The sequence below is a fragment of the Lepisma saccharinum genome, chromosome 17, assembly GCF_977018435.1.
Source record: "Lepisma saccharinum chromosome 17, izLepSacc3.1, whole genome shotgun sequence".
NCBI lineage: Eukaryota > Metazoa > Arthropoda > Insecta > Zygentoma > Lepismatidae > Lepisma > Lepisma saccharinum.
Genome location: NC_139245.1, coordinates 22,830,616 through 22,956,543, shown reverse-complemented (window position 1 = coordinate 22,956,543; position 125,928 = coordinate 22,830,616). Strand labels below are relative to the sequence as shown.

The window sequence follows — 125,928 nt, the reverse complement described above, 5'->3', positions numbered from 1 at the left end:
TGTAATATCTATTCGACGACAGTGTTAATGCATTAAATAACGTTTCAATAACTTTTTAATATTTTTTTTTTTTTAATATTTTGCTGTCACTTGCCACTGCTACTTGCAAAGGAAAATATAGTTGAAAACATTTTAGAAATGATTGTTATAAGAAGGAAACATGAAAGACCAAAAGTGGGTCCTACCTTACCGATGATTACATCTTCACTCAATTAAGAACTCGATTGTTCTTGCATTTCAGTCCGACACTTCTTGCATAAATCTGATCGCTGCACAAGACACGAATCACAATCAAAGCTCTACCGCCACGAACCTCACGCTCCCTTGTAGCGTCCTGAGCAGGAGGCAAGTTTTCACAGAGAGGGAACGAACGAGGGAATCCCCGTTCACGATAAAAATAAATTATTCTGTTTCCAGTGAAAGTAAACTACTTTATAAATATAAGGTGTAGCTAGCATTTTAATTTACATAATTTGGTATGAAGACTTACTTTACACATATAAGTTCTTTAGACTTTCTGTTTAGGGGAGAGCGGGGTCAATTGTAACAATTTTGACAAATGATGCTTTTACTATTAAACTATTTATCTTTGCAGCGTGAAAATCGGCATGGAAACACTACAATATGTTGTTATTGATATTATGGAGTCACAATCCCGCCATATATAATATGCTAATCATAATTAATGTTTTAAAAATGTGTGACAAATGTTACAATTGACCCTTGCTCGGGGGCCAAAGGAAACACACTACAGAAGCAAATGTAACATACTAACATTTACCAGAAATACAATTTATTTATTTGCTGGAAATAACATGTACCCTTACACAATGATTAAGAATTAGCTAACTGTGCTTTTGTTAATAAGTAGGATAATCGAACCATACCAGGTCCCAAACACTGTTTCTAGCAAAGATATATCTGATCATTCTGACTGACAGTTATGACAAATGTAAAAGCTGTCTCCTTTGATGCACTTCTCATGTGACCAGTTGTCACAAGTTAAACACTGTGCCCATTGCTCACCAGATGCACTATTGGACCACTTCTCAAAGCAAATTAAACAAAAACATTCGTCGCCTTCAGAGCTGCTTTCCTGACACCTTCTTGCGCTTCTGCTTGCAGAAGCTAAGCACTAACGGCTAAGCACATCGTTACCAAGGTGGCCCTCTCATGAGAATTAATTCCTCCAACTTGCTTGCTTCCCTTTGGTGCGACTATCTTGTCTGGCTTAGGGGCTGTTGATATGCCTGTTTCATCGACATTGTAGATGTCTTAAGGTTCGAATTGATATTGCTCCAAAACCTTCGATAGGTTTTCAAAAAAAAAATTAACATTCTCTTTATTAAAGTTCATAGCACGCGCTAAGAATGTTGACTCTGGGGTCTTTCTTGCTAAAGTAGGATTTCTCTTTATAAATGCGGTAAACCAGTCTGCACCAGCCATTTGACGATCTGCTCAGGACTCTGGAAACTTACACGGATTTTGGTTTGCATATTGGTAGGCTAGCTGTCTGACTTCTTTTGAGGTGAGTCCATAAAATATATTTGCACATGTCTTTATATACTCAGTTAACTGGGTCTCCATGTAGGCAGATAACACTTTATTGTGTGGTTTATAACCCATAACAGGAATCACTTTTTCTTGTCTCTTCTTAACAAAACGGTTCAATGTCACATGACAAATATTGTGCGCTTTTGCTGCGTGTCGGATTGAAACATTGCTTTCCAAACTAACTTTGCAGCTTCTTATATCTTATCTTGTGAAGGGCCTCCTTCGGTAGTTCTTTTTCTGTCTCTCACCATTCTGAAACATACAGAATGTAATAATTCAGGATGGTTGAACAATGTTTTTTATTACAATGCAAGTGAATGTTTTACATAAGAAACGCATAAGGGGCAATTGTAACAGTGTTACAACTGCCCCGGTTACATTTGTTACATTTGCCCCATCCTGACGCCATATTATTTGCTGGCTTGCAGCTACTAACCCCGACACCAGAAATTGATCACAACTATCTTAACAAATACATCAAATATTGTGTATTGCGATGATATATACAAACCTTGATCAGACGACATCGCGAAATCACTATTAAAAAATAAAAAGGAACCTTATGTTTTTACTTACGTGTTGAAAATTTGAAAAACTCCCAATAATAGCCGGAACAATCGCTACGTAAGCACCACCTCCACATGAGTCACTCCCAACTGACGTCTCCTTTCTACAGGTTTGAATAGTTTTAAAAAATACCTCACGAGAGCAGCACAGTAGTGATTGTTACATTTGCCCCGTGTTACAATTGACCCCGCTCTCCCCTACGCTACGGTGTTGGGTGAATCGACAAGACCATCAGCACTCTGACCAGAAAACGAAATCAGAACTCGAGTACTCCGTAATTTTTAATTTCACTTACACTTGTCTATGAAAGGAAGGAAAACCTAAGTTTCGTACAAAATATGGAGAATGTACAATGAAATAGAAATATCTCTGCACGAACACAGGCTAATGTTTACAAAAAATGCCGGTACACCACAAATGGACATTTCCACTCAATTTTTTTTACAACAATTTTAAAAACTACACCCTGGAAAAATGACCCCTGCAAGTTCTCGCGTTTCTCTGCGTCCAGTTTAAGGCAGAAACGAGACTTCCAAAGTTGCGAGGCTAGCGTTGCGCTGAAAACACGCCGCCGCCATGTTACTACGTCACTCCTTAGGGAGAGCTCGTTTGTCGTCTGCTTCGAGCGTCCAGTTCCGGATGGGTAGCCCACGGTGAGCGAACACGTGCAGCAGTTTTACAAATCTGTACCGATTTAAATAATGGAAGAAGGAGCGATAGGAGAAAGGAAAGCTATGCTTTTTAATGATAATTATTCTATGAAATATCCGTGCTACTCACGTGCAAGATAAATGAAAGGGTTAAGCTGCGTGTGTGTTCTCAGGCCATGCGAAAAATATTGCTTATAAAATTGGTTGCTGACCAGACACTTAAAAATATTTTTTAAACTTATATTTATCTATATTTACCGTAACCTATGTAGTGCAAAATAGGAATTTTCACATTCTTCACTTTATTTATAAAGCCTATTTAGCTTTCTTTTCCATAAGGCAATTTCTGTTGCGCAAATTATGATCAAATATGTTTGTGCAGATAAGAGAAAATACACTGAGAAGATTACATTAGTTGCACAGTACATATCTATACTTAGTTTATGTATAATTATTACAAGGAAATAATGTGTATAACCATGGGCGTATTTAAGGGGGATTCAACGGGTCCGACCCCCCTCTTTTTTTGGTTCACTAAAATTACCAGTTTCCTTGTTCTATCCGCTTGTTCATGAAAAATTCCTTCGGACTTATTTCATTCTCTTAAATTAGAGACGTATAGGACGGGATACGGATGGGAAGGAAATTTCGTAATTCCACACACCAGATGGGACTGCAGACCAATATCTACAATTTCCTGATAGTTTCGGAATTTCTGCGATAAGAAACTACATTGAGACTGTCAAATCAGTTATTTTAACCCCTCGAATCATATTAAATAAATTTGGTTCTTAAAAACGTAGTGACACAAGATGAACAGAAAAGTATCAATACTAATAAGTAGTGTGACTACAAACACACAACTTTGTCTGGTCCAGCACCCCCCCCCCCCCTGCTCCCCGACAAGCTTCCGGCCAGCAGTGTCCTGGATTTTCACTTACGAAATAAAGCAACCCTAATCATACCAAAAGTTGATCCATCCCTCCCTCCCGTGAACTATATATACGCCCATGTGTATAATAATATCCCATACTGAAATGGTACGATATAATTATTTTGAATTTTGTACTGCGAAAAAAGCCGCCTCATCTCGTTACGTCTAACGCATTAATTGGTTGGTTCACAAGTTCACCACTAAGGATCCTATCGAGACGAGACATGGCAGCCTTGGTCTCGTTCTCGTTGAGAGTTGTAAATGTCTGTCTCGTGTTTATTTGTAAATGTCTCATTGACAGTCTCGTCTCAATTTATAAACATCCGTCTCGGTTTGGGAGAGCAATTCTCGTTCTCGTCTCAAGTCTAGAAAAATATAGAATTAACAACGTATGCAAAGGCTTATCATTATAAATACAAAAAAAAAACCTTTCATATATATTTTTTTTTGACTCCTCGTTTCGACGGTACAGCTCATATATGCAAACCAAACTGCAGATTCAGAATTACCAGGAATGAACTGGCGCTGTAATTATTATACACAAAATTCATGGCTATCTGTGGAAGTCGCATGTTCCAGGTTTGACTCGACCTGGGCATGACTGTTTCCTTGTGAGTGACATTTCATTGAACTGGAAATTGTTACATGGAGGATGTTTGCTCGAGACTTTGGGGACAGCTAGGGGGATGCTTCTATTGTCAATGTTAGTGTTGCTCACGAGACGAGGCAAGTTCTGTCTCGTCTCGTAAAAGGAGATGGGACAAGTGAACGATTTCGAAATGAGATGGGACAGAAGAAAAAGTTCGTCTCTTATCGTGGCAGGTTGGGTGATACTTAGATTGTGCAGTTGGTGGTAGTGTGTGTGTGTGTTGGGGGGGGGGGTGTACTCCTGCACTCCGACTTCGAATACTGCTTGTAGTTATTCATCTTCATTGTAGCGATTAGCCAAAAGTGGGAAGAAATGTGATGTTAGAGATGATACATAATAAATTAACCATGCGTTCTCGTCGTTGCGGTTAAACAAAGTGAACGGAAAAGCGACGTAAAAGTAGGCTAAATACAAAAATTTGCAATATATATTAACTGAAGAAAACTGTCATTTACTGCAGGGAATTTAAAAACTCACCGTACCTTTTTATACCGTATCACCTCTTATATTGCAGAAATTGGCGTGTAAACCAGCGTGTTCTAAAAGTATTATCTTAAAATTTGTGAAGAAAATATTATGACGTAAATAATTGTAATTCCAGAAAAGGCATTCCTATAACATTAAGTTCTTGCCAGTCAGAACTAACCTATGAATTCGCAATGAACAAGGCTGTTCACGTGTTCAGCCATTGACTGTTGAAAGGTTTGCTTTGTCACCCTAATGGAAAAACCCTCTACCGAGTCTCTGAATTATAGTAAATACTACTATACTGCTAGGGCATAATTCATCTCTAAGAAATGGAGCACAGATTTTTGCACTGGAAGTTGTAAGATACTTGTTTTACACAGTAACAAGTGAATTTTCTGTCGCTTCCGCGGCTCAAGCTAAGTTGACGGGACGAGCAGAAGCCCCGCCTCCACGCATTTCTAAGTGATGACGTCAGAGGACCTCCTGTCTGTGGAGAGAACGTTTTCAAATCTGTGACGTAGGAGGTGAATTTCAGCGGTGTTTGAAGGCGTGTTTCTCGAGAACCGAAACAAATATCGCCGAGATATTTTGCACATCTCATTTTTGTGTCATTATCTGTAAAATGAATGGATTTAAAACGTTTTTCATGTCAAAGTGGAAATGTCCATTTCCAACCCTGGCGGAAATGCAGTGTTGCTGATATTCTGTTCGTCCTAGTGGGTAACACCGAGAGACCGGCCTCAGGAGCACGTTATAAGCATACATACAGTACTCGTAAGATTAGGCTTCCCGCATATACGACCATACGACAGAATGTGAAGAGAAGAGGCCCCAGCAAATGTGCCTCACTCCGTGGAAAGTTCGTATACTGGACAGGGTTAGAATTTTTTTGTAATTATCATAAATGAAAAATCCAAACTTTTCCATTGAATTACATGTGTTTTGACGAAATAAGTAAATACACTTTTAAAAGAGTAATGGCGTGGGTAGGCCCGGCCTCCTGGCCTCATAGGATGCTTCGCCACTGATGGCAACACTGTATCCAGTAAGGATCACCAGCAACTGTGGTGGCTAAACAGGCATGGCAATAACCCACCTCCTCCTCCCGCCGTAACAGTCTTTGCCATGACGCAAAGTCTTCCTTGGGTGGGCTCACGGCCCTTTCCTCATGTTGCCTCAGGAGGGTACCGGAACAGTCCTCCTCCTTGCTTTTGCCGGTGTCAGAAAAAATGTCAGTCTGCAATATTTACTTTACGACATTATTACCAGTTTACGTATGTAATAATATTTTAAGACAGGTTCTTCAATTCTTTATATTTTGTTGTTACCTTCGGTAACAGTGGTAACATGCATGCCACGCCTCTGCTAAAATCATTGACTTTATTGACACTAACTGCAAACGTTTCTTTTAATTGAAGGGCTCGGGTGTAAAACATGGTAAGTGACATTTTGGTCATTTTGAGTTACAAAGTAAAATGTGCCATCCTTCAATTTTCGAGTGAAATTGCCATGTTATACAATTTGCATTGGACTCAGTGAAGTCTTATGAAATTGGTAAACACAACAGGAAAACAATTTATCTACAGTATAGCTTCTAATAACCTTTTTTCTTAATGAACTCAAAATGACCAAAATGTCACTTACCATGTATTACACCCGAGCCCTACAATTAAAAAAACCTGTATATTTCATTGTAAAAATGCGGGAAAATTTTGTAACAGGGAAAATTTTGTAAAAGTTTTGATATGTTTGGACCCACAAGGTTGAATGTAGAATGCGTGAAAACGTAAAATCCAGGAACTTATAATCGGGATTCCACTGCATATACAGTAAAGTGTATATATGCTTTGTACATTTTCAGATACATCTATTTCGAGTCTAGGAGGAAAACATAGTAGCAACAGCCAGTCTTCCTCTGGACAGGAAAAGCACAAGGTCTTGAAACGTATCAAGAGCCTTGGCTCCTTTTTGGGTGAGAAAACCTGCAGTAAGCCACTTGACTTCTTCAAAGGTAAGATGAAAAAATACCCTCCAAAATGTTTCTCTTGGTAAACAAAAGTATTTTAATCAAATTTTTCAAATACTCAAAAATCGCACAGGAATTTTGTGTAGACATATAGGGTTCAGCTGCAGAAATTTCATTAGCTTTGAGGAAGTACAGAATAACCTATCATTTATTTTCTAAATTTTCACAAAAAAAAAAAAACACTCTTGAAGGGAGGAGCTATAATCCTCATGCTTCCCTATAGTCAAAAGGTTGGTAGAAAATAGTAATTACGAGAACGTCTAGTTATTGTTGTTTATTCAAAAAAGTTAACAAATTATACAAACTGCATATGATTATTCAACACTCAAATTTCGCCATCAGTTTATTTGATTATTCAATAGCATTAATGAATTGCAGGTGATATCAATCATGTGCTTATTCATATTGACTCTAGAGAATCAAAAGAAGGATATAATATGGAAGACTGAAGCATATTTCGTGTGTGCATGCTGTACTGAGAAGTAGATGTAATTTTCAAAGTTTGTGGTATAAGGAAAATAATTAACTTTTGTGATTTTTAATGTAAGAAGTAAGTCATTTTCTGTTTTACAACCATGTGAAGATGACAATACACCACACATCAATAACAATGCAAATTCAAGATAAACTAAATCAAAAATACTAATAGTAGTAATATTTGCACAGAAATATTGGAAATGTTATGATAACAAGGTGGTAGAAACTGGATACTAAAGCAAAGGAATACAATCAAAGTTTGTTTTCTTTGTTTTGCTTATTTCCAGAACTTCGCCAGCAAAGGTCAAGAAATGTGACAACTTCTTGTCAGAACCACTGCCAAGGGATTCCTCTTCTGGTTCCAACAATTTCTGTGGAGGATCTGGACAGAAACCAACAAAACCACCGTCAGCACTGTAACGTCAGAACAATATGCAGAAGCATCAGTGAAGAAAGCTCAATGCAAGTATATTAACATAATGACAAAATTAAATGTATACTGACTCTAATAGTTGGTAACCTTATCAGTAATTGCAATTACTTGAATACATTTCTAACAAAAATTCCATTTATCTATAATTTTTTTAAGTCAACTAAAATCAAAATTGTAATATGTATAGAGAATTCACAGATCTCCTTAGTCCCAGGAAGGACCATTCTCTACAATGAAGCTCTATGACTTCATTGTATGTGAAAAGAGAAAATACACAATGTAGAACTTTCAGCAAAAAAATGCAGGCTCGACCAGAACTCAAACCTGACTCTATGGCATACTATGCTCTAAAAACTAATTGCCAGTTTAATTAATATTCTACCCTAGTTTCAGGCGATCTTTTACTGTTTCTGTTTTACCTGCATGGAATTATCTCTGTTAATGCTACCACAAAGAATCTGTTGCTTTTGAAATACTGTTGACATCAACAGTGTCTAGTTTCTCCCAGCATAGAGTTGGAAATTAACTTACTATCTGACACATACGGAAGATATACTATGTAGGAATTTCAACAAAAAATGTAGGCTCGACGAGGACTCGAACCCATCTCTCTTGCATACCATGCTATTTCTCTACCAACTGAGCTAGCCCTGGTTTTGCAGTTTAACCTGTCTCTGCCAGAGACCTAGGTTAGTCCAGGTCGAGTCTGCATTTTTGCTGAAATGTCAAAAATGACTTTGGTAGACACTCTGAACTAATACAATTGGATTCCATTAACATTTTAGAATCTATATAAGTGATTATGAGTAACAAAATTATATTCTACATCAGTTCTGGTCATGCATGTAGTGTTGTAATATACAAGAAAGTTTTGTTTCAAGTATTATTTTATGCTCAGATAGGCTACCCTTGACTGGACCTACAGTTAAAAGTGGTATCTGAACCATTGTCCAAATATGCCTCTACCAGGAATATAAATATTGAACATAGGGAAAAATTAAATTTGTATGCAAAAAATATGCATGAACTCCAATTATTTAATTAAGTAATAATCAAGAATATAAGATGCTTGGTTTCTGTATTACAGTACTATTAATTACTTAGTAGCACTGTAAATAGATAATTGATAAATTATAAATCTATCTGTATGTTTATTTAGACTTCATACAGAGCGGGAGCAGTTCATTCACCAAAGGATTCGCCATCTTGTTCAGGCATTCTCTGAGAGAGCACAGAGAGTGCGGAAACGCCTTGAGCAGCCACCAACTCCCTCCACAGCCAGCAGTGAAAGAGGTAAAACTCAGACTTCTTTCTGTGATATTTAAAAATTCTCTGCACATTCAAGTTGCAATGGAAATTTGTATTTCAAATTTAAGAGAATGTTCTGTTGCAATGGAAATTTGTATTTCAAATTTAAGAGAATGTGCTGTTGCAATGGAAATTTGTATTTCAAATTTAAGAGAATGTTCTAAGTTAGAAACAAGGTGTCTATTGTCAACACTGAAGCCAATTGAGAATCTTAGGCTGCAACCTATTATATTTCCACATTGAATGAAATGGTTTATGTATATTATAATAAGTTTGAGTAGAAAAGAAGTGATTGCAGATTCAGTTCATGCTGTGGACCAAATTTTTAATGCTAATGCAATAACATGAGGGCAATTGGAGATTCTTGAAAAAGATGTAGAAAATATTAATAAAACTGTGATGGGAGTTGACACACTGAGGAAACAATCGCCCCTCATGCCTGGAAATATGAATTGTCGGGAATTGCACATGGCAGGAAATTTAAAAAAAAAAATTAAATTACAAAGACATAGTCTACCATTTCAAAAACGAGTCTTGACTGGATTTTTCATATTAATTGGAATATTCTTCCCACAGAATTAAGTATGTTTGTGATATGAATGAAATATATCGTATTTGCTGGTGTACACATTTTTGAGGAAAAAGCTTCATCACTGAATTTATAATTAATTTACAGTAATTCAAATATAAGGTAATATGTAGGTCTACTTTCAATACATAACTTTCGTAATCTAACTAGGAAAGAATACATTTTAATCTTCTTGATCACACACCACAAGAAAGAAATCGTCTAACTCAGAACAGAAAATTAACTCAGAAAATTTCCAGAAATGAAGGTAATAAAAATTTAGTATCAGGGTATGAGAGGCACCCTGTTTTTCAGATCTATTTTTTAAAGGAAAAAAGGTGCATCTTATATGCCGTCAAATACGATACATAAATCCTTCTTCAAATCAAATGTATCAAAACAGAGTAATGAATAGTATGAGTGAGTTACTTTCCTTCCAGGCGCGGTTGGCCCTATAGCGCACAGGATCAGTGAACCCCCAGTAATATACGATAATCACCTCGAGAATGAACAATAAACAATGTCTTTACATTTTCACATTATTTCGCTAAAAATTCTACACAATAAGTCATGTATTTGTGCCCGTAATACGGTGAACTCTTTTGCTGAGAAGAAGAAACCGCGATTCGGCCGCCCTGATACAGACCCTCAGTTGAACCCCCACAGGACAGCTCTTGCCATTGTGAAAGCTTCGTGCGGGAGCAGAAGCGCGAGGAGGGTATAGGACAAAATACATGGGAGGTGAGATTTGCAGAACCTATGTTCAACCCAACGGTCATGCGCAGTTCGTTCTCTTGCAGAAGGCGCGGGACAAGGCTCCGATCTCGCTGCTTCCTCCCTTCCAGTGTTGCTGTGTGCAGTTCAAGTTTGAAGCGCACACATTACATATTCAATATTCTCTTTGTATCATTTTTGTACTGAACTTCTTGGAATAAATGCAAAATTGTGGCAGAGATGGATGAGTGGAAACAAATAAAAGCTGGAATTAGATGCGATGAATTAAAATAAAGGAGATACATTACCAAAATAGCTCGTGCATGCATTCAGAGGTTTTTCCTTAAAGGTGGAAACACTTCGGGTTCGCGAAAGAGAAAGAATGGCGCGAAGACGTGACTCGCTGTCGCTCGGTGTCAATCGTCTCAAGTTTGTTAGTTTTTGAAGTGCTTGGATACTTGTTGGAAAGTATTAAGTGATGCTGCGAGTGAAGCGAGGGATGGACTTTACCTAGGTTATGTCACATGATGCAGTGTAGGCGGTGCTGTCCGCACAGGTAAGAAATGACCGATAGAAATGCACGTAATTAACGTAAACGAACTTCCTTGTCCACTGAAAAAAAGCGTGTGCTGGTCGACCAGCCCCAAATTTGAACAAAGTTATCTTGTATCAATGAAAGGGTCTCAGGTTCGATTTCTAGTATGCACATGCCATTAGTTGCCATTTCCCTTTAATAAATGTAGGACCAGTTTTGATTAGTCGGCATGGACGTCCGGAAGGGGAAAAGGGGGCAGCCCCTCATGGAAATTGAATGTAAACCAAAAATTATATATTACACGCATATAATTTAATTTCAGTCACAGTAATTTTTGGTAATTATTATAAAAGCGTTGCAGTAACTTCAGACTGAAGGAGTGTTTTTTGCTCCTCCTGAGGAAAAAATATATTACTTGCCCCTACTTGAGGACGTCCATTCCAACAAAACTCAACTTTTTTCATAAAGGCACAATTTATTGTAGTTTCAGCCCTAAATTTATTCGCACACCCCTAATACAAAACCTTATACTCCTATATAAAAAAAAATTCTGGACAAATCTTTTAAGCCCGCCCCCCATCCTTTTGTTAGGCGAAGGAAGTTTATTTTGCGGAAACTGAATATATGTCACATGACTTCAGTGAACCCCCGGGTAAATAATGCACGAGCCGTGCCTGTTTCCTTCCTTTGTGATGACATTTGTAATAAAAATTACGACGACAGAAGCAATAAAGTACATACATTTTTTTAGGGGACGCTTCCGGCCTCTGTCCTCCACCACTCTTCAGCAGATTCCAGTCATCCAGCACAGAATCAAGAGAATCCAGAACAGCCCAGTTTTTTAGTTTGATTGCTCCATTGTATAGGTGGCTGTCATCTTGCATTAAGGGTTTCAGCTGCATGCGAGTATTAGATCCACAAAGTAAGTATTCATATTATCATATTTCCAGTGTAACTGAATACTCTAACTGCTATAAGAGGCCTCTACAATAATGTAATGGTTAATGCTGCCTCCCTCAAAATGTTTTAAACTTGAATCAATAAATATTAAGCAAAGCTAATTGCTTGATTATAGAGCAAGCTATTGGATAAACTAATCTCTTACGAACCCTAGTGCTGCCTATGAATTATTGTAAAAGAAAAGAGGCTAATTTAAATCCATTCATATGTCACTTGTCTTCTCTGTAATTTTTGTGAGCCAAAAGGCTGATTTGTGTCAAAAGCACATAATATCAGAGTAAAACACTAAAGATTCAATATTTCATTCTGTTTGCACAGATATTTTATCTTTTGATCACCTTACATACTGTGCACGAAAATCTATTTCTCCATGTTTTTCAAAGAGAATTTTCATGTGAGGATGTCAGTAAGGAATCCAGTAACAATTATTTACATTATAATGACTAAACTCATTACAATTCCTAGCTCCTGTTCCATGATCTTTTGGAATGTTTATATTTGTGAATTTATGTTTCTTTTTCTCTGTATTTTGCAGGTACTTTGTACATCATTTGGTTGTTTATTGTTACCATTTGCTACATGTATAACTGCTGGGTAATTCCACTGAGGACTGTGTTCCCATATCAAACATCAGAAAATACACTACATTGGATGACTTTAGACTACACAGCAGATGTCATCTACATCCTTGATATTTTACTATTTAAGCATAGAGTCATGTTCCTAGCCAATGGATTCTGGGTACACGATTTAAAAGAGACGAGGAAGACCTACTTTATGAAGTTACAGTTCAAGGTATGTGCTTAATTGTCCAAGAATCTCTATTGTACTCATTCAGGTATATCAGTAGATTACATGTTTGGAAATGGAGCTCAAGAACGTTGATTATACAATGGACTCATAAAACCAAACTGACTGTTGGAGTGCCACATTAAGTTTACGTCTTCAAAAATTGTAGAATTAGGGAAAAGTATATAGTAAGGATGGGATAAATTAATCAGTACTCCATTGGTACCTGCTGATATAGCATATTGGAATACTGATAAAATTACTAATTGTGATAATTAAAATCACTACAAAATTACTAAAAAATGTAATAATCTGGTAATTGTTCTGCAAATAGCCTGTAATGAAGTGGACAATTCTGTTCTCTTTCGTATATATAAAATTTACCCAGATTTTGTAGAACAACATTCTAAATATGCAGTTTTCTGTTGTAAGACAAATATATTCTACTCACCTACTTGCATACAATAATTAAAGACATAATGAACCACTAAAGTTCTTCAAAGAATGTTCTCTTTTATATCATATCAGTAGAGTATTGATCCACAAGATGCCCGATATAAAATTTTAAGAGTTACCGATAAAGGTACCACTATGAAATTTACCATCAGTGATAATTTTATAGTATTTTTCTCTATTAGGACCATGAAGGGTGAATGTGTAATTTGGGAAAATATAAAAGTGGAGAACATAAAATTGGGCTTCTACTGTATCTGCTTTCTTTTCACAGATGGATGTGCTGTCACTTGCACCTCTTGATTTGTTGTACTTGAAATATGGCGAAGTCAAACCTATATTTCGTTTGCCTAGACTGTTAAAGGTAAGAAATAATGTATTTGTGATGGGTATTTCTCTTATAAGCTTGGGGTTTGTAAGTAATGCATTAATTGGTTGCATGAGGGTTGAGGGGAGAACAAATGAAATATGATGGTGAAGCGTAGATAATAATGAATAAAATATCTGCATCCTCTTATTCAACTTTGACATTAGCATTGGACACACAATAAGAACGAAGCAACTTCAGTAATGTATGTAATATAGATGTTCGTTTACCTACAAGTTTGTTCAGAAACAACTTATGTAGCACAAGAGCAACATAATATGTTGATAAATACAATTCATAAAAATAACCATCAAAAAAGCTTTGTAGTTGTTGCTATTCAAAGGAAGACAGTAAATTTAAAATATTAACCTGGTTGCCTGTGGTTGTCACATGGCGACTTGGGTGTTAGATTTTTCAAACAAACTTTATTCTGGTGTTTATTAGTTTATATTTGGATAAACAAATGTATTTAGCATACAGAACACTTTTCTTTTAATTTGCAGTTGTTACAAGCAAGTAATAATCTCCCAGAACATCAAAACTTGCTTGTAACAACTGTGAATTAAAAGAAAAGTTCTACATTGCAAGCAATACACACATACAAGAAGAATTATACACAGCACGTTTGCATAATTTGTTATGTTTGAAAAAAGTACAAACATCATGTGTATTTTGTATAATATTTTCTACAATAATATGATGACGTGAACCAAATAAATAAAAATAAAGTTTTGGAAAATAGTTTTTTTTTAAATCCTTAGAATCATTTGCTACAATTAAAAACTCTTTAGTGCTCTGTCTCTCAACCTGAGGGACAACTACAAATTTATGGCTGCAAGAAACCTCAAATCAGTACAGCATAATATGTAACAAAAGGACCTGTGTCACTAGAAAGCATGTAGCAAAAATATTACTTTGACTGATACTGCTAGAAACATGCTTGCTCCAACTAGGAATCTTTGTTTCCATTATAAATGCCAGATATAGTAGAAGGAATTGCCAGCACATCAACTCCATGCCCTCAAGAACGATCAAGATATATATAACCATATATTCTGGATTGTTCGATTCTAATGGCATGAGCAATCGCGTGTTAAAAAAAACTCATAACATATTATACTACATATTAACAATTTAATTTCAGATTCAGACATTTTGGGAGTTCTATCATCGCTTTGATAGTGTCCTTGCATCTCCACATGTGGTCCGAGTGGCTCGGACTTTAACTTACATGCTATATCTAGTACATCTCAATGCATGTGCATACTACAGCTTTTCTGCTTGGGAAGGACTTGGCAGTAATGGTTGGGTTTACAATGGGAAAGGTAATGCGTAAGTATCAAGTTTCAGCTACAAAAGGAAAATATAAAGTAAGTAGGTGTACTCAATTTACTTAAATAATATTTCAATATATCATTTTGTATATCATTTTTTTATAAATGAACTTCCATGAAGACAAATGCTTAGCATTCTTACCTTTGGTTCAAGCAGTTCTGGATTTGATCTCCAGTGGAAACTCCAAAATTTTGGTGTTGGCCCAACATTGTGAAGACAATTGGGGAGGTACTTGAAAGCAAGTAGTTAAAACTAACAGTGAATATTACTATTAGAGTTATTAAATTCCAATGACTGTTATGGGTGTGAATATGGTACACTTGTGGAAGATACAAGAATTTAAATATTATTGTAAGGAACTTCAATTGCATTATGAAGTAAGAAACGCAGGTTAGTGTGAATTTTGAAGAACAATATAAGTAGAGAACTTGAGAAAAAATGGGAAAAATATACCCAAAACTGCATTTTATTTGTTCAATACAGTTATAATATACCTTGTGTTGGAGTACGTCAGTTGTTTACTAGTAACCCATTGTATTTAAGCAACATACAAAGATCAAAGTTTTTATGATGGAGTCCTGGCTTGAATACAGTTTCAATGTTGCAGAACATTTCTTTTCTTATTTGAACATTCTTTCATTTTTCAAGGTTTGACATTATACATAATCAGTTTTTTATGTTCACTGAGGTACATTAATATACGCTAATTCCATTTCCCCAACTTTCAGATATATTCGTTGCTTTTACTTTGCCACAAAGACAGCCACATCTATTGGAAAGAATCCAAAGCCTGAGAACGAATTGGAATATTTGTTTATGACATGGAGTTGGTTGATGGGAGTATTTGTGTTTGCACTTCTCATTGGACAGGTATGTATGCCTTTATATTATTGTGACATTTTAAGAAATATTTCTGAGCGGAATAAACAAGCTTTAAAACCATAATGCACTCTTTCTCTAAAATTTTCATTGATACAGGGGCAGCTTAAAAGACAGGCAACCCGTAATCTTAATATCTAAAATTAAAATTAAGTTCAGGAGTCCTGCCAACCTATATTAATGTTGTAATTACATAATAAAGGTATTCAAGTTAATTTTTTGGTTAGTAACGTACCAACAATTATCTTATCTGATTTGAAATATAAATGTTATTTACCTGAATTTCTGTATTTGTATCTTTGATCTATATATAATATTTTGTAAGCCTGTATTAGCTAGTTAAGGAAAACAAAGAAAAATTCATTAACAATTCACTGTTGGTTGTAAGTTTTTCTACATTCTGGTATTCTTGTACATGCATTTATTAGTATGGTTAAAACTCTATAGTTTATTATCGCTAAAATTGATGGATACATTCATACTTATTCTGAGATACGCACAAGTAACTAAAGGTACATACTTCTTCATTTCTGCTAGATAAGGGACATAGTGGCTACAGCAACCCATCAGCAGACAGAATACAGGAAACTACTGGATCAAACTCTTCAATACATGAGAAGACTAAACTTACCTAAAGAACTGCAAGAAAGAGTTAAACTTTGGTTCACCTTTACCTGGGAGCAGCAACACACACTTAGTACGTACAATTTGTTTTATATGTACATATATTTTTTTCCTACCTCTCTAGGTTAACCATAGGAAACAGATAATGGTACAAACACAATAAAACATTCACGCCTCACCCAGGATTCAAACCTTGGGACACCCAGATACATAAGGAGTTGCACTAACCAGTCCATCATGTAGGATGGTATGTTATGTACCAAATCATATGCAGGAAATATTACATAATTAATCTCACCACCACTCTCCAATTTGCCAGTCTGTCTTATCTTCTTACTTTCATTGACCTTTAAGACAAGAAGTCAGGGGGAACAATGGAGATATCTGCATCAATACAGCAGCAGAAAATTAAACATTCCAAAATTAAAAATGGCTTCAGAGCAATGTCATTCAGGAGTTATCACAATGAGCCTAGAGGTAGGAAAGTACAATGTGAAAGCAAATGAAAAAATTGTCTTCTGCTACTTTATAATTCTGCCTACAAGTGTAGTTGAAAGGACTTCCCATTTTTAACCTGCGTTTCCTGTTTCTACTACCTAATGAAATTACTGGGAACATAAAAGAGACGGCCAACCTAATACTATTTGCACCATTGTTATTGTTATTGATTTGGTGTTTTAAGTCCACTTTATGCACAGTAAGGCTAATCGGGACTGGACCTACAGTTTAAAGTGAAATCCGAACAACTGTACCAAGTGCCTCCACTGGGTATCGAACCCGGGACCCCTTGATTACAAGGCGACGATGCTACCACTGCGCCATTAGGGAGGCCCACTATTTGCACCATGTACTACGTAGAACAGTATTAATATTTTTTCCTGTATTTATATTATTGTATTTGCATTTGACATTTACAATGATGATGAGAAGATGCAGGATTGAAAATACAAGACTGCAACCCTCAACATCCCAACGAATGTTTACAATGAGGCAGAGACTGATGATAAAATCAGTTGGAGCATGAAACTGTGTATCATTGCTGGCTATAAACAATGCAAAGAATATATTGAGCTATGTAGTTACATACCAGCATGTTAAGAAAAGATGAGGACTTAAATTATTTCCATTTAAATAATTTTCTTTCATATTTCCAGTTCCATCGCCAATAAGAATACTCAATAAACTTGTTTTGTCACCATCGATTGCTTTAACTTATTTTCCTTGTCAGTATTTCAGTATTATAAGTGAAATATAGCAAGTATACGTTGAAAAATTCATGAAATTCCTATTCCAGATGAGAGCAAGATCCTTGATACACTTCCAAAGAAAATGAAGACAGATGTAGCAATCAATGTACACATACAAACTTTAAGCAAAGTTCAACTTTTCCATGACTGTGACCAAACACTTCTTCGGGACCTTGTTCTGAAACTTAGGCCAGTTCTATATTTGCCACGTGATTATATCTGTCGAAAGGTACGTATGCACATACTAAGACATTTTTTCTTTGTATGTAAAAACAACTTCATTATTATGAAATATAGTTCTTGTTTCATATTAAGAAAGATGATTTGATGGTCTCTGTGATGCCTAAATATTGGTGGAGTTTATTTCAGGTTATATGTAGTTTACACATATGTAATGTACACATTATATGTAGTTTGGGTGAACCATGAGTGGATCCAAATAGTAAATTACTTACTGATCAGAAATCAAACACTGAAATCTTTGATTACAGGATGTCAACGCTACACCTCAAGGATGATGTAGACATTCAACAGCATGTCAAGGATTTTGAAAAAAATGGGAGTACATGTCACAATTTTGTAGCTTGTCATGTGCTTAATTTTCATCCTTCCAGACAATCAACACTTTCATTTGTAAAATAATCTGGGCTCTGGTGCCTTGGGAAGGGGGGGGGGGGTGTACAAAATGTATTTACAGTTTTCGAAAACCTTGTGAAGGTTTTACTGTCAGATAAAAAAATTATAGATACTAAAGTTTGGACTCCAATTAAAAATTAACCAGTAGACCTACATAAGAACGAGTTACATCAAAATTTAGCTTATTCAATTTTGCGTTAAACTATGCTAAACCTTTTTTTTTTTAGTGTGCCTTCTACTTTTTATTGCCATGGGAAGAAAGAAAATGCTGGTTTTTTGGAGTATTGCAAATGAATTTATTGCAATTTGAAATTATAAAATAAAAAAAAAAACAGTTGAAGAAATTTTAGTATGGTGCAGGCAGAAAGGCTTTAAACACAATTCATAATTTTCAGTTTTTAAAAATTTGTCAAAAAAACCGTTCTTTTTACATTTGCGAAACAACTTTTTCTTGGTATTGGGTAGTCTTAGAAATGCAATATTGGTCTTGTTTTGAAGCTCTTTGCATCTGTTTTCAAAATCCATTATCATTGTCAATTCACATTGAGAAACCGATTTTATACAGATTTTTATACAACGGAGTAAACCTGTGCATAGAATGTGGCATTGCCGCACACATGTGATGCTCGTTGAACCGTGAAATCTGTGGGCGGTCACTCCGAATCAGTGTGTACGGTGTTGCCACGTTCATCTTTACCCTGTTGAATAAAAATCTGTATACAATCGGTTTTGCAGTATGAATTGATAATGGAAATGGATTTTAAAAACAGATGAAAAGAGCTTCAAATCAATACCAATATTGTATTTGTAGGACAACCCAATATTACGAAAAAGTTGTTTCGCAAAATTGAAAGAAAAAAAATGGTTCTCTGACATTTTTTTTTTTAAATGTGAAAATTATGAACTGTGTTTAAAACCTTTCTGCCTGCACCATACTAAAATTTCTTCACGATCAGACCACCCCACCCATTTTTTATTTATAGAATTTCAAAGAGGGCGATCCTTTGCAAAACTAAACAAAATGCTTTTTTTCTTCTCTCGGCGATAAAAACAGAAGGCATACTCGAATTTTTTTTTGACTAGCATAGATTAACGCAGAATTGAATAAGCTAAATTTTGATGAAACTGGTTAATTTTTAATTGCAGTCCAAACTCTAGTATCTATCATCTTTAATTCGACAGTAAATGGCAGAAAAATGGGTGAACTAATAACACATTACATGCCAGGTATTCCTCACTTGATTTTCTAAAGTTGAATAAAAAATACTGGCAACAGATCTACAGTTTTCACATGACTAGGTAGCACAGCATGCTACGGTGTCAGGGGTTCCGGCCTGGGCATGGGTGTTCCTTGTGAGTGTCCCTTCATCAATTTCATCATATCATGACTCATCATCATCTTCACAATTAGCCAAAAGTGGCAGGAAAGCAAAGTAAAATAAACCAAATCAATCAATCAAATGAATACCACGAAAACCAAAGAAACTTATTCTCCCAGCATGTCTATTGCCTTCGGACACAGTCCTGCAGTGTACCCTACAGAAACGATAATCTAGTATGGTAACACTTTCCTCACAATGAATCTACACCTTGGTGAAGAAAAGGGCTCATATCAAGGGAGTATGGAGAGTGTTCCAGTATCTCCTCTTCTAGTGACAATGCCAGAGTCAGTAGTGTGACACCGTGCATTGCCATGCAGAATAGTTATCCTGGGTGCTGTGTGTCATGAATGGTTTCCTTGTCTCAGAGGACACCTACGCCTGTGTGCGAGTTAATGCAGCAACATCACATGCTTCACATAGCCCTTCAAAACATTATTTTATGACATTACAATCTCATGTAATCATTAGTATTGCTCCACTTTAGCACACATGCCTTTCAGACACTTGCACTTCGAGGCAGTGTGCACTACTACATACGTAAGTACACATGTACTCCCTCTGTCCCATAATTACTGTCTGGTACACCTTTGTTTGTTGTCTCATAATAATTGGCAGATATTCAAACTGTGACATTGGTGTATACAGAAGAAGAACATGAAACAAGGGAATGAGTCATACAACTTTATTACTCAAGGATCAGTACAAATTGTGCTTTCCATCTGCCTCTTCGTCTGTCATTTCTGTACTACCATTTTGGCATACCGGACTATAATTATGGGACAGAGGGAGTATGTCACAACTACATTCACTATGGCATGAAAGAGACAAACTTGCATCTGCTAGCTACATCAAACCCATCAGTAGGAGAAAGAAGAACCACGTCGTCTGCAACTAACCAGTACATGCCTGAAGAAGGTGCCAGAAGGACATTGAAATTGTAGACTCTTACAAATTTTAAATGGAACAATGAATAGGTTGTGTAGAATAGATTCACTCATGTTTCATAGTTCACTACCCACTATCAAAATTGCAATGCTATCTGATAAACATATGTAAATTGATTGTTCCAATTTTCTTATTCTATCTCTTATAAAAATGTATAGGGAAACATGTGAATTGTTTATCTTAAACTACCTAATGGAAAATGTGATATACAAAAAATATGATAGCTATTAAAAGAGATTATATGAAATGTACTCAATTAGTTCTACGTGTCTATCTTAATTACTCATTCAGTGTTAAGTGTAATTTGTTCACTGACTATGGTTTTTGTGTTCCCATCCAGGGTGAGGTAGGAAAAGAAATGTACATTGTGAAAACAGGCCAAGTTCAAGTGGTTGGAGGAGAGGATGGGGAAGAAGTCCTGGCAACACTGACAGAGGGTTCTGTATTTGGAGAAATTAGCTTGCTGGCCATGGGAGGTGGAAACCGAAGAACAGCCGATGTTAGGTAAGCTTACAAAATGGAAGATGTGAAGAATTTGCAAATTTGCTATTTGATGAAACTTGAATTAAGAAGAAACTGATTAACATTTCTTTAAAATTTAATTTCAGGTCCCATGGTTTTTCTAATTTGTTTGTGCTTAACAAAGCAGATTTGAATGAAGCCATAAAACATTATCCTGATGCACAGGAGATTCTCAGGAAAAAAGCAAGGTAAGAGTATTGTACAATTGCTGTTACATTAAATAACAATAAGTGACACTTAGAAAAGATGGAACATTTTCACTATCTATTGTAATATTATTAATCCAATACCCTTACTAATATGTAAAGTCTGAATAGTTAGAAAGCATTCCGAAAATTGCAGGAAAATGCACAATTACATGAAAATAATCAGTTTTCTCTTGTGATTTTGGAAACATTAAAACATTCAACTTACTCACCAGATTTAGCCCCCTTAGACTTTTCCATATATTCCCAAATCTCCAGAAAAAGCTCTGGGAATAGTGAATCGTACATGCTGTGAACAATTATCTTGCAATCTCGACAAAATGTTTTATACTTGTATAAATTGTGTAATAGCATTAGAACATTGTGAGGCAAAGTGTGTTGAGTTGAAGGAAATAATGTTGAAAGAAGTGACTTAAATTTATTCTTATTTCCCTTTCTGTTTACCATACATATAAAACCACCCTCGTATTACTTCCAGAAGGGTTGGTTACGGTAATATTCAATGGATACTCCTTGGTAATACCACTGATAGCAATTAATCAACAGTAATACAATAGTATCTATATTTGATGAATCCTAATTACAACACTTGACTTGCGTTTAACATTACGTTTTTTTCTACAGTATTAACTTTTGTCTTTTCCAGGCGTCTCATGCGACAGAATGCAGATAGAGAAAGACAGAGGGAGAGAGAAAGTTCAGAAATCATTATTGGCAATAAAGAAGGCACCCCACGTCTTGTTAAAACTGTCATGCAGGTAATTTATACAAAAATACATTAATTCTCCAAAACTTCATTATTTTACCAAATATATAATAGTTTAATGTGTGAAAATAAAACTATATTTTTGTAACTTTAATTGTTTGTTTGTTTAATAAAAAATGTGATGGTGTATCAGCACTCAGGCTATTTGCCACCTTCTTCCATTACAAGCACATAAGCCCCTTAGCAAGAGCACAACTAATATAGTGAATTTAAAAAAAAACATATTATGAAATCCTTATCAGGAAAAAATAATAGCGAGAAACTTCAATCAGTACCACACTGATAAAAATCTGATATCCATATTAAGAACAAATTTCAAAACATCAAACTAAAATCACTGGGTCGCTGATACAAACAGAGGCTGTAAAGGGGCACTTGGCACACAAGAACAATGCACAGAATAACACACAACCGTATAGAGGATTATCATAACTGTGAGTTGAGGAACAAGTGTCTTGTTGGCCTACAAAAAATACAGTTCCAGGGTGTAGTATGTAGTATGTGCAACTTTTAGATTCAACTCTCTCTCTGTGGTGCAACAGCCCTCAATGCCAGCCAAGTGGTTTTTAAGTGGGTAAATGCATGGTCAGCACATTGAGTTCCAGCACCACTGTTTTCTGGCTTGCAAGACTGGAACACAACTTCCTCTTATCAAGTAGCTCCCCCATTCTCCTAACAATGCTGGGTCAATTCTGGAATTTTGGAAGCTCCCGTCAGGAAATGAACCCAGGACTGCTGGCACCAAAGTGGACTAAATATTTGACTACACAGGAGATCTTTTAGATTCAATAATTCATAAATTGATAAAAATCCTCACCAATAGCACAGTGGTAGCGTCGTCACCTTGTAATCAAGGGGTCCCAGGTTCGATACCCGGTGGAGACATATAGTGGTTTGGATCCTACTTAGCCTTACTGTGCATAAAACACCAAATCAATTAATAAATAAATTGTTAAAAGATGCCATTTTATCACACAATGATGGCAAAAAACATAGAAAAGCATGTTTATAATACCACAAAATGAAAAATGTAAAATGAAGTAAAGCAATAAATAAGTGGAAAATGGTAGATTTTTGCGATAATACGTATATCTTTCTCAATGTACTATGTACTGAAATAGTGCATTGTATAGAAAATAAAATTCTGACAAGTAAAAAATGTGTCATATACTGCTGTATGAAATTTCAGGAAATGCTACTGAATACCTCAATGTATTTAATGTTACAAAGTACACTGAAATGTACAGGTTCTTAATCAACACTGGACCATATTGTGGAAATTTCCATGCAGAATTCTCCAGTTCATTTTTCTCCTGGATTGAGTCAGACAGCTCAGATAAATGACCTGGTGTATTTGTCCAAAAACCCAAGAAGTTTTCAACATAAAAACCAATTTGAATGAATTTCAGGTAACTATTGTAATGCCAGTTGCGTAATGCTATTCTTTAAGGTTGTCCCTCCAGACTCAATGGCAGCCAAACTGCTGAAGTATGGGTCACGGCCTCCATCTCAAGCAACCAACGCATCTCAGCTGTTTTCTCCTTACTCCACCTCAGGAATGTTAACACCCAGCGTAGCATCATCATCACCTTGGTTAGGAGTCCCGGCCCACCTGTCACACAGGAACTCTTTCACTTCACTGCTCGCCTCCAGCCAGAGCGACTCAGTGCAGGAAGATGAGGTGAGTACATTAATGAATTATGATCAAGTTAGTTTTGAAATCATTGTATTCCTACAGCTCACTGAAAGCTGTAGCCAAAGTTACATGTTTCTCAGCAGTTTAGGAATAAAATTTGTTTAACTTTTAATAGGGCCTTTTGAACTCATTTGTATGAATGCCAAATGACAGAAAAATCCACATAGACAAGATGTGTTACAAAGTCTCACAGTTTTCACTGCAATATCATGTTTTTTTTTAAAAAAAATATTATCCCACTAAGAATTTGATTAACAGAAGTAAAAAAGAATAATTTTATGAGCTGAACAATGAGCTATTGCACCTCTAGCATAATTATAATTGTATCTAAAAAATGTCTGAATGAGAATCAACATATCCCACAATTTTAAATTCCAACCTTATTCTTCAACGTGGCCGCGGTGGCTCAGTCGGTAACGCGTCTGACTACCATGCTCAAGGTCCCGGGTTCGATCCCCGGCCGGTTCAAATCCGGGAACTTTTCTAACGGTGGAAGCGGCCCCGGCGCACACCCAGCGTCGAATAACATGGGTACCTGGGGGAAACCCTGGGGGGTAAAGGCGGTCAGGGGCGTGATGCTGATCACATCACCCCCACTCACGACCGGATCAAGAAAGTGTGGGGCGTTACCCCCACACCCCCTATACGCCTTCATGGCATGGTGCTATGCACAGGGGAACACTTTACCTTTTTTTTTTTTTAACCTTATTCTTCAACAGACAGACAGACATGTATATGCAAATATACACACCAATCGATGTATGTGTACGTATACACACATCGATGCAAGTGTGTATGCACTAACCAGACAAATCCAGTGGAAAAATAGGGGTGGCTGCAGATGCAATCGGAAATTTGTTTTGTTCCATCCTGAGAGGGTTTGTTACAAGTTGTTACAATCATCACAAATCATAAACATAAAAAAATCGGGTGATAAGCAACAATTAAATGTACAAAACGTGCTGATCTAAAACTTGTGTTTCTGCTCTCTCTTTTGTGTTTGGATTAGTCTCCTCAAGCTAGGCACATCTTACATGGTCCAAGAGTATATTCTTGGTATAAAAAAATATGATTGAGACGCCTATGGTTTAGCTGTATAATATTAGTTTACAGAGCATGCATGTAAAATTCATAAAATGAACTAACATGAGCGTTTCTCAACTTATCACTTTTTCTTCTTCATCTTCCACAAAAGTTAGACAAAGGTTGTTTTAGGTTCAGATAGGTTAATCTGGGCTGGCCCACTGTGCGGCATGCCTCAACCAGAGATCAAAACCAGCCAACCAGTCTCTCTTAGATTATAAGACGACAGCAATTACCACTATGCTATCGAAGAGGTTCTCTTCAGCTTCCAAAAATTTAAGTTATACCAAAAATGACAACTACAGAAGGAAAATGAGGAGTTATTTTTGCCTCCACCATGGTTGCAACAGTGTCGAGAAATGTATGAGATAGCCAACATTGTCCTCCATTTTCTTGTGAGCTTTGCACTTAAAATAGCCATGATGAAAAGATTTGTCAATTAGCATGTAGAGGATAGCAATATTTCCCACACATTTCTCAGAATTCAGGTTAGTAAGTTACCACAGTAAAGAAACACCTGAATTCAACTTATAAATTATTTTCTGCAAATTATTAAAGGAATTTCTATTGCAGTTGCTTGTAGTGGAAACAGTTGATGCAGAGAGTACATTTACCAGAACCACAGCAACTTTGAGAAGACAGAAGAACATTGGTAGCTTTGATGAGCAAAGTGATATGGACACATCAATTTCTGATCAAGAATTGTCCATGGAGGAAAAGTGTTCTGTCCACACTTCAATCAACATAAACGAAACTTTTGAAGCACATGTTGACACCACGCAACCATCCAGTGATCCCAATGGAAACGTTACAGATTTCGACACCACCTTCCAGTGCCCTGTAACAGTGCATAGGGAAATGACTCCATCACCTACTGAGCATTCTTAATGCATTTTTTGTGCTGCAACTGCAATATATTTTAGATAAAGACAAGTTGTGTAATAGCCTAGGTTCTCCTCTGTAATATGTAACAGTTTCCTTTTAGAAACATATTTTTTGAATTGTTATTGTGTCAACATGAATATATATTTGTGCATGTATAATTTGGATATCTCAAGGTACATACATGAAAAGTAATGGAATAAATACAAAGTAAATGTGGCCTTCAGATTGCCATCCAAACAAGCATGCAGAGCTAATAAAAAGATTATAAATACGACACTAGACTATCTGAATTTATAGCATCATCTCCTTTGTTATCAAACATTACGTGTATAATTATATCACCACCATAAGGGTTGATAGGAAAGAGCACCCTCCCACCAATCCTGACAAAGTCTAAATAGTACATCACTCACTTCCATCAATGGCTCAAGAGCATCATAAGATTATAGTATACATAAAATAAAGGGGTACTTACATTCCTGCGTTCACAGAAATCTGTCTAGACACCATACTTAAAGAACAAACTCGTGGCAGAAAAAAGCTTTGTAGTGAAATATTAAGGCCTTAATCCAGAGCAATGGTAATTTAATAAGCCTGTAAAGCAGAAATCAAGGATTTGAGTCCCAGAGAAAGGATTTGCATTGTTATGTAGCTATCCAGTATTACAAATTAATTTAGTTGATTAACAAATTGGTATTATCTTATCGGTCTACATAACATAACCTGTGGTGCAATGGTCCATTGAAGACCTGGGCCTACTTACCGACTGCCAGCCTCACTTGCACCTGATTCTACTCACTCATTCACCCGAGGTGGGAGATCATCAAACCAGTTACAGGGTGATGTGTGGTGGTCAGCACAATGAACCCCCAGTCGTCGTCGTAGGTTTCCATGACCGGGTTATGCTACTCATTCGTAGCTTCCCAATTTCCTCATGATGGTGGGTGGTCACCGGTCCCAGACACAGGCCGAAATCTCAGGAGAAAAGTTGTTACACTTTCCCCAGAAGACTCAAACCTGCACGCATACCATACCCGGAGCCCAAAGCATGACACCTTAGACCGCACAGCCACAGTGCGATACTATCAGTTTACACAGAGCTTTTTACAGAAATCTGAGAAATTGCCCATCTAGAACATTAATACGTATGTATCATGTAAAGTCATACTCAAGGAGTACTGTGAAATCCCAAATATTTCCAGCTTGAAATTTCATGATTTTTGGCATTCATTAATAATAATATTACAATAATAATAACAACTGCATAATATTACTGTTTTTGCTATTCCTAAAGGATTAACAATACCTGACTGAGAACTACAGGGGAGTTGAGATAAATCTGGAATTTTATAAGGCAGTGTTACAGATACGATGGCCAGCAGAATTCTCCACCCATAGCAATGAACGGTGAGGTCATTCAAGAAGAAACCAACAAACTGTCAACAACTGGGATTTGCTCAGATAATAACTAAGAGTATGACTGGAGGGCAGCAATACTTGAATCATTTCATGCTGAAAAATTTCCCTCAGAAAGCATTCCATGGCTCGTCTGTTGGTAGGAGGAGGTAACTGATGACAGGGTAACCCATAGTAAGCATTCTGATTGCAAGAAAAGTACAGAATATGTGGCCGAATTGAAAGAGAAGCTCAATCAGGATGGTTGACAGAAAATAAGTAACCTGTAACAAGAAATGGGTTCTAGGACAGAAAGATGTATCATCAAAATGCCTCTGATGCATCTGCCACCATGTATACCAAATTCCCTACCTCTGCGATAGTGCTGGGTATCATGAGCAGTGAGGGTGATGCTATGACACTCCATTTTTCACCAAGGACCTGAGGGTGAACGCTTCCAGGTACATGAATGTGCTGGAGATTGTTGTGAGAAGCCCTGGATGGATGGATGGAAGGAGGACATGTTCTAACAGGACTCTGCTGCAGCGCACGAAGCAAACAACACAGAGAAATGCTTTACAGGAATCTTCCCCCTGACTAATGGCTCATCTCCAGACCCCAACTGCAATTCCCTGGACTACTACATGTAAGGCATAGTCAAGGCAAAGATAAATGTGAAGCATCACAATACCAAGGCCTTCATCATTGGAGGTTATGAGAAATATGGACAAGGAGGAGGTTAACAGTACCCACAGTCAGTTTCGGTTCAGGCTCGAGGTTATGGAAGCCTAGATCGAACAATTTTATTCTGCATGCTCTTCACTACTTTTGTGTAAATTTGTTTAAGACCAATTAATTCCCCCGAATTTCACTTCTTTTTCCTCTATGGGACGTTTCTGGATTTATCTTGACACTTCTGCATATTCAAAAGGTTTCTTTATGGCACACAATGTGTTTGAAGAGATTCTCTCAAGCCAAGTCAGTTCGAGATAGGCTGCCAAACTTTCGAGAGCTAACATCACACTCACTGAACATCAGCACTCAGAAGCCTATCCAGAACTGATCTGGCTGATATCCCAAGAGAATCTCACCATCATTCGCCAGCAGGAAAACTCTATTTTACACACTGTGTATATTTCAAAAATTTATTTACAACAAACTTTACAGCATCAAAAATAACTTCATTTCAACAACAAAGACAAGGCCATGGGGTAAGCTTGCCCCTATCTGTTATATTAACTAAAACTTGGCAAAACTAATCGCTATGACTACATCTTCCAGCTCCATGGGATGCATATTTCCCCATCTGAGAGAACAGAGTAATAATGCGTCACCCACAAGCGAGTTCCTTCTGTGAGATGGATAAGGTTCTGCTTGTGAGCTAGCAAACGTTTGCAGCAGCTGATCATCAAGTCAGGTGTGATGTTATCATCTTTCTGCAAAGCTACCAGTCGCAATTCTTTCATGGCTGCCTTGTGGAGCTCCTTCTCTATGTGTTTATTACTGGAAAACACAAGGATTTAAAATCAGTACAATGAAGCAAGGGAAGTAACTTGCAAATCTAAATACAATAAGCAAGGTGGTATTCAATATGCATTTTAACTTAATTTTGTATTTTCTTAATTCATGTAGTTTTTCTGACTTGTTGTGATGATGAACTTGATGGACACCTGTACCCACACCAGGAATCAAACCCATAACAATGTGCTCAGCCAGTGAGGTAAACATTCAAAAGCAAGATAGAATAAGAAATTCAACTCTGGGAGAGAAATAGAGATAAAGGAAGCTTATGTGAGCTGTAAAGTAGTGTGATTAAGTAATCATTCTGATATGAGAGTGGCTCCGAAATAGCAATATGTCCATTTCAGGCATACTATGACTTATTGCCTTTGGCTACCTATGGCCATGTGTAAGCTACAGTCATCTCCCTGTAAATGAAATAAGCTGCTCCTAATAGCTATTTTGATTTTGGTTACAATCTTGTGTGTTGTAAATAATTTATTTACTAGAAAGTACACTCACTGCTATTTCTTACTTCAGAACAGAAAGCAACTTTAAATTTCAACATTAGTCAGAGTAGGGGGGGAAAATAGAAAACAACCACAAGTTGAAGAATCCAGGAGAGAAGATCCAAGTCGAGTGCACTGCAATTTAATAAGTGTGGATACGACTCTTTTCCGTGGTCTTCCGTACATCAGTTTACCACTCTTCTGCATTTCAAATATGCATATACAGGATAAATGCTCTGGCAAGACAAGAAACTGGATCCTGCACCACGATAACGCACTCACTCATCGTGCATTCCAAATCACTGATTTTCTGGCCAAATTTCAAATTCCTGTGCTTCCCCAACTTCCTATTCTCCAGATCTAGCCCCAGCACACTTCCACCTATTTACAAAATTGAACTTGCCACTCAAAGGGAAGCGGTTTGAGTCAATTAAGAGATCCAGGCAAATATGGTGTTGTTTCTTAACACACTCAAGAAGGAAAGTCTTGCTTCCAAAAGTGGAATTACCATTAGTGTTCGGTGTGTTCAATCAGGAGGATTTCAAGGGGATTCATCATAATAACCGTAAGTACTGTCATTTGGAAATTACAAGCCCAGTCTAAGAACTCGTACGTCAGATAAACCATTGTAAAACAACGAAAAATGAATAAATTGTGCCATAATTATAACTAATACATATGTTTCAACTTGAAAACATTGGCACATGAAGCTAGGAATGGGGAAAATTAATCAGTACTCTACTTGTATTGGCCAATGTAGGCATACTGGTATAATCCATTATTTCTTAAAATAATCTGTAACTTGATGCAAAATTCTGCCAATTTGTTACTACCTTCACAAATAAAAGTACATGTCTAAATACACAGAAAGTTACTTTGTTACATACATTAATACACTCCTTACAAAAAGTTTGTAATATTGTTATATTAGACAATAGGTGATAGATACGGCCTTGGAATGCAACAACACATGGTATCTGTCTGGTGGACGTTCTCGTCTATTCGCAGACATAAGCCACCATGCCTATCACCTATTGCCTAACATAATAATATTCCAAACTTGTTGTGCCTAATGTAACAATATTCCAAACTTTTTGTGAGGAATGGATGTACCAATCATTCTGAACCTTCATAGAACATTTGAATTTTATATCAGATTGGTAGAAAACTGGTTATTGGTATCATTCAATGTTGTATGGGTCCATCCAGGAAGGCAAGGTTTTTGTTTCTGTTGTTTAATATGCAATAAAAATACTTTATGCTATTTAATTCACACATTAAGAATTAAATAATGGTAGACTGAATGATTGCAGGTAACTCAGTAATAGGTTACTGTGCTGGAGGTCAGATGGTTACAAACATTATACGGTGTAAGCTTTTAGAGTAAACATGAGTTCAGCCAATAGGCAGCCAATGCTAGTGAATATTTCCACACAGGATTATGATATCATATCACTGCAACATATAAGAACTCATACTGACTCAGACTCTGTGTTGCAGAAGGCCCACGACAATGAAGGGTCATTGTGTATATTGAGACTAATTTAATACCCATTGTTTTCCCAAGACACAACTCAGCTGCCAACATGGTGGCAACGAAAGGAAGGAATATGAAAGTGTCATTGTGTGTGTGTTGAGACGTGTTGTTTCATTTATGGGACTTGGACAGTCAGGTTAGAAATGTCTTGCCCCATCTTATGTTGAACTTTAAAGCGGCGAGTTTTCAATCAAAATACAGGACATTGCGTTTAACTAGCATGCAGCAGTTTCCTAACTGTACAACATTGCACTCCTGCCATAGGCTGGTCGCCAAGGACACGCTCTGCTCTGCCCGATATCGCTTCTAAAACTGTAAACCGTATAGTATGTGGAAGAATTAAACCTTGGCAGAATTCTTCTACCCTTTTATTGATCCTAACATCTTGACAATTATTCAAGCAGATTTCATTTTTCTTCTCCCACATTCATTTCTTCTTGTAATATCTCATGTGAATAACACGAGGATATTTTTCAGCAAAATTCCAGACTGATATGGTGTAGTTGCAATGTAATTCATCTATTTCATCTAGCTTAAAGTGCACTATAATACCATGTGCTGTACAAGTAACGTTATTACTTGTATATAATTTCAATATACACAGCAGAGAAACCAAGCGTTTCCAATGTTTTACAAATGTGTTACATTTCATGAGGGAATTAAGAAATCAGAAGGCAAGATCAAATCCTTTCCTTTCCTGGCCATCTTAAGTAAACAAGAAGCATGTGAAATGTTGGAAATATTTTGTTTCATATTTTGTTATACATAAATAAGTTTAATTTACTATAATGTTCTTAATATACTGAAATGAAGTATTCACTTGTCTCCGAAATGGGTTTTTATGAAACTATTAATTTCAGTAACTTCAAAACTTCATGAAACTGTTACATGGAGAAGTGAGTACTTCATTTCAGTATACTAATATGCTGCCACATCTTTCTTTTCCTGAAACATGAATAAAATGTTCTAGTAACGGCTTAGCCTTACGTACAATGCATATGAATAAATCACAGTTTCATTCAACTACGATAATGTTAAAAATATGTATCCATTTTGCATGGTGTGGTCAGATGACTAGCTTTCAAGCAATGTTAGCATAATGTTCTCTTTCAATTAACCATTTGGAGGAACTTAAATTCTGAGTTAAGTCCTGCTGAAGTGACACACTCAAATTACATTAACAATTGCACACTGACACTTACCTCTCATACAGCACAAGTAGTTCAGATGCCCTCTCCAAGTTCTCTGATATGAAGTTAACCACTAAAGAGGCTGGACATGATGCTGGTACAATGAACTGGCCTGTTGGGGACAACATCAAAGGCCCTGCAGCACTTAAGGAGAGAAATAGGATTATTGGAACACATATATTTTTAATGAGAACTTATTTTGATAAAATTCCCAAACTAGTAACTAATATTAGTTGATACTCTTTGGGCAAACTGTGTATGAAATAATAAATACATAATTCTTCAGGGATGTAAGTTCAGAAACTGTAAGCAAAGCTTTTAATCTCTGTGTACTTGTTTTACATACATCTCTCCATCTTGACGTTACTCAGATTAACATTGATTTGTTAATGCTGTCAGTTGAACTTTAATTAGAGTTGGAAGTAATGGGAAAACAAATTTTCTTCCCTGACTTTTTTGGTTGGACAATTTTCAGCTTTCCCCACATTTTTTCTCAAATTAATGAACTCATTAGTAAATTTTTCTCGTTTTACAGTAGTAATTTCTCTTTCTGATGTATAACACTCTCTCTTCTGAATTATAAATATCTCTACCAATAATTTAACAGTACAACAACTAAGTTTTATTCACACATCATCAATTTACTGGTTTTGCTTTAAAATATGCATACACTAATTTCTTAAAAGAGGTGTAAATACATTAGGGTCACATGTTTAAAAATAATAGTTTAAAATTTTCAGCTCTGAAATTAGTGCTGAGAAAAGTGTGTTTTTTACTCTTCTAAATAAAAAGCCAGCTTTTTTATTAAAAAGAAAGAGAAAATTTCTGCTTTTTAGGTTTTTTGCCATTTTGCCCATCGAAGTAAACTCAGATGGTGCAGCAGTCAAGAGAGAGACATTTTGACCACTGTTTCTCATTTCTTTTGCTGGATGTTCCGTAAGTGTGTATTTTAAAACAAATATGAATCAACCATTCCCATACAAAATACAGGAAAAGAAAAATCTTGTTTTCATATGGTGGCCATCTTGGAGCAAACTTCAATTTTTAAATGGAAAGGTGATCATGTGACATATTAGAATGGGCTACATTTCATGAGGAACACAATTGTAATGCTAAATTCAAATCTAACAGTAACGAATTCTGCTGTTGGAAAACATAATGATTCATAGTTTGGGTTATTTTACATTGCTGCCTATCTAGTTAAATTGAGACAATGAGAATGAATGGTGAAACGAAACAATGGAATATGCATGGCTTACAAAAGATTCAAACATAGGATTCTTCGGTTCATAGCACTCCCACACAGAGCTTGGCAAAAAATTTGTCACATTTAACTTACGAAACTACACGAAGCACTGCAGTTAAGATATATACATGTATATAGAGTTTTAATTTCTTGAGATGGGAATATCTGCGAGGAAAAAAAAATGTGTTGGATTTATTACAAGAGGTTATGAAATGAATAGTTATGCATGAATTCACTGATTTTATCATTATACACTTGTCTTTATGTATAAATTAGGGATGGGACAGATTAATCTGTACTCTATTGATATCTACAAATAGTTTGTAATTAAGTGGGAAATTCTGCCATTTTGTTATTATTTTGAGGGATATAAAGGTATAATTAATATAACTTGGTTCTGTAGAGAAACTGTCAAAAAAAATAGTTTCTGTTCCTGGTTAATGAACCATTTATGTTCATCATGGACCATTTGCAATTTTATGAGATAGATACAATATTGGTTATCAGTATCAATAAATTTTAATTCTTCTTGTATGTATGTATTGTTTGCATTGTAAACTACTTCTAATCTAAGGTTGTAATTTAAGTTGTTTCATGAAGGGAGAATGTGTTCTCTCCAAGCATTACATAACAAGTTTTCTTGTAATAAAATTCAAAAACAGATTCAGTAAATTCTATGATGGTATTTTTATTGATATCAGTTAATTTTGATATTGTTTATTCCTACTAAAAATTATTTTAAAAATATCAGTGAAATACAGCTTTCCGTTGGAATAAATAATAATCTAACCAAAGAAGACACACACATGAACAATCATTACTGTACTTACGTTTCCACTACCAGTTGCATATCTGCCAGGCTCTCGGGCCAATCCTCTGGATACCCCCTGCTGCCACTGTAGTCCCCCAGAGATGTTGTAAGCTTCCTCAACTGATTCTCATAGACACCTGCCATTACTTTGGGTTGAAATTTCCTAAATATTAGTGTCCATGTCAGAACTTGTAATTCAAGAGGGAAATAATCACAGATATTCTCAGATATTAATTTAGAACATTTAATAAGCACAATCATGAATTTCATTGCAATTTCACCTATTTTTGCACCAACAATGTAACCAGAGCTGGGTGAATACAATAACATTCTTCATTAGAACATATAAAAATAAAATTGAACATTTACTGTGGCAGACTAAACAATCCAGAGGTACAATTCAAAGATAATTATGCAATTATCAATATTTTTTTAATTGATTTTGTCATGCACTTTTGTTACACAAATAGCGTTTCGACACTAACCCCTCTCTATGATCTGACAAGCATACCGAGAAACCAGTTGTGGATTTGAATACTAGGCAAAACATGAAATAGATAAGGCATAACTTACACCACATGCCATCATTTCACGAAGTAACTGAAGCCTAGCTTTGGCATGTACTTACGATTTTACTCTAGCTTTCGCCACATCATGTGGCTTCTTAGGAGTTAAGACAGTCAGTTGCCAGCCAAAGACTGAGTAAGAAGCAGTGAAAGGGCTCTCTGCATTGTCTTTTACCTTCAAATTTAACCTTTTTAACCAAAATTACCTTCCAATGTTTTAAATTTTGACTATTCTTGTCTTCTTCGACTTCAGTTACTTAGTAAAGCATGAAATATTTTAAGTTTTGGGAATCTTATATCTCAGACATTACCAAATCTAGAAATATATTTGGAGTTAGCTTTGCATGCTAAACAAGTCTCTCACATTCAATATAATAATAATAACGTTTATTATTTAGAATATGAACTGTGATTATTATTATTACCATTAAATGAATAGGTAAAATGAATTGGTGTACAAATAGATTCATCCAATATCTAGATTATTTCTAGTTAAAACTACAAAACTTTGTATAAAAACAGTTGTTCTGCCAAGAAAATTAACATAAACATTGAAGTAAATAGAAAAATGGAATATTTATAGCAAAGCAAAAGGTTATCAGTTTCACGCAATAAAAATTCAACTTCCTGATTATGATTACCATGCATTAACTTCGGTAGCTACTATCAATACAAAACTGATTCATTCCCACTTGAATGTTAACTTCATATAAGTTTTGAGGTAAAAAAAAAGGGTTATACAACAAACAGTAAATACATATCCTGCTTTTCTGGGGGGGAAGAGTATCCTAAATAAATACACCCTTAATTTTAAAAACTATAAATGTTACATTGTACTAATAATGCAATATTTACAATTGTCTTTTCATTACTACATCATCCACTTACTCAAGTTGATGTCAACCTAAACGCATAGCCATAAAATTAGGCATGTGGCAGAAGTTCACGCTCTTCAAAGATTGGAGCACAACCCCGTGTGTTTGAAGGTTTAAGAGTAGTCTGACATGCGACTCCATTTATGGAGCCTTTAAAGAAACTTTCAATACACACGATTACCAGCTCTGTATCGCATGGGACTCGAAAGTGCCCAGGGATAGAGGTCAGTCTCATGTTCGAAGTAGGCAACGCAGCCAGGTCGATGTTAGCACACAGTGCGTGGAACTGGCAACTTATGTGCCACACTCACTTTGCTTGTGCAATATGTAGCAACAGTGCAATTCTGCCCAGCCACCAATTTTCATTCATGGTGGTTGGGGTAAACGCGGTTTAAAATTACTTACATGAAATTTAGAAGATTTCGTACTTCCGCGTTGCACAATTAAATGGTTCAATCCTATTAATTTCAAAGATCCACTGTCTTTATTCACAAAAGGGTACGGCGTTTGAAGCGAAGATGGTACCGCGTCACTACATTGTTTGTTCCCGGGCGGCGGTGGTTGCGATTTTTCCCGTTCGGCAGCACTGGCGGGCGCATCTTGGTTTGCGTCGTCTGCTTCCTGTTGTCTGGTGGCATTGTCAGTTGGGGATTGGGGTGCTGGGCCGTGTTGCTCGGTAATGTGCCGTTCCTGTTCCCCGCGTGGCTGGAGGGGGGTCGAGTATGTGCACAGCATCTTTTCTTTTTCGGGTTGGGGATCTTTCTGAGGACAGGGTGCCAAGTTGGGTGTGCTTGTCCATTGTCCAGGTTTAGTGCTGGTTTCTGCTGGATGATGGCATGGGTTTCTTTGATGGTGTTTTCTATGACAGAGCCGGTTGGGTGAAGTATGGATATGGAGGAGATGGTGTGGTTAGTGGAGTGGAGGTGTTGGGAGAGGCCTGATTTAGGTGTGTCGTTTTTGGCATCTTTTACATGCTCGTTAATCCGTTCTTGGACGGTGCGGATGGTTTTGCCAATGTAGGTGTTGTGGCATTGGCATGTGGCCTTGTAGACACCGGGGGATGCAAGTTTGGGTAGGTAGTATCTCTTGAAGTTGGGTAGTGCCCTTCCGATTTGGGATATGGGTTTGTGTGCTACTCGGATGTTGAAGGGTTTGAGGGCCTTGGCAAATTTTCCAGATGTGGTGGGGTGGTAAGGAAAGGCGATCCATTTGGGTTTAGGGTTTTGGTTCGGGTTATCTCTGTTTCTTGGGTGTCTGAACTGGGCTTCTATTTTTGCGCACCACATGGATAGTTGGCGCTTGGTGTAACTGTTGTTTAGGCCTATTTCCGTTACGCACGCTATTTCATCTAGCAGGTCATCTTCTGTGCAGCTGTGTGTGAAGGCTCTTCTGTAAAAGTTCATCCATACTCCAGCTTTCTGTTTTGGTGGGTGGTTGGATTTTGCATGGATATACTGGGTGCCCGAACCTGGTTTCCTGTATACGGATGTGACGAACTTGTCTTGGAGTCGTCGGATGCTGAGGTCGAGAAAGTTGAGGTGGCCATTTTGTTCCCTTTCAACGGTGAAGTTTATGTTGGAATGTATGTTATTGAGGGCAGTTAGGAGATGGGTTAGGTCCTCTTCCTGTTTGTAAATGACTATGGTGTCGTCGGCATATCATTTGTATCTTATATGAGCAAACTCTGGTTGGGTGAGAATTGACTACTCGGCCACATGCAGCACTATGTTGGATAGGGGTGCAGAAAGGGGGTTGCCCATCGCAACATAGTGCTGCATGTGGCCGAGAAGTCAATTCTCACCCAACCAGAGTTTTCCTTTTTCTTGTTTGTATTCTTCGTTATTCTTAAGATGCTTCTCCCTTCCTTCCTTACAGAATAGCGAAGAATGCAAACAAGAAAAAGGAAAACAGAGAAGAGGAAGGGATTATCTACGAAGTGAAATGTAGAGAATGTCGGAGTGTGTACATAGGAGAAACGAAAAAGAGGCTGAAAGACAGGTTGAAACAACATAGGAATGATGTACGACTTAAGAGAGAGAGAAATGCGATATTTAAACACACGAGAGAAACAGGACATGACATAGAGTGGGATGAGGCTAAGCAGATAGGAAGGGAGAAGAGAATACTAGTGAGAAAATGGAAGGAGACCAAGGAAATGGAGAAGAAAGGTGAAGAAGACACAATGAACTGGAATGGGGGACTGAAGTTAAACAAAGAATGGAAGAAGGTGTTAGAAAGAGTGGAAAGGACAAGAGAGAAAGAGGAGAGAAGAATGAAGGAAAAAGAGCATGAGATAAAGAGTCCAACCACATTCTAGATGGAAGTAAATATGTTTAGCCTTTTAGGTGAAAGTATTGTTGACAAGGGAAAGCCACCTGCTAGAATGTTCCAGAACAACTTTCTAATAGTCTGGAGGGGAGTAATGTTTGTGTATATAAATTGTCCTGTTCTTGTACCTTGTTACATTTGTACTTGGTGCAGAGTCTGAAGATGACCTTGCTAGAAGGTTTAAAACGTTACGTTTAGTTTATGTTTTTTAAAATAAAATAAATTACTGCCTTGGTCAGCATATTTAATTTTTTCATATTATGGAAACAAGGCTTAATGGTGTTATAAAGCTTGATAGATTCTTTCTGGTGCAATAACATGTGAATCTTTTGATAATAATATTGTCAGTATATTGTGTATCCTGCAAAACTACTTTTGAAACTAAATTAGTTGAGTGGCCAAATAATCTTTCCATCGCAGGTATTGGATTCAAGTCCCAACCCTGGCATGTGTGTTTCTTTGCGAGTGACCCATCATAAATTATTTCATCTAATCATAATTTATCCTCATCATGGAATTAACCTGCAGAGGCAATAAAGCAGTGTAATATAAGAAAAATATAAATCTAAAATGCTCTTACCTGTGCACAACCTTAATATCTAGCAGGACTTGAGACACAGCCTTTTCCACAGCTGGTATCCTGAGAAGAACATTATCATGTTTCCTCACATTCTTAATTAACTGAAAAATAGAAGGCAGATGTTTCAAAGTATTCTGTTATCAGAAAGGAACAATTTGCTTGCATAAAAGAATAAACACTTCATTATATACACCACATAGAATGTACATCAATATACTGGGCTCAAAACATGTCTCTTTGCATGTTTGTAGCAATCAACTAAAATTGATAGGCAGATAAATTATATTTTCATCAACATGAATTAATATATTTTTACATAAGGGAAGAAACAATGTATTAATAGTAATTTTGGGCATGAATTAAAATGTAAAATCAAACATACGACTTTATTTATATATTTCAAGCATGCATAAGTATGATCAAAGACACTGTTTCAGACAACTGTTGCAAGAAAATTAGGGACACCTGTCGAAAATTGTTTTCACTCCCTCACACTCTTGGTTTTAAAAAATGCAAGATGATGACAAAAAGAGTAATTGTTGCAACATTGTTTTTTGTACATTTAAGCAACAATTGACCAATATTTATGATGGTTACTTTACAGATGAATGATTAAACATTGTAAATGCAATCATATTTATGAAAAAAATACTAATTTTCAAAGGAAACTGATGATATCAAATGTGAATTCCTTTCAACAGTTCTGGACACACATTGGTAAAATGGCAGTAGCCTCTGACTCTGAGGAGGTAAATAGTAGGCACAAGAGACTTCCAGCTAAGGAGCCTGTTCCGTAAGTCAGGACCTTGTATTATTCACTAAAATATACTCATACCCATTCAGTGAATTGTAATTGTGATTGCTGTACCTTTAACTTGACACTGATCGGTCAACGGGACCAACCATCCAAGACAGAGGATGAAATCTGATACAAAATAAAATAAATACCCTTTCATTTCACCTGGGAAACATCCATGGGCACAATAACCTTAGGTCAAACATGTTTATTATATAGCCTGCATCCCAGACACCTCGGACAGTATATCTTTTAAATTGAAAATTTCCAGCTAATTGAAATAAGCCACATGGGTGCAGAGGTTTGCACATATAGTGGGACCACAGGCAAAAGAACCTGCACAGAACCACATGTCCTGTGCATCGTAGCATTGTACTCGCACGTGGAGGGGAGGGGTAGAGTGGAGCAGGCTTCCCCATGGTCTGAGCTGGATGGATGGAGAGCAAGATGTGTGAAGTCTTCTGGTCGAAGGTTATTTTGTTTGTGGTCACACTATAATTGGATTTATCGGTTCTACTATGAATGTAACTACATGGACACTCTGGGGAAAAAAGTTCCGGTACTTACATCCAACCAGTTATGCCGAACTTCACCACTATTTAATATCACATGTCCATCGAGACTAACACCTGTATCATTCCCAAAGACTAGAGTTCTTCCTTAAAAAGACAGAAAGTTTTGCATAAGTGGCCCTAACATTTCAACGAAAATTGTCAAATGATAAGTTTGATGAAAACTATTAGCAGATGGCTAATAAAAACTACTGATATTTGGACTGAAGAAATTTCAGTGTGATGTTATGAAAAGTTAATAATTAGAATAACAAAATTTGTAAATTTTATTTTATAGCAAGGATGATATGGATTTAACATGACTACACATATGAACAATTTCTTTAGTACAGGATCATAAAAAGGAGAATGTGACTTTAACCTTTTGCCGCCCAAGGCCTTTTTCACAAGTAAGCCTCTGGGTACCGAGCCGATTTTGAGCAAAATGCAGAGTTTCAATTAAATGAGTGTAGATCGGAAGCTAATTGCCCTAGAGAGATGAGTGATATACCGTTGTATGCGGAATGAACCAGAGATTCAGACTATATGAAATTTTTGCAAATTCGGCATATATGTGGTGGGGGGAGGGGGCTAACTCTCAAAATTCCAAAATTTCGGAAAAAAAATTTGGTTCCCCCACCCTCCTCCCAAGAAAAAAGTACATGACAGTGTCGACATGCACATGGAAATGATCGCTGACATGTAAGGAACACAAAAATATTTGCATTATTATCATATGACCAATGTAACTTGAGTTGTACCCCCAAAAGGAATGGTCGGCACGCCACTGATTCAAGCTTCAAAATGCAGCGGTACCTTGAAATGACTGTAGCTCAGAAACTAAATGCCCTAGAGATATGAAAGATATACCGTTGTATGCAGAATGAATCACAGATTTAGACGATATATAATTTATGCACATTCGGCGTATAAATGGAGGGGGAAAGGGGGAAATCCCCTGAAAATACTTTTTTTTAAAAAAATGGGGTTTCGCCCCCTGCCCCCCCCCCCTGAAAAAAAAGGATATGAAAAGTTCAAAATGCACATAGAAATTATCGCTGGCATGTAAGAAACAGAAAAATATTTGCATCATTGTCGTATGACCAATGTAACTTGAGTTGTACCCCCAAAAGGAATGGTCGGGATGCCACTGATTCAAGCTTCAAAATGCAATAGCTCAGAAACTAAATGCCCTAGAGATATGAAAGATATACCGTTGTACGCAGAATGAATCACAGATTCAGACGATATATAATTTATGCACATTCGGCGTACATATGGAGGGGGAAAGAGGGGAAATCCCCTCTAAAATACTTTTCTTTAAAAAAATGGTGTTTCCCATCCGCCCCCCCAAAAAAATGTCAAAATGCACAAAATGCAAATTTGGTGTATATATGGAGGGGGAAGGGCGAAAACCCCCAAAAATTATTTTAAAAAATTGTCACTTCATCCAAAAAATGTCCTCGCACTTGGGCACAAAACGACACCTACGCACAACATTCACGGACGAAAAGCTAGAACCTAGTGACAAATGAGCGCCAATTCTTGCAGCTGCTTGAAATTCTATTTTTAGACAATGCTGGGTAACCCCTGTTGCCACTTGTGGACACTTGTGCTAAAAAAAAAAAAGGTTTCCTTCAGCGCGCTTCGAAATTCCATTCTCACAACGCAGATTCAACAACCAGTCTTCCCCCTCCCCCCTGCTTGCACCCTCACGGAAAACTTTCATTTTGACATCGGATACTGATAAACAAGCTTCCTTCGACTGCACTTAGCAGGAGGGAGTGAAAAGCATTGCTTTAGAACAACAAAGTCGGTCTTCCTTTGTCAGCAAAAAATTGACCTTGAAAAGAGATGCTAAAAGAGAAGTCCCTTTTCCCGCCTTTCACCCTCCATTTTCACGAAGCCAAAAAAATGCAAAAAACCATTTCTGTTAAATACATGTGTTAGGAACAATATAAAAAAATAAAATCGAAATTCTAGCCAAAAAAAGGAAAGTTATAACGTAAAAACTACGACCTTGGCACAGCGTCTCGATCGAGATGCTTGGTACCCCGAGGGTTACTTTTGGGTATCTCATTCGAGACGCTTGGGCACCAAAAGGTTAAAGTTCAAATTTCTATTGTTTGTTAACCCTTACATGCCGGCCTCTTGTCCTGCAGTATTAGCCTTAACGCAAGTCTTACAGAATGAAATTTGTAATTACATACTACTCTAAATAATCTTATCTCTAGAATTAATGTCACAAATTATACCTCATTTTGTTCATTATAGGTCAGGCTATAATACCATCCTAATACAAGACATGTATATGTTATGTTAGTAGTTAGAAGAAGAGCTCCCCTTTACACAACCTACCAAGACACCGCAAGGCTCTATGGTTGAAAACAGTGCAGACATATAGGTTTGTACATTTCTGGGGTATTCCACAAAAAGTGGTCCTACCCTACGTAAATAACAAAATGAATTAGTTATTTTTTTTTATTATTATTACTGCATTAAGGTTTAAATGTTTGTGAATGCATATAATTTGCATATATCACCAAGCAAAATTATTAGCATCTGTAGCCTATATGCTTCCCAAATGAAGTCCAACCTTGTTACATTTTTAAACTGTCACACAAGTAACATTTTTGTTAATGCTTTTCATGCATTCAGGCTACATCATTACACTCAAGGTTTTTTATTATTATTATTATTTGTTAGCAGACACCTCAAAGGACTTCATAATTCTATGAAATTCATTACAAATATCTTAATCCAATCTCATGTCTAGAACCTTACATTTTGTGTGTGAAATGTCACACACTTAAGGCTGGAATGCTCCCACTGCATAATGCTTGTACAGTCACAGACAGTTCTGTGTAGTAACGATCCTGTTGAATGTGAATGGAATTGTCACAACCCAAAGTTCCACTGATCGTATATACTAATAAGTAACCGTTAAGTTACATGGTATCAAAATGACTAAAAATAAAATAGTCCCCCTCCCCATTTTGTATTTGCACTCTCTATTCTTGGTCAGCAAAAAAACATTTAATTTCCACGGCTTTTCCAGGTTATCTACACTTACTGTAATTAAAGTACTTGAATAAAAGTAACAACAGTTCAGTTCTCCTAAAAAAAGTTATCTCTAACTGAATTTTATTAAAGAGAAGAATGATACTGAGATTCAAACAATCCCAGAGTTGTAGGCAGCTAGTTGAAATGAAGGTATAGCACCATGCCATGAAGGCACATTTAGGGGATGTATGGGGCCCTACCCCCAACATTCCTGATCTAAGACATTTTGGAGGTGATGTGATCAGTACCATGCTCTGGCCACCTTTACTCTCCCGGGACCCATTTATTTTGAGGCTGGTTAATCCCCAGAGCTGCTTGAAATAATGGAGGAGAATTTCAGAGTCTTGGGTTCAGGTGCTAGTTGAGCAACAATTTTGCCCATTTGCTTTTTAAATAATTCTTTACATACTGATAACTGTTATATAATTAAAAATAGTATGTCACTACTATGTTCCAGGTTTAAGGAAATATCACTCTAAACCAATGCCAAAATTCTAACTGATACTTGTGATAGAGATGTAGGAGGCTTATACTCTGTGAAAATGCTGGTAAGTAGTTTTAACACATCACTATAAGCCAGGACTGCAAAAAACCTTTCAGCTGGTATTAAGGATCAAATTGAAGTGACAATTTCAGATGATGATGCCACTCATACCTACACAATCCTACTACAGAAAATTATGAAACAGTATACACCTTAATGTAGGCCTTTCCCTCTCAGTTGTAATCGATGGGACTACCAGCATTGTGGACAATCACATTATGCTCCAACTTCCACTGGAGGAGACCCTGATGCAGATGGTCCATGGGTATTCTGTTCCACCCTTCCTTACAAGCTTTTCAAAGAATGGTCACAGTTTGGACACATTGGTTGCAAGTTGTTGTCTGACGAGTTTGAATGTGTAAAAACCTATTGCATGTCTGTGAAGGGTATAACACAAATTGATGTTTCTTGGTCCATTCATTGGTAAAACCTGTGGGAGGAACTCAGTTTCATGTGATGTCTTATCCATGTGAATGTGGGCCTCCCTGATGGTGTTAGCCTTGTAATCAAGAGGTCCTGGGTTCAATACCTGGGGGAGACAGTGGTTCGGATCCCACTTTAAACTGTAGGTCCAGTTCCGATTAGCCTATCTGTGCATAAAGTGGACTTGAAACAACAAATCACATGTGAATGCAACCAGATGGTGTGTCCTGCTAAATTTGGTATGCCATCATGAAAAATGGCAACCTTATGAATCGCCAACTTTCCTGCATGACAGAATTCAGCAACAACAATGAATCCCTTTGGGACACTTTCCTTGCAGTCACCCAGGTAGCTCTCATAAAGTTTATTGCAGTTTGTTTTCTACTATTTAACGTGCGTTGGTTGAAGAGTGTGCCACAGGTCTTGCGACGCTTTTCAATTGCAAACATTGATAAATAGCAGCATTGGCAGTTAATTGGGTAAATCTTACACTCACATTGTATTGGTTGGTTACATTTTCTACAGGGTCCTCTCTTGTGTGTAACATTATACTTCATGATGCCAAGCATGCATGTCTTTCCAACCAACAATCCATTGTTCACAATTACGTCACAGCTGTCTGCATCATGCATGAAAGATGACCATTATATACCCTTCCCAATAAACATTTACTTTCGGTGGCATTGCATTGCTACAATCTTCCACTCCTGCTTACTTACAATTCACACATAGACTGATGTGCCACTTGCTGGCAAACACTGTAGCTGGCTGGCAGTGATCTACTCTTTTCACATATACCCTGATCAAACTCCAAATTTACAGGTTAGGAAGAAGGGGAAATCCTCAAAGTGGAACACAGCAGAAGTATAAAAAGTTCTTCATCAACAGTGATATTTTAGCCACTTAACTTAAAAGCCTGAGATACCTCAAGTTTTTATTTTCTTTTAAAAATAAAAATATCAAAACATTCAGGCAACCTAATAATATATTGTGATTAAACTTTTTAAAAACATCCATTGTAGACATGCATGAATCTGTAACTAATTGTGTCGAGCTTAACCTGGGAAAATTTAAAGGAAATGTTAACTTTTAGAACATATCATCATCTTCAATTTTTACTTTTATCACATACTAACTTATATTAAAATGAATGAAATGTTTTAACCATTTCATTAGGGGTGTGCAGGATCCCAAAAGTTGAGATCTGAAAAAAAATTTCCTGACTTTGGAAAACGAGTTCCCGACTTTTCAGGATCCTGAACCGTCAGGAAATTCCAAATGGTCATGTAAAAAAGTGCCTAATTCTCAATGCTTTTGGTATTTTAAGTGCCTGAAACTTCTCGGAAATTGTTGGTTAGCAAACACAATCACCTAAGGGGAAAATGGCATCTAAATTCAAGATTTCCGCAGTGTTGGGAAATTTCGAAAAAATTAAATTTGTCCTGCACACCCTTACACTTCATTATGAAATCACTAGAAACAACAAACACTAACCACGAAGAACACCCATCACATCTGGGTGATGATTTGCAAGAGCTTGGAAACTCTGCAGGCAACCCCTGAAGTGGGTGACGTTCCAGCCACAGTCCCACAGGACATCTTTCACACCCAGAGATTGGCACAAATTCTGACGCAGGCGAACAATCTCCTCTCTCACTGGTTTGCACGAGTCCAGCTTTTGGAGAGCATCGGGAACATTCTTTCTTAACCACAGTCTGTAATCAAAAGTAACAATCTTTAATCACTATTAAATATTATATGCAAATGTGCAATTTAGTCTGTAGCATAAACCAGCAAAAAAATCTTTAGCTAAGGTTTTATATTACAAAAAACATACAGGAATGTCTTTAAGGTTTATTATGTTTTTTACAAACAATATTTATTTTGCTTACGAGATAAAATGCATTGTGTGTCTCTCAATGCTCACTCCATGGGAAAAAACAACCTTATTCAACTAAGTTTATCTTTCACCAGATCAAAATAAGTAAACGTTAGTTCATTTAAAAAAATGGAACTTACATAAGATGTTCAGTTTCCTTGGTCTTCCTAATAAAATCTTGAAAGTTGCCGGTGCCCTGACCAAAATTCCCACTGTACTCGTAGTCTGTGTTTGTGAACTCTTGCTCACGGGGCCTTGGTTGAGGAGCCCTCTGCTGGGGTTTTGGCTTTACAGAGGCAGGAATACTTTCAACATACGATGTTGGTAAGTCACATGTCTGCAAGATGGACAGCACAGTTTTCCGAATGTCCCGCTGAGCCAATTTTATGCTTACGCTGCGAAAATAAGCTGGAAGTAAAATACATACAATGGACTAACAAATCAAATTAATTAATATGTACTATGACATAACACCAGTAAGTGTAAAAAATAACATTCTGTTGAAGAAAAAAAATATTTTTAAGAAGTGAAACATTGGGGTGCATGATAAAACTGATCTAGCAAGTGCTTGCAATGATGGTGAGCATGTGGCCCCATTTTCATGTAAATAAGAGACAATAAGTTCTCTGGAACCAAGAAAATGTTTATGCCGGGTTTTCCATTAGGAGTTACCAATTGTTTTCTGGTTATGATTGTTACATGAAAGCGCAGTTTCAATTTGCCAGCTGCCTCCTGTAGGCCATAACAAATGTTGTCAGGGAGTGAAACAATGTATTCATATCATGAAAACTTGTTATGGTAATTCACGTTCTGTTAAAATCATGTTTCACCAAATATGTGATTATTTCAGTTTGCATAATCAACTGACCAAAAGATTGTGCAATTTGAAATTGCAGTGTTTTTGCTTTGGGGCTACGTGAAAGTTAATTCAAGAACCACCAACAAGCTCAAAGAATAAATTTGATGTGGATGCGTCATTGGTGAGAATGAGCCACAATCGTCTGAAAATGCCATCACAAATCATCATGCTAAATGAGCCATAATGGTCATTTGTCCAATGCTGTCTTTCTTATTTAATTGCAATCAATCATAATATATGTTCAAACAGAGTCATTCCCGAAACATCTGATAGCTCCTACTAGAAAACAATTTATCTACACACATATATGGACGTGAGTGTGCATGTATGTGTCACAAATTTGTAAAAAATGTTCATATATCTATGAGAAATTGCTAAATTTGAAACTATGGGAGGGAGAACTTTACGATGATTTCTTTTTCACAAAGGCTATATATATTGAGAAAACATAACAACAGACACTTCTGTCCTTATACTAGATTTTATACACTCTTCTGCCATGTGCCAAGTGTGCAGTATCAATAACATTAGCTATGGTACATTCACTTAACCTTTGTAAAACTAGAACCATATTAAAACTAAAAGACACTTCCACTATTCCCCTCCAAGTACTGTTTGATAATTTACATAACAATGTTGCTCACCAAAAATTCCCTCACTAGATGAAACAATTGTTGTGAGTATCTCTAATTCTCACTTACCTTTCTGCACATTATTCTGTTGAACATTCTGTGACCGCAGATAAAAAGTGAGCGTTGCAGGCCTTGTTGGCCTATCCTGGAGTAGTGTTTCGATGTATGAATTGAGGTGCTTCAATGAGTTCTCATTGACAGTCTACAGAGAAAGGAAATATGTATCAGGTTTAGTTCTTTTTTTTTGAGATTTAAGCAAAGCATGAAACATGTACATAATATGAGTATATATACATGCTGTAGATATGTAACAGTGCAAAATATGAAGAATTTTCAAACTATCTGTGAGCATTCTGTTCTCTCGATAGTAGTGGGATTAGTACTATTATAAACCCAAGAAAGGATGAACCCCTCTCAAGCAGATTTGGCTACACTTAAAACAAGCTCAACATGAGCATATGAGCTTTTTGCTCAAGTGTGGAACCCTGTCTAATCCAAGATTTTTGTAAAAATGCCCTCGGGAATTTCCTGAGAAAGGATGAGCCCCCTCAGAGTGATTTGCCTACACTTATAAAAGGCACTTCTGTGAGATTGTTGTCCATAAATTTGTTAAAAATATGCCCCTCTTGATATTTTTTTTGGCTACACTTAAAAGTAGACCAAGATGCTTATAAGAGCCACACACCCATACCCACCCATATTTACTTCCGGTCTATTTTTGGCCATTTCTACCTATTTCTGCCCACTTCCGGTCCATTTCCGGTCTATTTTTGGCTATTTCTACCTATTTTGCCCACTTCCGGTCCACTTCCGGTCCACTTCCGGTTTGACTACTTCCGGTCCACTTGTGGCCAAGTTGTGGCCTATTTCTGGTTTATTTATATTGCATCATGCTGTGCAACAAATTATTATCCAATAAATTATTAGATACGTGTTGTTTTCTGATTGGGTGCTTATGACATAATGTGATTATGTGTTATATTCTGATTGGCTTATTGTTTCAATGCGGTCCGTGCTTAGGGTATATAAAGAGATTTTGCATTGCATATCAGCCAGTATTGTAAGAGCTGTTGAAGAGAAAGGGTGTGTTGTTGCAGTGCTGAACCCAACTGATATTTTTATCCAGCATAGAGTTTTGATTTGAACCCCAAGAAATTTTATATAAATACCAAAGCCAAAAATATTAACACACACACACATACACACACAAAGCACAGTGCTGAACCCAACTGATATTTTTATCCAGCATAGAATTTTGATTTGAATCCCAAGAAATTGTATATAATAAACAACAACAAAAATGCCGAATCAAAAATATTGTAATCAATGCAATAAGAATATATCCAGCCCCAATTGGGCCAGGCACCAAAGAAATTGTAACCCAGACAAATACAGAACTCCCACAAAAATATGCCCCAAATGCCATATAGAATATAACATGCAATACTTCACATATACACATAAAAATACTTGTTCTGCACAGTCATCAATATTGCCCCTGCAACCATCCACATCTGGTCTGAAAAGAAAGCATGAAGCACCTGTTAATGCTGTACCGGCAAAACAGCCACGCTATGCACCCATCCATAGCAGTTTTAATGCCCAACTTAGGGATTACCGGTTTGTATCAGAGCCAAGATGCGGCATTGAGAATTTTTTGAACAGTGTAAATCCTGATGTGCAGGCAATTCTAAATGCACAAAATAGCTCTTATAAGCTGTCCCTCAAATTGTATACACAATATAAGAAGCCAAATGGCACAAAATTTACACAGCCCCACAAAACAGAAACTGTACCTGTATATTCAAATACAAATTCAGACAGAATAATAAGCAGTTTGATGGATCAATTAAATATTAAACACTCTGAATTTGCAGCAAAAGAGTCTGGATGGAGCCTATGCGGCTCTCCACACAAGTTATATGTTAATATTTCTGAATTCAGCCCATTACAAGGATCTACATATCTGCCATTACCTGATAATATTAAAAACAGAAGAGCCGTGGTTAATATTGAAAATACCGACCAGAAATGCTTTTTGTGGTGTATATTAGCTGCTTTGTTTCTAGTTTCAAGGCATCCTGAGAGAATAAGTTGTTATAAACAACATGAACACTTTTTTGACGATGCAATGAAGGGTTTAGAATATCCAATGTCTGTTCAGAATATTGATAAATTTGAAAAAAAGGCCCGGGATATCAATGGCAAACAATTATCTATTAATGTATTTATTTGTTCCACTGGCCGTGGCAATTGCTTGATAGAACCTCTCAGAATCAGTACAATTGATGATGAATCTGCTGTTCCGATTGATTTGCTCTTAATTGAAGGGGATGGCACATATCATTACACTCTGATACATAATCTTGAAGCTTTAGTGAGAACACAACTAGACAAATCCAATATAATATTAAAGTTGTGCAGAAGATGCTTAGCTGTATTTGATGGCAGGAAAATGGTGAATGGGGTTCAGGAAAAAAATGCAGAAATTGCAAAAAACAAGTTAATTGAGCATCTGAAATACTGTGGGAACCATAAACCTGTTCATATGGTGATGCCCAATCCAAGTGAAAATTGCAAATTCAAAAAGTTTGAAGCCTTGTTGGAACACCCAGTATATATTGTCTGTGATTTTGAATCAATCCTCAAACATCTTGCATTCTGCAATCCAGATCCTGAAGAATCTTCAATTACACCATACCAGCTACATGAACCTTCCAGCTTTTATTATGTGGTTGTACAGGATGGTGTTGTTACCAAAAAAGATTCATACATGGGAGCAGATGCCATCAAAATATTTGCACATAGAATAGAAAATGAGTGCCGTGACATAGCATCTAACATCTTATTAAAATCAAAACCCATGTTGCCTTTAACAGAGAAACAGATTGAAGATTTCAACAATGCAGAAAAATGCCCGGTATGTGATTCTGAATTTTCAGATACAAATATCAAGGTGAAACACCATTCCCATACAGATGGTTGATATAAACAGGCCCTGTGTAATAGCTGTAATATTAAGATCAAGAGACCAAAATTTGTCCCCATATTTTGCCATGGAGCATCCAATTATGATTTCCATCATTTGATCAGATATGAGGGGTTTGACAAGCAGAATTTAAATATTTTAGCTGAAAATGATGAGAAATATATTGCTATTAGCAAAATAATTAAAGTTAATGGTGTTCCTATTCACATAAGATTTCTTGATTCTTACAGAATTTTATCTGCTAGCCTGGCTACACTGGCCACTCAATTATCTGATGATCAATTCAAAATTACATGTGCATTGTTTCCAAATCAGGACCTGAAATTAATTAGGCGGAAGGGTGTATATCCTTATGATTATGTCACAGATTTTTCTAAATTTGATGAATGTTCTTTGCCACCACAAGAAGAGTTTTACAGCAAAATCAGAGGATCTGGAATCACTGATGATGATTATCACCATGCCCAATTGATGTGGAACAATTTAAAATGCCAGACATTTGGTGATTATCACATGGCATATTTGAAACTTGATGTGACCCTCTTAGCTGATATATTGCAGGCATTCAGAAAATCTTCTATGCAAAATTATGGACTGGACCCAGTGTATTTTTACAGTGCCCCGGGCCTAGCATGGGCTGCAATGTTTTTAAACACTAAAATGCCATTGGATCTGATCCAAGATCAAGATAAGTATCTGTTTATGGAGCAAGGTATAAGAGGAGGCATGGTGCAATGTTCTCAGAGATATGCCAGAGCAAATAACAAATATATGCCTGATTATGATCCAGCACGGCCATCAAATTATATAGTATATGTAGATGCCAACAGCCTCTATGGTCATGCTATGATGCAAAAACTGCCATATGCAGGGCTTGAATGGGTCGAAGATTTCAATATTGAGAATCTTCAGAACTATGATGAACGTGAATATGGCCTCTTCTTAGAGGTTGATCTGATAATTCCAGATCATTTACATAACAAATTTTCTAATCTGCCCCCAATTCCTGAGGTTCAGTGCTCACCTGGCTCTAAACAGAAGAAGCTCATGATGACACTGGATCCAAAACAAGGCTATGTCATATATTACAAAAACCTCCAGTTCCTGATGAAACATGGTGTTCAAGTGACCAAACTTAGAAAAGTTTTGAGGTTCAGGCACTCAGAATGGTTGAAACCATATATTAATACAAATACAGAGCTTCGAACATCTGCAAAGAGCCAATTTGATAAGGCCTTGTTTAAATTGATGGTTAATTCTGTGTATGGCAAAACAATTGAAAATGTCAGAAAACATACCGATGTTAAAATAATTACTGACCCCAGCCTGAGCAAAAAATTGGTTGCAAAGCCTAATTTCAATTATAGAAGAATTTATGATGAAAATATGGCACTTTTCAACATGAAAAAAACAAAAATTAAGTTTGATAAACCTATTTATGTAGGGGCTGCAATATTGGATTTGGCCAAATTACATATGTTAACATTGTATTATGATGTGTTGAAACCTTTTTATAAGGATCGTGTAAAATTGATGTACATGGACACGGATAGTTTTGTTCTTGATATTCAAACAGAAGATGTTTATCAAGATATGGCACAGCCTGAATTGTTTAAATATTTTGATACCAGTGAATTGCCAGGCTATTTGAATATTCAACCCCACAACAAAAAGGTGCCTGGCAAGTTAAAAGATGAGACACTTGGTGATGTTATTGTGGAATTTGCTGGGTTAAGTGCCAAGATGTACAGTTTTAAAACATGTAGTGGTGTTGCTGCCAAAAAGGCCAAGGGTATTGGCAAAGTAGCTGTGGAAAAAGAGCTCCAATTTGAAGATTATAAAAATTGCCTCAAATCCCAGAGTTTAATCAGAACATCAGAATCCAGAATTCAGAGTGTGGATCACTTATTGACTTCAAATGTTGTAAGAAAAGTGGCTCTGGACCCACATGATGATAAGAGATGTATTTTATCATGTGGCATACATACTTTACCATGGGGTCATTGTGATTTGAAAAATGGCAATCAATGCCCAATTCCAGAGCATGATTTGAAATAAATAAACATGCCTATGAACTTATTTGGGTTCAAAAAACAGGCTATTATGGAGCTGCCAACACCACAACCCTCTTCTGATATGCAGTCTAAACTGAGTGGCTTGTTAATTATTCATCTGAACAGCATATTTACAGATGTTGATGATGAAACAGGCAAAATATTGTACATATTTAACAATAATTTAAATCATTACCAATTACCTGTAGGTGGGCAATTGCAATTTATTACAACCCCTGAGGGTGATGTCAAGATTTCAGTAGGGAAAAATATTTATAGAATTAAGCACTCAAACATGGTTTCTGGCACTGTTTATACTGTTTCTGCTGGTGATTGCTTATATATTGAGGTCCCTGGATCTTATGACAAGCTTATACCCTTTTTTATAGAATTAAGAATCAGATACTCTATAATAAATAACTACTAAAACAAAAATGCCTAATGATATTTTTGGCCATACAAGACATGAAGATCACAGTGATGAGATTCTGATGCTTGATGTCAGAGTCAAGAAATTAAGAAGTGATTTACAAGCTTTACAAACAACACTCAATGCCAGTCTTCAATTAGAAATTACAAATTTGCAATCACAATGCATGGACCCTCTTCTTAAAATTGATTCTGAACTCAAATTATTGCTTCAGAAATATACTGATTTGGCCACATTAGATAATTTTCAAAGTTTAGAAGAAGCTGTAGCAGCTCTTCAAGCCAAATTTAAGACCCAGGCTAACAACTCTGAGCAATTGAAACAACAATTGGAAGAGCAGATAAATAATGTCCAGGCACAGCTCCAAACAATTGTCAAAAGCATAAAATCACAAGAAGATTTTGATCTGGTGATTTCCACTCTAAAAGAACAGATTCAGTCACTCCAAATACCTAATCTGGACCCTCTGAACAATGCCATAGCCGAGGTTAAAGAAAAAATTGAGACACTTGAAAATTTTATGAACAATTTGCCATCTTCTGATGCTTTGAATGCAATAACTCGGAGTGTAGCAAATATTAAGCTGCAACTTGAAACATATGAAGATTTTGGAAAAATTCAAAGTTCCATAACCCATCTTGAAGGTACAATAGCAGCAGTGCAAAGTGATTTGGCAAATGTACTAGAATCCCGATTGCCTGGGATTGTAGATACCCTTGTCAGTGTCCAGCAACAAATCACAAAGCTTGAAAACCTCAACACTGAATCTGAACTGTCTCATTTTCATCACTTGATAGATGATATCCAAACAAAACTTGAAATTTTACAACAATCCACACCCTCTCAGGCAGATATAGCCCTGCTCCAAAATGCTATGCAAAATGTGGCCGATGCATCTGAATTAAAGGATGTGAAATTGGCACTTGAATCTTTGCAAAATACAGTATCAAATCTGCCTACATCACAGGAACTTAAAAATATTAAGAGAGCAGTAAATAGGATATTGAAATCAGAAGATATCAAGAATATCCAAGCAGAGATCAAACATCTCACACAGACAGTGGCCACTCTACCAACAAATCAACATATTAATGAATTGCATGCACTGTTTGAGGATATCAGAAGGCAGGTCCATGATCTTACTGTTCAAAATTCAAAATTGGCAATTGTTGAAAATTTGCAACAAATTGTAGCTAATATCAAGCAACAGCTAGGGACCATGGAATCCAATCAAGCAAATGCTCTGTCTGTTTTTGCCACCCAGCTACAAGAAATTGTGCAACAATACAAGAGACTTGCTGTGGACATAAAAATCAAGCCAGGCCATGATGATGTTGTTAGGACCATCAATGAGCACCTTGAATCTGTAACAAGCAGATTGCTCACAGCAGAAAAGGAAATAACAGGCATAATCGAGAATCCAAAACATTCAGTAATTCTTGAATTGTACAGCATCCCCAACAAAGAATATGATTCTCCATTTACACCAGGTGGCAAAATATATATGCTGTCCCCTGCACAATTTTATTATCAATTTTTTGTTGGGGGCACATTGAGACCAATCAAGATCAAATATTGGCTACAGCCACAGGCACACCACTACCCCACCTTATCAATAACAAATGCTGATAACAAAGTGAAAATCACCAGTGTAGAGTTACAGGATTTTACAGACCCCAATACAATGGAAACAGCCTATGTTGAAGATGATGGCTCTTTGGAATTTAAAATACATATTGGAGACAAATTATATTTAGAAAATCCTGCAGTATCAGCTGCTGAACACCCTATAGTTGCAATATTCTTGTTTACATATTATGTCTAGACAAATTATTGTTGATGAATTACACAGACAGGCCAGACATAATTTTAAGAGACTCCCAGTAGTCACAAAAAGCATAGATGATTTATGGCAGGGGGACTTGATTGAAATGGCAAGTGGACAGTTGAAAAACTTAGACAAAATCAACAAGGGCTACAAGTATCTACTCACTGTAATAGATACATTTTCAAAATTTGCCTGGGCTGTGCCACTCAAATCCAAGACTGGAAAATGTGTTACAGAAGCTTTTAGGACAATCATCAATCAGAGTGGAAGATCCCCGCGCTATTTGCAAACAGATAATGGCAAAGAATTTTATAATTCAGTATTTCAACAATTTATTAAAAGCCAGGCAATACAACATTATTCGAGTTACAGTGACCTCAAGGCCTCAATTGTAGAGAGATTCAACAGAACCTTAAAAAATCTTATGTATAAACAATTTACACTGCAGGGTAATTATAAATGGATTAATATTCTTCCAGAACTTCTACATAAATATAACAATTCTGTCCATTCCACAATCAACATGAAACCCTCTGAAGTAACTTCATCTGATGAGCAAAAATTGATCAGCACTGTTTATTATCCTAAATATCAGCCAACAAGAAGAAAGGCCAAATACAGGGTGGGGGATCAGGTAAGAATCAGCAAATATAAGCACTTATTCAAGAGAGGCTTTACAAGAAACTGGAGCACTGAATTATTTACAGTGGTTCAAGTTAAACCCGGGACCCTTAACACATATATAATAAAGGATCACCGAGGAGAAATTCTCAAAGGCAGGTTCTATGAACAAGAGCTCAGCAAAACTAAACAGCCTGACACATATCTCATAGAAAAAATCATCCGCAGAAAAGGCAAAAAGTTACTTGTCAAATGGCTAGGACTTCCAGAACACAGCTGGATCGATGCAAACAAAATAATAATATGAGCACCTGGGATGTTATAAAAAGGCTGCCAGAACCTGAACAACAGAATAAAAGAAATGGCAAATTGTTACCTGATAATATTAGGTGTCTTATTGTTGGGCCATCTGCTTGTGGTAAAACTACACTAATGGTTGATAATTTTTTATTGGCACCCAACTGGTTAGACTGGAAAAACAGGCACTTGTATGTTTTTTCTAAGAGCTTGGAACAATTAAAATATCAGCAGCTGATGAAGCTATATGATGGATTGGATATAGCCACTTTTGAACCAGATGTTAAGCCACTTCATGACTGTCTCGATAATTCTGTTGTTGTGTTTGATGATATTATACTGGATAATCAAAACAAGGTTAGAAACTTCTTTACACAGGGCCGGCACAAAAACATTGATTGCTTCTACCTGGCACAGACTTTTTCAAAAATTCCGAAGCAACTGATCCGAGACAATAGCAATTTTATATGTGTGTTTCATCAAGACCATACCAACCTCAAACACATACATGATGAATATGTAGGTGGGGACTTGAGCTACAATGATTTTTCCAAGTTTTGCAGCAGGTGCTGGAACCAGGACAGTTATGGGTTTGTCACAATTGATATGACAAGAACACCCAATAGTGGCAAATACAGAAATAAAATCAACAATTTTCTAGACATTGAAACATAAATAAATAACCATGAAAAGGCCAATCATTGATGATCTTAAATTAAGAGATTATCTTGTAAAAAGATTTAAGGGATGGAAATCAGAGAACCGAGGAATTTATGAAAAACACAAACAAACAGAACAGCCTGTAATTGATGCTATTAATAATTTAGGTAAGAATATCAAAACTGTTACAGAGCAAAATCAAAATTTGCTCACAGAGCTTGTACCTGTAGCTGCAAGGAACATATTAGATTATCCACTCACCCCACTTTCCAGTATTCATACACCTAGTCCTATTGCTCCTAGAAGACTTGAGGCTAGTCAGGATCCTATTGAATTGGGTCTTCTTGCTCAAAAATATTTAACCACACCTAAAGACAATAAAGATGAGGTGTTTGGCTTATATGCTGACACAGAGCTTGATGGTAGCATCATACATAGAATTGGCAATTTCAGAGTAACATTTATGGGAGATGATATAATTGTATATTCAGAATCTCGACTTGGAGAAAAAGGTGCTTTTGTTAAGTACACAGGCACGCCTGGATTATGGGAACTGATGACTAGGAAAAGGCCTGGCAGCTATACAGATCAAGATTATGAGGATTACAAAGAAATATTAATAAAATCAGATGCTCTATACCAGAACAATGATCCCACACAAAAAAGGGTTAAGTCTAGCAGTGGGGCAAAATACAATAATTTAATCAAGCCCATATGGTCACAAATCAAGACTGGCAGTGGAATCAAACAATACAACACCCTGCCCAAAGAATTTGTGTGGGTTGATGATGTCAGGAAACTTGTAGATAGGTTATTGGTGATAGCTGGGGAGGAAAATGCTGGCAACAACAATTTTTACAATGAAAAGGTTGGAATTATGGACATGATAAGCACAAAATTGTCTAATTTTATAGTGAATGACCCTAAGGGGATTGGATATCTCATAAAAATTATTAATACTCTACCACCTAAATTTTGGAATATTTCTGAGGGTCGGGGCCTTGTTAATGACATTATAAACAAGCTGCCATTTGAACTACATATTCCAGGCTATCAATATTGTGGTCCAGGCACAAAACTGGAGCATAGATTAAACAAAGGGGATCCTGGTGTTAATCCCTTAGATGCTGCTTGTAGAGACCATGATATTGCATACAACACACATTCTGATCTTGACAAGAGACATGTTGCAGACAAGAAATTAGAAGAGGCTGCATTTGGCAGATTTGTAAGCAAAGATGCTTCTTTAAGTGAAAAAATAGCAGCATTGGGAACCACCATAGCTATGAGCACCAAACAAAAATTGGGGTGGGGGTTGTGAATATATATATATAATAAACCTACAATGAGGGCCAAGGGTGTTATGTATCAAATACCTTATGCAGGTCTCAAATCTCTTGGACCTATTGACAGCCTTTTAACCAAAAAGCAGCGCAAGAAAAAAAATTCTTGTATTGCAAAGGGTCATGGTATGAAATTGTTACTTAGTACCCCCCAATTAAAAAAATTACAGCAATCAAGAAAAAAATCACATGTGGGGGGATTCATATTTACCATCCCTGCCATTTTAGCTGCTCTCGGGGCTGTTGGGAGCTTGGCTGGGGGATCAGCCGCCATAGCAAAAACAGTAATAGATGCCAAGAAAAATAGGGCAGAATTAGATGAGCAGAAGCGCCATAACCTGGCCATGGAGAAACAGGGGAAAGGTGTTAAGAGAGCCATGAATAAGTTTAAAAAAAACAAGAGCCGCTTACAAACCAAGATATTGAAGCTTTAATCAAGCCACTGGGCATCAAACATTTTAGAGGTGTGTACATGTCTGATTCTTTACCAGAACAACCACTCAACAAAGAGTGTGGCGTTGTTAATTTGGATGAGTACAAAAATCAGGGTACTCACTGGATCTGTTATCTTAAATATTTAAAAAATGAGGCATTTGTGTTTGATTCATTTGGAGGTGTTCCACCTGAAAATTTAATAAAATATCTAAATTCAGCTAATCTTTATTACAATAATGCCCGTGTTCAAAACTTCAGAGATGTTAATTGCGGACATTTGTGTTTGTTTGTTCTTAGATACATGTCTCAAATAAATAAACCATCAATTGAAGATTTTCAAAAGGCCTTGTGGTATTTAAAACATCATGGGGGTATTTCATCTCACCAGCCAAAATTCAATATTGAAACTCAAATTGCATGATGACATAGTGTATCCCAAAACAATAGCTCTCAGGGCATTTTATGGCATGTACCTAATTCCTAATATTACACACCACAACAACACAATTGCAGTAGGGGATGATAAAATTGTCATCACTCCAGGGCAATATAATCTATCTACTCTAAATGCTCAATTACCCAGAGGTATAGTGTTAAGTCAAAATTCTGTCACTCACAGAGTAGAAATTGTATCTGCTACAGAAACAGTGGATCTGGGTACTATAGGAGAGCTGTTAGGATTTGAGAACAACACAAAACTTGAACCAGGCATCAAACACACTGCTATGAATATACCTAAATTCTTAGCCATAGAGACTCTGAATATTCACTGTAATGTGGCTGAGGGTATGATCACCAAATCAAATGGTATAGGCACTCACAAACAAACAGGCATTATTGCAACATTCAAACCTAATTCTGAATTTATGGAGCCCATTATCTACAATCCATCCCCAACATTATATTTTCCTGTGTGTCATAACAGAATAGATTATATTGAATTGATGGTCACTAATGAAAAAGAAGAATTAGTTGATTTTGCTGGAGCCACAACAACTGCAATCATAGAGATTAATATTTAAATAAAAATACATACAAGAATAAAATGGAAAATATTGAGAGTTATGAGCTACAATCATTCCCCCCAAACAGGAGGACATTTGCAAATTTAAATCAACCCAACACAGAGATTGAGGTTGATCTTGATGTAGGGGATGGATTTATACACCCCCACAGAGAAGATTTATACATCAAATTTGATGTTGTAAAGCTCGATGGTACGGATTATCCGGCAAATACAAATATAAGACTTGTAGACAATTTTGTGCCGCATCTATTCTCTGAAATTGAGATCAGAAAGCATGGCGTTGTTATAAACAGAGTGGATTATCCCGGCATTACCTCCACAGCTTTGGCCACATTAAAATTATCCAAAACCGAGGCTTCATACTACAAAATAGGTGGATTTGAGGCTGGTGATAAGATATTATCTAAAAACCACACTGTGCTTTTCACCATGCGCCTATTGCCAGGATTCTTCTCAGATTTCAAAGAAATTATGTGGAAGGGTGGGTTAAGAATCACATTTAGAAGAGCTGCAAATGATAACAATGCTTTGATGAGGTACAGTACAATAAACCCCACAGGAGAAGCTCTGCCTGATACCCTACCTGATGCAGGCAAATGCATTATTCAGACTATGGAGTTAAGAATCCCTGTTGTTGAATATGAGGCCAGTTATGCTCTTAAATACAAAGCTGATATAATAAAAAATCCACAAATTCCTCTGCAATTTTATACATATCAATGTGTACAGAAGCCCGCATCTGGTTCTTATTATGAATTTGATGCCACAAATTCATTCTCCAGCATACAATTTGACATGCCTGATTTTGTAGTGGTATTGTTTCAGACTGGAAGACACAACAATCAGGAAAAAAATTCAAGTAAATTTGATAACTGCAACATCAAGAACATATATCTTAAAAATGGCAGAAATGAGGTATTTCCTAGAGAAAATTACAACTTAGACATGTCCAAGGATGATTTCCTTAAATTATATGAGGCATTTACATCCTTCAAAAGGGTCACTACTGGCAATACTGACATGTATTACACACCAGATGAATTCAAAGCACAGAGACCCATGTTTGTAATCAATGCTTCAAAAAGAAAACAAGTTGTGGTGAATGACAGAACAAATATTAAAATTATCTGTGAATTCCATGAGGCATTACCTGATGACACCATATGTAGTGTTATTCTCATAGGAGAAAAATCATATGTTTATGATGTAAGAAATGAGAGAGTCACGGAGCAATTCTAGAAGAATTATATTATTTTTAATACTAGATATACAAATTGAAGCTGGTATCCAATTGAACTTAAACCAGAAGTAAATATGTGTATGTGGGTGTGTATATGGGTGTGTATGTGGGTGTGGGTGGTCTACTTTTAAGTGTAGCCAAAAAAAATATCAAGAGGGGCATATTTTTGACAGGATTATGGACAACAATCTCACAGAAGTGCCTTTTATAAGTGTAGGCAAATCACTCTGAGGGGGCTCATCCTTTCTCAGGAAATTCCCGAGGGCATTTTTACAAAAATCTTGGATTAGACAGGGTTCCACACTTGAGCAAAAAGCTCATATGCTCATGTTGAGCTTGTTTTAAGTGTAGCCAAATCTGCTTGAGAGGGGTTCATCCTTTCTTGGGTTTATAATAGTACTAATCCCACTACTCTCGATCTTATTATATTTACAAGTAATATATAATATAATATTAGCCATTTTACCAATTACTCTATTTTTTTATTTGTGTATGTGTGAGTATACAGGGTGGCCGAAAAAAATAACATATAAGTAATAATTCTAATGTTCTGTTTTTTCCACACAGTAAATAGGAGTTTGTCGAAAAAGGATGTATGAACTGGCAGTGCTGCATGAATGTAAGGATTAAAAAAAAGAGGTAAAGTTCTCCCCTCTGCTTAGCACCACGCCATGAAGGCGTATAGGGGGTAACGCCCCACACTTTCTTGATCCAGTCATGAGTGGGGGTGATGTGATCAGCATCATGCCCCTGACTGCCTTTACCCCCCAGGGTTTCCCCCAGGTACCCATGTTATTCGACGCTGGGTGGGCGCCGGGGCTGCTTCCGTTAGAAAAGTTCCCGGATTTGAACCGGCCGGGGATCGAACCCGGGACCTTGAGCATGGTAGTTAGATGCTTTACCGAATTGGTCATATCAATGGCTAGCAGATGATTTTCACACACATCATTCCAGAAGGACTGCCATTTCATTTTGCAAGGTAGGGAAGGGTTAGAAAATTCAAAGAAACAGACAGCATCTGGGACAAATTCCAAAGTGATGACCAACTGTAATGGATGACAAAACAAGAAAGTTATCACTTCTAAGGTCACGCCTGCCCCAAAAAACCAACACCTGGGAACTGAGTATTTCTTAAGAAACCTCTGGAAATACAGAGTTACTGTATCGTGTTCATGAGACTCTCAGAAAGAGCATTGAACTTTACATTGCTAATGTTGGATTCCATGTTGACAATGTTATTAAATAAAATTACTACAGTTTTGCAAGTGTCCAGACTTTTGGGTCATCCTGTATATACGAGGAGTGTAGGTTTGAGTACCAGCTAGATCATGAGTGTTTCTTTCACTGTGCCTGTTCCTTCATCTAATTTATGCAATCACCATTCATCTGCATGAACATTACCTCACAAGAATATCATAATGACTAAGGCCAGTAAGAGTTGACGATTAAGTAAAAACTACTCCAAGTTAATATCCTACAAATACTGAAAAGAACTTCTACATCATTAACATACACACTTTTCTGCTGATTGTTTTTGCAAAGCAACACAGAATTTCTCATCTTAATCTGTAAGTAATTAGTAGACCTCGGATTTTAGGTTTTTAACCTATTTTTTCCTTTGTAGGTAAATAAGAAATAACAAGTTATGTCAGCATTTCATTAAAAAATGCAACAACTGGTGAAGTTTTATAGAGCCTAAAATAACCTATTTTGCTTGTTAGAACCTATTTTAGGTATATGCACCTAAATCAAACCTTTTTTTAGGTTTTTATATCACACAGAGGTATTTGCTCGGTTTGGTACCGAACAGGCCCGTAGCCAGGAATTCTTAGTAGGGGGGGCAAAGTCAATCCCAGAGGGGGCAAATTTTTAATATATTGTGTCGCATTTGCAGATATAGCAGGGTGCACTTGTAATGGTCGGATTGACCATTACTGGTTTTGGTATATTGTATTAATTAATTGCTGGCCAGCTACAAGGTGTAGGGTTAAGTAATATGTTTCCATGAGTGTACTTTTATGTTATTATTGCATGTAAGTGTATGTGCTTATTGCATTGTGCTTTACTGGATATTAGATTCCCCTGTTTTTTTATCTCCCCGGCTGGGGGAGCTAGCTGCCTTACCAAAGGCCATTGGCAGTGGGATTTTTCCAACGCTACGGGGTCCACGTCCACGGACGTTTACCCCAACTATAAAAAAGGCCAGTGGGCTTTAGCAAAAGAAAACAGTGTTTCCCCATTGATCGACGAAGAGGAACGTCTCGTCAAGTTTAGTCCACTTTTGGTGACTAGACTTAATATAATAATGTAGCATTTGGTGCAAGCCAACCCCAGTTGCTGTCCCAAGTCCTCTTTTAGAAAAAGCTTTGAATATGTAAATATTTCCGTATTGAATAATTGATGCCCATAAGAAAGAGTGAAGGCGTAAGGAAACGCATTAGTTATGAACGGAATATCATTTAATCTGAGGGTAAAGGAAGTGCCGATGGTGTAAGCCATAGGTGCGCAATTATGTTGAATTAAGGGAATTGGTTGATTATGTAAATGCACACATGGAAGCAGTATGTAAATGTATGTATATATATATATATATATATATATATATATATATATATATATATATATATATATATATATATATATATATATATACGTATATATATATATATATATAACAACGTAAAATAAACCAATATATCCTACTAGAAATGTTATGATTCCAAGAACTACGGTACTATCCATTTAAAACCAGTTGTTTATTCACTTGCTGAAACGAACCAGGGACTAAAAAATATAAATTGTTATGTGAAACCCCCATTTTTGTAATTCCGGCGCAAATATAATCTGCTCGCTTGGCACCCAGGGTGAGGTGAAAGGAGAGATTTGAAGGATTAAGGCAGGAAGTAATCCAGAGGGCCGGATAAAACAAGGGATAGGGGGGCTGACACACACTTTCCCCCTCCCCCAAAAGCTATAAGTAACAGGAAAGGGATGATATCTTGAAACTCCAACGAACAAAAAGAGTTCGAGCAACATCAAATAACAGTATTTCAATAATGACGTTTACGGGCTGCCAAAGAATACAAAGATAAAGTCTAGTAGGGACTGTATCTACTCGATATTTACAGGTCGATAATGTTAATAGACGATTAATATGTACCTACAACTTTGAGCCTCTCTGCAGAGCTGATTAAGGGAGCCCTTTATAAATCTGCTTCATAATGTTTCCCCTCTATAGTTTCCAGTATGCACAATTTTTACACACAAAGGAATCTAATGAGAATCCAACTACAAATTTTGTCACTTTTTAAATAATAAATGTGAAACACAATCACATTTTCATCGTGTTTGATAATAATTTGACCAACTAAGTTGACCTACATCTTTCACCAGCCGACCTCTAGGGTGAGATGGTTACACAACACACTACGAAGCCAAAGGTCCCAGTTTCGAGCCTGGGGATGAGTGTTCTTTGTGAGCAGAGGCGCAACCACTGGCGTACGCTACAGCCCCCTCTTCAATTTTGAAAAATCGACAATTTCAAGTATATAAAATCACCATAAATTCGGGGAAACCAGAGTGGTAAATTCAAGCCCTATAAAATTATCCCCAGTTGACATTTTTGAGAGTGGAAAGTTGTAAATATACGATATATCTTATTGTGTATGCACCCCCCTACAAAACAGTAAGGGATGCCAAATTTTGAAAAATATTAGGTTCTTATAAGTTTAAAAAATCTCAAATTCTCCCTTCCATGTATTATGATATTAATACGCACCATACTCGCTATTCTAAAAATATTATTTATTGATTTTAATACGAAAATATATGACAATAATAAATATAATAATAACACGACAAATTCTTAGGTGCGCTATGTTCCCACGGACCCCTATGAGCTGCGCCACTGAAAGCATCCACCTATAGGTACAATTCCAGCCCCTCCAGAAAAAAATCCTCCGTACGTCAGTGGGCGCAACCACGAACTTTTGTCTGGAGGGGCCAGTACCAGGACAAACGTGCAAATAATAATAATTGTAATATAGTGGTGGTAGTGGAAGTAATAATCGTAGCATAAAAGACGTTATTAAAAATCATGCAAAAAGGAGTTAGAAGTCGGTGTTAAAGCATTTGTGATGGAACAAATGATTTGAAAATGTTTTTCCAACACGCTCAATTTCACATCAGCTAATACTGGAAAACAAGCACACAACTGTATTTTTGAAAGACAAATGCATGATGGGCATAATTCTATTTGTACATATGACATGTATTAATTTCATGTACTTACAACATATATTTTATTTATGCAACATGGAACGACGTAAAATAAGAAAATACATAAGTATGCAACATGTTGACGCTAAATTGTGTATGCATTCAAAGTTTCTTTAATATATATATTATTTATGAGAATACAGTAATACATTACATAATCAATTCATCCGCCTCATAACAAATCAACATTAAAAATAATACAAATTTTGTCTCCTTTTCCTCAAAAGAATTGTTCGTGCATTTGAGACAAACCTTTTTAGCAGCAACAGTCTAAAGTAGCTACATATTTGGTATTACTTCTCTCTCGAGTAATTTAAATGCATTACCGAAAACAATCAGATTGGGATCGATGCGAGCAAGAAAATTTTTAGATCCAATTTTTTCAAACTGAAAATAGGTTGCAAATAATTTCAGAGGGCGCCATGGCATTTTCTTTAACACATTTTTTATTTTATTTAGACCATTTTGGCCCCATTGCTATGGCTCTGATACAGCAGAAATTGCGAGCGAAGCGAGCAAGAAAATTTTACGAAAATTTGAAATCAATGGGGGCAATTGACCTTCTGTGTCCCCCCTGCAAGTTCCCTTGGCCGTCTGGAAGAAAAAAAACTAATTCCAGCTTGAGTATCCATTTGTCCTACTATTCTTAGATTCTGCTAGTCTTGTTTTTTGTACTTAAATGTTTGCCCCCTTAGAATGGACTTCCGTTCAAAGTTGGGAGGACAATGCCCCCTGCCCCCCTGTGGTTGAGGCACTTTTTGTGAGTGCCTCTTCATCAATTTCATGTCATCACTCATTGTCGCGATTAGCTAGAAGTAGCAGAAAACCAAAGCTAAGTAACAAAAATTAAATATCCATTCCCTCTCTACTGCATGGATCGCTATTACTAAATGGTAGACTTGGGAAACAAAAAAATAAGTAGTTCAAACTTCATAGCAACACACCCAAGAAAATCATCCAAACACGTTAGGCACCTTTAAAATAAGACTTCTCAAAATGTCATAACTGTTCTAGATACTGAAAATTTCGAAATAATTTCCCGAAGTCTGAATCAGGAAGGGATCCCTCCCCTAATCCTAGTACGACATTATTCGGAATCCCACACACCTCATTAAATCACAAAATCAATAAGTGTCTGTTATGTTTCTAGAGTAATACAGGATATAATTCTAAAGATTAGTGAGAATACCAGGTAGGAATGTATTCTGTACATTTCGCAGGGGGGGCAAAGCAGGCTCTCAGGGGGGGCAGTTGCCCCCCCTGCCCCCCCTCTAGCTACGGGCCTGGTACCGAAACAATTCATTGACTAACTAACGTGTTTGGAAGAACATACTTTCAGTCGATGTCTCTCCCTCCTAAATCTATAATAATTTTTCAAAGCTCTAATCAAAGAAAAATGTCTGGTGCCATTGTTACCTGCACAGTTCAAAGTACATTCACGCATTTACGCCTTGCGAAGTAACGTTTCAGCATTCAAATTTGCACCACTGACTATGTTTTTGTTGAAAGATCATTTTCAGCATTTATGATGATCCACACAGACAAAAGGCAGAGCTTGACTGTGGATAACGTGAAAAACATTTTTATGTATTCAGGGTCGACACTCTAGGATAAAATTCCCGGTTTTCAAGGCGAACTTTCCAAAAATTCAAAGCAGATGTTTTTCAGCCTTACGTTTACCGCCTGTCACCAACCACACACACGCAAACACAAATATATTAACAATATAAAGGGTCTGTGCGATTCCTATGTATCCAAAAATTCTAATTCAATTATACGGTATACATATTTAAAATACTTAATTTAAGGTGCGGAGTTTACATTGGTCATTTCACATACTCAGACTAAAAATACATCTACAAACACAAGTCACAAAATTGTAAGAACTTGCCTCAGGGCATTAATAAATATGTATAAATTTAATGGGATCTGGATTAATAAAAGGTGGAATTATTCACGTAATGGAGAAAAATTCACGCAGAATCTCTGAATTCAAGGAATTACCGGTGAGTTGCCACCCAGGTATTGTGCAGCAAATTATACACTGCCCTCCAGAAATTAAGCAACAACAAGAAAATGTGAGGTACAAGAGAAAACAGTTGGAGAAAAGAGAAGAAGAGTGGTGGGCACGCTGAAAGAAAGCAACGAATGCGTTAGGGATCATATCCCTTATTAGTGTCAGACAACGGTCACTTTCGTTACAAATAAAATATGTACACCCTCCGGCCTTGTGTTTGATTCTATTGGATGATCACCATTTGTTGCTTAATTTATGGAGAGCAGTGTACATATGTTATTGATTCTACATAACAAAAAAATAACTTTTGCTAACAACACAAGTATAGTATTATAAAAATTTGTGGATAATTTTGAAAATGATGTATGCAAATGAAAATGTTGTTAGAAAATTAATAATTGATTGTTAATATACCTGTTAAGATTTCTTACGGTTCTTTTTAACAATTATACCTAATCAGTATTTTTCAGGAATTTTGAACCGTTTCAAGTTCTTTTTGGAAGCTACTTCAGGATTTTTCGAGCCTAATTTAAGATTTTTAGAACCTATTTTAGGATTTTGAAAACCTATTTTGGGATTTTTAGAACCTATTTTAGGAACCTAAATGCACACTTTTTAGGACCTAAAAATCCGAGGTCTGGTAATTAGTAATCATCGTTATCTGCCACCTCTTAAAAAAAAAAAAAACTAATATAATGTTCAATTTTAGCAATATATTATCAGTGGAGTTTAACTCGAATTATCTTTGCTTCCTGTTCATTATTAATACAAAAATCAAGTTTATTCTTCACCCCAACAATTTTGAGAATGTGTGCAAGTACCCTTATACAAAAGGTGTTATAGAATACACTTGGTACAGTATAAAAATTTCTTCACTACAGCAAAAGGAAAAATTTCACAAGTCTGTGAATACAATGATTTTTTAATGTAATTCAAGAATTTGCAAAAATAACTGGGAAGCTAAGTGACTAGGTTGAAACAGTGCAATTATATTTAGAAACTAAGAATAAAAAGTATGTACACAAAGAAAAATTATATTTTTAGAACATCTAGAAAAAGAAAGCAGGAAGAATGTACAGCAACTTACACAATATCTTAAATTATAGGCCAATTTAAATAGTACGAATTCAAAACTTACTCGCTCGGTTGGATACTGACAAAATAAATCTGGATGAACAGAAAAGAAAAATGGACGCAAGGCTGTGGACACCTCAGCTGAACTTAATACTCTAGATATTACAATGACATTGCTGACAGTCGATCTGAGTAAAATGCCTCCGTCACATCTGTGGAGCCTGTAATATAAAACACAAATGCATCAATACTTCATGAAAAATTGTTTACTAATTATTATAAAATATTTTTAGTAATGAAACATGTTGAGTGACATGTGTCATACTACCAGCATCAATGTCTGCTGGGATGACAAGATGCCTGTAGTAATTCTGAAAGATGTCTTGCTTTATTTTACAGAAGATTCACTTTGCACAGTCAACATTTTACTGTGGTTATTCCTGTATAATGACATTCAGTAGTTTTGTGAAAGGGTTAGAAAGTAATTTAGAATACATAAAATGAGTGAAAGTAAGTCTGAAATGTGGAGAAAGGAATTAGCACAATTGAAATTTTGCAGAAAGCAGTATTGCGGGAACATTTTTGAATCGGGGAGTGTACAAAGTTCAACTTACACACACATATACTGTAAAACATATATCCACCATTCCATTGTAGAGAAGGCAACATGCTGTGCTGTAACTAAAATGTTGGGGACCCAGCTCATGATTTTGCCCCCACTCCCTCCCCAATACCATTACTCCAACCATAGCATTGTTTGCACTCACTATGAAGGCAGTATTACACTTACGTATTGAAAACAAAACTACAAAACAGTGTCTGTAATGTTTTTGAAATACCCGTTTAGGTTAAGATGCTTCTCCTTAGGGGAAGAAGTTAATATGTTTAGATTTTTTTAACAGAAATATTCAACTTTGTATAATTCACATTTTAGTTTTAAATGAATTAGTTAAAGGCCAGCAATTATGATTGGGGCTTCCTGCTGCACATGTGCATTAGTAAAAGCCTGTTTTTAATTAATAGGTGAGAATTTATATGTTATTGTTTACTGCAATATCATCTTTATTTAACTGAAGAACAATAAAAGAAATGAGTGTTCTTTCTGAATTAAAAATAAGAATGCTGGTTAGGAGACCCCAGGACTTGAGCTTGCACAATATTTTTGAGTTGCTTTTCTGACACTTCTGGCTTTCTGAGAATGAGTAATAATTACATTAAACTGATGAAGGGTCACTCTCAAATAAGGATGTTCAGGCTTGGATTTGAACCTGGAAACTTTGGTGGGAAATCCAAAAGTCAACCACTACACATGCTCAGCCACCAAGCCAGCACATAACTTTAATTGCATTGAATTCAGGAACAGGTAAGTTCTAGGCTTCAATCAATCATTTTGCATTCATTTCAAACAGTTTGTACTTCCTCATAGTTCTTATCAAGAAATTTGATCAAGTGAGGTAACTAATACCTCTGTTAACCTGCTTTGGAAGGTACCTTCAAAATGCCTCTTTTGACCAAGCAGAGATGGTTGTAAAAGTGTGGCGTCATAGAGATGAAAGATCGCTAGTGAAAGTTTGGTATCCGCTAGTTTTAGCAAGGGGAACTTATTTCTCTGTTCTATCCTTGCTCTTGTATTCATGTATTTCCAATTTTTTTTTATGCAATTCATATTGTAGTGTCTGAGTGACAATAAATAATGTCTCACTGTGCTGCACCCGCATGAATATCCCAAGAAAACGAAAAATTCTGATACTGTTTACCATATATTTCCATCCGATGAAAAGTTCCGAAAGAGCAAATGCTTTTGAAAAGACAAATTTCAGGTTCCTATTTTTCTTTTTATACTAGAATGTTACGAATGCGATTTAAAATCAGAATTAGTAGGAATTACACCAAAGAAGAGCATGAAGAAAGGTGCCATTCCTACAATGATAATCCCAGTTACACTAGCTTAGTGATGATGATAAATGTTCTTGCAAGACGTGTGAAGTTTAAATTGCCAAATGCAATTTTTTTTTTTTTTTTTTTTTAAAAAAAAGGAGTATATGATCCGACTACCAAGGGAGAGACTCTGGTTTGATCCCCGGAGAGTGAAAACCAGGATTTTTCCCCACCTGTTTAAGCAGCTCCACCACCCATCCAGCATCCTATAAAGTGGTTACCTGGAGGAAACTCTGGGGGGTAAAGGCAGCCAGGAGCATGGTGCTGATCACATCACCCCCACCTTCCGTCGTGATCAAGAAAGTGTGGGACCCTAACTACACACCCCTTGTACACCTTCATGGCATTGTGCAAAGCACAGGGGAGCACTTTACTTTTACTTACGAAGTATATGATCGTGACATCATGATGATTCTTAAAATACAGCACATTGAGAGCTTTGTTAATAAATTTGACCTAAAAAATTGAACATGGTTATGAACCTCTATCCCCGAAATTCGGATTATGCCTCCAAAATTTAGATAGTAAAATTTCCGAATCGATATTTTAAATTTTCCGGAATTCAGATATTTTTTGGCTATCCTTAGTGTGAAGGCAAGATGTGCTAGGAAAAATGTTCTGAGTAAGTGTGTCTGCCACCTCGAGAACAAAAATCTTGATCAGTCTTATCATTCGCTTGTTCACAAAACAAAAATTGGTAAAAACAACGAAAGTACTTCGTGTTTGGCATGCAAGAACATTCCTTTTTTTCCGAATTCAATATTTGAACCGCAGGATCCAAAAAATTAAAAGTACAAATACCATGAGGCAAAAGCAATGGATCCAGAGCTGTTCTTTTTCCAGAACTAACCGTGGGTAAATTTGTGTTTTTGCTTACTTACATTTTTTCTATGCACCATCACATTCATGTATTCTGTGTAAGTTGTGTTGTGATGCTCTTCAATATGTGTTTTTTCTCTTAAAAACAAGAGCGTTGTATGCTTTACAGTGCTGGAAATACCACACACTTGGAGAAGTTTCATCCTGATGATGTCACAGAAACCCTGTCGGGGTTGTAAACATGGGGGCTGCAAAAAGGGAGAGTTATGACCAGACCTTCAAGAGTGGGGGAAACTAGCAGTCTATGGATCTGGACTATAAGCACACTGTAGCATATGTAATGGGTTCAAGGTGGTTTGAATTATTTTAGATAGGAAGATAATGTAGGCAATACAAGATTCTTTGAAAAGCAGATTTTTGCATGTCAAATAATTTTAGGGGGGGTACGGGACACAGTTCAGATCAAAGGATTTAGGTGTACTGTGCCCCCCCCCCCCAAAACATTGGGGGTAATAGTTCATAGCGTTTTATGAAATTTTCAAATTCTCCTAGCAGAAAGACTAGTTATTGTAGAATTTTGGCAATCATTGTCACATGAAATTTGAACCTTCATTGAAGTAATGAGCACCATTTGAATTTCGAAAAAAGTTGGGGAAAAAATAACTTAAAAATTACCTTACGCAAGCATGCATGCTCCCCACGGACAGGGCAGTCTCAGTTGATAGAAGCGACATCAAGTATTATAGAATAGTGGGAATGAATGTAGAAGTAATTTGAAATATTCCTGAAACTAAGCAGTACAGTTTTCATTTCAAAAAAAGTCCAATTTATGGGTAAAATAAGATGTTAGAGATACCTTGCACAAAACTCCCCATTTTGCATGCTTGACGCATTACACAGACTACCACCTAACTACAAAAGCATTTACGGATATTATTTTAATGCTAAGAGAACTAAACCTGACCCACTTAACCTAACCACGAAAGCATTTAGTTATCATTAAAATTCCAAGGAAACTAAACCTGACCCTCCTAACCTAACTACGAAAGCATGTATTGAACAAAAATCTCGAAACATTTTGGTGGCAAGAATTATATAGAAGTGAAAAATCAGTGACAAGGAAACATGGGCCCAAGTTCCTTTTGTTTCATTGCGATTTCATCATGCTACGAATGCAATTTTTACATAGTTCGATTTCGATGTATGTCTGTTAACACATACTGTGGAGTTTTAGAGATTACTTAAGATTTTGTTCAATATATGCTTTCTTGGTTAGGTTAGGCAGGTTAGGTTTGGTTGCCTAGCATTAAAATAAAGTCTCTAAATGCATTCTACTAAGGTTCCGATTTACTTCTACATTCATTCCCATGCTTCTACGATATTTACTGTCGCTTGTCAAAGGAGAATATCTTGTCCATGTGAAGTGCACATGCTTGCGTAAGGTAATTTTCAAGTTGTTCTTTTCAACATAAATAACTTTTTCGAGTCCAAACAGTGCTCATTACTTTAAGGAAGGTTCAAATTTCGTGTGACTATGATTTCCAAAATTCTACGATAAGTAGTCTTTGTGCTAGGAGAAATCATAAAACAATCGGAACCATTACCGAAACATGCAGTAAGTAATCGCTAAAACTCTGCAGTATGTATTAACAGACGTAAATCGAAATCGAACCATGTAAAAAATGCATACGTAGCATGAAATCGCAATAAAACAAATGGAACTTGAGCTCTTTTGGGAGTAAAATGTACCTTTGTTTCTGTATCATTGGCAGAAAGAACTATTTTTTTTTTGAGAAATTACATTATGAAAGTAAAGTGCCGCTTTTGGCTAATTTGCGAAGATGGGAACGAGTAATGATATGATGAAATTTATGAATGGACACTCACAAACATCCATGCCCAGGCCAGGATTCGAACCCAGGACCCCTGGCGTCGTATCGCTATGTGCTAACCACTCTGCCACAGGAGCCGGCTTTCTAAAGTTATTCAATTAGTTATTTTCATGTGAAAATTTATATACATGTGAAGGAGGGGGAGGAAAATGTGAAAATGCCAAGGGAATGAAACCTAATAATAATCCGAACCTACCCAAAAAATATAAATAATAATACAGTAAGCCTGAGCAGGATAGAAAAAATTGTTCTGCACAAAAATATGCCGTTGGTTATTAGAATCTGATTCATGCTAAAATGCATCTGTAAAATTATTTTATCAGAATTACACTACTGGAACTTGAGTCGGTACCAGTTTCATACATTGGAGACACATTAAAATCGGATATTTTGTGGATCGCATGGTTCGTATTTACCAATTGTGTATTGCGGAACATAGTTCAAGGTGCTATTATGCTTTTTACACGAAAACAAACACAATTTTTCACATTGTGAGTGCTTTTTTTAATTCCTTTCTTCGCTTTCGGAACACACAATATGGCTGGCATATCTTGACTCATGTTGTGGGTATGCAGTGTTTCAATCTTCTTCACCGAAAAATACCTACTAGGCCTATTGTGTTAGTCACCGGTGGAAATTATACATTATGCACGAGTAGCTGACGGATAGCCCCACGAACCATACACGGATAGCCCCACGAACCATTATGCATGGTAGCTGACCGATAGCCCCACAAACTATTCATGGATAGCCCCAAGAACTATTCACTGATAGCCCCACGAACCATTTCCGATAAGGTTAGGTTTGGTTACGTTAGGCAAGCATAGTAAAAAAAAGGGGGGGGGTTGAAACACTGACAGGGGCTTACATCATCAAACGTATGCAGCATCCGGTTGTCGTAGGGCAAGCAAATGAAAGCAATGGCAATTGTGCATCGGTGAGATATTTCTCTTGAAAAATACATGATTTCCTGGTCAAATATATTCCACGATGAAAGAAAATACCTCGACGAACATTGTAAACCTTGGAGAAACTCATTTCCGTAAGTAGTTTCTTGTGTAAAATTGAAGAAACGTGTCTCCGATGTATGGAACTGTTACCCTTGAGTCATTGGAATGATCGAACACTTTACTATACCAGAGACGGATTTCTTCAAATTTACAGGAGAAAGTACTTACGCAAATCATTTTCTGTAGTGTTGTTGATGTTCGGGAATGTAGTTTTGATCCATTTTAATCCGAATGCATGTGGCTTTCTACGAAAATCTATTTCTGACGTGCTATTGCTGATGCCGCAATTTTTCTTTCTGCAGGAGAGCACAATACGTGCTATTGCTGCTGCTAACAGCCGATGTTGTCCGTATATGCTAAATTGAACGGAAGGAGTGCTAATGGAACCTAACCTAACAGGCCTAACCTAACCTAGTAGGCATACCTCGTCCTCGTGATGGTTCGTGGGCCTATCGTGAATTTTTGGGCTAATGTCAATGGTTTTTGGGGCTACCCGTGGATGGTTTGTGGGAAATAACGAACAACAGTAAGTACTCGTTAATGTAAGAAATAGACATTATTTTAGTTAGAATTCATTATTTCACCTAAAGAAATGTTCTGCAATGCAGAATAGTACGTTAGCAATGTAAAAAATTGCGAAATAAATCATTGATAGGTGTCTCTGGTATAGTAAAGTAGTACCTAAATAGGTACATCGAACTCTGTCCATTTTTTTTACGTCATTTAAGTCTGTATATTTGCCTTGCACTTCAAAATGGTCTTCAATTCATTAGTAATTGATACGTCCACGGTATATACGTCCTGCACACGGAAAACAAAAATACCAGGTTTGTAAAACGATATTGTCAACAAAACGAAGAAATTACTTTTTTACACAAATAAGAAGTCAGTTTATTTAAACATAATTTTATATTTTCAAATCACGCTTACCTTTTTAACAAACTAAAACTTCCTGTTGATGACATGACATACTAGAGAAGTATTCACTTTTTGATAGCATTAGCTATCACGATATGCCACCACAGACGGACATCAAGATCAAAGAGAATTCTTTTTGATCAAGATGACTTCGTTTAGTTCGCAGCACAGTGACTCGCAGTAATCTAGAAGAGTAAACCGCAGATCATTCCACTTTGTTCATTCTACATCAATCCAAACACAAACAAGGTGTACGGAACGATTGTAGAAGAGAGAACTGTAGACAAGACAGTTGAAGAAAAGTTGAAACGATAGTCTTTTGTTCGAAGAACGCGAAGTCTAGTCCTCCTCTTCTTATTATTGTTAGCCGACGTCGTTCAAAGTAGTGATGGGTCATGGCAGTTCCTTTTCGGGAGGCAGTTCACCGGAGCTAGCTCACCGAAAGGAGTCGTTCACCAGGAGTCGTTCAAAGGAACGACGAGGCCACGGAGCATGCTCTCGGACGAGGCAGTTCCTTTTAGAAAGGCAGTTCATTGGAGCTTGCTCGTTGAAAGAGTCGTTCACAGGAGCTACCATACCAACACAACTCCAAGTTGGTTTCGTTGGGCGGGGGAGGGGATGGAAAGAATTAGAGGGGAGGAATCCGCCTTCGCGCAAGAATGGAAGAAAACATAAACAGCTACTAAAGTCACTCCGGCTAGAGTTTGGACTTGAGGAACCCCAGACTTTTCGTCTCCACTTGTGCTGGTGTGAAAGGGGGGGGGGGCGAAAGCGGTGTTGCCAAACGTCTGAGAGTCTGATTTTTTTTTTTTTTTTTTTTGTCCAGTCGTACAGGACATCTTTTCCTGTCAACATGCACCCTTCGCTCGCTCGCATTTCAGGCAGAGGCAGGGAGGCGGAGACCCACGCTTTCGCTTGCTACCCCTAGGCAACCGGCTTCGCCGTGCTTGGCCTTTTTGGGAGTGGATTCTCTCGAGGGGGGGGGGGACGATGAGCTGAAAAATCGGAATAATTGCGGAGGGTTAGACTTCTTTTTAGGGGTATTGTGGAGACTGTTCGTATGAACATCTCACTGCAATCAAGGTTTAGGGTCCAGTTACTTGTCGTGGCATATTTCGTTTTGCTCGCCAGTTAAAATTGCACGTCGAGTTCCGATTACTCAATATTATCCATCCTTTATAGTTTATATTAATTTCATTGTTGTCTACACAGCGATATCAAATAGTGACTTATATATTGATTGGAAGTGAACGAACATTATGTGTTTTACTGATATCCTCACAAGAGTATCTACAGAATGTTTAGTAAGATCCTGAAATTTAGGTTGAATTCAGAATTTATGTAATATTGAATGGGTGATTGGGTCGAGGGGGACTCATGGGGCTGCAGTTCCCTCCCGAAATTTTGAGAAATTCAAAAGTTTCAACTAAAAGTATTTTTTTTAAAAAATCAGGAAAACCAAATTTGTAACTGAAGAACTTCTTAAATCAACCTCTCAAATACAATTTTTGTCATTAAACCACTTTTAACCGTGGTATCAGTATCGGAAGATATCGGTTGGATTATATTTACCGACACCGGCCGATGCTTTTCCAACATTTTAATCTTTTGCGAGGCTTGCAAATATGCAGCAAGCACTTTCAGGGTGTCCTTGAATTTATGCATAATTCCAAGTTTCCGTTATTTTGAACCAATGTTGTATGGAAAAGTGTATTTTGTGATTACGTAATAGTATTTTCAGATTTTGATGTAATTCTTACGTTTAAAGCATAACCCTAATAAATTGATACACACAATTGGAAGTATTTACTTACACTAATATTAGTCAATATTTTAAACAGCTTTTAATTAATACGCGTCATTTTCAAACAAGGGTATCGGTGAGATAGGTAAGAGAATCAGCATGGGTGTGGATATCCGTTCAACTCTAATAATTATGAAATGTTTTATTACTTATTCCGCCCCACGGGAAAAAAAATGCAGCTTTCTAACATCCACATTTACAATTCCAACCCTCCGAAATAAAATCCTGCATACTCCAGTGGTACTATAGCATGTTATGATGCGTCTGTCTCCATTAAGCGGGACTTTTCCTTCCAGATGGACATCACGGACGTTCTGATAATTCCCAGAGCAGCTGCTGTTCTCCCAATCACTCTTTTTAAACGGAATCAAAGGGCCATTATTATCTCTTTCATTTTCAAAATAATCTCGCACTGCACGAGTCTGGCCACGCATAGGAATACCACGCCGACAACTTTTTTTTTCTTTCGATTTCGCCGGTGTATTCGCGTTATGCTCATCATCTTTCAGTATAAAAATCACAGATACGAAAAAAAAAAAAAAAAAGCACAAACAAACCGCACAATAACGCCGAACTTTTGCTGTCAGGCATACACTTGGCAACGCAGAATACCACGAGAATTCCCCCTCGACACGGCAACTGGTCAAAGCCGATTGGTTCAGCGGTTCACGTGACCCTCCGTAACTTTCGACAGAAAAGACAAAAATAGAATTTCCAAGTCCATTCTTTTGGGCGGGGGTGGGGGTGTGGGGTGTGAATTAAAATATATTTTAATGGATAATTTAACCTTAGCGGGGGAAAAGTCCTCATCAGAGAGTCGAAAGCAAGCCTGAACAAAGCGGTCCCGTTAATAAAGGAAAAGCTGGAGATGCTATATTCTCCCCTCCCGTCTTCCTTTCCAAAAAATAATTCTTATCCCTTGTTGTCGCAGTGCATTACAACGCCTGGTGATAAGAGGAGGGAAAATAATTCTTAATATTTTCCGCGAGAGGGCTCATAGTCATGACTCGCGTTGCATTCGTTACGTTATTAGAGAAGGAGAGGAGTCGTTTGCATTGAGTTTTGTAGCTTGGACATTGCTGCGTGTACGCACATCTTCGTTCGTAGCTGATTTTCATCCAGTAATGGCTACAAAATCTAAACCGCGGAAAAGTGAAGTATGGTGTTTCTTTGCCGAACAAGCTAACAGTTCAGCAAAATGTAACTTCTGTGCGAAGAACATCTCTTTCAAAGGAGGAAGTATATTTAATCTGACCCGGCATTTAAGAAGAGTGCACCCAACAGTTTCTCTATCCATTGAACGTTTGAGACCTGCTCAGAACCCCCTGGATTGTGGAGTTAATGAAGCTGATACTGAAGATTTACCAATGGCTAGCAGAGATGAAGCCGCTACACAATGTAAGGAAGCTGCGGCAGTGCCTCCAGACAGGAAGAAAAGTGTTCCCCCATCTAGTCAGTGCACCGTGTCATCATACTTCCGTGCGCCTTTGTCTGATAGAAAGAAACATGAAATTGATTTCTTGCTAGTCGAAACTATTGTTAAAAATTACTTGCCTTTTCAGATTGTTGAGAGTCCTCATTTTCAAAAATTTGTACAAAAACTAAATAATACTTACACATTACCAACTCGTAAAACTTTATCCAATGTGCTCTTATCCCAATTACACACCATGTCGAAGGAGAAAGTGAAAAATGACCTGGAAGCTGCAGAGTTGGTAACCATTACGACAGACGGTTGGACTTCTACTGTTAATGAAAGTTATTTGTCCGTCACAGCCCACTATATAAATAGTTCGATGGAACTGAAATCTGCTCTCCTGGAGTGTTTTAAGTATGAAAAGAGTCACACTGCTGTAAATTTAGCTGAAGAACTTAAACGAGTTACTCGCGAGTGGGGTATTGAAGGGAAGGTTGTGGCTGTTGTTAGTGACAATGCAGCTAATATTGTTGCTGCAGTAAGACTAACAGAATGGAAACATGTACCATGTTTTGCGCACAATCTCAACCTCATCGTTCAACATGGCTTACAAAGCATTAAAGAACTTCAAACGAAAGTCAAGAATGTGGTTGAGTTCTTTAGAAGAAGTCCCCAGGCCAGCAACATACTAAAGGCATTGCAGGAGCAATTAGGAGAGCCAGTTCTTACCCTAAAGCAAGACGTGATTACAAGGTGGAACTCGACTTACGATATGCTACAACGCATCCTAGAAATCAAGAACTCTGTGATGTCAACCATAGCGATAAACTATCCTGATCTACAAAATATCACAAATGAGGACATTGCCGTGATAAGCCAGGTGTGCGAACTATTGAAAGTTTTCAAGGATTGCACCGAAGAAGTCAGCAGTGAAAAACAAGTTAGTGCTTCTAAAATTATACTTTTAAGTCAGGCCTTGAAAAAATGGTGTACTAGATTTATTAATCAGCCTGACGTGCTAACCGTTGTGAAAAACATGGCAACCAATTTGCTGGATGCCTTAAATAAGCGCTTCAGGTACATAGAAGAAAACAAAGTATTTTCTGAAGCAACACTGCTTGACCCCAGATTTAAACGCCATGGTTTTACAGATCAGCAGAATTTCGAAAGAGCTAAGCAGTCGGTAATTTCCCAAGTGCGTGAGAAATATAAGCAAGCTGAAGATGTGGCACCAGTACCTGCAGTTTCTTCCTCACAAGAACAAAATTCAAGCATCTGGGAAGACTTCGACAAAAGTGTAATTTCGCTGGTGAGAAACCCAAACCCAACAGCAGCTGGTATTGTAGAAGTACAAAAATTCCTTGAGGAACCACTACTTCCGAGGGCAGGGAATCCTCTCACTTGGTGGTTGGAAAGGCGTGAAGTGTATCCAACGCTTTTCCAATTGGCGAAAAAAAAACTGTGTGTTGTTGGTTCTTCCGTCCCTTGTGAGAGGGTATTTTCGAAAGCTGGGCAAGTGCTGACAGAGAGACGAAACCGCCTTGTAGGAAAAAAGGTATCCCAAATTTTATTTCTTAAGGAAAATTTATGAGAAGTGAATGCTGCTGTGTAATACTGATTACTGATAGATGTTATCCTAATAAGAATAATTAATTAATAGGTTCTATCTTAAAGGGTTTAGTTCTCGATAGTTTTCATATTTTAGATGCATTAGTAAAGTGATACTTGCATAAATGAACAGTTCTTTCTTTCGCATAAGTTTGCAGTGATATATAATTATGTTTATTAGGTGAGAATTTCTTGTATAAAATTCATGGTGTCAATAAATATAAATGTACATTTAAATGTATTTGTTTTGTGTGTGTGTTACAAAGGTTTTCCAAATTCTGCTCCTTTTGTTGGATTATTTGGTTATTTTACGTTGCGTTTTTGTACCGCTAGGTTAACTGTGACGATAAGATGGATAAACTACTACAATTAAACATACATCCGCTGTATTTTTTTTTCCAGGGAAGGGTAAACAAGGTGTTTTTCCAAGGTGTCGAATGAGGCACATTTTCTCCCAAAATAGTATTATCTACTAAAAAAAAATTCAGTTTGAAGTTAGCATGCACCTGTAACGCCCTTCTAATAAGTATCATATATTGAGATTGAAATGAAATTATAATGTGTAAAATGTACAAATTTTAGGTTAAAATTTATTTTCTAGGGTGGCCGTAGCCCCTCCCCAACTTTTCAAACGTTCATACAATTAAATGGGGTACACGGTCAAACAAACACCCATAAGAGAATGGAAGAGAGGACGCTAAAGCTTTGACTACGAAGAATAGCATTCATTGTATTTTTCAAGCTTTCTCCGCCTCCCGACCCCACTTTTACTTTACGGTAATGGAACAGCACGGAAACTGAATGTTGTCGTAAGTTTGATATAATGATGTTCTAATCTGTCAAGTTCCTTCTACAGTTCCTTGCAATGCGAGTTGCGAAAACATGCCAGAAAAAGGGTTAAAGGTGAATTATTTGCTCATCCCTCCCTCATTGTTGAGCTACTGCAGCATTTCTGTTGTAAACAGAGTTGCACGCATAACTAAGCGGAAAACCGCCAGTATCAACAACCAGCAACAAAAGACGGGACCTCGCTCGCTCTCGCGCTCTCTCTTTCTCTCCCCCTCTCCCTCTCTCGCGCAGGTTCGTAGGAGTGAGTCATCGACTTGGAGCGTTGGCAGCATACAAGCAAAGCTCACGACTCCTGAGGAACTACCACTTGTCATGGCAGTTCCTTTTCGGGAGGCAGTTCACCGGAGCTCGCTCACTCAAGCAGCCGTTCAAAGGAACGATCAACTCCTCTCGATGTTGGTTTCGTGCAGCTGAAGTGAGGGGGGGTGGGGGAGGACTTGCTGGAGTTAGCTTGAGTGAAAAGAATTAGGAGAGAGGGAACTCCGCCTACTACTCCACCTACCACAAGAAAACCAGAGCACACAGCAGAAACAAAACAAAACACGGTCGCTCTCTCCCGCAGTCATGAGTCATCGACGGAGCTGGAACTGCAGGAGCGGTTGACAACGTACACTCAAAGCTCACGACTCCGAGGAACGACCACAGAGGAACTGCTCGTTCACTCCGAAGGAGCGAGCAGTTCACAGTTCCCAAGAGGGAGTCGTTCAAAAGGAACGACTCGTTCACGAACGACCCATCACTAGTTCAAAGGGGGAATAAATGTCCAACTTGATGTCACGTGGTAACATCGCCCTACATCTATTTTTGTGTCACTTGGCCCCTAAATGTGCCTTCATCGCACAGGGAACTTTACCTATTTTTTTTTTTTTTTAATAGAATGATATAATGCGTATGGGGGATTTTGCAATTATAACTAAAAGAGCACAGGGTAAAATGCACCCGTCCACGGCCAGCTTTATTGGATCAAGATGATCATTCCACTTTGTTCATTCTACATTAATCCAAACACAAACAAGGTGTACGGAACGAGTGTAGAAGAGAGAACTGTAGAAAAAACAGTTGAGGAAAAGTTGAAACGATAGTCTTTTGTTCGAAGAACGCGAAGTCTAGTCCTCCTCTTCTTATTATTGTTAGCCGACGTCGTTCAAAGGGGGAAGAAATGTCCAACTTCATGTCACGTGATAACATCGCCCTACATCTATTTTTGTGTCACTTTGCCCCTAAATCTGCCTTGATGGCACAGGGAACTTTGCCTAATTTTTTTTTTTAATAGAATGAAATAATGCGTATGGGGGGATTTTGTAGTTATAACTAAAAGAGCACAGGGTAAAATGCACCCGTCCACGGCCAGCTTTATTGAATCAAGCTGGCTGTGACCCTTCCCTCCCCCCTTTGGCAAAGAAAATGTCATGCTGCCTACATGTCTCCTGAAATATTACACAATTCTCTTTAATCTGTTTTCTTCTTGATTTCATTTCATTTTGGTTATTTAACGTCGCCTTTGTGTCACTAATTGACTAATTGCAACAATGAATATGAGTGATGATATGAATGCTTAATGGACACTCACAAAGGACAAACATGCCCAAACCAGAATTCGACCCCAGGACCCCTGGTGTTCTAGGGTTCAACCACTCCGCCACAGAGGTCTTCCCTTATATATATATTTCCCTTTTAATTTCTCTATTTTTCGATCTTGCTGGTCTTTTTAATTTTAACAGATTAACCTTCTTATCTCTCTCGTTCTTACTGTTTTTTTTTTTTGTGTGCGTTTCTATCTTACCATAAAACATCCATACATTGTGAAATAACATTAAAATATTAATCAATACTGAGAATATATGTATCTCTTTCCACAGCTGTAGTAATCATCTCATCAATGCACCAAACATGCAAATCCCTAGAACTGCGCTATTTTCAATTTTCAAAGTGCCCCTGAATATATTTTTAGTCATCACTCGGTACCTTTCATATCATATCATGAAGAAACTGCATGCAATATCTGCTTCTAAGCAATAAATATAAGCTTTACAGTAAGAATAAGATTGCGAGCGAATCGAGTGTGAAAATTTTTATATCTACAAGTATTTCTTCGCAAACTAACAATACTATGTATTAATTTAAAAGGCACAAACAGTTTCACAGAGGCAAACAACTTGTCTGGATGTTAGAGGTTTTTTTTTCTTTTTTAACAACATTGAGTTCATGTCCCCCCCCCCCAAAAAAAAGTAAGACCCCAAGTTACGCTACTGTCTTACCCCTTACAAAATGCCCTTGCATAGTACATTACTTAACAAGTCTTCTCGAGTTTAATCACAGTTTGATTCCCAGTGCAGAATCAATCAGACATGGAAAATGCAAATTGGGGAAAAGTTTAATTTATATATGGACCTGTGGAAGGGCAGATGCATCCCTTGGAAAATTAATGTTAACCAAAAATTATACATTTCACACATATGGACTGTGAAAAACTCAATATGCTGACCAAGGCAGAAATTTATTTTATTATAAAACATAAACTAAACGTAACATTTCAACTACAGCGCCTTGAATAACGGATTGTGGAAAACGACCCAAGAAACTAGTTCCCGAGACGGATGAAAACATAGATGGCAGTGCGACCAGTACGAGGGTTAATTTTCTTATGAAAGTAATGCGGCTTAGTTAGTTTTTGGAATATATTGTGTAGATTTGTTTGTCTTGAAATGCGGTACGTGAATTGATGGAAACAGTTATATTTATGGAGTGATTTGCAGTCACGAAAATGCATTAATTTGGAAAGAAAAGTAAAATAAAATTATAGCATGGGTAACACAAGAAGAAACATCGCAAAGTGATTCCGGACGTCAGGTGTTGGATTGTGTACTAGAGTTTTATTTTTCTGTTATTAGAATTATTAGAAATAAATAGTATCCTGAGAGATATTTCATACCGAGACGACAAACCACAAGTGTCGCTTGGAAGCGAGCAGTCCGTAATCAATGCAGCCTTTCGAACCATAGGAAAACAAGCTCTGACTGCACCATTTCCTCAAGGAGATTTTACACCAAAGCGACACGTGACACATATTGCTTGGAAATGAGCCAATCAAGAGCAACATTTCACATCATAGCAGCATGACGGGAAGCACAGGCCAGCGTTTAGTTGGTGAAATCCTCAAGCGATAAGTGTCGCGTGCTGCTTGTTGCTTTGGTGCGCAATATCCCTAAAGCAAGACACTCATTGCATCTTGCATGCGCGAACAACAATCCACGGCAACATGTTGCAAGCTATTGAGGAAATGGCCCAGCTTGAGCAACGCACAAGCGACAAAGCGACACGTGTGGCGTATCGTGTCGCCTAGATTTGTTGTTGTAACGTGCGGTTTATCGTGTTGCCTATCTGTTGTTCGCACAATTAGCAGCAAATGCTTGCTAATAGACTGAAGGCACCATGTCGCATGTCACTTAGTTGGGAACTCCCCCTGTAGCACGTCGCTTCGGTCTGAGCACCCTTTCATTAAGGAGCTTTCCGACCGAAGTAACAAGTAGCACGCAAATACGCCTTATGAACGTGTCGTTTGCTGTTTGGACTCTCATGTGCAATGAATGCTATTTTACAGTCTCGAAGTGTGTCACTACTGTGACAGTATGAACATCCTGTGTCGCTTGTCCCATTGGTCTGAAAGTTTCCTTACATTCATGTCGATGGCACTAAGAAAGTTTTGTGGGATTCCCCTTGTCGTTTCATGCAATCATCATTATCATCATCGCCATGATTAGTTTAAACCGGATGAAAAGAGACAGTAAATATCAAAAATACAAATGCTTCAGTGTGTATATCTTTAAAAGAAATGATGATGATGATAATAATAATGAACCTAATTCATACACAAAAATTTAGTTGCCAAGAGCATTCATTCCACGCGTATTTTTTCTCCCGTATTATTAACAAAAGTATGATGATAACAGGACGTGGTCGACTGTCTAAAATGTTCGTTAATATCTTCACGACCACTGTACCAAATGTCATAGCAATTATCACATTTATAGAAATGCTTCCAGCAGCTGGTCTTCCCTTGTCAACTGAACTTTCACCTGACAGGCGATTTAGCTAAACATTTCCTTTCATCTGGAAGGTGGTTCGACTCTTTATCTCACACTCTTTTTCCTTTTTTTCTTCATTCTTTTTCCTTCTTCTCTCCTCTTTCTCTCTTGTCCTTTCCACTCTTTCTAACACCTTCTTTCTAATAGTCTTGCGTCTTGAGGGGAGTAATTTTTGTGTATATATATCGTCTTGTTTTGTACCTTGTTTCATTTGTACATGGTAGAGAGTCTGAAGAAGACCTTGCTAGAAGGTTGAAACGTTACGTTTAGTTTATGTTTTATAATAAAATAAATTTCTCCCTTGGTCAGCATATTGAGTTTTTCATATCATGGAAACAAGGCTTAATGGTGTTACAATATGGACGGTGTTAAAGGTGGAGCTACTGCAGAGCATTGACAATCCTCTGATTTCCCTTGAACATTCAGTTACGCTTACAGTGCTACAGGCGTCCATATACAAAATGGAGATTCTTTTACAAGTAACATATGGTTGCACAGTTCAATCGGAAACAAATTTATTGAGTCAAAGTATCATTCCACAGGATTCTTAAGGACATACAGAGAAGAAATCTGTAGACATTGTGAAGAAAGGCTTGGGACCTGACTCAACACAGTTGTTTGCATTTTGTTGCAAACATGTGGATTGTAAAGGGTGTTATATTAATTTGGAACGATTTGAAATGTGAAATAAGGTTAAGTGTTTAATGTTTTCTTTCTTTTTCTTTCAGATTTAACAACTTCAGTCTTTGGCAATTGCAACCATGGAAAGATTAACAATCGAGCAACGTGTTAAAGTTATCGAAGCGTATTACGAAAATTGACGTTCAAACAGAAATGCATTTCGGGCACTTCGCGATTTTTTGGTCACCATAATCAACCAACCGAGAGTGCAATTGGCAAAATTGTTCGTAAATTCAAACAAACTGGGTCGGTGGCAGATGTGAAAATGCCAATGCGTGCTCGTTTCCGCCGTTCAGCTGAAAACATTGCTGCAGTGCGCGAGAATGTGGCCAAGAATCCAGACACCTCTATTCGTCATCGCGTGCAGGAATTGAACCTCTCCACAACAACGCTACATCAAATTTTGAAAAGGGATCTGTCTCTACACGCTTACAAAATTCAATTGACACAAGAATTGAAGCCTGCTGGCCATTTGAAGCGCCGTACATTCGTCAATTGGATGCACGAGCAAAAACAAGCCGATGATGATTTTTCGCAAAAAATCATCTTTAGTGATGAAGCTCATTTTCATCTTGGTGGGTTCGTTAATAAGCAGAATTGTCGTATTTGGGCTGATGAAAATCCAAGGAACATTGTTGAAAAGCCACTGCATCCACAAAAGGTCACTGTTTGGTGTGCATTTTTTGCTAGCGGAACCATTGGCCCGTATTTCTTCGAAAATGATGCCGGGAATTCTGTAACGGTCACAGGCGAGCGATACCGTGACATGATAACAAACATTTTATGGCCTGAATTGAATGCTATGGATGTCGAAGATCTGTGGTTCCAACAGGACGGCGCCACAAGCCACAAAGTCAATGCAACAATGACTTTATTGAATGTGAAGTTCCCAGGTCGCATCATCTCTCGAAACAGCGATGTCAATTGGCCACCACGATCGTGCGACTTGACCACATTAGATTTCTTCCTTTGGGGTTATCTCAAAAGTAAGGTCTATGCCAACAAGCCAACAACAATTCAACAGCTGAAGGATGAGATAATAAGGCATATTGGTGAGATCGAGGAGCAACTATGCAGAGACGTCATCAAAAATTTTGACCATCGAGTGGACGTGTGCCGCCGAAGCCTTGGCGGACATTTGGCCGATATTGTTTTTCAAACATAATTACCATGCCTCTAATAACATGATCCAAAAGTGAAATCAATAAAGTTTCACCAATTTTATTTACTGCTAACTTTGATCCGTCTTAATGGAACACCCTTTATATGTATGTATTGTTCTGTGGTGAAAAACACGTATCTTAGCTTAGGGAGGTTTCAGACTGAAGTGAGGGACAGTGGGGGATCACACCGAAGAGACGACTGACATAGGCCACTTCAGTCCATAAGCAAGCATTTACTGTGCATGCGCAAGCAACAGACCGAGGCGACACGATGCATGATATTCAGAAAACAACCCCGTCCAAGCAAACATGTGCAGCTTGTGTCGATTCAGTTCGAAAGGGAGCTTTCAGACTGAAGTGATAAGCACCACATATCCCTTGGAAACCAACCTTCATTTTGTCCACACAACACCAAAATTTCCTCAACACTTCCCAAAATTTTCCACAAAGGCCCAATTTATTGTCATTTTAGCTCCAAATTTACCCTTACACCTCCTTAAATTTGAACTTATGCTACCCCAAATGGAAGATTATGGATAAACTACTAGATTCGTGCCACTTGGTGCTTCGGTGTGAAATTCCCATGTCACTTTGGTCTGAAAACTCCCAAATTGTTTGAAGTAAATTCCTGCAAGTAATAGTGGCATGTCATATCATAGGTTTTCACCAAAAATCCCAGACAAAGTTGATAGCACACACACACATGTATTTTACCAGCATTTGTATCTGTCATTACTTCTCTTGCAGATTTAATGGCAAAGATTCACTTCAGCATACACTAGCACTAGTTTTATTGATTTCTATTCCCTCACCATTCCATTTACAAAATACATTGTACGTTTTGATTTTTTTGCGTAAACTGCCCATAGTGTACATGTGATAATACAGATGGCGGCCACAAAGAGACATTGTTTTTTAATAATTTGCACTCCTGTTGATCATTCCAAAGATTCAACAAGTCCACTCCTTCATGGTAAAACTTTAAACAAATATCTTTCATGACTATCCTCACGAGCTGGAAACAAGTGCTCATTTCTTACTTCGTAAGCTGGTGTATCTGCACTGGAAATTACAGATACTGGACTAAACCGGGCAAGTCACCAATGTTTATGTTTACATTTTAAACACATGCAGCATGGAGATGTATTGGTTGACAAGATTGGCTCAGTGGTATATGTGACTTTGCTTTCGATATATATACAGGGTGGTCACAAAGTGGGCATACCCCCCCCCTTATTTTTGACACTACGATTGTAATAGTTGGATTACTTGATATGAATGCATACCTGTGTCATTGATTAACCACCTCTGGGACTTCTTGGCTCACCCTTCAGAACGTTATTGAGGGGAATGTCACCGCCCGGATAAAGGTCTTATTCACACTTACATCGCGAAGCGTGCCAAAATATGGCACAGAGTTCAGGCATGCTACGAAAAAGACTGCCTCCATACCAATGTTCCGGACATTTAAACCATCAGGTATGTGTTCATATCAAGCATTCAACCATAACCATTGTAGTGCTGAAAATACAGGGGGGATACGCCAACCTTGTGACCACCCTGTACTTTCGGCAAATGATTTAAAAAAAAAAAAAAAAAGTTTTATCGCTTGGCGTTAAAGGAAATTCAAACCCATCACTACACTTTGCAGAAAGTAACTGCCATCAATTCTAGTGCAAAGAAAATTATTCCCCTGCCATGTTCCCTGCACTGAAAGATGCCTGCTGAAACCCAGTTATCCAGGTCGGGACACACAAAAGTCTGAAGTTGGAAAGGAAAAGGGGGATTAGGCCAGGTGTTTGAATTTCCAGGAATATGCCATGTACTATGTCTGAGTCACATCCACCACTTTCATGGGCTATAACCTTTTTGACTGCAGGAAGTCTCTAAAGAGAGAGATGTCTGCGAACACCAAAGAAAGTGGAAGGATTAGCCACAAGTACCTCATTGGATTTTGGAACCTCTATGGAGTTACTGTTACACGAGACCGCATCTGTACGAACAAAGCCTGGTAGACTTCGAAGAGAAGTAAACAGAAGCAGCGAACTGCTATGGGGACAATTTCACGTTACTCTTGATTTGGAAGATAGTTGACCGCGAGTCTTATCTACGTACAGATCTTTGTGTCACGTACTTGCCGTTCACGGAAACTTGAGTACAGGTTCATTTAACAAATGCACAACTATTTTTCATTTTTCTTTTCTAAACCAAAGGTAAGTAGGAAAAGGTGAACGAACCTTTGAAAGGGAACAAATTTTTGTTTTGGCCACGCCTCTAGCGACTCAAAAACAATGATATCGGTGCAAAAATGTATCGGTATCTGCTCGGCCCTAGACAAAACGCACATTTACCCCACTAGCAGTGGTCACATTCTATTGATTACATACTGTAACACTGATGGCAAGGGGCAAATTGCGGCAATATTTACTAGTAATATAAGGATTGTGAGGGAAGAAAAGACTTGAAAGAACTAGTCAGAATATTCCTTTTCACTCTCTTTTCCAAATATACAAGATGATGATCCCACAAGAAGACCAGTGGTTCTCAATTACTTGAGAGAATGCAGACCACCTGTTATTTTAAAGAGCCAAACCATGGATCCCCTTCTTATGTTTACTTTTTTGAGAAAAAAACTGGTTAACTTTGAAAGACCTTACAATTTGGAAATGTACTGTGGATGGGCTGTACAGACCCCTGGTGGTCTGCACACTACTAATTGGGAAGGATATCTGCAGAAATTTTTGGATAGAGGGGTAAGAATTGCTTTCAGAGGATGTAGAATGTTCCTTTTGGGCCAAGAATGAGATCAGATTGTTATATTTAATTAATAACAGCAAACAATTATATCTTTTTAGTATCTTTTTCTTAGTATTTTTGCAATTTTAGTTGCATATTTAAAGCATTTTTGAAGCCTTCAAAACTGTATTTTACTCCTCCACAGTCTCCCAAAATGTACAACAGAAAATCCATCTCTTCCTTCGGCAAGTTCAAAGAACTTACATTGCGCTGCAGTTAACCTCCAAGTCAAAATAAAAAATACAATAACACCTAATATTTTTTTCATTAACTTCGTTAGATTAAAGCCTCAAACATCCCGTTATTTTCATTCACAAATGCTGTGACTATTTAATCCAAGTTTACATTATAATTTCTAAACATCATTTTAAAACAAATTATGTTTTTTTTTAATATATAATTATATGGTTACTTCCCCGGTCATTAACTTCCCAGTCATATTACACAAACTTTAAGCTCAAAGAAAGGGCAACTACCTCTGTTTGTGTCTTCCTGCCTTAATCACTATCTAGAACAATGAAAATTATTCATATTCAGAAAAAGGGTTCTCTGTCATAATTTGAAATTTATTTCAGCTTAAAGCACTATAAACTTTCAGCAGGCTAATAATATAATGAATGATACATTTCACAACATAATATATACTCCAAACAAAAAAAGTATAATAATTACAACAGTACATCTCTTAACAGTCAGTTTTTCAACATGTAAAGCTATATAAATATATGCAGATTTAGAAAGGACATTTTCTTCAATATGAGACAGATGACTAGAACTTGAGTCACTCTTCATTGACACATATCCATCTCAAAAATTATAACAACTATCCATAAAGTAATGCAGAAAAATTACTTTGATTGTCATCAGAAAACTACAGAATTATAATAAATATCACAGCATTTTGTACAATATACATATTTTGAGTATGTGCGTGCAGCTGAAAATGGTATATGTACACACATCTGTAATATAATTAAAATATTATTTGTGATCTGGTATATCTTTTTTTAAAAATCTTATAAAGTGCCAGTATACTTTGTAAATAATATTTACATTCTCTGATAAAAAGTTAATCTCAAGATTTTACAAAAATAAATATGGTTTGGATAAATTAATTGCAGAAAGAAATATATTGTGTATAATCTTATAAATAAGAGTGTCTTTTCCAAACTTGTACTTTTAGTACATTTGTTTCTGGTAGAGCTGCACTGACTCCAGTCATTCCTTGATTACGCTGTCATGCTGACTTTTTCTTGCAGTATTTGATAATAACATGCCTGAAAGAGTGAAAATAACACTCATAATATAATTTTATATTAAATCTCCAGTTTACATAATAACAATGTAGTAGTAAAATAATACATTTCTGTTTTTATACTTTCTTGAACCGTTGTTGAATGCTGGATAGCGTTGGAAATTTGTCATATTTTTGATTTTTCACATTTCACTGTAAAAAATACTGTGCACTAGTACATTTATTCTTGACAAGTGAGAAACAACAAATCAAGCATGGCCTACAAGTGCCCCACTCACAATATTATTCGGCATGTAAGTTGCCAACAGTTGATTTGAAGCAGAAAGTATTACAGATTACAAATTTTATGAAATCATGACATTAAAGTTTCAGGCTACAATACGCAGCACTTGATGGAAGATCTCAGGCTACAATACGCAGCATTTGATGGAAGTTCACACTTAAAAGTTCAAGTATAATACAACAACTTACCTTAAGAGTTGTAAACATAATACCAAGCTCTCCATTCTGTAGATAAGGTTCCATGAAATCTTCTATGAAATGAATCTCTGAGCCAAGCTGTAGAATACGTGACCTAACTACAACAAACTGGAAGACAGGGAAGAGATCGTCCATATTCCACAAGTAGGTTGATCCCAGCTCCTCCTGTACTACCTGTATTGGCAAGAAAGAATCCCAATTACTCTTTCATCAATCTGCACTATACAATAGTTTGCAAATTTTTATTAGCTAAATGCACGTTTGCTTGTGCAACTTGTCAGCTTGTGGAATTGTATTCCATCTGCTGTGCAGTTTTAAAAAGTTAGAATATAGATCTACATGTTGTTCATGAGTTACTGATGCAATATCTTAGTTCAAGGATTGTCAAACTGTCGATCATAAGCCATTTCAGTGGCTTTCATATGTATTAACTAAATGAGGAGGCCACCGACTCTTTCAGATAATTCATGGAAAATTTTCCATTCTGCATTGAATTGACAAGAGTATCAGTACTTTGTTAATTTTTGATAAGCATGCTTCTGAGTCAAGAGTTACAGAATCCAATTTATGCCAAAATCACATGGGTTTTTCATTGAGAGCCTTGGTCCATGAACACCAGGCACTTTAGTGGACCCATTACATTCTTCTCTCCAAAAACCACACACACACACACAATAGGTTAACAGTGAATAAATGGTAACAGCCAAATAGTCTACAAATTTACCTTCGTAATCTCCTGGAATGTATCATGTATCACTTGCAGTTTCTCAAGTGGAGAAAATGTTGTTTTCAGCTGCTGCAGAGTTTCAACAGCTTCATGAAAAACCTGTTCTCGGAGGGGGGAGAAACTGCTTTCCTCCTTCCCAGCTTCAGTGCTCTTGATGGTATTGCAAATCCAGAATTTCCTGCAAGTACAAGTACAGCACAAAATGCAAAAATGAAGCACATCACATCTAGGTGCTAAAAACTAAACGAAAATCTCTGGAGCACAGCCCTTTGGGGGCCCCAGGCCTGTCAAGCAAAACTTTTGGATCCGAATCAATACGTCCAGTGAAGCTGAAGGAAAGCAAGAACCAAATACATGTAACTTGACTTTACCCCAATTAATTTAAAGTTTTTGAGAACCACATGAGCATTCCACATGTTTTTACTAGTGCTGACATGAGGAAAACAAATTTTAATGAGTCAATTTCCCATCCCATGAAGAAGCAAAACAACCTGTTATGCACATGATGCGTGTTGTGAAAAGGAAAATAGAACATGAAAAGTTTTCACAAAAAAGGATTTAAAATAATGTTACTTTCTTTTAATTGTGCAGTCGTTGTTGCTCTTCCACAAAATTCTTACAATTCTAGTTCATGAGAAACCCGTTTGCACAGAGACCTATGGAAAGGAAAACAATCTCTCGCTTATTGCAAGCGAAACTCGAAGAATCTTGACACCAGTCACACTGGTGCCAGCAAAAGTCTGGAGAATCAGCCAGAATGAATGTTGGATTTTATACGGGTCTACTGGAGCATTGTCTGTTGCAAGATTAACTGGTAAGATAAGCACCAGACAAAAAAAAAAAAAAAAAGGCGGGGCTATAAATTTCGTTCTGGTTCAGATGTGTATAATATATCGTAAAAAAAAAGTCACGTTTTCTTTGCTTCAACCAACTTCAGTCACCCCCTCCCCATTTAAGGGAGCAGTCCAAACTCCTTCCTCGACTTGCATTGTAATCCAGCGTGAAAAAGTAAACACGCAACTTGCGATCTGTTTTCACCCAATGCATATTCTAGGACAAGTCATTAAACAGCGTCACAGTCAATAATAATTCGGGTTTGGAATTGGATTTCACTTTAACCTGTATATTTAGTCCCGATTAGCCCATCACCATAAAATGAACTCAAAACAAGCTTTATGAAACCTGCGCATTTTTAGATATCAAAATGGGGGATTGTTATTTACTCTCACGTTAATCGACGATTTAATGTTGGATTTAGGAGTATGCTCGATGTCAAACATCCTCTCCTCCAAACGTTTTCCCCTTGAATAATGTTTCTTTAAATCGGACTTAGCGTCCATTCCTACATTGACCACCTTTTTTTCTCCCACATGAATGGTTCTGAAGAAAAGCGGTGATTATATTGTGTGCATTTCCTTCCAACACACTCACAGTGTTGAGGAAGTTTATTCTTGTTAGATGCAAAATAAAATTTACAGTTTTGCTTATCAGAAGGCGCAGAATATGAAGTTGTTTTAACTGTTGTTTTTCTTTCTGGAGATCGAATTTCCTTATCTTCAAATCAAAACAGCTTTGCGAGATTCAAAACAATGGCTTTTTGCTTCGTGCTGGATGAGTAATTGCTGTTATCCGCAAGGGACAGCTTTCACACGCTAGACAAAACAATGGCGCCAGCTGCAGCGTAAAAACAAGGAGACCAGCTGGAAGTTCGAGCAACAGGTGGTCGAAGATAAAATCCTCAGCATTTTAAGATAAAGCAACTGTCAAAGACGGAACTTTTATCAGCAGTGTGAAGAAGAAAGAAATGACCCTTGCTTTACGTTTTACTATGCAACAGCATTTACGGGCAATATTTCCTATGCAGTAAATAGCATTAAAAGAAAAAATAGGACCTGAATTCAGCAATTATCACATTGCCTCTCTGACATTGCCCTGCACACCAGTGGCGGAGAATGAGCTGGGAAGGGGGTGGCGCTTTTTTTATTATTATTATTATCCAGAACTGGTTGCCCCATTTTAGACGTCAAAGAAAAGGAAGAGGGGTCCACTTCCACCCTCGCCTGAAATCACCCTGTGTGCACACACAAGCAAGAAAATCGTGGCTGAAACAATCATCATCGCTGCCCCTCTCCCCCTACACGTTTGCTGAGAGGAAGAAAGAGAGAAGTCACTCAGCCAACGGAACACTTTTTTGAAAAATATTATGACATCGGCACAGTTAGGAAAACGTATTAAGCAGGACACGGGAGTTATGATGCACGTAAGATCAAAGTAAACTTTTGCAGAAGCTTGGATGACAAATCATTAAGCAGGTTGACGATCTTTCATTGGGCTATGTGGCTTTCATTATCTCTTAACAGTTACGCTTTTTTATGAAATGTTAAAGAACGCGTTTTGTATGAAAGCGGTTACTGGAAGTTGTCGGCTACAAGACCAAGACTTGCTCACTCACGGGGACCTGCTGAAATCTAGGTTAGAGCTGGACAGACAGTCCAGACTTCCAGGCACCATGCATCTGTCAAGGTCGATTTAAAATAACATCCAAGCACATTCGATCTTCTCTTCTCGCGTATCCAAGAGCAAGCGAAATCAGAATGGCAAAACAAGCCTAGCATGTTGGGTAGTGGCTGTCGGGTGCAGGCTAACGTTGGTGCGCTTGAGGGAGGGGAAGGTAGAGGTCAAGTGCTATTGGATATCACTCAAGCTTGGTGTGGTGGTGTCTAATTTTAGATCAGACCCACTTGCGAGCAGTAGTGCGCTTGTGAAGGGAATGGGTGCGAATAAAACGAGTGCAAGAAACGTATTTTTCGGCCGATATCCTTCAATTTTTCAACTTTTTTCCAAATTTTTCACGGTTCCCGGGAAAAGGGTCGTTATATCCGGGGTCGTAGAATCGAGAGTTGACTGTATATTGAAACATGGGTTCAAGTCTGTATAAATCATTTGTACTCAACATTACTAATTAGGAAACTCCTTAATCAAATTTATGAAAGTTATTTTCAATGTGTGTATGCTTGATAATGGTCTTATAGACACTATTTACATGCTTTCAAAATAACTCTAGCAACATCTACCAAAATATTACAAAAGGTTTGCTTTATTTTACTTCGCTTTTGTGCCACTTTTTGGCTAATTCCAAAGATGGGGATGAGTGATGATATGATGAAATTGATGAATGGACACTCACAAACATCCACGCCCAGGCTGGGAATCAAACCTGAGACCCGTGGCGTTGTAGCATGATGTGCTAACCACTCTGCCACAGGGGCTGGCATTTTATTATTATTATTATTATATATATAAAAGGATATGCAAATGGATAAATTCCTGACTAATATTTCATTGTTTCTGAAATGCTACTTACTGATCAATCCCAAGGAATGCCATGAGAGAAATGTCTGGCTGCTTGTTCCATTTAAGAAGCCTCTTCCAATACGAGTCATCTTCCTGCTTATTGTGAAGTGCGTACAGCACAAAGAGAGCCGAGTGTACTCTTGGCAAGAGAACTGGATGGAGAAGGGATGTTGCACTTACTACTTCACTATAAAACAAGAAAGGAAAACGAAACAAGATAACACAGATACACACAATCAGAGTGGTTGCTGTAAGTCCAAGGTAAAATTCAGTATAATTCCAGGTTTTCAAAGTTAATTCAAAAAGTATTCTAAAATACAAAAACTCTTTGTACTTATGATTCGTGAGTATCTGGTTTTCCAATGAACGACATTTCGAGAACAACTGTTCCCTTCTTCAGGTTCTTAAGTTACATAGGATATCCAAAATACACCATAGCCACGTCAATACTTTTCTCACAAAATTTCAGGAACAAGGATATAGGTTAGGTTATTAATATAGGAAAAATTGGAATCCATACTAAAACCCTTTAAAACTTCCAAGGCCTTCGTAGTTGTTAAAAACACTGTATAAAAATCCATTTTATCTTTTTAAGTAGGAAGGGTTCTTTTAGCCTGAGATGGTTTTATACCGTGTTTTTAACAACAATGAAGGCCTTGGATGTTTTAAAGGGTTTTAGTATTGATTCCAATTTTTCCTATATTACGAGGTGCATCCAGAAAGTAAGTTTCCCTATTTTTTAAAAAAAAAACAACAACACAGTTTCAGGAAACCATTTATTGGCAACAGGTACAGCAAAGGTTCAGCTATTTTTCAACATAGCAACCACCAGAATTGAGACACTTGTCGTATCGTGGTATCAACTTTTGGATCCCACTGTCGTAGAACTCTGCCGCCTGTGAATGGAACCAGCGTGTGACAGACGTCTTCAGCTCTTCGTTGTTGCCAAAACGCTCACCGGAGGACAGGAATTTCTTGAGGTGCAAGAAAAAAATGAAAATCGCTGGGAGCCAGATCAGGACTGTAAGGTGGATGATCAAACAACTCGCAGCCAAATTCCGTCAAAACAGCTGCTGTGCGCCGAGCAGTATGTGGACGAGCATAGTCATGGAGGAGCACAACACCTGCAGTAAGCATACCACGCCTCTTGTTTTGAATGGCACGTCGCAATTTCCTTAGTGTTTCACAGTAATGGTCAGCGTTCACCATTTCACCTCTGGGGAGGAAGTCAATGAGCAAAATGCCCTTCCTGTCCCAAAACACGGTGCACATCACTTTCTGTACCGACAGCATCTGTTTGAATTTCTTCTTGACCGGAGATCCACTATGCCGCCAATGCATTGACTGCTGCTTGGTTTCCGGGGTGAAGTGCGAAATCCATGTCTCATCGCCCGTGACGATCCTGTCGAGGAAATCATCGCCGTCATCATGGAACCGTTGCAGGAATGTCAGTGCTGCTCCTGAACGTTTCATTTTGTGTTCGGGTGTCAGGTTTTTCGGCACCCACCTGGCACACAATTTTTTGAACAGCAGGCGCTGCGTGACAATCTCATGCAACACGGATCGCAATATTTGCGGAAAAAGGCTACTCACCTCCGTAATCGTGCAGCGACGGTTCTCTACGATGCGCTGCCGCACCAGCTCAACCAGATCATCAGTGATGAGGGACGGACGCCCACTGCGCTCTTCATCATGGACACTTTGACGACCTTCCGAAAACTGCCGACACCAGCGACGCACCATCTGCTTACTCATAATGTTCGGCCCATAGACCTCACAGAGCTGACAATGAATGTCAATTGGCGCAATGCTTTGTGCATTCAGGAACTTTATCACCGACCGAACCTCACATGCGGCAGGAGAAGGAATACGAGCTTCCATTTCGGACCACTGCTGCCTCGCTACTGGCATGCGGCGGGAGAAGGAATACGAGCTTCCACTTTGGACCACTGCTGCCTCGCTACTGGCACCGGGCGGGATCTGTCCGCCTGGCATATGATTGATACGTCTTAGCATGCGCAATTTACATGGCTCATTATGTTTACTTTCACGGGGAAAAAATAGGGAAACTTACTTTCTGGATGCACCTCGTAATAACCTAACCTATATCCTTGTTCCTGGAATTTTGTGAGAAAAGTATTGACGTGGCTATGGTGTATTTTGGATATCCTATGTAACTTAAGAACCTGAAGAAGGGAACAGTTGTTCTCGAAATGTCGTTCACTGGAAAACCAGATACTTACGAATCATAAGTACAAAGAGTTTTTTGTATTATAGAATACTTTTTGAATTGAAATCAGTGAGTAATTCGCACAACAGCTTATTATGGATTTTCAAAGTTAATATTTAAAAAAAAAATACAAGGCTAATAATATTAATAATTATTATTAATATTTTACCTACATGTTTATTAAAGGGTCCTCACATCTCACAAATTACATAAATAATTTATGGACATGAAAACTGCACAAATGAATGTCACAGAAAGTTCAAGAAATCATTACCTGTACTGATTTCTTTATTGCAAGTGCAAAAATGCAATTTTAAGTTAGTGCCACCTCACTCCTCACTGTGTCTACTAGATACTGGGAAGTCACTGCTCTTCGAGTAATCCTAAGAAAATATGATTGGTTTGTTGTTTTTCCACTAAATACACTCACAGATCTGTTTATCAATATCCTCTATCATCCTTCCTGGATGATAAAAAAGAAGCAATATAACACTGAAAATTGCACATTAAAATCTTTGTGAATGCTCAGACTTAAAAGGATTTAATTTTCTACATGTTACAATTCTTTATGTTTATGAAGATTACTTCATACATATTCTCCGAATTACTAGGCAGTAGACACTCTGACAATATATAACACCTCTGTTTATGTAATACTGGGGGTTTCCTGAATAGTTGGTCAATTTACAACTTACTCTTGCATACTGTGTAGGGAAAGTTCAATGTTTTCACATTGCTCTTCTTGTTGTTTTGTCCAATTAAGTTTTGCATACAAGAAAAAACAAAAGTGACTCAATTGGCGAAGGAAGTAAGTTAGGTACTATTTAAAGAAATGCTGGATAGTCAATTTCACTAATCAATGTGCACTAATTAGTCAGTCCCATTTGTAATGATTCCAGGGGGAACACCAAAATATTGTCCATTGAAACACTTCAATGCATTACAGCATCACAGCATACCACCGATGATCATCACTTTACACAAAACAGGCTCATCCTAAGACAATGTTATCAGAGAAATTCATCCTACCCTTAAACAGAGACCAATAGTCCCTCTCATCAACAGCTACCAGTTCTCAAAGAAATCAAACAAAAGAAGCAATTTTTTTTAGCTCCTGAAAACCCAGTGTTTCAATTGTTTCTTTACATTTTTAAATTCATCCACAATTGTGGGGATAAAGCTTCATTTTCTGTCCAAATATGAGGGTAAAGAACTTAAAATGCATGGAAAAAGTGTAATCCAGGAATATTTTACAATTTGATTCCCTGGGACCAGTAAGGTGGAAATGTGTAAAGATGGAAAATGTAATATCTGGGAAGGTAAAATCATGGTTCCACTGTAGTCTATTGCGACCCATTTTCTCATTATTCAATGAAAAACCTAATTTTAGGGAAAAAAGTTATTACTGAACAGCAGGTATATTACAGGTTGAGCATAAAGTCTTTCCCTGATTATGAATATTTATATCTCAACTTCCACGGTAGATAGGCAAATAAAACCTATGGCAATAAGTAGTGCAATACATCAAGTTTTTTTTCCATTTCTTTGTTTTGTCTGATTCTTATTCTGATTCCCGTATTGTGGCCACCACGTTCGCCGGACATAACACTTCCTGACTTTTTTTTATGGGGTTACGTTAAGGACACAGTGTTTAGTTCACCAGTTCCTGATATGCAAACTCTTCAGACACAAATACAGGATGCTATAGAGACGGTGACGGAAGAGATGTTGGCAAAGACATGGAGAGAAATTGAGTAACGCCTGGACGTTCTAAGGGCAACAAAGGGAGCACATGTCGAAGTGTACTGATAACAAAACATTATGAATTACGCTACCATTTCCAACAAACTGCATATCTGTATCTAGCATAGTTCTTTAGCAATAAAAGTTTGTAATCAGGGAAAGACTTTATGCTCACCCTGTATATCTTTCCTGAAAATATCAACAAGTAATTTTTATAGTTTTCAAAATATGGACACCTACTTTTTATAGTGGAACCACAAGATAAAAAAACTTGCGTAGACATGCGACTCCTGTGCACCTGACTCCTGCATGGAGGGGAGGGGCAGAGTAGAGCATGCTTCCTTATGGTCCGAGTTGAACGGAAGAAAGGGAAGTTGCGCAGAGACTTTTCGCGGAGGGCTTTTTTCCTTGTGGTCGGTACGTCAAATATGCTGTTGCAACTGTTATTAAAAAGAAACAATTTTTGGCAGGCCATAAGACACAAAAAATATCAAAATGTGAAAATTATTACAAGAACAGTTGACATCCAACTTGCCTCTCATCCTCATCATCACCATCAAGGAACATTTCCTGGTTGTCTGGTGGGAACGCTGGGAAGAGAACCCTGACCACTTCGTAGATGCGGGATGTGATGGAGTGCAGTTCCTGGACAGCATGGTGCAGCAGCAGAGGATGGACTCTCACACCTCCATAAGTGGCTGTGTACACTCTAGTCACTTCAAGCAACAGCTGACCAAGGGGATGGTAGTTACTTTCAAATGCCTGCAGGATAAGATTAAACATGAAAGCTCTGATGCAAATTTTGAATTTCAGTCATTTTTGTGACGCTTTTCTCCTTCCATAGATGATTTATTTGATTTGGCTCTATTTTCGTAAAGACGCTTTTTGAAAATATATCTTATTTGGAAGAGCCACACTTACCAATTAAATTTTAAACTTAATTTACATATTAAATGAGAAGAATCTTTCTGTGAAGTTATGTACAATAGTTTCATCGCACTGCAATATTTCTTGTTATATTGGGTTGGTGCGAATGAAATGTCCACTTTGACGTCTGGTGGGAAACTCACCTCAACAACACAACACAGGGATTGACTGAGGTCACGGGTCTAACGTCATAAACTCTGTATACGTCCAGCAAACAGGCTTTAGCACCCAGTCAGGAGGCAGTGTGTTGCTGGACAGGGTCGTCTGAAAGTGCACCATGGAGAAGACACAATTGCGAGCGATTTGTCTTTACGAATTCAAACTGGGACATTCTGCTCAGCAAGCCGTCAAAAACACTAACAGTGCATTTGGACCAGTAATGGTAAATGAAAGCACCATTCGCCGCTGGTTTGTCAAATTTCGTTCCGGTGACACATCATTGCAAAATGAACCCCGTGGCCATAGACCAACATCATGTTCGGATGAGCTCCTCAGGAACGCCATGGAAGCAGACCTTCGGAAAAGTGTTCGTGCCATTGCAGACGAGTTAGGCATACACCATACCACTGTCGTTCGGCGGCTCCGTGCGATCAGTAAAGTGAAAAAAGTTGGACTCATGGGTACCACATGATTTGACACCGGAGGTGTGGATGTGTGCAGTTCTCTAAGTGTAAGGAATAGCCAGGATGGTTTCCTGCATCGGATTGTCACTTCAAATAAAAAATGGATCTGTTATGACAATCGTAAACGATCAGGACAATGGTTGGATCGTGATCAACGTCCAGGGCTGTTTCCGAAACCACCCCTCCATCCACGGAAGGTGTTGTTGCTGGTATGGTGGTCTATGGTAGGTGTGATCCATCATATCTTTCTCAGGCGAGGTGAAACCATCAATGCAGATCGTTACAGTACTGAACTCCATGAAATGCACCGCAAACGTCTCCGCAAGCATCCAGCAATGGTCCACAGACATGGCGTCCTCGTGTTGCACGACAATGCTGCAATATGAAACCCTTCCTCATCCAGCATATTCTCCCGACCTCTCTTCCACGAACTACCATCTCTTCCGGCATCTTGATCACTTCCTGACAGGGAAGACCTTCGCTGATGATCGGGCGGTGCAACATGCCGTTGAGGAGTTCTATGTGTCGCAGACTCCAGACTTCATTCGCCATGGAATCCAATTGTTGGCTGAGCGATGACGAAAGTGTGTGGCTGCAGACGGCGACTGTTTTGATTAACTAGGTATTGTAGTTTTGATTTTTTTGGCCTTTGGCAATGATGCACCTGGGCCGGACATTTCATTCGCACCAACCCAATAAATAACTAGAAAACAGTAAAGGCAATTCACATGACAATTCTACAAAATTCTCTAGGAAGAAATACTAAACAAGCTGAGTGAATAAACAGTTTTGGATGCAGGTAGTAGATTTCTTAATTTAACTATAGTGGAACCCCAAGTTTACATTGAATTCTCACAGACGATTGATTGATTGTTGTTTTAAAAAGTCCACTTTATGCACAGAAAGGCTAATCGGGACTGGACCTACAGTTTCAAGTGGGATCTGAACCACTATGTGCCTCCACCGAGTATCGAACCATGGACCCTTTGATTACAAGGCGACGACGCAACCACTGCACTCTCACAGATGAGATAGAGCGTAATGCTATAAAGTTTTCCAAATTTTACATTTTTCCGCATTTGAAGTTTTTTCAACTTGGTTCCTTGAAAAATGTAAAATTGAGGTTCCAACGTGTATTTATGATGTTCAAACTGTACAGGTGTACCAAAAGTCACAACCCACTTCAATAAAGAATTTGACATAGCTATCTTTCCTGCTATTTCAGTTACTTTAGTGCTTACTACTTCTTGTGATGAAAGATGATATACCAATGTTTAACAATGAAGAAGGGGAGGTTGTTATGTGTGTACATGTGCATGGATTATCATATATGAAGATGTCCAGGCTGAATTTACTCCAACGGTGGTTCTTAAATCAAACTTTACAAATGTTATTTCATTGACTTAGTGGAGTTATGCAATCATCAGCAGCATATCTAATCACAAATCCACACATTGCAGTCAATGTTTATATTTCAAATAATGAATTTGTGTTTTGACATGATTGGAGGCCATGTAGAGTTGCATGTAACTTAAGTGGCTGGCTTTGCATTCTTTGTTAACATGAGGATATGTGCAACCATGCAATGAATACAGTTTTTCAATTACAGTCTTCATTGACCTTTGAGACACACTTTACATTGGGGCCATCCTGCAAAAATAAATAAATGAAGTGTAGATATATGCAGAATTCATGAAGATCAGCGTACCTTGGACAGATAATGCTGGACTTTTTGATAATCTTCCTTGTTCAGTCCTTCCCGACCAAAGCATGGAATTGTGTCCAAAATGTCTGAGGCATTCAGGTCGATGCTCTTCCTTCTGTGAGCTTCTTGGCGGCAATTGCTGATGGCAACAGCCACCTTGTCCCATGCACTTGTATTACTTATCTGGCTGTCACCTTCAATTCCCATAAGTTGGTAGCACTGGCTAAAAATAGCTTTCCACTTTCCTTTTGGTGGTACACACAGTTTACCAAAGGAGCTGAAAGAAAAGTTGAATAATTTATGTATCACTAATTCTGTTATGAATTAAAAAATATTTTTGGTAGAATTGAGGTGATACCACTTTGAACTGAGATCCATACCGATATCAATACGCTTACAGATTACCATCGACAGCAATGCTTGAAAATTGTAATAATTGAAAGTTGTTCAAAATATTGATAAATATTAGTTTGTAAGTATTCCACTCCAATTATATGCATAAATTTACCAAGAGTTTAGCTTTAAAAGATACAAAAATTACATTGGAATTGTAGTATTCTTGGCGACACGATTCGAACATGTGTTCTCGAGTTACCAGCCAGGTTAAATCGGCGTTAGCTTCCAATGTTTCAAATGCATTACATTGCTCTCATCAACAGAGAATGTGATGGTGATGATGATGATGACAGCAATTCATGCACTCAAAACATTGCAAGCTAACGCCGATTTAACCTGGCTGGTAACCCGAGAACACTTGTTCGAAAAACTACATTGAAATATTAAAAGACATCTATGTAATCACAAAGTCCAGTTATCCACACAAAACTGGAGAAAAATAAAAAGAAACTTTGAATATTACAAAATTTCCAAGATAATTAGACTCCTCATCCTAATTTTTCATTATTACTTTGCTTTTGTGAAATTCTTGGTTTTATTTTATGAATATACCTATTGGATACTTTTACGGTTATCAACATGATATAGAGAACATTTTATGGTACATGTGAATAAAGAAATCACCTCCTTTGTAAGCTTCAAATTAATGGGTGCCTAGGGGGTAAAGGTGGCCGGAGCATGGTACTGATCACATCACCCCCAAAATGACAAGAGATCAAGAATGTGTGGGGCCTTACCCCCACATTTCCTAAAATGTGCCTTCATAGCATGGTGCTATTTGCACAGGGAACTTTACCTTACCTCCTTCGTAAATATACATGAGCATAGGGCTGATGCATTTTATCTACGAAAAAGATACCTGTGTGTAAATTTATCAACATTTCTGCAGCTCTGACCATGAAGCATTTTGGCTATTACTGAATGTCTATGAGTGAGGAAAGCTCAATGCCTAAAAAGAGGAAGGTGCTGCTGGAACACTGGTTTTCATTTGCATTGGCAAATCTAGAAGTGGATAAACAAGGAAGTATTACCTGGATATACATTATTGTTACTATTAAAAAAAATGTATCCAAGTCAGGGATTACATTCCAGTTTATCAGCCTACTATTTATGGTGATTCAAATATCATGGAGCTTCTCGGGCACACCACAAAAGAAAAATAATGAAATTAACAAAGAGTAAAGGATGGGGTGAAAGAACTGTGATTATCTTGTAAAAGAAAAGGGACTCTTTAATTTACCTACATTCTGGGGGGTCTTAGTGGTAACATTTAAGGATTGTCTTCACAAAATGAAATTTTGCAGTTATGTTTGAAAGAACAATAAAAAAAAAATGCGGTACGAATGTACACTTTCACAGTACAAATGAGGGCTAGGCCAATACCAATAAAAGATGTATCAGTTTGAACTCTATCACTCACACAACAGACATTTTTCTGGAGTCCAAGTGTCAAAGCAGTCTTCAAAATTCAGAGCAACACTTTCATGGATTCTAAATATCTTCAGAATTATGCAAAATATATATTTATTTTGCACCAGCAATTTGCATAAAAATGGATTTTGTTATTATTATCTATTTCAACACTGTGATTATCTTGTAAAAGAACTTTTGTCTATTTTGAAGTAAATCTCTACTAGATTGATATGATACGATTCAATGAGCATGCTAATATTTTATCATTTATAAGTATCCTGGACAAATATAAATTGTTATAATAGGATCTGCATCAGTGGAAATCAGTAAGCTCTAGTATACACATTTATCAATGCAATTACTCTTAACTTTACCAAAACACAAACACCAATTATTGGTTTATACTGTTAAGAACTGATAAATCAGCTAGAAAACAAGAAAAGCAAGTGAACAATAGTGTTACATTGATAAAAAAAAAAAAAGTTTCAATTCTCACCTTGGTTTTGAAGCAGAGGAACTACCAACTGTTTTCTGAAGCAAGCCATTAACCTTCACACCATCGCTCCAAGCACCATAAAAATGGCCTTCGATCTTGTCTCCATTTGGAAAGACAAGGCTTCCTTTGCCATTGAAAGTGCCAATTTTGGAAAAATCTCCTTCATAGTAAGAAGAATCTTCAAAAACCATAATTCCAAATCCCTGTACATACACAAAAAAGGGATGTTAAATTAAATTTGTTAATAATGTTGACACGTTCATTTTTGGTGAGAGGTCATGAATCAGCAGTTAATTGTCATGCAATGACTGTGATTTAATTATACTCATAGAGTTCTATCTTAGTTTCCACATATTTCTATTTCATTTTCTTGGTCTACTCATTCGTCTTCTCATGTGAACCATTACAACTAATGAACTGCAAAAATAATCTGTGAGTAAACAAATAAATGAGAAAAACTACAAACACAAATATAAACTTGTATATTAGTATTCCTTTGATATATACGAGGTTTGGCTAGAAAAAACCCGGATTGATGTTGCTATTGGCAAACAACGAATGCGCAAAGGTTGAGCAATGCATGATTCTATACTACCATACCCTGCCTACAGAATGACTAATTGCCCTGGGTGCAGGCCTCTCAGTTTCGCTTGGACAAAGCGGAACGTGCGTCTGTGCTCCGTTGGAAAAATGCTGAGTATTAAAATGGAACAGCGTGTCAATATGAAGTTCCTTTACAAACTGGGGAAATCCGCAACAGAAGCGTACGACATGTTAAAATCTGTGTACGGGGATGAGTGTTTATCACGCACACAAGTGTTTGAGTGGTTTAAACGGTTTAAAGAAGGACAGGAAATGATCCAAGACAACCCACGTTCAGGACGACCATGCACGTCGAAAACGGAAACAAATATTCAAAAAGTGAGTGATGTGATTCGAAAAGATCGTCGATTGACCATTAGAGCAGTTGCTGAAATCACAGGAATAGACAAAGAAAGTGTTCGACAAATTTTACACGAGAATTTAAACATGAGTAAAGTGTGTTCAAAACTCGTGCCAAGGAACCTGACATTGGAACAGAAGGAAGCTCGAGTGAACATTTGTGCGGACACTTTGAAGAACATTGAAACAGACCCTACATTCTTAGAGAGATTGATAACCTGTGATGAATCGTGGTTTTTCACGTACGACCCTGCCACAAAGCACCAATCAATGCATTGGAAGACCCCGAGTTCGCCACGTCACAAGAAAGCTCGCATGAGCAAGTCCAAATTCAAAGCCATGATGATTGTCTTTTTCGACATTCGAGGCATTGTGTACGTTCATTGGGTACCCGAGGGTCAAACTGTAAACCAACATCATTACATTAATGTGCTGAAAACCCTTCGTGAGCGAGTAAGAAGACGACGACCTGATTTGTGGCAACGGAAGTAATGGATTCTGCACCAAGACAATGCTCCTGTCCATACGGCCCTGTCAGTGAAGACATTTTTGGCTAAATATGGCATCCCAGTGTTAGAACATCCACCGTATTCACCGGACCTTGCTCCCTGTGACTTCTTTTTATTCCCCAGAGTGAAGTCCGCCCTAAAAGGAACCAGATTTGAGACAGTAGAAGCTGTGCAAAGAAAAGCGACGGATGTAATGAACATGATCTCCGAAAATGACTGGCAACACTGCTTCTTCAATGGAAAATTTGTATGGAGCAGTGTACAGATCGTGCAGGGGAGTACTTTGAAGGAGATAAAGTTCCTGTTGTACAAAATGCCGAATAAAAGATTTCATAGCATCAGTCCGGTTTTTTTCTAGCCAAACCTCGTATCTCACCAAACACACAACATCACTTCGTGTGATTAGAGCTCTTGTTTTGCCACTGTTCCCACCCCACCTTCTATAGGCACCCGCTGACTTTTGCGCTTATTGTTGTGGTAAAGGATCCATTTTTCATCTCCCATCACCATTCTGTCCAAAAATGGCTCCCTTTTGTAATGGGTCAGTAGATCAATGATGTCCACATGCTGCTGCTGTGGTGTCAATACATGAGATACCCATTTTTCCAGTTTGGACACAACCATGAGTTATGAATGGGTCGATGACAGTGCTGTGTCCAATTCTTCAACCATCTGATGTGGATTCTTCTCAAGAGTTGCTCTTAGAACGACGTTGTCCAGCTCGATGGGTCTCCCTTGTCGTGTTATATCAGTGAAGCTGGTGTTTCCAGACCGGAATTTTGTGAACCATCTTTGACATTTGCAGACATCAAGGGTCCCGTGACCATACACGACATTGATGTTCTGTGCCGCAATGGTAGCTGAATGTCCCTGTTCGAACTCATAAAGTATGACATGCAGTATATGTTCTTCAGACACCACAGTATTCCATACATACAACTTGCTGCAGACCAATCTCGCTCTGTCCATGAATACACAATAAACTGTCGTATCCATTGATAGTATCGTGATCTTGGAATAGTTTGTAATTCCCTGTCACATGGCATTCTTTCCCCAGCCTTGCAAAAAACTACATTACTTATGGGATGGCCCAATATGTATTCATAAACTTGCTATGAAAACAAGGGTACGTGAAATATAATTCAGGCCGTTAACACAATATACCTCCAAGAGAATTAAGTTTTTTTTTTTTAATCGACAGATTTCAATGTTTTACGTAATATAAAATTGGTTCCATCATACGGAAAATAAAAGTAACGGAGATATTTGATCCCAAAAGCATAGCCCACGTAAGTAAAAACCTGTGATGTGTGTCACAATTGAACGCAGGCTTGTGTGGCCTGTTCTGTTGCTACACTGTGAAATGTTGCTGTTGATTGGCTCATTCCCAAGCAACTTGTGTTGTATGACGCTTTGGTCTGAAATCTCCCTTACACCCCACGCGTAAGCAATGGCGGTGAAAATTTGTTTACATATATTTTACCATTAATGCAATCTTGACCCGCATGTTCCTTGTGTTCACCAATACAATAGTTACATAAAAAATAATACTCACTGTTAGGTTAGAATTTACAAAAGTTCCCTCATAGTAGATGCCATCAAGAGTCACAATCATCCCTGCACCATGCTTCAAGTTGTTATGCCACATTCCTAAATACTTCTCTCCTATAAGAACAAGAATGATCAAGTGATTATTTCTTAGAATTCACAAGTAAAGTATGATTCTACATTTTATAGCTTACAAAATCAGCATATAAAATAAAATATTTAAATTTTCCTCATGATGCTGGGTGAACACTGAAAATTTTCCTTTATTGGAGACTGAACCCAGGACTACACAGTGAAGGCAAAATCACTAACCACTCAGCTACAACAGGGGGGAACTGAGTTTCGGAGGTAGCAGGAGATAGAAGACACACACACACACCTAATGTTCCACATATACATAAACTTTTCTCTCGCAGGTATAGACACCTCAGTGGTGAGTGTGTGTAGTGCTTGACTCACCAGATGACCACCCTCTATTAAAATTGATCCTTTGGTTTGGTTCAAATGCAATGTAGTTCACTCCAAAATGAGCAAAAAGAAAATGATTTCATAATACAGATGCTAATTTTGTACCTGTCCTGATGTCATCCATCACACCGTAGCCTTGCTTCATGCCTGCTTCCCACTCTCCAATGTACACTGAAGCAGCTGATGCAACAAACTGCCCTTGCTTATACACACCATGGCCACTGGGCAGTCCATCCTTAAAGTACCCCTCATACACGTCACCATTTGCATATCTGCAAGAAGTACAAGAACTGATATGTAATCATTTCACATCATCTTGTTTACAATTTTGTTTAAGTCAATCACTCTCTAATACAGAAGGTTGTTCGCTTTATATTCGACCATTTTTGATTCGGTGCTGCCACCTGGCCTATCATGCTGGAACTATGGGTCTGCTGGCGGGAGCAGTGTTGTGTCTGATCTTGTAGGTGCGTGAGTGTTGGTAGTGAATGTTATCAAATGGTGCCGAAAATCAACCGGTATTGGGAGGGTTACGTAATGGCCCTTTCCATGCTAAGTTTTCATACGTACGCATTGTGAAACAGTGTTGGGAGAATGGGTTAACACTCGGGATGACTACTGCGAAAGCTATTGTGGCCCATTACACAAAACAGGCTCTCCTTGCGAAACATTCACCCACGAAAACCACCAGGAGAAGGGCTGCAAGCAAAGTGTCATTGCTGGTGGTCATATTCGGGCAATCACATACCGTGACATTGACGGCAAGGGGTGCAGCAACTTTGTTCGTCAGTGCAGGGAAAGTTTCCCTCGTGGCTTTATGGTTGTGACGGGATTCGGATATGAAGGTAAGCTGATGATACACAAGGCGGACAAAAACGTGAAGGTGAATGCCAGATACTTCCAAGACTGCATTCTGACACCTATCTATCAGAGAGACATCCCACAATTGTATGGAATGGTCGCGAACCAGGTGATGATCCATATGGATAAGGCTTCGAGTCATACCGCCAGAACATCACTATGTTTTTATCAGGAAATGGCAGAGGAATTAGGAATTCGTGTCATTCCGTTTGAAGACATTCCTGTGAAAAGCCCAGATGCCAGTCCAATGGATTTTTGGACTGTTGAAATGATGTCTTCAACATCGCCGCCCGCACACCCTGGATGGTCTATGGAAAGCTTGCAGGGAGGAGTGGAACAGAATTCCCATGCCTGCCCTGCGCTGGAGCTTGCTGCAGTGGAAACTGCGATGATGGGCGATAGTCCACACTGCTGGGGGTCCAATAGAACATGATCGGTGGTGGCAGCGCAGTATCTCTTAAGGTGAGTACCCGTCAAAAATGGTCGGATATAAAGCGAACAACCCTGTATACATATAATAAAATTCTTATTTATTACAAATATTTTTAATGTGTAAGCAACAGCACAGATATGATCCTTGCTATGTTAGGTTACTGTACTAGATGACTTTTGTGTGTGTGTGTGTGTGTGTGTGTGTGTGTGTGTGTGTAAAAGGTAAAGGTAAAGTGCTCCCCTGTGCATAGCACCATGCCATGAAGGCGTATAGGGGGTGTGGGTGTAACGCCCCACACTTTCTTGAACCGGTCGTGAATTGGGGTGATGTGATCAGCATCATGCCCCTGACTGCCTTTACCCCCCAGGGTTTCCCCCAGGTACCCATGTTATTCGACGCTGGGTGGGCACCGGGGCAGCTTCCATCGTTAGAAAAGTTCCCGGTTTTGAACCGGCCGAGGATCGAACCCGGGCCCTTGAGCATGGTAGTCAGACGCGTTACCGACTGAGCCTCAATCAATCAAACACCGGCAATAAAAATGGGACACCAAGATCCTGAAATAATCGCTTCCCTTGAATTTTCCCCCTAATCTGTGTCCTACTATGTAACTTCACTCACCGCCACAAATTATGTGTTGTGAAAAACAAGATCTTTCCTATCACTTTGCATGCAACAACTAATTTTAAATAACTATTGGCCAAAATTGTATGATGCTTGTACAGTCACGGACACTGCCGGGTTGTAGAATTGTTACAACCCACCAGTGTCCGTGACTGTACATGTTAACGTGCTAAGGTGTTTTTACCATTATGATTAATGCTCTTATGAGCTTAGTGTTACTATTATGTTCTCAATAGGTTACGATTATTAGCTTTGATTGACTTAATATTAGGGTTGAGCCGATAACACTTTGAACCGATACCGATGATGATACTCTTACCAATTCCCACCTATACTGATACTTGAAAATTACAATAACTAAAATTTGTTCAAAATATTGATTAATATTGGTGTGTAAATAATCTTCTCTGATTATATGCATGAATTTACCAATATATTTGCTTTAGAATATTAAAGAATTACATCAGAATATTATATAATCAAAAAATACAGTTTTTCTTTAATAATTTGTGCAAAATAAAAAGAAAGTTTGAAATTTGCATGTTACCAAGATAATTAGATTACGCAAAAATGTTGTGCGGCACTTTTGCGGACCCCGTGAAAGGAAAATATGCCAAAAAAGTATCGGCTGGTATTGGTAGATGAATTCCAATTGATACTTTCTGATACCGATACCACTGGTATTGGCTCAACCCTACTTAATATTTCCACATGGAAAAAAAAAAATGTTTACGACAGCAGCAACTTACAAGTACAGTCACTTACACGACCTACTTTTCACAACACAATTCCTCACAAACTAAAAGCTGCAAATTATTTCTTCAATATTAATTTCACTCTCTCAGTATTTGAAACATCTTCCTCATTTCGCAGTGCAACTTGTACATCACACAATAAAAATTCAGGGGATAACAGGGTAATTATACAAGACAACTCACAAAACAAGATTAAAACTGAAAAATGATGCAATAACACGTACCTTAACACGCCTTTGCCACTCTCTTTACCATTGCTCCATTGCCCCTCATACACAGTGACGCCATCTGTTCCTGGAGATTCTTGTCTGCCAAAACCATGTGGCATATTGTCAACAAACTGACCAACATATGTTTTACCATCTGGCCAAGTTATCTTGCCTTGCCCCTGCATTTTGCCACACAACCAGTGACCTGGAAAACATAAAATATTATGCTACTGTACATAAAGTTCAATCAACAAAGAAAGTTCTGTACGAGATTCATGCAAAATATGTCCTCTCCCACACAACTCACCAGCACAAATACTGATTGTCATAACTTTATTTGATCGAGCTCAAAATTTAAATCCAAATACAATGAAAAAATAATATAGCTCAATTGGCTTCAGTGAGCATGTTCTAGTAGTGTAGCAACACACTGATAGATGTCTCTACTTTAGCATCTTCTGTCTACAGTATAATACATAAGTAAAATGACTAAGATGCAGCTATAGGAAAAAAGGAAATACTTGGCTACAGAAAGATAAAACATTGAAATGTTAAATTGATGTTATTCTTATATCTATACATGAGAAATTATAATGACTCTCACTTTCTAGTTGTTCATGTGTAGCCAATTTTGCACGTTGACACAGATGGTACTAGTACAAATATTATATGCCTGGATGTATGGTGTAAACAAGAAATGAAAAGTCTTAATTCTTCCTACTGTTTTTGCTTAAAACTTATTGTTGTTAAAAAGTCAGAAAGTTAACAATGAAACTGAAAAAAATTCAGTTAAACTGTAAACATTTCAAATTTTATTCGTCACAATATTGTTGCCAGTAGCAACCATAAATTAGAACATTTTGCACAATTTATTCTCCTAATGAGGGGAATTTTTCAAACAAAATGGCAAACATTTAAACTAGAAAAATTTGGAAGAATTATAACATGGATGCACTTAATGTATTATGTAGGACAAACTTATGTATTTATGCACATCAGTGAAAAAAAAATGTATCATTGTAAGAAGAGGAACAACAAAAATAAGAAAATAAACAGGATATTTTATTATTAATGCAATGTGAATTTCCAAACATAGAAATTACTGCTACCCCACAAGTTTACCCTTGAACCTGAAAATAAACTAGCAGATATCTTCCTACGTTTAATGCAAAAAAAAAGTGTAGAGTACATACCTATAATGTAACACAAATTTTTAAATATCAACATTTCACAAACCTTCTAACAGACAGGTTAAAAAACAATATTAAAATGGAAAAATTCCGTTGAAGCAAAATTTGGAATGTAGTTAGATTCTCGCTTTGGTATAACTAATTGCATCACACTGGTTCAATTAAATACAGATTTATCCTCATTGACACAAACTGAGTTGGGTTTGATGAGGTAGACGACCTACAAAAACATGAAGAAATAAGCTTCTGAACTAATATAACCATACACATGAATTGTAAAGATGTGGAAAACTCTCTCATCTCTGAAAGTTATGTCATTCCTTGTTGTAAGGCACTTTTCTCTGACTGATGATATCTAAAGCTGATATGAATACATGCAGGGCTGTAGTTGAGGGTATACGGTGGTATACACTGTATACCCTCTGGTTAACCGTACTCTATAGCATATACCTTCTGCTTCAATGCATATACTTTCTACTTTTGATTATTGTAGCTTTTCAGTTTAAATGCAATCATTAAAATACTTGTATCATATTTTTTTTATTTGAAAAGTGCTCTCACTATTGTAACATACCTCTGCTATGTCAATTATACTTATAGCAACATCATCACTACTCTATCAGCAATGACATTTTTCCAGAAGTCAAATTATTCCAGCCATATATTTCATGGAAACATGATCCCTACCTAAAGTTTTGAGAAAATTTGTGTGTACCCTGTATTGGGACTACAGTACTGAATACATGCATTGTTACTATTCTACTAACATGCTCAAATGAGTGAAAATGTGAATGTAATTACAACCATACCTGTATAGGTGGCATCTTTGAAGATGGGATGTTTTGTGAATTTGTACTCTGCACTTCTCAATACAGGAGGTGTATGGCTGTGAGTTTTCTTCAAGCTCTTCCTGATTGCTGTTTGCAGAGCCTGTAACCACTCAACCTTGTCTTGGGGTGTTGGAGTGAAAACAGTCAGGCTATCTTCTGGCATCGTCAAAAGAATAGCATTCTAGGAAAGAAAGCGTTGAATTTTTTTACACTAAAAGAAAGCTTACAATCCAGTACAGTGGAACCTCGACTTTTATAACGCACCAAGGTGAAAAACTTAAAGTGAGAGTAAATTGTATAACATTTTGGTTAATTGGGACCACGAAGATTGAATGTATAGAATGGAAAAATGAAAAATCTGGGAATTTATGATTTCATTTATTTTACCTGTCTTGACATGGATTACTTTCTAGGTCATCCTCCTCCCTGCTCACGATGATAGCAAATGTTAATGAATATATTTTGAGGGCATACTGTGCATCATGTATTTTTTCCTTTTCACTTCCAACTTTGAATTTATCTTTTTTAACACTGATTTTCTTCCACTTTTGGTTAATTGCAACGATGAGAACGAATGATAATTAGACGAAACAGACAAAGAGAAATTCAACAAGAAAGCTAAAGATTGCAGGTTTGTGCAAAACATTTTGATGCTGAAACACAAGTAGCACATATTGGTCCTCCCTCTTACCCAGTGTATTTGCTTGCATGCAAATAATGAAAACGAAACAAGAGGGTCAACTTCCATGTACACACATGTGAAATATTCAGAGAACAGGATAAATAACATGAAGATGGCAAATCTGAAAAGTAAGCTTTGTGGCAATACTGTATTGGCATTGTGTTGTAATAGGTAGTACAATGTATTATGCATGATGTAAAATATACTCCTGTACAAACCTGCAATTTCTATCCTCTTGGAAGATGAAAGGTATTAAATCTAGACTTGAACTGCACACATAAAACTACTCATGTTCAATTTGCAAGAAAAACTGAACTCTTTCTGAGGTGACAACACTGTTTGCCATGTGGTCACATTACATGCTTTACTTTCTCCTTCTATTCACATGGTAACAATATTACCAAAGCACAAAATAGTATCTTGCTTCTTTTTTTTCAAAATGTATCAGCCTATAACTTAAGGAACTGAATAAAATGTCACAAGGGTAAAGCACAATTACAAATTTGAGTTTCTAAGATGATTAATGACTTCAAATTCTATCTTTGAACATTATGGTGTTGTTTATATAAAAATATCAATAAATGATCACTCTCAAATTTACAGGAATTTAAATTTAAATCTTCATGAGGGGTGAGTTTTTCTGGTCACAAGCATTTTTTTTATACAGTGGATTTCTTAAATTTGAAGTTGGATAATTCGAAACACACTGTAATTTGAACAGAAGTTTATTCCCCTTGAAATCATATTTAATGATACACGTTTTTGTTAATTGAAAATTTTCTCATGTCCCCTTGGAGTTGGAATTAAAAAGAGTCTGCTTGTACATATAAAAGATTTACACTATTTACTGAAGGACTTTTTAACATGAAGGTTTTGATGATAAAGTAAAAAAATCCTGAATAATAATATGTAGAATTTATTCAAGTGAAAACTTTCAGACGTAAGTAAAAAAAGTCTCTGATGGTTGTTTACAAGAGTAACGGTGGACTTGCCCATGTATAGGGCAATTGCTACAATATGTTGCTCAGATATAGCTTTCAAATGTTTTGAACACACTGACAGAAAAGAAAACAAAATGATTGGTTGACTCACTCGATGCAGCTGCAAACTGCCACTAGAACAAGTCCAATTATTGAAAACAATAAGTTATTATTAAAATGTTATGAAGTGATATATGCTTGTGAAGTATAAAACTTAAAGTTAACAGGAAATTTACCTTGTATGTTTCTGCATCTTCAAGAGGCTTGACCCACACAGTCTTCAAGGGGAATACAGTCTGCACATTCGAGGAATGAATCAGAATGTCCGTAAGCAATATGAACCAATGAGACGCAAAACGTCCAGCATTCAACAATGTTATCGGATGCGAGCGTGAATCCCTAATGTAACGCAGTTTTGGTGTTTGAAGAGATTCAAATATCTTGCCTGAGCTTTCCCAAAACTGTCTTGTTAAGTCCGCTTCACATCTTGTTTTCTTGATCTCGTCACACAACTGTTCCCATCGAACCAATGAATCCTGGAGCTTCTTACAGACGACAAATTCTGCATGGTCTTCGTAATCTTTCAACAAGCACTGAACAAATTTTGTGTAAATGGTTAACCTATTGAGAGGCTCCAAAAGTAAATGTGCTACGACAACTTTTGCAGAGCTTTTCTTCTTTGTGGCGAGGTACTTGCCAAATATATCAGGCAACTTTTTTGCATTGTGTAATCCTGATGCAATTGTCGTAAACCCACCAACTACCATTACCCCACACACTGAATCAAGATATGTTCTATATATGTAACAAAATTCTTCCACATGTTGAACTACTTTGACACCATCAAGTCTCCTCTCATGTGATATGTATTCAGATAATGAAAGTATATTCAAGGTGGTAATATACAGTATATCACTGTAGCTATTGAAAAGCAACTCATAATGTTCACTAACCGTGAATTTCTTGTTGTGCTTCAATATCTTAAAAATTGTTTCTTGAACAACCAGGCCTTGTTCTAAAAATATCTTCTCATCAGTCAAGTATTCCAAAACATTACTTGCATACTTAGAAAATACACAGCCACATAGGTTGATGGATGAAAATACTTGCTTTGGTAGTAACATACAATCGGGACTTTCTGGGAGAGATATTTTAACCATGCCACTCGGAGCACCAACACTGAAAATGAATGGATGCATCATATACAATCAATCCAATTCCAAACTATATTCAACAGTGTATTCAGAATAGAGTACTACTTGTCATACCTGCACACAAGAATATACATCTAATATCTTAACTGCAATGGAACTTTAAAAGCATTTCATATGGAATGTAGGCTGTTAATAGAAGTTATTGAAAGTAAAATATCCCTGTAAGTTTCAGTAGATGTTTTCATTTTTTATTGCACCACCAAAAGTATGAAATTGCAAGACTTACAAATTAAAGTTAAGGCATCAAGTAACTATGAAACTTACTATTTTATAGTAAAAAAAAATTATCACAATCTCTACTGTGTTAAGTCTTGACAAAAATAGTATGCCACTAATATGTACTTCCCGAAAATTTAACTGTCTGCCCCAAGATATTAATAAGGTCGGAAATTGTTAATGTGGCAACATAGCTCTAGAGCACCAACAGAAAACAGCCAACTTTCCAACAGCATTCTTTACTAGAAGAGAAACAAAGTGGTAAATGAATGATTTACATTCTGGTTCATACCATGAAGTCGAAAACTACATTCATCCCCAACATATTAATAGAGATCAAAATGTAAAACTTAAATGTGGGAAATAATGTAAGAGACTATTTGCAATTCTGCACCCTGTCCAGTGTTAACACACACATGCACAACAATTAATATTTCTCACAACATGCAGCAAAAATGTGATCGTAATATGGGAAATTTGATACCTGGGTAACCATCTACTACAGTGGTTCCCAAAGTGTGCTCCAGGGCACCCTGGCTGGCTTACTGGGGCGCTGCAATATGTTTCAATATTTTTACTGAAATGACACTTACGGGTTATTCCATGCCAAACCATCCAATGTTGGTTGCATGACCATTTTAGAAAAATTTCATTTTTAGTACGTATGTTTGTACACGTTTCTAGGTATCAAAACCAATGTTAAAAAAAAAATTGTTGTCTTTAGTTCTCCTGGTGCAGCCATTTTTCCTACATGGCGCATGGCTTGTTTTGCTCATGTAGCACTTTTCAGAAACTTTAATATCTCAAAAACCATTAGAGCTAGAGACCTGAAACAAAATTCATTTTGTAGCTAATGAAGGATACTTTGTATGATATTCAAGTATGTTTTGCTTAAACTTGCATCGTAAGTACGAAAATTATGGTGGAAATTGGGGTAACAATAGTTAAAAAATTGGATTTTTAAGCCCGATTTTTTCAATGAAGGGGTTTAGTCTAAGGCTTCATTTTTTTTAATGTGTAAACCTGCCTGCAGGGTGTCTGTAAATAAAATATCAGTGCTTAGAAATGCAACCCTTTTTTTAAAGCATGGGCTCAAACATGGCCATTCATTGAATTTTGACAGTTTTCGGGATTAAATATCTCAGATGGGTCCTCTTAAAAAATTCTGAAAATAGGTCCAAAGGAAGCCCTGCATGAACCAAACTCTTAGTAAAAATCTCAACTTTTAGATTCAATATGAGGTAACGTATGTCACCTAATTTCTGACGTTGCAAAGTAAGGTTAAACTACATCCCATACTTAGAATAACAAAGTCTTTTTTTTTTCTTTTTTTAAATTTGGGATAAATAAAGCCTCAGAAAATATAGTAACATAAGGTTTTAATACTTGACTTACCAGAAATTGAAATTACAAGGTATGACAATTGAAAATCTGCAAAATTTCATTGCAAAAGGTTTGATTTATTAGGTACCGATGACCAGTTGGTGTTGTCAGTTGCTCCAAAACTGAGCTTCCCCTCCATTTTTTAAATGTAGCAGTACATGCAGCTTAAGATAGGCAGTAGCATGTCCAGGAATTTCGAAAGGGAGGGGAGGGGGGTAACATATACTTTTTTAGTATACAGCCCTGTTATTGGCACATTATCCTGCCTTTGACGTAATTTTGTTTATGGAATACTAGGCCAAAGGTATTGGGTTATGACCCCCACCAATCCCTCCTTGGGCACTCCACTGAAAGTAGGCTATTTATTTTGGAGGGTCAAAGCTGGTAGAATATATATTATCTTTTGTTTCCTTTATTTTTCACACCCCCAGAAAAGACATTCGTTGAAGTAGATGTGTCACGCACAGCAGAAGATTCAGAGACATGTTTTGATAGGATGTGAGGCAAGCCTGGAATTGATCTGTGCATGTACAATCTCTGCTGTCATTCTTCCTTTGCCTAATGTGCCGAGAGTAGTGACTTGTGAATGTTCGTTACCTTTGACAGGAAATGGAGTGTTCTGTAAAATTTTTAACTGGAGAGGATTGTCATAAATACACTTTTCGTAAGACCTCACTAATCTTAACATATGATAAAACACTTCTTAGGTCAAGACTACAGGTGGATGGCTTAGAGATATGCAAATACCATTGAAAATAGTTTTTATATGGTAAAGTATGTTGTGACCTTCAAAAGTACCATTTAAAGAAAAAGTTAAGTAAGGGAATTTTAAAAATCAATTTGCATGATATGGTAAGGCAAAAAAGTGTCAAGAAAGCCTTATACCAGTTAAATCAATATGCCTGACATGTTGGAGTAAAATCTGGAGAAAATGATTCACTTAAATGCCAGAATGGAAATGATGTCTTTGTGCCAACACAAGAAAAACTAAAGGAAATGAATGAAGTCTGTTCTGTTTATGATGTATCTTCTGTTTCAGAACTGAGGATGCTGATGGCAGAGAAACAATAAAGTGCTCTTGCTCGAAAAACTATTCACATCAGACAAAGAGTGCAAAGGAAACTGGAGAGTTGCTTTTCACAAAGTATTAGAACTGAAGAAAAGGAAAGTAAGTGTGACAATCCCTTGTGTGGCCAGTACAATCATATAATTAAAATTATAAGAAGAAAAATTTAAATTAACAGAAATAATGTTGAAAAGGTCAGAATCATCAGTTTGATTGCTACCACTTGGCCAAGAAAAAATATGTGACGAACTGAAGGTTTCTGATGATTTACTTAGGAACTTAGAATTCTGACTGATTTAACGAAGAGAATGAATAGGAAACTGGAGCTGACAACACCAACTGGTTTTGCAATGAAATTTTGCAGATTTTCAATTGTCATACCTTGTAATTTCAATTTCTGGTAAGTCAAGTATTAAAACCTTATGTTAAACCTTACTTTGCAACGTCAGAAATTGGGTGACACACGTTACCTCATATTGACCAAAACGAGTTGAATCTAAAATCTAATCTAAAAGTTGAGATTTTTACCGAGAGTTAGGATCATGCAGGGCTTCCTTTGGACAAAATTTCAGATTTTTTTAAGAGGACCCATCTGAGATATTTAATCCCGAAAACTGTCAAAATTCAATGTACGGCCATGTTTGAGCCCATGCTGTAAAAAAGGGTTGCATTTCTAAGCACTGATAATTTATTTACAGACACCCTGCAGGCAGGTTTACACATTTAAAAAAAAATGAAGCCTTAGATAAACCCCTTCATTGAAAAAATCGGGCTTAAAAATCCAATTTTTTAACTATTTTTACCCCAATTTTCCTACTTACGATGCAAGTTTAAGCAAAACATACTTGAATATCATACAAAGTATCCTTCATTAGCTACAAGAATTTTGTTTCAGGTCTCTAGCTCTAATGGTTTTTGAGATATTCAAGTTTCTGAAAAGTGCTACATGAGCAAAACAAGCCATGCGCCATGTTGGAAAAATGGCTGCCCCCAAATGAGCCCCAAACTTTTATATTTGAAGAAATCAGTTTCCAGGATATGGAAAACTTACCTGAATTTCACACAAAACACCTTCCCGATGTTAGACAATACTACAGGAACTTATTACGGCAAGTAGTTTCTTCTGTAGAAATGAAGAAATCTGTCCGAAGGATAGTAAACTAGTACCCAACATAACTACACTGACAGTTGCAAGTGTTAGATACGCCTACATTCTGACTTGGGCACCCTGGAAAAATCTTGAAACACTAAGGGTGCCATGAAACGAAAAAGCTTGGGAACCACTGATTTACCTATTTCAAGACACATCTTACTATACTACTATGCAAAGGCAAAGCAGCCATTTGAAGGCAAAGCTCTCCCATGTGGAATACATCGAACCACATTGCAGTTGTCATGTGACTTTCCAGAGTGAATTCCACTACTGCTTGTCTTTTAAGTGTCCTCATGATCCAGGGATCAAAAAAATGGCAGAAATGCTAACTATTCAGTATGTCTAGCTCCCTGGATGGGTGCAATGTTCACAAAAATTACTGTTTCACTTCATTAGATACTTCCTCTGAAGTTAAATGGTATTGCATCGTCATGCTTCGCTTATGATCCAATACAACATAAAAATAAAAAACAAATTATATAAAACTTACCTGTGCTTGCCCATGAAGTAGATAAGTCCACCATCTGTCAAAATCAAACTGTAGTCATTTCCTGCTGCAATATCTCTAGCTCTCTCATTATCCAAGAGCTTAACTTGTCTTGGGGAACTTTGGTCAGCATCTTCTTCAATGCACACTTGATGACTCGAGTTTCTTCCCCATCCAAACACTCTCCCATCAACTGTTAATGCAAGACAATGATGAAGTCCACACACAATTTTAATAACTCCACAATAGCTTATTCTGGAAATTAAGGAAGGTTCTGTCCTCGTCAGCATATCCCCAATACCTAGTTGTCCATAATTATATGCTCCCCAGGACCACACCTCAAGATCCAATATACACTTTCCAGCCTGAATTAAAGCATCAGCTCTCAAAGCAATACTTCGTTCCTCTTCCTTATCACTCACAGAGACGTCACTTGACCAGCAAGTTCTGTCACCCGACACCGAATGTTGCAGAAATTTCATCTCTTCCAACTCCCACCCAAAGAGTGATGGTACAGAATCGAACTCTGATTTCTTCACACTTGGAACCTTCAGATCCTCTGTGCTCAGTTCTTCAAAAGAATCATGCAAAGGTCCTTCGCTGAAATCTGAGCTCCCGCTCACATGACGTGAAAATGTCACCACTTTGTCCTGTACAGTTTTCACTCCCTCGTAGACAATATTTGCTACGTGTGACACATTCTGCTTCAACAGTCTTGTGGGATGACTGAAAGAGGTCTCCATGTTAGGAACAGACTCATCCTCACCACCACCGTAACCTGACACCCATGATAACTGCCTTGCTAAAAACTGCCTTGCCGCCTCTGTGTTAATAAACACAATTCCCTTCTTATTATCATCAGAAATCTCATCACTTTCAGATTTTGTAACATCGACATCTTTTTTGCTTTCATCTGATGCCTCATCTTCCCTCGAAACAGCTCTCACGCTAGTATCAGGTGAACTCTCAGATTCCACATTCTTTTCTCCATCTGTTGTATCATCCTCTTTTGTTTCAGAAAGCATATGATTATTGGAAAGTTCTTTTAAATCAGTATCAGATTCCTCATTGCATGTAACTAGGGAAGCCAAGATATCTTTCTCGCTACAAGAGCTATCTGTATTGTATTCGCCAGGCTCACCTTCTGTACCCTTATTATCTGATTCTGCCCTCAATTCTCTCCCCTCTTTGCAATTATCAGAATTAAGTTCTTGTTCAACACTATTACATTCTTCAAAACGGTCATTCTCGCACTTGTCGTCAGTACGAAATGTATGGTTTTGGCTCAAATTATCCACATCCAACTTTGATTCTTCCCACTTTTTATCAGAAACTGTCTCACAAGTTTTTCTATGTATTTCCAATTCACTAGATGTAAGAGGTACACCAAGTGGACAGCTTTCTGAACTGCTTGGAGACGTAATTGAAAGGCTGCCTCCCATACAAACACCACAAGAAGCAACAAAAACATCATCTTCAACATCAACACTACCTTTTAGGTCATCCCCTTCGTTAACTTGAGAAACAGCAACTCCAAAGTCTGCACCACACGAAACCGATACCACGTACCTTCCTCTGAAAAAACTAACCTTTTCTGGAACCTCCGACAAACTATTGAAAGTACTTGTGCAAATGCCAAGCTGAGACTGGCTTCCACAGGCCCACAACTCTCCATTTTCTTCCAAATAGAGTATATATGTTTCACCAATTGCAATAGACTTCACCTTTATCCTGCATCCAGATGATTGGCACCCATGCACGCAAGTCCTACTTTTTTCTTTCAATACTATCTCTTGCAACTGCTCACAGTTGTCAGGTGATGCTTTGAATATGCAACCAAATTCATTAACAATATACAACAAGGACAGATTACATGCAATATCATTTGCTGTATGACCTATTGCACCAAGATTAATATACTCATTATTCACTTCTCCACGATACACTTTGTTGCTTTTTGTAAGAAGAAAAAGGTAGTTGTCGAGGCAGCATATCTTGACTACATCATCAGGAATTTCCACATTCACCACTTTTGTTGCATTTGACCTCTCCCAAAGACAAACATTAGGCATGATAGACCTGCAATGAAAAATTCTCATGTTACCTGATGTTCAGAGACCTATTTTTATTTTTCAAAAGGAACAAAAGTGCATTTGGTTCAATAATAGGAAATAAATATTCTCCGATTTCTGTTATGTGGATAGTGTGGAGATGTGAATGCGGCTGGGAAAGTGTGGATGTGCATCATATAATACTGGAATGTCCAAAATATAATAGGGAAAGAAATACATTACACAAAACTTTATATAATTTAAAAGTTCAATTTCCAATGAACTTGACAAGTCTGGTGGAAAATCCAGATGTTCGAGTGGGATATAGTTTGTTAACATTCTTAAGAAACTGTAACATGTAATGGTAAAGGGAAATTATTTTATTTTTGGGCTCAAGTTCCTTTTGTTTTATTGACATTTCATCATGCTACGAATGCAATTCTTACATGATTCGGTTTCGATCTACTTCTGTTAACACATACTGTGGAGTTTTACAGATTTCATTAAGATTTTGTTCAATATATACTCTTGTAGTTAGGTTAGGCAGGCTAGGTATGTTTTTCTTAGCATTCAAATAAAATCCCTAAATGCATTCTACTAAGGTTCTGATTTACTTCTATATTAATTCCCACTTACTTAGTCGCTTGTCAATGGAAAATACATTGTCCTTGGGAAGCATGCATATTTGCATAAGGTAATTTTTTTTAAGTTGTTGTTTTTTTCAACATAACTTATTTCGAAATACGAACAGTGCTCATTACGTTAAGGAAGGTTCAAATTTCGTGTGACAACGATTGCTAAAGTTCTACGATAATTAGTCTTCCTGCTAGGAGAATTTGAAAAAAAAAATCATAAAACAATCGGACCCATTCCCTATATTTGTTGTAAACTATAACTTCTGTGAAGTAATGCAGGGAAAAGATATAACGATAACTTAAATGTACAGCAATTACGTATATTCTAGAAGGAACTCATGGACAAACAGATTGCTTGATTGATTGTGATAGTCCTTCATAAAATATACTATTTATGATAAAGGAAGAAACATTACATAAAATGTAAATAATTAGTACCCGTTAAAATATACTTCAGTCTTTCCAAATAAAGCTGAATGAAAGCAAAACAAGAATTCATCATCTCCCTTCGTAAAAATAAAAAGAGCGACAAATAAGGCGACAATTTTCACGTCAAAAACAAGATAATTATTTCACTACGAAATCATACATGAAAATAATTCATCAAATGGACATATACATGCATGACATGGAAAGCAACTATCAAAACCACAAACCTACTTGTTGCACATTTAGTTTTCAGCAACAAAGATCCTGTTCAAAAACTATGACCTAGATATGTGTGTGTAAAACTAGATATGTTTAAAACATAAGCTGCAATTTCTTCGTCCAAGACCATACTTAAAAAGATTTGCACGCAGATTTTTTTTTTTTTTTTTCAACTTTACTTTTAACACTTTCTCCTCTACGGTATGTTTCTTGTCTCATTACATATCAACAGCATGCATTGTATATCTGTTCTACGAAGATCCTAGCACATCTGAGAACCTAGGTCGCTACTGGTTAAAAACGATAGATATTCCCATGTAGAAAAATTGTTACTTAATTTAAAGGAAAAGGAAACAACGAATGAGCACATCAGGACATGAAACAATAACTGAAAACGAGGAAGAATAACATTGTTGTAACTTTTGTAAAAATTAGATTATCCGTCATCATCCGGTCTTCACTGCACTATTCAACAAGTGTTGCCAACCACTTTTCGGCTACACACGTAGTCAAAATGTCCCTACAACTGACAAAATGTCCCTATGCCAAGTAAAGCGAACAAAACAACACCTCATGAGCATGTAAAACAGAAAATATAATATACACATTTAATTTTAGCAAATCTTTCTGCTCGATGCTTCCACAATTTAAGAATAACGTTGAAGTCATACATGCTGCTGCTGTGAAGAAGAGATAGGCAGTGGCGTCTCGTCCCTTGAGGCTTCCGGCGTTTAGCCCCTAAAAAAACCGGACGTATTCACGTAATTATCAATCACCATAACGCATAACTATCACACATTCTTTTAAAAGGCGATTTTTACCCACGTAAATTAATCGTCTGTTGCAATGGATACGACAGCGCTCCTAGCGGCATTGATGTCAATTATCGATGTCCGGGGCACGTCGCAAAGGAAGGCGTGGCCTACACCCACCTAAGCTACAGTGAATTTCACATGCTAGCAGAGAGAGGAGGGGAGAGTGCAATGGAATTCAGTGCTGATTCGGGGCTAGTTCCGTTGCGTCGCGTGTTGTTCTGCAGTGTTTTGGTGGCTTTCATTCGCTATGTTTGAGTGAGTTTGGCAGGGTTGATGTTCGAACACAAATTGATGAAGGACATAGGCTGTTAATTACAAGACACAATGAATTTGTCCGGAAAAATAGGCATATATTAAATAGAATTATCGATTGCTTAAAATTTTGTGGTCGACATGAACTTGCTCTACGAGGACATAATGAAAGAGAAGAATCTTTAAACAGAGGCATCTTCCCAGATTTATTATCCCTTCTAAAGAGGGAACTTCGTGTTCTTTATTGTAGTGAAGAGTTGAAAAACATTAACTCTATCAGTAGATTGCATTCATTTTTTATTTAAAATTATTTAGAGTAACAGTAAAAATGACAAACATAGTTTTAATAACTCCAGTGGCAACAGCTGAATCTGAACGATGTTTCAGCACATTGAAGCGTATTAAAACCTGCTTAAGAAATGCAATGGGACAAGACAGACCAAATGCCTTGGCACTTGCTTACAATAGAGAAAGAATACATTTCAAACATAGAGCGCTTCAACGAAAAAGTAATAACAAAATTTGCTGAGCAGAAGAACAGGAGTCAACGTTCGTAGACAGGTATGTTTCACAACAATACCTGTTTCTTTTGTAATCATTTGAATTGTCATTATATTTTAAATTCTTTAAAAAAAATAAGTCCAGTTTTGTAGTTTAGAAGAAGATAAATACCCGTTTTTTTGTAATTCATGTAATTTGTCATTACATTTTAAATTCTTTCAAAAAAGTAAGTCCAGTTTTGTAGTCTAGAAGAAAAAAATACCTATTTTTTGTAATTCACGTGAATTGTTATTATATTTTAAATTCTTTAAAAAATAACCCCCGGCCAAATTTGAGGCCACGAGACGCCACTGGATGTTGGTTGGTGATGCTGTATTTCCTGCAGTCTTCTTCACGTGCCTTTTGTATTTGTATCACTTAACATTGAAAATATTCTTTCCGTTTCCACGTTAGAATGTCGTAATGGTAGCACTATTTTCGCGAGAGTGGAAAGGCTTTAAAAAAAGAACTTGCCTTCAAAGTTCTTGGTAAGCGATAACATGTTCCAATATTCTGATGGAAATTTGTTTGTTCTTTTTTTCTCCTCCATCTCAAGTATCCAGGTAAACCAATCCATTCACTTTCTAATAATACAGCGTTAGGCAGCAAGTGAGATTATCTAGATTTCAAGACATTGAGTGACGGAAATTTTTTCTGCTTTTGTAGCCTAATACAGTAGGTGGGTTTATAAACTCAACTTCCTGAAAGCTATTGAGTTCTTGAACATCTGTTTGGTAGAATTGAAGATAACGTTATCTGAAATTATTCACTTCACCACGAACTTGTCTTTTCTTTTTAGGTGTAGAAGCCATGCTGCAACCAGTGGTGGATCCAGAGGGGAACAGGGGCACGTGCCCCCTAAATGTTCGAGCAAATTATACTCGTAATATGTAATTTACAAAATTAATAAAAAAAATATTACTAATTGTGTGTACACTTCTGTAAAGTGGTGCACCCCGTATATCGTTAAAAATTGCTGAGTGCCGAACATCATTTGAAGTTGGTGCCCCCTGTGCATTGTTGAAAGTTGGTGCCCCCCCCATACACCATTGTAAGTTGGTGTCCCCGAACATGGTTGAAAGTTGGTGCCCACGTGCATCGTTGAAAGTTGGTGCCCCGTATGCCGTTGAAAGTTGGTGCCTCTCGAACATCGACTATGTTTCTTTCATAAATCGTTTGTAAGGAAAGTTTCTCCCTGTTCTTTGTTCCGTCATGAAAGAATCAAAGGACGTGAAAGTAAGGTTTAAAACGCATCCTTCCCAACACTATATGCAGGTGGTGCGATCCAGATTGAAGTCTTAAGCACTCTACAGAAAGTAATTCCGAAATTCATTGTTGAAGAAGATGATCCAGCTAAAGATATAATTGAGGCAGCTAAATTTTATGAAGATGATGTGCAGTCTACTTTAGCATTAGAAGGGGAACTCAAGTTATGGAGACAATTCTGGTTATTGGAAAAAATCTACCCAAGATAATCCAGCAGAGGCGTACAAATTTTCTTCCTTATATCCCAACATTAGAAGTTTGCTTCACCTGTTGTGTGTGATTCCAGTCACAACGGCTACAGCTGAGCGTTCATTCTCCAATCTGCAAAACAAGACCTACCTTAGATATACAATTGGTAATGAACGATTGAATGGTTGGCTCTCCTGAACATTAATAAAGACAAATACCAAGTGAAACCAAAGGAGGTTATTGACATATTTGCAAGGAAACATTCACGAAAACTACAGCTACAGTATTTGTAGGTTGAGTTAAATGTCTGTAGTAAGTTCCAATTATTTGACGATTGAAAAGTTGGTGTCCAAATTACTAGCAGCCTTATCATGTATCATGCATGTTACTGAAAAGGACTCAGGTGCTACATTAAACTAAT

General features: G+C 37.3%; 4 protein-coding genes across 5 annotated transcripts; 2 read left to right on the top strand and 2 right to left on the bottom strand.

Annotated features, from left to right (window-relative positions):
* The first annotated feature begins 5,657 nt into the window (after positions 1-5,657).
* On the top strand, positions 5,658-25,869 carry LOC146001228 (cyclic nucleotide-gated channel beta-1-like). The gene is made up of 16 exons (XM_083138532.1): positions 5,658-5,699; positions 6,684-6,833; positions 7,613-7,787; positions 8,918-9,051; positions 11,635-11,805; positions 12,379-12,638; positions 13,360-13,449; positions 14,597-14,784; positions 15,516-15,657; positions 16,204-16,363; positions 17,585-17,766; positions 20,841-21,004; positions 21,109-21,210; positions 21,875-21,986; positions 23,445-23,675; positions 25,347-25,869. The coding sequence occupies exons 5-16, from the start codon at positions 11,784-11,786 to the stop codon at positions 25,659-25,661; spliced, it is 1,968 nt and encodes a 655-aa protein (XP_082994658.1). The 5' UTR covers positions 5,658-5,699; positions 6,684-6,833; positions 7,613-7,787; positions 8,918-9,051; positions 11,635-11,783; the 3' UTR covers positions 25,662-25,869.
* A 2,315-nt stretch (positions 25,870-28,184) lies between these two features.
* Positions 28,185-74,168, bottom strand: LOC146001599 (T-cell activation inhibitor, mitochondrial-like). Its single transcript, XM_083139118.1, has 10 exons — positions 73,825-74,168; positions 67,300-67,456; positions 47,012-47,144; positions 45,592-45,859; positions 45,067-45,287; positions 39,559-39,650; positions 38,196-38,296; positions 33,866-34,009; positions 31,802-31,933; positions 28,185-28,556 (listed from the first exon to the last, which is right to left on the bottom strand). The coding sequence occupies exons 1-10, from the start codon at positions 73,857-73,859 to the stop codon at positions 28,322-28,324; spliced, it is 1,518 nt and encodes a 505-aa protein (XP_082995244.1). The 5' UTR covers positions 73,860-74,168; the 3' UTR covers positions 28,185-28,321.
* A 2,572-nt stretch (positions 74,169-76,740) lies between these two features.
* LOC146001791 (E3 SUMO-protein ligase ZBED1-like) lies at positions 76,741-84,368 on the top strand. Its single transcript, XM_083139513.1, has 2 exons — positions 76,741-78,370; positions 84,304-84,368. Exons 1-2 carry the CDS (start codon positions 76,741-76,743, stop codon positions 84,366-84,368), a joined length of 1,695 nt encoding a protein of 564 aa, XP_082995639.1.
* Positions 84,369-88,619: 4,251 nt separating this feature from the next.
* Positions 88,620-122,643, bottom strand: Als2 (Amyotrophic lateral sclerosis 2). 2 transcript variants are annotated; one of them, XM_083139117.1, is made up of 14 exons: positions 122,454-122,643; positions 119,115-121,190; positions 113,829-114,771; positions 111,910-112,111; positions 109,926-110,115; positions 107,137-107,303; positions 106,571-106,680; positions 103,565-103,767; positions 101,263-101,536; positions 98,540-98,766; positions 94,042-94,218; positions 90,675-90,855; positions 89,942-90,124; positions 88,620-89,492 (listed from the first exon to the last, which is right to left on the bottom strand). In XM_083139117.1, the coding sequence occupies exons 2-14, from the start codon at positions 121,181-121,183 to the stop codon at positions 89,445-89,447; spliced, it is 4,974 nt and encodes a 1,657-aa protein (XP_082995243.1). In that variant the 5' UTR covers positions 121,184-121,190; positions 122,454-122,643; the 3' UTR covers positions 88,620-89,444. The 2 variants fall into 2 exon arrangements, with proteins under 2 accessions (XP_082995243.1, XP_082995241.1); XM_083139115.1 differs by having other exon boundaries at positions 122,458-122,643.
* Positions 122,644-125,928: the final 3,285 nt, after the last annotated feature.

Coding starts and splice junctions, on each gene's coding strand:
- LOC146001228 (XM_083138532.1), top strand. CDS start 11,784: ATGCGAGTATTAGATCCACAAA. Junction 16,364..17,584: donor GGAGCAGCAACACACACTTA/GTACGTACAATT, acceptor TTCCTATTCCAG/ATGAGAGCAAGATCCTTGAT. Junction 21,987..23,444: donor TTGTTAAAACTGTCATGCAG/GTAATTTATACA, acceptor CTATTCTTTAAG/GTTGTCCCTCCAGACTCAAT.
- LOC146001599 (XM_083139118.1), bottom strand. CDS start 73,859: ATGTCATCAACAGGAAGTTTTAGTTTGTTAAAAAG. Junction 67,457..73,824: donor AGTTTTAGTTTGTTAAAAAG/GTAAGCGTGATT, acceptor TTTATATTACAG/GCTCCACAGATGTGACGGAG. Junction 34,010..38,195: donor GATATTAAGGTTGTGCACAG/GTAAGAGCATTT, acceptor ACTAATATTTAG/GAAATTTCAACCCAAAGTAA.
- LOC146001791 (XM_083139513.1), top strand. CDS start 76,741: ATGGCTACAAAATCTAAACCGCGGAAAAGTGAAGTATGGTGTTTCTTT. Junction 78,371..84,303: donor CCCAAACCCAACAGCAGCTG/GTATTGTAGAAG, acceptor TTTTTCTTTCAG/ATTTAACAACTTCAGTCTTT.
- Als2 (XM_083139115.1), bottom strand. Junction 112,112..113,828: donor AAGATGCAGAAACATACAAG/GTAAATTTCCTG, acceptor TTTCTTTCCTAG/AATGCTATTCTTTTGACGAT. Junction 103,768..106,570: donor TTGTAAATTCTAACCTAACA/GTGAGTATTATT, acceptor GTGTATGTACAG/GGATTTGGAATTATGGTTTT.